Source organism: Lissotriton helveticus, chromosome 9, assembly GCF_964261635.1.
Source record: "Lissotriton helveticus chromosome 9, aLisHel1.1, whole genome shotgun sequence".
Taxonomy (NCBI): domain Eukaryota; kingdom Metazoa; phylum Chordata; class Amphibia; order Caudata; family Salamandridae; genus Lissotriton; species Lissotriton helveticus.
In genome coordinates this window covers 56,767,343-56,911,521 of record NC_136070.1, presented here as the reverse complement: position 1 = coordinate 56,911,521, position 144,179 = coordinate 56,767,343, and the positions used below count along the sequence as shown (strand labels likewise).

General features: G+C 46.0%; 1 protein-coding gene across 1 annotated transcript; it reads left to right on the top strand.

The window, feature by feature from the left end:
- The first annotated feature begins 34,221 nt into the window (after positions 1-34,221).
- Positions 34,222-140,457, top strand: GREM1 (gremlin 1, DAN family BMP antagonist). The gene is made up of 2 exons (XM_078661978.1): positions 34,222-34,442; positions 139,829-140,457. The coding sequence occupies exon 2, from the start codon at positions 139,830-139,832 to the stop codon at positions 140,379-140,381; it is 552 nt and encodes a 183-aa protein (XP_078518104.1). The 5' UTR covers positions 34,222-34,442; position 139,829; the 3' UTR covers positions 140,382-140,457.
- Positions 140,458-144,179: the final 3,722 nt, after the last annotated feature.

Sequence of the window (144,179 nt, the reverse complement as noted above, 5' to 3'; positions counted from 1 at the left end):
GAATCTAGCTGGTAATCTTATTCAGAGACATGTAATCTTATTCACAGACATGCAGTCTTCATTCACAAACCTGTAATCTTCATTCACAGACCTGTAGTCTTCATTCACAGACCTGTAATCTTTATTCACAGGCCTGCACTATTCATTCACAGACCTGGGATCATAATTAAGAGACCTGCAGTCTTCATTCACAAACCTGTAATCTTCATTCACAGACCTGTGATCTTTATTCACAGACCTGCAGTCTTCATTCATAGACCTGCAGTCTTCATTCATAGACCTGTGATCTTTATTCACAGACCTGCAGTCTTCATTCACAGACCTGTGATCTTTATTCACAGACCTGCTGTCTTCATTCACAGACCTGTAATCTTATTCATAGACATGTAATCTTATTCACAGACATGCAGTCTTCATTCACAAACCTGTAATCTTCATTCACAGACCTGTGATCTTTATTCACAGACCTGCAGTCTTCATTCACAGACCTGTGATCTTTATTCACAGACCTGCTGTCTTCATTCACAGACATGTAATCTTATTCAGAGACATGTAATCTTATTCACAGACATGCAGTCTTCATTCACAAACCTGTAATCTTCATTCACAGACCTGTAGTCTTCATTCACAGACCTGTAATCTTTATTCACAGGCCTGCACTATTCATTCACAGACCTGGGATCATAATTAAGAGACCTGCAGTCTTCATTCACAAACCTGTAATCTTCATTCACAGGCCTGCAGTCTTCATTCATAGACCTGCAGTCTTCATTCACAGACCTGTGATCTTTATTCACAGACCTGCAGTCTTCATTCACAGACCTGTAATCTTATTCAGACATGTAATCTTAGTCACAGACATGCAGTCTTCATTCACAAACCTGTAATCTTCATTCACAGACCTGCAATCGTCATTCACATACCTGTGATCTTTATTCACAGACCTGCCGTCTTCGTTCATACGCTTGGAATCAGTATTCATGGAATCATCAGGCACAGGAATGTTATTCACCCTCCCAAGGTAGAAATCATTCCTCACACCTGTTATTTTGCATTCACAAGAAATCATAGTTTATAGACCTAGAACCATCATTCTTAGAGCTAGAATCACTGTTCACAGACGCAAAATCATTATTTACAGACCGGGAGACAACATATACAGATCAGGAACGTCATTTACAGACCTGATTTACCCTTCTCAAAACTGGACTCATCAGTCCTGAACATGGCATCACTTTTCACAGACCTGAAATCACCATTCACAGAACTGGAATCCTCATGCACATGCCATGAATCTCAATTCACAGACCACGAATTCTCCCTCACAGACCTTGAATATGCATGCACTGAAGTAGAATCATCAGTCGAAGACCAGCAATCTTCATTCACAGATCTGGGATCCTCATTCACAGACTTGCAATCTTTGTCCATACACTAGGAATCAGTATTCACTGGTGTGCAATCATCAGGAATGTAATCACCGGCCCTCAGTAGGAATCATTGCACCCACAAGGAATCATAGTTCACAGGACTGGAACCGTTCTTCCTAGGTCCGGAATCACTGTTCACAGACCCAAACTCAAAGGGCCTCATTTATGAGGACTTGCGCTTCCGATGCGTCACTTTTTGTGACGCATCGGTGGCGTAAAACATGCCTCCTATTGCGTACTATTTACAAAATGACACATCTATGCTGATGCGTCACTTTGTAAACCCCTGCGCTACATTATACCTGCATCAGGTATAATGTATGCAGGGGGGGTGTTCCCCCGTAAAAAGCCTCGTAGAAGTGATGCAGTGAAATCTATGAGATTTCACTGCGTCACTTCTAGGACGCCGTTGCGTCAAAATCTTGCGCCTGCCTCACAGCAGGCATAAGACTGACGCAGGCCCTTTCAAATGGGGCTTTCCCCATGTCAAAGGACGCATTGCTGGAGTTGCGTCACTTTTGTGACACACTCCAGCAATGCGTCACTTTTGCGCCATACAGATACGTCAGAAACACTGACGTATCTGTAACTCCTTGCGACATTATGCGTCATACAGTAAATATGACGCATCATTGGTGTTGCATGGAGGGCGCACTGAGAAGTGACACATTGCTGCTTTCACGCAGCGATGCGTCATTTCTCATAAATGAGGCCCAATATGTATAGACCTAGAGACAACACATGTAGACCAGTAACCCTATTACACATAAGGTGCACTTTTCCTGTTTGTGCCACGGTGTACCCTTAAATAGGAGTGCAGTGCGCAAACAGGCAAAGTGTGCCCTATTGCTGTGACTGTGCAACCCCTAGGGCAGCCGCAAACTCGTGCTGCCCTGGTGCAGTGCATTCAAGTGAAATACGGAGCGGCTGCTACAAAGCCGCTCCTTGTTTCACAGACCTGAGTCACAATTCTCCAAACTAGAGTCATCAGTCATAGTTCATAGATTCACCATTCACGGACCCGAAATCAGCATTCACTGAACTGGAATCACCATCCACAGACTGTAGGAGAGTAGGATCTGCTTCTTATAGTTACCCCCACTTTTTGCTGATGTTTCACTGTTTTTCGACTTCAGTCTGGCTGGGGCCCTGCTAACCAGGACCCCAGCCTAGCTGCTTCCTCTCTAAAATGATTGCATGTACTTTAAGTTCACCACAGATTGGATTCTGGGGTACCCTTACAAGTCCCTAGTATATGGTATCCTATATACCCATGGCCTAGGTACCCCAGAGGCCTCTCAAGGGCTGCAGCATGTTTTATGCCACCCCTGAGAGACCATTCAAAATGACTCAACAGGTCTGCTACAGCAGGTGGTGTATGCACCCCTTACTTAGATATAGGTTCCCTATATCTACCCTATATCACCCCTATGGCAGGCCTTATCAATCCTGAAGGCAGGGTGCTGGGTTTTGTGTGAGAGGGTGCCCATGCATGAGCAGGGCCCCTCTGCAGCCTTCAGAATCTATTCTTCGGGTTTGTTCTGTGATGCAGCCAACCATATACTCTTAAGTGTATTATAACCTCGCTGTAAATGCAAACTTTGAGATGGCTGCAAAGAAACATGTCGTGTTTGGTGTCAAACACCTTGGAACAATAATAATAATAATACTGGTACTTATAAAGCGTGAACAGCTACCTCAACCAGAGGTGTCCCGGCGCTCTAGCAGCAGGCAGTACGCACATAGAGGTCCAAGCACTGGTCCCAAGCCTAGTCTGGCCTAAAGAGCCATGTCTTCCGCGCTTTCCTAAAGCAGGTCTCTGAATCAGCATGACGGAGGTTCCCAGGCAGGCCAGTCCTGGCGAGGGAGGTATGATTCCACCCTCCTAGAGGGAGAACTATGAATACACCGGTACACCCGGTACCAGCTTCACAGAACCCTGGCATCACAAAATGGATGGTGCCAGCCACAGACACGCGTCTGCCCTCCTGCTGCTGGACGAAACTCTGGGGTGGCAGAGTGGGCTAAAGAACGGTGATGGATTAAACCCAGATCTTTTGACTGGGTGTGAGTGTTTGATTGATTCAGATGCTCCGTCCATCACCACCCCCTTTTGTATCGCTGGACGAAACTCCGGCAGGGGAGGCTGGACAATAGGTTTCCTGTCATAGGGAGGTGTGACCACCTCCCAGACTGGCTTTAGTGTATTGGGGCTGGGTCGGTGCACTCCAAGAGTGCTCTGATGTCTGCACTGGGAGCACATTTGGTGTCCCTGTGCATAGTCCAGCTCAAACTCAGCCCCTGCTCTGGCGCAAAACTGGACAAAGGACATGGGTGTAACCACCCCTCTGTCCTGACTCTCCCATAGGTGGGTCCCCAGAGTTTGTCCCACCCCTTCCTTGGGTATAAAGTAAGAACCCCTGACTACAGGACTTTAGATTTACCTGGATGAAACTCTGCTATAGAATCCCAGAACTTCAACTATCTACACTTCGTTGGATGACCGAAGAATTTCCCTTGGAGTAAAGGAGTTACTCCCCTGCAAGGCAGGCACCAAAGGCGCATCTGTCCGGTTTGCAACTATGCAGATCCTGAAGGACTCTGAAGACTTTGCAACAAAGGAGGTGAGTTTCCAAGCTTCTCCGAGGCTGATCCATGCTCTCAGCAAACCTGATATCCAAAGCCCTTGTGGGGACTGTGCAACCCGAACCCCTGGACACCGTGCACATTTGAAGCAGCATATGCTTTTAGATGATTCCTGAGGCTGTGCTTTGGGCTACTTGTAGTCCAGACCCCGAGCAGTGATTTCACCAAAGAACACTGGCCTACACTCCCCGAGTGATCAGTGGACTGGTATTTAGTGATTCCTCTTGAGGTCCCTTTGCAATCCCTTGTCTGTCAACTTATGGGTCCCTCAGAGGGTATTGTAACTTTCAATGGGCTTACCTGGTTGCCTCAGATGTGCCCTGACTTCCCATTGCTTTTGGAGTTGCTAGGACCTTGCTGATCTACACTGAAGCCTTTTTACTCTCACCACATGGGTTGCTGTTGCCAAGGCTTGTTGGTCTCCGATCCGGACACCGACCCCCAGCACTCAGCATCCTTTGTGGGACAGCTTGCCTGTGGACTCTGGTTATTGTTGACATCTCCTACTACCCGTGGAAGCAGAGTCAAGCTTCACATCATCGCACCTGAAACACCTGACATTGGTGAGCATAGGTCTACCGTTCCCCGGTCACCCTGAAGTGACCCAGGCTCTGTTCCCTCTGCTTTCAGGTTATTCACAGCTCTGATCCAGGCTTGGATCACACTGGACACTTTTATTTCCACATTTGCAGCCACTCGCCATTGAAAACAGCGACGATTCCCAACACCATTTGACACCTATGTACCCGGCTTACCTGGGTGAGGTAACACGAGTACTCCGGTGCTCACATGGGTGCTCGCCTTAGAACCTTCTAAGTCTAAAAGGGTTTGCTCCAAGTCCTCTCCGAAGTGTCCCTAATCTTTAAAATTCTAACCGCGACTTTCCCATAGGATTGTATGGAGCTCACGGCTGTGTTCTCACACTGCATGTGTCCCCCGTGGGTCCCCTGTGTCACTACCTTGGGTGGTTCCTTGGGGTACCAGCGATTCTACGTGATCTAGCCACTGTGTCTAGTCAAGTTATGGTTCTTATACCACTTTCTTAATATGTGGTTTGGTCTCCCCCTGGGGCCCATTGTATATTGTGCTATTTACTCACATTCTAGTGTGTTGATATTGTGTATCTTACTCTCTAATCTCATAAAGAGATTAGTAGAGAGTGTTTAGTAATAAATACATATATTTTATGTATACCTTGTGTGGTTCTCCTTTAATTTGGTCATTCAAGAGGTTATAATCTGGTAAACCAAGCTGCTTTACACTCCTTCAAGACTTAGCCTAAAGGCTGCTCTCCATAGCTATCACTAGGATACCTTTCAATAAAGGTCTTGTCTTAAACCTATTAATCAATAGGGTTGTTTGGACTGGTGAAAGTTGACCACTATAACTAGTGGGCAGCATATACCAGGCCAACTTCTCACATTGGTGGCAGCGGTGGGATTCAAGCTTGCTATTGCTTTACCAGATAATCTCATTGAGTGACTAACTGAAAACCACTATCGGTACTTTGCTACATGTAAAACAAGTCTAGAATAAAGTAAGTTCTACTGAACTTAGAGTTGGGTAAGTCAAGGGTCTAGCACCCCCTTCTCCAACTCAAGAGAGAGTTTAGTAGTCCCACTAGGTTAGGTAGTTGCCTACAACACATAACACTAGTATGTCTTCAAGAGCTGAAGCCAGTGGATCTATGCTAAATAAGTATGACCATGTCCCATTTCAGGAACTGAGGAACATGTGTGCATCTAGGAAACTGAAGACAGGGAAAACCCTTAGGGCTTAACGCCTCATAGAGGTATTGCTTTGAGATGACCTCAAAAAGACCCCAGGGTGTGATGAGGCAGGCAAGTTGGGTGGGGCATCAGAAGAGGAAAGGCTAGGAAGTGAACACATCCAAGACCTAGACTCTGAAGCTGACCAGGAGGATCATGATGGTTCTATCCTGGATAATCCAATTCTTCCCATAGGTGGGGGAGAAGGCCCCATGTGCCCTCCCTTTACTCCACCTGGAAGGGTTAACAGTTTACCAAGAAGATCAAGATCTCCTTCTCAGGAGTCTCATCATTCTGGTACTTCTGTAGGGACCTCTGTTTCTCATAGGACTTCTACTTCTCACAGGAGAGAAACTTCCCATGATAAAAAATGCAAACTGCTTGAGTTTGAGAAAGCTCAGTTTAGGATCAAGAGAGAGCAGTTGGCATTAGATAGGGAATCCCTGGAGCTCAGGGAGCTTCACAAAGGTTGGAGCTAGAGCCCCACAGTGTCCCTAGAGGTAGAGAACATACTCTTGACCATATGAACCTGAACAAGATTGCCCCTCCCTACCAGAGTGGGGATGATATCCACAAATGGATAACTGCACTTGAAAGGGCCTGTAAGGTACAGAGGGTCCCTCATGAGCAGTGTGCAGCAATCTTGTGGCTCTCCTTTGCAGACGAAGGTAGAGACAAGCGCCTCACTGTTAGAGAAGAGGATGCTGATAATTACAAAGTCTTGAAGAGTGCTCTCATTGATGGGTTTGGCTTAACCACTTAATAATACAGGTTTAAGTTCAGAGACACCCAAACGCACAGACTCCAGACTCGGTTGACTTTGTAGATTGTGCAACTAAGGCTCTGGGAGGCTGGTTACTTGGCAGTAAAGTGTGTGATTTTAAAAGATGGTACAATTTAATTATGAGGGAGCAGATCCTTAATAATTGTCAAAATCAGTTGTTGCATCAGTACCTGTTGGACTCTGATCTGACCTCTCCCCAAGAATTGGGGCAAAAGGCAGACAAATGGGTCAGAACCAGGGTGAGGCAGAGGGTTCAGAACCAAGGTGGTGACTCCAAGAAGCAAGATTCCAAAAACTCTGATAAAGTTGGGGGAAAGGGTAAAGACCAGAAGTCGTCTCTAGGGCCCCATAAATCTGCATCTGATGAGGAGTCACAATTAAACAAGGGAAAGGGCAAGAAGAAGCCATGGTGTAAAATATGTAAACAGATAACCCATTGGACAAGTGACTGTAACAAGTCCAAGGACTCAACTTCCACTACCACTGCCCCTAAGGCAACTGTTCCCCCTAGATCTGCTCCAAGTGGTAGTTCTCAGAATAAGGGTGTAGTAGGGTTAACCTTGGGATCTGAGATGGACTCTGGCCTAGTCAGAGTTCCTACTCAGGCTGTACTGGTCTGTGATGGGGGCATGGATATGGCCTCCTTATTTGTAAGTCCCAGTAACTTGGGCAAATACATACAGACAGCAGCCTTTGATAAATGGAAAAGATGCCTTGGCATTCAGGGACACAGGAGCAAGTGCCACAATGGTAACAAAAGATCTTATGGCTCCTCCTGAGCAAATCATACTTGGGGAGATGTACCAAGTGAGCAATGCTAGCGATGTCAGGACAGACTATTCCTTGGCAGCTATTAATTTCACCTGGAGAGGGGTAACTGACCCTAAGAAGGTTGTGGTAAGTGCAGACCTCCCTGTTGAATGCTTGTTGGGCCATGGTTTAGAAACTTCAGCTTGGGCTGAAGTGGAACTCAGGATTTATGCAGAAATGTTGGGAACGCCTGCAGATGTGTTTGCTATGACTAGGTCACAGGCAAAAATGTCTAACACTGAACAGGTCTTGGATCCTGGAAGAATGGACCAAGCACCTCCCAAGAGGAGTAGAAGTAGGGCTAAGGCAGTGTCTTTCCCCTGACTCAGAGTACAGATCAGTCTCTTGAGGGAGATGATCCCAGGCCTGAAGAAGGAACTGTCCCAGATGAGCTTGAACCTGCTCAGGTTGAGTTCTCGGGGATAGGGGGCACTTCCAGGGCAGATATGTGCCAGGATCAGCTGAGCTTCCCCTCTCTTGAACCCCCCCCAGACAACAAGCTGTTGCTGAGGCTGCTGGGAGTGCTAGTGGGTCCCAAAGGATCTACTGGGATGATGGACTGCTTTACTCAGAGAGTAGAGACCCGACGCCTGGTGCCACCAGGAGGTTGGTTATACCTCTGAAGTTTAAGGGCTTCCTATTGACACTAGCACATGACATCCCTTTGGCAGGTCACCTAGGCCAAAACAAGACTTGGGACAGGCTTGTCCCTCACTTTCATTGGCCTCACATGTCTGAAGGCACAAAGGAGTTTTGTACCTTCTGTGTCACCTGTCAAGCCATTGGCAAGGCAGGTGGTACCGCAAACGTCCCCCCTGATACCGCTGCCTGTGGTGGGGGTTCCCTTTGAGAGGGTTGTAATTGATATCGTTGGTCCCATGGATCCTCAGACAGCAACTGGGCACAGAGTTATCCTGGTGGTGGTGCACCATGCCTCTAGGTACCCAGAGGCAATTCCCCTTAGGACCACCACTGCACTTGTGGTGGCAAGGGCACTCCTGAGAATATTTTCCAGGGTGGGTTTTCTCAAGGAGGTGGTATCAGACAGAGCTGCAAACTTCATGTCTAGTTACTTGACTGCTATGCGCCCGCACCCATAATACGGCACAGAGGAAGAGAGTGCCTCATTTGCATGGGGCAACACCCCCATGCAAATGAGGGAGCGCTCTCTCACGACAGTGCTGGCGAATATGTATGCCACAACTAACAGTATTACAGAAGAAGCCGCACAAGCGTCTGCAGCACCTTCTGTAATACCAAAATACCCTGAGGGTGTGGAAAGCGCTTGTTGCATCCCCCAGGGCACTTTGTATTGTACAGCCCCAGGACTCACTCTCAAACAGGGATTGAGACATTGAAGTCACCTTTTATTCCCCTGAAAGTGCCATTAAGAAACCTGGAATAATCATTCTCAGACCTGGACTCTCTATTTACTGATGCAGAGTCATGAGACACCGACCAGTTAACATTCTTCAGTACTAGAAATCACCATTCATGGACCCTAAATTATCATTCACAAATCTGAAATATCAATCACAGACCTGGAATCACCATTCACAGCCTTGTAATCACCATTCACAGCCCTGGAATCACCATTCACAAACCTGGAATCACCATTCACAGACCTGAAATCACCATTAACAGACCTGAAATTAACAATCACAGACTAGAGTGATCGTTCACAGACCTGGAACCCTGGTATCATCCCATATTAACCTGAAATAGCCTTTGACAGACCAGCAATCATCATTCCGAAACCTGAAATTCTCTATCACAGACCTGGAATCAGTATTTACTGGTGTCAGAGACCAGTTAACATACGTCCAGACTAGAAATCACCACCCACACAACTGGAATTCTTATTCACAGACCTAAATGGTCATTTACAGACCTCAATGGTCATTTACAAACCTGAATGGTCATTCACAGATCTGGAATCATTAGTCACAGTCCCACGCCATTAATAGAGCAACAGTCATTAGTAATATGTCAAGAAGGAGCAATTTCGTTGTGAACACATTAGTTTACCCGCCAAGGGCCTTCAGACTCCATCTTACTGATGCTTTGAGTCCTAGTAAGTGCTCTGTTGCTTCTCTGCTAGGTTTGTGCTGTACACAGCACCATGACATACATACATGTGTTCCATTATATTCTTTATGAAAAATAACTGCAATCCAGGCGATGGTGAAGTTCACTCATAATGGCCACGGTTATGCAAGTCATGTTTTCAACCCCAGTTGGGTGTCATGTTGACAGATTCATGTTGTTCAGTACTGGACCACTTGTTGCCCATCTCTGACTTTCTCCTGCTTTGCCTGTTGCTGAAGCACTCATGTTTCCCATCACTCACTCATTCATGTGGTGCATTGCCTGACCACTTTAGTTGCCAATTTTCGTTTACAGAGTTCATTGCTAACCCCTTTCTATTTCCCATTGCTGCCTCTCTCATGCTGCCGGTTGTCTACCCACTCATGTTGCCCTTCACCGAGCCATGCATGTTTCCTGTTCCTGATCCACTCATGTTGCCCTTCATCAAGCTGCCCTTCATCTGTTACTGACTAACTCGTGTTGCTCATCAGCAGCCTGATTATGTCTCTTGTTGCTAAGTTCTGACTCACCCATGTTGCCCATCGTTGACTTACCCATGTTGCCTATTACTGATTCACTCATGTTGCCTATCATTGACTCACTCATGCTGCCTTTTCACTGACTCACTCATATTGCCTATCACTAAGTCACTCATGCTGTCTATCATTGACTCACTCATGCAGCCTTTTCAATGGCTCGCCCATGTTGCCTATCACTGACTCATTCATGTTGCCTATCACCGACTGACTCATGTTACCTATCATTTACTTATGTTCCTGATCATTGACTCACTCGTGTTGCGTATCACTGACTCACTCGTGTTGCCTATTATTGACTCACTCATGTCGCCTATCTTTGACTCACTCAAGTTGCCAATCACTGACTCACTCATTTTGACCTTCACCAAGCCGTGCATGTTGCCTGTTACTGACTCACTCATGTTGCCTATCATTGACTCACTTGTGTTGCCTATCACGGACTCACTCATTTTGCATATCACGGACTCACTCATGTTGCCTGACACAGACTCACTCATGTTGCCTATCACTAATTCACTCATGCTGCCTACCACTGATATCAACGACTCACTCATGCTGCCTGTGACTGATTAACTCATATTGCCCAGTGCTGACTCACCCATGCCGCCTATCACGGACTCACTCATATTGCCTATCACTGACTCACTCATATTGTCCATTACAGACTCACCCATGTTGCCTATTACTGATTCTCCCATGTTGCCTATCACTGACTCACTCCTGCTGCTTTTCATTGACTCACTCATGCTGCCTTTTCACTGACTCACTCATTTTGCCTATCACTGACGTACTCCTGCTGCCTATCATTTACTCACTCATGCTGCCTTTTCACCGACTTGCCCATGTTGCCTATCACTGACTGTTAGAAGGTGATTCTGACACAATGGGCCACCCGTATTTTTCGCTTTTTGAGCACCTAATTGTTGAGCTTTTACTGTGGAGGAGACTCATGAGTTGGGACTCACCCACAGTGAACTCAGGAGGAAAGAGACTGCATGAGGATTTTACTAGTGTCCCCCTGGCTTGACCAGGCCACTGCGCAGCAGCTGGAGTAAGGGACACCGGGCTGGTTACATACAGACACAGGTGTACATGCGTGTGCACACGTGTAGGGGCTGCACAGGGGAGATTCCTAGCGTGCGCAGTCCAGGAGCAGCTACAGAGGGAATGGTGTGGCAAGACTAATGCAGAATTGGGTGGTGACATGGAATAGGCTTTATACACTGGGAAGGAACATGCCAGGGAAAGTCAGTGTGTTTTACTTTTTTTTCACTTCATTATTCCTCTATTGGGGTGTGGAGCCCATGGGCTAGAGTAACTTTCATAAGGCCTAGAGATACCAGACATGCCCGAAAGTCCACTGTAACGGATATGAGGAAAAGTATTCTGCAGAGTCCAAAGTCATATTTGTACTGCTTTTGGGTCATCCAGAACTGTCATATTTCTCTGAGCCAGCCATAACGAGAACCAGGCTGAGGGCTGACCTCAGCAGGATGGATTGATAACCTTTCTTCCACAAGCTAAGGCCTCCTCTCCAGGAAGAGAAGATGGGTGGGGCTACAGGCTCAGCCATCAGCAGCTATCACTGGGTGCCAGGCTGGACAATCAATGATTGACTGTTATTTCTGTGCACCTGCAAATGGTGATTACTAGCCCACACCATCTCCCTAAGCCTTAGACTGCTCTGCATTAACCCTCTGAGAGTCAGGTGCTACAATTGGGTGTTTTGTTCCCAGTGAAGGACAAATGTAGTCATGTTATTTGTACAGGCCTCACAGATGCTGCCTCGTTTTCCAACACTGACTCACTCATGTTGCCTATCACTGACTCACTCATGTTGCCTATCACCGACTCACTCATGTTGCCTATCACTCACTTATGTTCCTGATCATTGAGTCACTTGTGTTGCCTATCACTAACTCACTCATGTTGCCTATCACTGACTCACTCATGTTGCCAATCACTGACTCACTCATGTTGCCCTTCACCTAGTCACGCATGTTGCCTGTTACTGACTCACTCATGTTGCCTATCACTGGCTCACTCATGTTGCCTATCACTGACTCACTCATGTTGCCTGTCACTGACTCACTCATGTTGCCTATCACTGACTCACTCATGCTGCCTGTGACTGATTCACTCATGCTGCCTGTGACTGATTCACTCATATTGCCCAGGGCTGACTCACCCATGCCACCAATACTGACTCACTCATGTTGCATATCATTGACTCACTCATATTGCTATCACTGACTCACTTCTGCTGTCTATCATTGACTCACTCATGCTGCCTTTTCACTGACTCACTCATGTTGCTTTTCACTGACTCACTCATGTTGCTTATTACTGACTCTCCCATGTTGCCTACCACTGACTCACTCATATTGACTATCACTGACTCACTCATGTTGCCTATCACTCACTTAAGTTCCTGATCATAGACTCACTCATGTTGTCAATCACTGACTCACTCATGTTGCCCTTCACCGAGTCACGGATGTTGCATGTTAATGACTCACTCGTGTTGATTATCACTGACTCACTCATGTTGATTATCACTGACTCACTCATGTTGCCTGTTAATGACTCACTCATGGTGCTTGTCACTGACTCACTCATGTTGCCTATCACTGATTTACTCATGCTGCCTATCACTGATATCACGGGCTCACTCATGTTGCCTATCTTTGCCTCACTCATATTGCCTATCACTGACTCACTCACGTTTTCCATCGCTGACTGTCCCATGTTGCCTATTATGGATTCTCTCATGTTGCCTATCACAGACTCACTCCTGCTGCTTATCATTGACTCACTCATGTTGCCTATCACTGACTCACTCATATTGCCTATCACTGACTCAATCATGTTGTCTATCGCTGACTCTCCCATGTTGCCTATTACGGATTCTCTCATGTTGCCTATCACTGAATCATTCATGTTGCCTATCACTGACTCACTCATGTTGCCTATCGCTGATTCACTCATGTTTCTTATTGTTGGCTCACTCATGTGGCTATCCCTGACTCACTCATGTGGCTATCGCTGACTCATTCATGTTGCCTAGCGCTGACTCACTCAAGTTGCCTATCGCTTACTGACTCATTTTACCTATCGCTGATTCATTCACTATTGCTGACCCGCCCGTGTTGCCTAACGATGATTCACTCGTGTTGCCCATCGCTGTCTCACTCATGTTGCCTATTGCTGCCTCACTCACATTGCCTAGCACTGACTCCTCCATGTTGCCTATCGCTAACTTACTGATGTTGCCTATCACTGATTCACCCATGTGCCATCGGTGACTCACCTATTTTGCCTATCACTGATTCACTCATTTTGCCTTTCACTGACTCACTCAATTTGCCCATCACTGATTCACTCATGTTGCCTATCGCTGACTCACTCATGTTGCCTATCATTGACTCACTCATGTTGTCTATCGCTGACTTACTCATGGAGCCTATTGCTGATTCACTTACGTTGCATATCGCTGACTCACTCATGTCGCCTATCGCTGATTCATTTACGTTGCCTATCGCTGACTCACTCATGTTGCCTATCACTGACTCACCCACGTTGCCTACCACTAACTCACTCATGTTGCCTATCACTGACTCACTCACGTTGCCTATCAATGACTCACCCACGTTGCCTATCACTAACTCACTCATGTTGCCTATCACCGACTCACTCATGTTGCCTATCACTGACTCACTCATGTTGCCTATCACTGACTCACTCATGTTGCCAATCATTAACACACTCATGTTGCATATCACTGGCTCACTCATGTTGCCTATTACTGACTCACTCATGTTGCCAATCATTGACACACTCATGTTGCCTATCACCGGCTCAATCATGTTGCCTATCACTGACTCACTCATGTTGCCTATCACCGACTCATTCATGTTGCCTATCACTGACTCACTCATGTTGCCAATCATTGACACACTCATGTTGCCTATCACTGGCTAACTCATGTTGCCTATCACTGACTCACTCATGTTGCCAATCATTGACACATTCATGTTGCCTATCACTGGCTCACTCATGTTGCCTATCACTGACTCACTCATGTTGCCAATCATTGACACACTCATGTTGCCTATCACTGGCGCATTTGTGTTGCATATCACTGGCTCACTCATGTTGCCTATCACTGACTCACTCATGTTGCCAATCACTGACACACTCATGTTGCATATCACTGGCTCACTCATGTTGCCTATCACTGACTCACTCATGTTGCCTATCACTGACTCACTCATGTTGCAAATCATTAGCACACTCATGTTGCATATCACTGGCTCACTGAGTTTTCCTTTCACTGACTCACTCATGTTGCCAAACACTGACACACTCATGTTGCATATCAATGGCTCACTCCTGTTGCATATCACTGGCTCACTCATGTTGCCTATCACTGACTCACTCATGTTGCCAATCATTGACACACTCATGTTGCCTATCACTGGCTTATTCATGTTGCATATCACTGGCTCACTCATGTTGCCTATCACTGACTCACTCATGTTGCCTATCACTGACTCACTCATGTTGCCAATCACTGACACACTCATGTTGCATATCACTGGCTCACTCATGTTGCCTATCACTGACTCACTCATGTTGCCAATCATTGACACACTCATGTTGCCTATCACCGGCTCAATCATGTTGCCTATCACTGACTCACTCATGTTGCCTATCACAGACTCATTCATGTTGCCTATCACTGACTCACTCATGTTGCCAATCATTGACACACTCATGTTGCCTATCACCGGCTCACTCATGTTGCCTATCACTGACTCACTCATGTTGCCAATCATTGACACATTCATGTTGCCTATCACTGGCTCACTCATGTTGCCTATCACTGACTCACTCATGTTGCCAATCATTGACACACTCATATTGCCTATCACTGGCGCATTCGTGTTGCATATCACTGGCTCACTCATGTTGCCTATCACTGACTCACTCATGTTGCCAATCACTGACACACTCATGTTGCATATCACTGGCTCACTCATGTTGCCTATCACTGACTCACTCATGTTGCCTATCACTGACTCACTCATGTTGCCAATCATTGACACACTCATGTTGCATATCACTGGCTCACTGAGTTTTCCTTTCACTGACTCACTCATGTTGCCAATCACTGACACACTCATGTTGCATATCAATGGCTCACTCCTGTTGCATATCACTGGCTCACTCATGTTGCCTATCACTGACTCACTCATGTTGCCAATCATTGACACACTCATGTTGCCTATCACTGGCTTATTCATGTTGCATATCACTGGCTCACTCATGTTGCCTATCACTGACTCACTCATGTTGCCTATCACTGATTCACTCATGTTGCCAATCACTGACACACTCATGTTGCATATCACTGGCTCACTCATGTTGCCTATCACTGACTCACTCATGTTGCCAATCATTGAAACACTCATGTTGCATATCACTGGCTCACTGAATTTTCCTTTCACTGACTCACTCATGTTGCCAATCACTGACACACTCATGTTGCATATCACTGGCTCACTCATGTTGCCTATCACTGACTCACTCATGTTGCCAATCATTGACACACTCATGTTGCCTTTCACTGGCTTATTCATGTTGCATATCACTGGCTCACTCATGTTGCCTATCACTGACTCACTCATGTTGCCAATCACTGACACACTCATGTTGCATATCACTGGCTCACTCATGTTGCCTATCACTGACTCACTCATGTTGCCTATCACTGGCTCACTCATGTTGCCTATCACTGACTCACTCATGTTGCCAATCATTGACACACTCATGTTGCCTATCACCGGCTCAATCATGTTGCCTATCACTGACTCACTCATGTTGCCTATCACAGACTCATTCATGTTGCCTATCACTGACTCACTCATGTTGCCAATCATTGACACACTCATGTTGCCTATCACCGGCTCACTCATGTTGCCTATCACTGACTCACTCATGTTGCCAATCATTGACACATTCATGTTGCCTATCACTGGCTCACTCATGTTGCCTATCACTGACTCACTCATGTTGCCAATCATTGACACACTCATATTGCCTATCACTGGCGCATTCGTGTTGCATATCACTGGCTCACTCATGTTGCCTATCACTGACTCACTCATGTTGCCAATCACTGACACACTCATGTTGCATATCACTGGCTCACTCATGTTGCCTATCACTGACTCACTCATGTTGCCTATCACTGACTCACTCATGTTGCCAATCATTGACACACTCATGTTGCATATCACTGGCTCACTGAGTTTTCCTTTCACTGACTCACTCATGTTGCCAATCACTGACACACTCATGTTGCATATCAATGGCTCACTCCTGTTGCATATCACTGGCTCACTCATGTTGCCTATCACTGACTCACTCATGTTGCCAATCATTGACACACTCATGTTGCCTATCACTGGCTTATTCATGTTGCATATCACTGGCTCACTCATGTTGCCTATCACTGACTCACTCATGTTGCCTATCACTGATTCACTCATGTTGCCAATCACTGACACACTCATGTTGCATATCACTGGCTCACTGAGGTTGCCTATCACTGACTCACTCATGTTGCCAATCATTGAAACACTCATGTTGCATATCACTGGCTCACTGAGTTTTCCTTTCACTGACTCACTCATGTTGCCAATCACTGACACACTCATGTTGCATATCACTGGCTCACTCATGTTGCCTATCACTGACTCACTCATGTTGCCAATCATTGACACACTCATGTTGCCTTTCACTGGCTTATTCATGTTGCATATCACTGGCTCACTCATGTTGCCTATCACTGACTCACTCATGTTGCCAATCACTGACACACTCATGTTGCATATCACTGGCTCACTCATGTTGCCTATCACTGACTCACTCATGTTGCCTATCACTGACTCACTCATGTTGCCTATCACTGACTCACTCATGTTGCCAATCATTGACACACTCATGTTGCCTATCACTGACTCACTCATGTTGCCAATCATTGACACACTCATGTTGCATATCACTGGCTCACTCATGTTGCCTATCACTGACTCACTCATGTTGCCTATCACTGACTCACTCATGTTGCCTATCACTGACTCACTCATGTTGCCAATCACTGACACACTCATGTTGCATATCACTGGCTCACTCATGTTGCCTATCACTGACTCACTCATGTTGCCTATCACTGACTCACTCATGTTGCCTATCACTGACTCACTCATGTTGCCAATCATTGACACACTCATGTTGCATATCACTGGCTCACGGAGTTTTCCTTTCACTGACTCACTCATGTTGCCAATCACTGACACACTCATGATGCATATCACTGGCTCACTCCTGTTGCATATCACTGGCTCACTCATGTTGCCTATCACTGACTCACTCATGTTGCCAATCACTGACACACTCATGTTGCATATCACTGGCTCACTCCTGTTGCATATCACTGGCTCACTCATGTTGCCTATCACTGACTCACTCATGTTGCCAATCACTGACACACTCATGTTGCTCATGGCTGACTCACTCTTGTTACCCATCACTGGAACCAAACTATACCCGACTGATGAACCCTAATCAGGGAGAAACTGGTCTCAGATTGATTGTGCTCTGGTTCAGGGAGGACCTAGCTTTGCAGTTCATGCGGGACTGTGCCCATTGGGCTCAGGGTCAAGAATGATTTGCATATGGGTGGGTTCAAACTGGAATGGCAGGGTGTACAAAATAACGTGTGACCCGAGTGAGTACCAGTGGTCAAGATTAATTCAAGCCTTCCACCCATAACTGTTTAGTGTACTTCAGCCTGTCACTGAGTGGCCTTTGCTGCCCATCACTGAATCGCTGACTCGTTCATGTTTCCGCCATTGCTGGTGTGGTTTCTATGATAGCCCATCATTCTCTTGTCTGCTTATTGGCCTCCATTTCTAGGGCTCTAATTTCCTTCTTGCTGGAGTTTTCCCATTCTTTGCCTGTTACCTAACCTCTATGTTCCATCTGTCACTCTCTCTCCCCCTCCAGTGCCCCTCTTTTACTCTCTATCCTTGTTTCCATGCTTCACGGATATACTCCACACTCTATCTCACTCTTGTTCTTTCTCCCGACGATCTATTCCTTCCATATCTCATCCCCATCTCTTGTTTCTTCTGTCTTCCTTTTACCAAAACGTTTGTGAGGATTTTCAATTCTCCATCAAAATAGACATTTCCCTGTTGGAGCACTCCCCATACACTCAGAATGTCCTTTAGAGATATTTTGGCACAACCACTGGATGGCTTCCTATGGGTGTTACATTCTCTTGCGGACGCCTTGCCTTTTCTCTCTCTTCTCACTCCCTCTGCTTTACTCCTGAGCCGTTACATTTCCCAGGTCCATGTGTGAGTACCTCATCCAGTCCAGGTTTCTTCCATGACTCTGGTACTTTTAGTCCTGAATTTTCAAAATGATGACTCGGACTTTAAATACCAGAATTCAAAGGATGCTGAATGACCTGCTCAGCTTGGATTCAGAACACCTGAGAAATCAGCTCCTCTGTCTGTCACTTCTCAATCTGTCTGGTTCTTTCCCCCACAGTCCCCGGCTTCTAGCTCCATTTCTGCTACTCTGATGCAAGGCGCTACATTGCATTCTAGTAGGTACACATCACCACCTCAGCTCGAATTGGAAGGGCTCTCCACCCGCCGCTCCACCACCCTCCAGCTGCTTCCTCTCCATGTCTCCATCACCCTTCCTCTTAGGCTTCTGCTTTATTTATTTTAATTCCACTGGCACACTCTCTCCCTCCCTCTTTCAGCTTCATTTATTTCAATATTTTATTCTTGTGACATGAGCTTTACAAGGTTGCCAACGTGCTGTGCATGCACTGGTGTTTTGAGCCTGTGATGGTGCCTTCTGCTTTCCTTTCTACAGGGCATATTTACAAGGGCTTTATCTCTGCTTTTTTGGCTTACAAAACCAAAAAAGTGAAGATAAAACCAGCGCCCTATTTACAAGAGGGTGCTAACATGAATAATCGCATGATAGCACCCTTTTTCCCAACGCCTCCCTTTGCATCTCCAATGAGATGCAAAGTGGGCGTTACTGGGCGTACCCCGGATGGACTACCTTGTAAATATCGCTGATGTTTACATCGCAATATTTACAAGGCAGTCCACATGATTTTAGCACAAGTTAGATTTTGGCGAAAACTGATGTTTTCGCCAAAATCTAACGTCTGCTAAAATCCTGACTTAGGGCCCGATTCACAGAATGAATTTAAGACTAAATCCTAAATCTACTACTATTTGGTATTCACAGAATGCACTTACTACTTTCGGGATTCACAGAGAGAACTTACTACTTTCAGGATTCACAGAATTAACTTACTACTTTCGGTATTTACAGAATTGATTTAAGACTACTAACTTTACGTCCGCACTCGGGCCGGAAATTCTGGCCCGGAGGCGGAGTTTCCGGCTTGGGGGCGAAGTTTGCGGGCCGGAAGTGGAGCTTCCGGCTTGGGGGCGGAGCTTGCGGCCCAGAGGTGGAGATTTCAGCCCATGGCTAAATCCCTACCTCTGAGCCGGAAGCTCCGCCTCTAAGCCGCAAGCTCTGCCCCCAAGCCGGAAGCTCTGCCTCCGGGCCAGAATTTGCGGCCCGAGTGCGGACGTAAAGTTAGTAGTCTTAAATCTATTCTGTGAATACCGAAAGTAGTAAGTTCATTCTGTGAATCCCGAAAGCAGTAAGTTCATTCTGTGAATCCCGAAAGTAGTAAGTGCATTCTGTGAATACCAAATAGTAGTAAGTTTAGGATTTAGTCTTAAGTTCATTCTGTGAATCAGGCCCTTAGCCATCCCTAACATAGGGGGTGGATTATACTGATACAACCTTGTGGGTCGTATCAGCAAGGTTATCGCCGTTTTGCAGGGAACATCACTGAAAAACCAGCGATGTTCCCAGCAAAAGGGCGATAACCTCGCTATCTCTGGAATTTTTATCGCCCTGGAGTAACGCGTTGTTAATAACGCGCTACCAGGGCGATAAAGACCAGCGATAGCCTGGGATAATATAATTATTGCTAAGCTCGGCCAGCGATCATTATCGCTGGCCGTTGTTAATATGCCCCTACATTCTTCAGGATACAGTTTGTGTGGTCATCTTTGAGGCCTGTGAAGTCAGTGACCCTGTGGCCACAGTCTCAGTTTTTGTTTTGCTATTTTTTGTGGGCAGTGCCTCTCACTGTCTCCAGTCTGTCATCACTGTCACTTTTAGGAGTCATTAGTTATTAATGCATGGGATTCTTTAATGTATTGTAGTTGCATTTGTATAGCGCTTATAACCACTGATGAGGCATTGAGGTGCTTTTCGCTGGGTAGGACGCTGCTCCAGAATCCACGTTTAGTGGATAATCCAGGGGTTATTGTTGGTTAATAGGATTAGTCTCAAGGAAACCATTCCATGCATTTACTCCAGTTTCTTTGTGGAAGATTACATGGGAATTGGGTGTGATCGGTAGTGGGGTTGGGGGCCCTTGAATTCATGCAGATGTTTTGTGGAATTAATAGATGAGCTAGAGGAGAGTAGACATTGGTTGGTTGCAGGGTATGACTTTCAAAGCAGAAGTGTCTGTGGGCGTTTAAATGATGTGTGGGTGATTTGCAGTATTATAATAATAAAGGTTAAGGTAAAGGTGTGTGTGACTCAGAGAAGGCTGTGGTTGGAGAGAGGACACATGCAGAGGATGGAAATCAAGAAGAGAGTTATTCACAGCTCTTTTTTATAACTTTCTGCCTTTTTCATTTTCCATGAATTTATTTTAACGCATGAACCTGTTTAGGCGTTTGAGCACTGTGGAAGGCTGGTATATGGTTACCAGTATTTCATTACCCTTCACACAGGATAGTTTTATCTGCTCTCCCAATATCATCCTTGAAACCACTAACCTCATCCCTCCATCAAATTTTTGGTACCCATCCCGTCCATTTTTAAACGATTTGCATTAATCTCTGGCCTGCACATTAATGCTACCAAATCTTATGCTTTTTATATACAATTCAGGGAGTGCCCGGATCCTGTCTTATTTGGTGACTTAGGGCCCGATGTAGGTAATTAGTATTTACCGATTCGTAAATACAGAATTTTACCAATTCGGTATTTACAAATCAGTAAATGCTATGTAGGTATTTTTACCGAATTATTTCCGAATCGAGAATATTCGGTAATAGGTAATTGCCATTGATTCCAATGGGCCTTGAGGCCCATAGGAACCTATGGCAATTACCGAATCGGTAAATACCGATTCGGTAAAATTACCGAATTGACAAGGGGGACAGGGTGTCGTTTTGACACCCTGTTTCACCCCTGATTCAGGCTTGTGTGCCATGTGTGCCATGTGGCACACATACATGCCCTAAGGGCCCCTTAGGGCATGTATGTGTGCCACATGGCACAGGTGTACATGCACAGATGTGCATGTACACAGGAATTCGTTATTATTACATGGTAAATAACGAATTATTAGGGGCCTGTGGCACTGTTTCCAGTGCCACCTACATATAGATTTACCGATTCGGTAAATTTACCGAATCGGTATTTTACAGAATCGGTAAATTTACCGAATCGGTAAATTGACCGATTCTGTAAAATTTAGGCCCCCTACATCTCAATCACCAAATACCGGTCGGTAACGGCCGAAATCGGCCGTTACCGACCGGTATTTGGTGACCTACATCTGGCCCTTAATGTTACAGACAGTAACTGATACGTGTAAATATTTAGGTATTCAAATACAAGACCTAATCGATGGCAATATACTGAAAGCGATAGCTTCCCTCCGGAAACAGGTTAGCTTTTGGATTTCCTTACCACTATCAGTGATGGAACGAATCACACTTTCTAAGATGGTGATGCTTCCTCGGCTATTATATTTTTTTACTAACATACCTGTCGTGATTCCAGCTTCCATTTTTAAAACTTTAAATACGTTACTGATTGAACTTATCTGGGGCAACCAGACGGATAAGACTGACAAAATTACGACTGCAGCCAGAGGAGGGTGATTTAGGAGCGCCTGGTTTCCAGGCCTATTGCTTATCTAGCCAACTACAATGGCTGTCATATTGGTTAGCGGGACGTCATTTACAGGAAATAGAATACACCCCTCGATTTTTACACCGGGGCACTTTGCATAACTTGCTGTTACCAACTGGTAGGATTCCACATACACTCCCTCCCTTGCTTAATACGGCCCTCCTATACTGGAAACAAACACTCAGATGCACCAAGAAAGTTATTCCATATACCGCCAATATCCCATTACGTGGGATACCCACCGCTACTGGTGCAATTGCTAATAAAATGTTATCCTCATGGCTAAATGAGGGGGTCTCGACAGTGAGAGCGCTATTTATAGAAGGCACCCTGGCTGATCACGACAATTTCTTGCGTGCCCAGGGAGTTCCTCTGACTTTATTTCTTCTACATGCTGCACTAGTCCGCTATATAAAACAACACTGGGCTCCTGAAGGGTCCGAACCTCCTACACATGATGTACTCCACGTGTTACACCTTATGGGGGAAGGCCGGCATCTTATCCGTTGGTTGTATAGGGGTATCAGGACTCACTCCAGCACACCCTTACTTTTACTCCGAACCCGGTGGTCCTTAGACCTAAGTAAGGAATTTACAGACCAAGAATGGGCTTCGATACTGGAATTCCCTAAGAAAGTATCTCGAAATGCTCAATTTAAATACATTCAATTTGTGATCTTACATAGAGCCTACCTCACACCACACCGTCTTAACAGTATATATCCAGATCCCCAACTCTCCTGTCCTAGATGCCAGGAGGCAGGTGCAGATCTTGTTCACATGCTATGGGCCTGTCCTGAACTACGTTTCTATTGGCATGCTGTTACTTATGCCATACGACAAGTCACTAACACCTCTGACTGGTTGTCACCAGAAGCTTGCCTCTTGGACCTCCATGGACGCCCCAAAAAGCAGAAGGTACAACTCAAGTTTGCGGACTTGGCAATACTCATTGCTAAGCGAGCGATTACAATGAGGTGGAAGTCTGCCTCTCCCCCTACGCCACTATACTGGCAAACAGAATTGACACGATGGCGTATGGCTGAAAGTGCTTTAACCTCTTTGACGCTGATGACGGAATTGCTCCATCATCAGCCGCGGTGGCGCTGTGCTGATGACGGAGCGGTTCCGTCATGGCCCGCCCGACGCGCCTGCGCGGTGCTGATTTCGCACCTGCGCGGCGCGTTCTATTGAGCGGGCGGGGCCATGACGGAACCGCTCCGTCATCAGCACAGCTCACCCGAGGCTGGTGATGGAGCGGTTCCGTCACCAGCGTGTGAGCGCCGCGCGGCTCCCCCGCCCCCTTAGCGCTGCGGCGGAATAGCCGCTGCAGCGAAGGTGATAATCTGACAGGAGGAATTCCGGGGCCTGCGTAAGACTCCCATCTCTTTGGAATGGGATCACATGTTGGACATTTTCAAAGCTATGGATTCCTTTACACCCCCAGCGTCACCACTAGTTTGGACTGAATGACTTGATTATCTCTATTTGGTAAATGTCAGTTATTTATTAATTGTAATGTAAGTATATGGGACTTTTTGCCCACCACGGTTGTCAATATATGTCTTTATGCACCACTTGTGTACCACAATCTATTAACGTACAAGAGGTGGTCCCACAGGATATTGGATTATTTCTCTGTATTTACGAACCATCGAATGGGGGGAGGGGGGAGCAGGTTCTCTTTTATTTATTATTTTGTTAGTATAAGGACTGCTGCGACAATATACAGGGCACTCTTGTTTATGCTCAGACTGTTTCCTTTCTCAGATGTTCACGATATGTAATTTGTGTTTCTCCTATTTTATTGTCACAATGTGCTGATCGGATGTCTGACTTTTTTTATTTCTTTTGGAAATGTATTGATATATTTACTATGGACAATTATTTAGTGTTCTTTGCCATTGCCCTTTGTAATACACACCTACTATTGATATTGACAGTGGTCCTTCTTATGGTGTACTATTTGTAAAATTAATAAAACTATGTTTTTAAAAAAAATCCCTCCATCAACTTTCTCTCATCCCTTTCACGGCCATTCCAATCCTCTCTGCATCTTTCTCCATTCCTCCCTGTCACGCCCCTGTTAACCTCCCCTCTTGCCTCTCGCCTTTCCAGCCCTTCCTTCCCTCATTCTGCTTCCCTCGCTCCATGTATTCCTCCCATCCCAGCTCCTATCTCCCATTTGACCTTTCCTGCTTTCCTCACTTTATTTTCTTCTCTGTTATCCTTCATTTCTTTCCTCTCTTTGCTGCCTCCTCCTTACCTTCCTTATTATGTTATGCGATGTGATGTTATGTGATGGGATGGTATGTTTTGTTCAGTAGTGGCTGGCCTGCATTTAGAGTGGTGGGGAGAGTGGTAAGAAAATTAACAAGCATTAGAAATGCAATCGGGCTCGGATTTATTTGAGTTTGAGCTAATGGCATTGTAAATGCCAATGTCTTTTTGCCATGTGTTATGGAGTGTGTGCATGTGGTGTGTAGTGGAAGTATGTTGGTTGAATTGTAATTTTACCAATGGTGGCATGCTGTGCTTTATATGAATATGTTTAAAAGTAAAGTGTACCATACTGCAATTGCTTGGTGGAAAAGTGCACTGCCGGCTGGAGGTGTGTGTGCCTGGTGGAAGGGTGCACTGACGGCTGGTGGGTGTGTGCTTGGTAAAAGCGTGCACAGATGGATGATGGTTGTTGGTGTTTGTGCATGGTGAAAGCATTCATTGACGGCGGGGTGTGTTGTTGTGTGTGTTGTTTTCTGTGTACTGGTGAGTGTGTGGTGGTGAGTCTGTGGGGGTGAGCCTGGGGAGTGAGTGTGGTGGTGAGTGTGTTGTGTTGAGTGGTGACAAGTGTGTGGTGTTGAGAGACTGAGGTGTGTGGTTTGTGTGTGCGTTATGTGTGTGTGGTGTATGTGTGTGTCTGCACCGCCAATCTGCACCGCCACTCTGCACCGCCAATCTGCACCGCCAATCTGCACCGCCACTCTGCACCGCCGCACTGCCACTCTGCACCGCCACTCTGCACCGCCGCACTGCCACTCTGCACCGCCACTCTGCGCCGCCGCACTGCCACTCTGCACATCCTCTGGCAAACTAAAAAGGTGAATTGGAGCCTTCGGGTACGGGGGGGGGGGCAAGTAATAGGACCTCGGTGGATTTTTGCAGTCATTCGTGGAGTAAACTGGCATTACCCCTTTTCCGGATATCTTAAATACCATGGAAATTGTAGGGTGGAACTCCCCCCCAAAAACGAAGGAACGATGGTCCACGTAAACAGGGTGGGAAACAAGGAAAAAAAACAGCAAAATGTAGATGATGGTGTGTACTTCAAGTGCTTCTCTGGAAGTAAGGAAAACAAGCTCGCTCTCGCCCCTGCAGACCAAGGCAAAGGCCAGACCCCTTCACCTTAGCAACTGAGCAGCATACACTTGAACTTGTTCATGGGGAGGAGCATAGACACCCCTACGGGGACGTGGGTAAAAAGATGGGTAGCTGTGCTGTCTGGGCCCGTGTCCAATCGCCACAGGCGAAGAGCACAACCCCTCGTGGTTTAGGGGCTTACTGTCAAACCAGCTGGCTCAAATGCAATCCCGAGGTGCCTACCTTGGGCACAAGGCTGTTCAAATCACTAGGCCCATGTGCCGCCATTCCTCGGGCAGACATGTGCAATGCTTTGAAACTGGCAACATGGCAATGCGAGTCACTACAATCAGCAGCAGTATTCTCAGGCTTGGTGCTAGATCGGGCACATTCTGCTGGGCTTCCACTCAGCCGAAGAAAAATCACGCTGACGCTTGCAGGGTCGGAGAATCGTCATAATCACGATAAGACTGTTCAAAACACTTCCATCAAATTTGACAGTTTATCATATTCAAAAATAGTGGTGAGGGGCGGGGTGAACGACACTAGTCACACTACCATACATTTGATGAGTTACTTATGCAGCTGTTTTTAGGCCCTCCTTCCCAATACATTGTCTAAGTAATGAACTGCCATATTGTAACCCACGCACCCCCCATCCACCCCAAGAGTCCTTATGGCACGTTGGTGTGTGCATATACCAATAATAAAGGCAAAGGCAAAGACACTTGAGGGAATATTTGAGAGTCCGATACACAAGCCGATCGGGTTGAACGGACATGAACTTCCATTGTATAGCAGCGTGCTCGGGCAGGTTGTACCTCGCTTCACAGTGCTTTGCTAAATAAAAGGCTTACACATTTAGTTGGACAGGCACTTATTACAATATAAGGGGGCATTTCAAAAATGGTTTCTATGGGGAAGCCGCGTGGGCAAATAGCCTAATGTTAATGGGTTGTGCACCCGCTAATCTAACTTTTGAAACAGGACGGATAAAGGAGCTGCATCAGATCTCCCGAGCGGCAGGATCCCCTCTGTACCCGGGATGGTTAGCGCTTCCCACGCAGACAATGTTTTAAGAAGCCCTGGAGGAGCCTCGAAGAGGAGGAGGGGGGGGGGCAGACCTCGAGGCTCATATCCCTCTATGGAGAGAGGGTCAGTGAAGTGCAAAGGTTCCTCATGAATACTTGCCGTGCATAAAAATAGACAAATCCATCTGCTAGAGGGTGGAGACCGCAACAGCCAATAAGCATAGGGGGAGGTTGCCAGGTGACCGACATTTTTTTTTTATCTCGCCGATTCAAGGTGATTTTACCAAGGGTCCCAATCCCGTGGCCACAGAAGGGGGTTGTACTGGAACAATAGGGACGGGTATATTAATCCCCGAAACTCATTAGGGGGGCCGTGTCGAGAAGCGAAAGGTATCACTGGAGATTATGAAACATCGCCACTCATCATTTTACGAAGGGCAATTCACACCCCCTGCCAAAAATATTGACAAGTAAATATGCAGAGTTCGAATACAAAAATTACACAGGTTTCTCAACACTTGCAATACGGGACCGAGGGTGCAATGCGAACATGGACAAAACGTCGAGAAGCCGAGATTAGAACCCAGAGCAGACACTCGCCGGCGGTCCGAGACCCACACAGACTTATTCCGTGAATAGGTGGTACAGCTTAACTGGCAGCACCCATGCGGCGACGGGCCTTTGAAGTCCAACCCGGATACAAGCGGACATTGCAAACTTGACGGAACTGACAAGATCTGTGTATGGCCTGACAAAAATAACGCAAAAAGTAACCTGGATTGTCGGATGTGAAATAAAAAAATAAAAAAGCATTCGGGCACTTCGATTAAATGAACGCAAGTCTCCAAGCACTCAAATATCACACCTTGGCTGCCGCATCCCTAGCTACCAACTGTGCGAAACCTTCCTTTGCACGTCACGGTGTGTTTACCATATTGTCACCAGGGTCTCCTCGGAAAATAAATAGCGTTCTACTTTGAGACACGTCCTTTCTGTTGCGGTGAGTGTACACGCGTACTTTGAGGATTTCATCGAATACTACATTCAACCGCAAATGCATGCGGGTTTATGCAAGCCGCTCCGAATGAATGGCAACCAAATCTGTAGGCTGGCGTACCTACGAGACACTCTTGTTCTTTAACTAATGAAGCCCTTTCCCGGCCTGGCATGGAGCAGCTGCGCGCTGAGCGCTGCTGAATGGTGAACGCGCCCGGCCATCTGGATTCACTTAAGGAGGCACCCTGACAGCTCCTAATTATAATTAATGTACTTCTTTGCGCGAGCACGAACGAAATATGCCCAAAATGGCGGAACAAAACTACATTTACCCTATCACTTCAAGCCTATTAAAACGAAAACACAAGGAAGACGAATCACTGACCAGATGACAGAAAACGCTAAGGAATGTGTGGAATTCCTCTCACCAAGGCCCTAGGAGATACTTCTTTTTTTTCTCCTTTAACATTAGTTCTCGAAACTCCTCCCAGTTTCACTGGGGAGGAGTCCAAGCCCTAAAAATACAAAAAATGGCACTGACCTTCTAGACTTCCCGCACTACGTCCTCCTCTCCTCGAAGCTCCAACACCAGACCCAGGAAGCTGCACTATCCAATCCTGTCGCTGCTCTGTCAACATGAGAGAAGCACCAGGATTGGTGGGAGCGGCCTCTATCAGTGCTCACTAGACCACTGAAGGCCTGCGCTTTCTCTAACCCAGCTGTCTAAAAATGAGAAGTTTAAAAGGCGCATGTCTGGCAGGCCGTCGTGAGACGGCTGGCCAAAGGGACATGCATACTTTAAACTTAAGTGCACAGCTTCCTGCTGCTACTCGGCACCAATCGCCCCTCCTCATCGTGACACTCGGTTCAGGATAAGTTGCTGAAAAATAAAATAGTAACAAAAAAACGTTATTACCATTTTATTTTTCCGCTCTGGGGGCATTTTTTTAGTGGGGCGACGCTACTCCGCTCTCATGGAGGAGCCGCCCCTGATTATGTTATGTCATGTTATGCTATTTTATGTTATGTCATGTTATGTTATGTTGTTATGTCATGCTATGCTAATTTTCTGTCATGTTATATTATTTTATATTAAATGATATTGTTATATTATGTTGTATGTCACGTTATTTATTTTAGGTGATGTTATGTTATGTTGTTATGTTATTTTATGTTATGTTATGTTATATTATGTTGTATGTCACATTATGTTATTTAATGCTATGTTATGTTGTTATGTCATGTTATGTTATTTTATGTTATGTTATTTTATGTTGTATGTCACGGTATGTTATTTTATGTTATGTTGTTATGTCATGTTATGTTATTTTATGTCATGTTATGTTATGTTATATTATGTTGTATGTCACGTTATGTTATTTTATGTTATGTTATGTTGTTATGTCATGTTATGTTATTTTATGTTATGTTATGTTGTTATGTCATGTTATGTTATTTTATGGTATGTTGCTATGTCGTGTTATGTTATTTTATGGTATGTTGCTATGTCATGTTATGTTATGGTATGTTGCTATGTCATGTTATGTTAAATTATGTTGATGATCATGATATTTATTAAGCGCACGAATGCCCGAAGGTGTCTTGGCGCTGACATATATCAGATATAAAGCACCCCAAAGACTAAGGAGGGAACGAAAAGAGCCAAGACTTGAATGTTTTCTAAAATGAGAAAGATTTTGTTGGATCGTAAGGTCCCACGGGAGTGTATTGCACAATTTACATGTGCAGTAGACAAAGCTCCTGCCACCCCAAGATGCCTTGTTGCATTTAGGAATGGAATATGCTTTCAGTACAGCTGGATGCAGGGTTCTCCTCAGGGGCACCACATGAGCTTTCCCTAAGACATACTGGGCCTATCCCGTGAAGGCATGTATGTGCTGTACAGAGAGCTGCAAAGGTAACTTGTTTTTTGACAGGAAGCCAGAGGAGCACCACTAAGGCCTGAGAAACGGATTGATATTTAGGAATGTTTTTGAGGAGGAGGGCTGTAGTGCTGTGCAAAAGGTGGTGCTTATTTAGAATCCACTGCTGAATGCCCTCATAAAGGGGATTACAATAGTCCAACCTGGACAATACCAAAGCAATCACCACTGATTTCTGAAGATCATAGGGATTAAAAGGAATAATTTTCCCAAGGTCTGTAGGAGAAAGAAATAGGCAGAGAGTTTGTTAATCTGATCTCTAAAGGTAAGACTGTTGTGCTATGTTATGTTAAGTTATGTTATGCTATGTTATGCTATGTTATGTTATGTTATGTTATGCCATGTTATGCTGTTATGTTATGTTATGCTATGTTATGCTATGTTATGCTATGCTATGTTATGTTATGCTATTTTATGCTATATTATGCCATGTTATGCTAAGTTATGTTATGTTATGCTATGTTATGCTATGTTATGTTATGTTATGCTATGTTATGTTATGTTATGCCATGTAATGCTAAGTTATGTTATGTTACGCTATGTTATGCTATGTTATGCTATGTTATGCTATGTTATGCTATGTTATGTTATGCTATGTTATGTTATGCTATGTTATGTTATGCTATGTTATGTTATGCTATGTTATGTTATGTTATGCTATGTTATGTTATGCTATGTTATGTTGTCATGTTATGCTATGTTATGCTATATTATGCTATGTTATGTTATGCTATGTTATGTTATGCTATGTTATGTTATGCTATGTTATGTTATGTTATGCTATGTTATGTTATGCTATTTTATGTTGTCATGTTATGCTATGTTATGCTATGTTATGCTATGTTATGTTATGTTATGCTATGTTATGTTATGGTATGGTATGTTATGTTATGCTAAGTTATGTTATGCCATGTTATGCTAAGTTATGTTATGTTATGTTATGCTATGTTATGTTATGTTATGCTATGTTATGCTATGTTATGTTGTCATGTTATGCTATGTTATGCTATGTTATGCTGTGTTATGCTATGTTATGTTATGCTATGTTATGTTATGTTATGCTATGTTATGTTATGCTATGTTATGTTATGTTATGTTATGTTATGTTATGCTATGTTATTCTGAGTTATGTTATGTTATGCCATGTTATGCTGAATTATGTTATGTTATGTTATGTTATGCTATGTTATGTTATGTTATGTTATGCTATGATATGTTATGGCATGTTATGTTGTCATGTTATGCTATGTTATGCTATGTTATGCTATGTTATGTTGTCATGTTATGCTATGCTATGCTATGTTATGCTATGTTATGTTATGTTATGCTATGTTATGCTGAGTTATGTTATGTTATGCCATGTTATGCTGAGTTATGTTATGTTATGTTATGTTATGTTATGTTATGTTATGCTATGTTATGTTATGGCATGTTATGTTGTCATGTTATGCTATGTTATGCTATGTTATGCTATGTTATGTTATGTTATGCTATGTTATGTTATGCCATGTTATGCTGAGTTATGTTGTTATGCTATGTTATGTTATGTTGTCATGTTATGCTATGTTATGCTATGTTATGTTATGTTATGCTATGTTATGTTATGCTATGTTTTGTTATGTTATGCCATGTTATGCTAAGTTATGTTATGTTATGCCATGTTATGCTATGTTATGTTATGCTATGTTATGCTATGTTATGCTATGTTATGTTATGTTATGCTATGTTATGTTATGTTGTCATGTTATGCAATGTTATGCTATGTTATGCTATGTTATGTTATGTTATGCTATGTTATGTTATGCTATGTTATGTTATGTTATGCCATGTTATGCTAAGTTATGCTATGTTATGCTATGTTATGTTTTGCTATGTTATGTTATGTTATGCTATCTTATGTTATGCTATGTTATGTTGTCATGTTATGCTATGTTATACTTATTATGCTATGTTATGTTATGTTATGCTATGTTATGTTATGTTATGCTATGTTATGTTATGCTATGTTATGTTATGCCATGTTATCCTAAGTTATATTATGTTATGCTATGTTATGCTATGTTATACTATGGTATGTTATGCTATGTTATGTTAAGCTATGTTATGTTATGTTATGCCATGTTATGCTAAGTAATGTTATGTTATGCCATGTTATGCTAAGTTATGTTATGTTCCGCTATGTTATGCTATGTTATGCTATGTTGTGCTATGTTATGCTATGTTATGTTATGTTATGCTATGTTATGTTATGTTATGTTAGGTTATGCTATGTTATGTTATGCTATGTTATGTTATGCCATGTTATGCTAAGTTATGTTATGTTATGCTATGTTATGCTATGTTATCCTATGTTATGTTATGATATGCTATGTTATGTTATGTTATGTTATGTTATGCTGTTATGTTATGCTATGCTATGTTGTCATGTTATGCTATGTGCATTTGCAGAACACAATATCACCCGGGAGGGCATCCTCACTCTGAGCAGATTAGGGTCTAGCAACACTCTTAATTTGAAGAGATAGGCCTTCAGCTTCTGGCGGAACTTGAGAAGTGAGGTATAGGCCAGGGTGTGTAGTGGTAGGTCGTTCCACATTTAGGGGGCGTGACCCTTTCTTAATTCTTTTGTTTACCCCTTCTCTCCCTAGGCTTCTATATGCTTTCACTCTTCCTTCTCTATCTTTCCCTCACCTTTCCTTATCTCTCCCTTCCCTCCCCTTCTTGTCCTCTTACCATCTTTTCTGTTCTTCTTCTTCTTCTTCACTTTGTTTCTATTCCCCATTCTCTAGTCTCTTCCACTTGTCCTATCCTTTGCCCCTTAGTCTCAGTTTACCTTTGTGACTTGGGCCCTTAGACTTCAGGTTTAAACTCAGACTTCAGGACACAGTGTACCTTTGTGAATCTGGCCCTCTCTCTGCCCCTTGTGTCCTCCCCTCCTCCAAGTTTTCACTATCTCACTTGTTGTCTCTCACTTTACTTCCCATCCCTTTAGGCTCCCTGTCCTTCACGCCACTCTCTCACTTTAACACCCATCCCTTCACTCTCTCTGATCATCACTCCCTGTCTTTCTCCCATCTCTCTTGCTTTCCCTCCCATCCATTCACTCTCACTGACCCTCACAGCCATTGCTTCCCCCTTTCTCTCTCACTTTACCTCCCATCCCTTCACTCTCCCTGTCCCTCGCTCCCTGTCCTTCACGCCTCTCTCTCACTTTATCACCCATCCCTTCACTCTCCCTGTCCCTCACTCCCTGTCCTTCTTTTCTCTCTCTCATTTTACTTTCCATCCCTTCATTCTCCCTACCCCCACTCCCCATCCTTCTCCCCTCTTCCTAGCTTTCTATTTTTCACACTTTACCTCTCATCCCTTCACTATCCCTGACCCTCACTCCTTGCCCTTCTCCCCTCTCTCTCACTTTACCTCCCACCCCTTCACTCTTCCTGACCCTCGCTCATGGTCCTTCTCTCCTCTCTCTCACTTTACCTCTTATCCCTTCACTCTCCCTCACCCTAACTTCCTGTCCTTCTCTTCTCTCTTTTCACTTTACTTTCCATCCCTTCACTCTCTCTCTATCCCTCTCTCCCTGTCCTTCACCCCTCTCTCACTTTACCTCATCCCATCCCTTTCCCTGACCCTTGCACCGCGTCCTTCTTCCCTCTCACACTTTACCTTCCATCCCTTTGTCCCTCGCTCCCCGTCCATCTTCCTCCCTCTCACTTCACCTCCAAAATCTTCACTCTTCCTCTCCCCCTGTCCTTCTCCCCTCTCTCTCACTTTACCTGTCCTCCCTTCACACTCCCTGTCCCTCTCTCACTGTCCTTTACCCCCTTCTAAGCCGTCTCCCTCCCCAGCCCGTTCGCCCTGCTCCCCTCTTACCCTTTTCCAGCCCCCTTTGTGCCTCTCCCCTCTTTTTTAGCCCCCCTCTCTCTCACCCTTTTTGTCCGTTCTCTCTCTCCCTCTTATTGCTTCACCCTCTCACATCCTCCCACTTACCCTCTGCCTCTACCTCTCTCCCTCTCCTTTTCCCTTCTTTCTCTCCCCATCTTACTCATTTACCCTCTCACATCCTCCCACTTACCCTCTACCTCTCTCTCTCCCTCTCTGTGTCCCTTCTTTCTCTCCCCCTCTTATTCCTTTACCCTCTCACATCCTCTCACTTGCGCCCTCGCTCTCCCCTCTGTCCTTCTCTTCTCCTCCCTGCCGTCTCTCCCCCTTCTCTCCTCCTTTATCTCTTCTCTCTCTGCTCCTCTCTCAGTTCTTCCCCGTCTCTCCCGTGGGCCGCTTCCCTCCACTTACCCCTGAGCCCCCTCCTGCCCCTCAGCCCCGCCCCTCCCTCCCCGCGGGAGGCTGCAGGAAGTGTTAAAGGGGCGGATAGGGCTCAGACGGTCATTTCGTGCTGGGAGCCTCTGGGCCAATGGTGAGCGGAGCCGCGGGCAGCGCTCTCAGCTGGCAGGCATTTAAATGTCCAGACAGCCCGGCGCTGCCCCACTGGCACCGGACCCCGGGACGCCCCAGGCTGTGCGCGCGTGGAGCTGGCTAGCAACCCAGGCGCTGGGCTGACACCTCGAGCCACCACACTCCAGGGCTCTGCTGGGCTGACACCCTGAACCCAGACTCCTGGCCCTGAGCTCTGCCGACACCCTGAACCCAGACTCCTGGCCCTGAGCTCTGCTGACACCCTGAACCCAGACTCCCGGGAGGGCACCCTGAACCCACACTCCCGGTCCTGGACTCTGCCTGGCTGACAGTGGCACCCCGAACCCACGCTCCTGGGCTCTGCTGATCCGAACCCTCTAACCCGCTACATCCGAGCCATAGTACCTACCTGCGTCCCTTCATATACAACTGTCAGTGGAGCTAGGAACAGCTAAAGGCGGCCCTAAGGATAGCGCATAGAAGACAGGAAACACTGCTGTACACACTCAGCAGGTGAGTCTGGATTGGTGGGTGGAGGGGATGGATGCATAGATAAACTGATGAGTGGAGGGACAGACAGACAGACAGACAGACAGACAGACAGACAGATAGATAGATAGATAGATAGGTAGATAGGTAGATAGATAGATAGATAGATAGATAGATAGATAGATAGATAGATAGATAGATAGATAGATAGATAGATAGATAGATAGATAGATAGGTTGATTTGTGGACGTCTAGGTAGGTGTATGAGTGCATGGTTAGATGGATGGATGGATGGTTAGATGGATCAATGATAAGTAGATGTGTGGATGGCTAGGTCGCTGTATGAATTCATGGTTGGATGGGTGTACAGACGGACGCACAGACGCATGTTGGCCAGATGGATGATGAGTAGACAGGAGCACATATGGATGGGTGGGTGGATGGATGGACAGACGGATAGACGGACGCAAGAAGGATTTTGGATTGATTTATGATGGATGGAAGGATGGGTGGATGAATGCCTGGTTGTGCGGGTGGATGGACAGGGGCACAGATGGATGTTAAATGGATGGATGATGGAAGGACGGGCGCACCCAAGGATTGATGGACGGACGGCCCCAAGAAGGATTCTTGCTTGATTTATGATGGATGTTAAATGGATGGATGAGGGCTGGACGCGCGCACAGATGGATGGGTGAATGGATGGATGATGAATGGACGGGAGCACCAATGGTGCAGGGACGGAAGCAGGATTCTGGATAGATTTATGATGGAAGGGTGGAAGGGTGGGTGGATGAATGGGATCTCATGGATAGATATGTCGGAAGGTGAAAAGAGAGGTATCTGGAAACATGGACAGTGGATTGGATGAATGAATGAATGGAGGTAGATGCACTCCTGCATTGCGCAGCTGCACGCCGTTATTCACTAATACATGGCCAACTGGAAGATGACGTGCGAGAAATCATCCATGGGATAGTGGCAGCGTCTTGTGGTTTGACGTCTGGCGCCTAGAGGCAGCTGGGGCGCTGCCGGGTTTACACCAACGCATAACTCGGTTGGCTAAACACGGGCTGGATTTCTCCATCAGCAGGGCAGGGACGGAAACTGCGGACATGGAAAAGCATTGGATGAGTAACTTCAACTAAGCGCTTAGAGGCGATCTAAGGTGTTCAGTGCTACACGAAGGGCACTGCAGGCAGCTGTTTTACGACCCCGCTACTGTATTCCTCGTGAGCACCCTGGGTTGTAACAGCTTCACAAAAGGTGCCAGAGCTAGCTGAAAGGGAGCACGCACATGGCAACGTGTCATTTTGCTCTAGGCACCAAATAAAGCAGCGCTGTACAAATACCCAACATTATCCTATTCATACGGCAGAGGGCACCCTGGCACTACTTGATCTGATGGCATTATTCGATGCTATACATCCCCGCCTGGCCTCTATACAGGTTGGGTACTAGCTCAGTGGGCTTTCTTCTGGTTGCAGAGATCAGGAGAGGCAAGCCTGCTATTCAGGGTTGTTTGCTTTCAAATGCGCCTGGGGTCGCAGCCGCTCAGACTGCTCTGAGATGCTAACTTACATAATGTATACATTAATCTAGAATATATATGTCATGTTTCACCTTCCCCAGAATATTTCAGGATTTGAGATAGAATAGTAGATTAGCCGACCCGAGGGTAAACATGGTGGCACAGAAATTAACTTTCCCATCTCGCTTTACTGCAAGAAAGAGTCTATGTGGCAGCCGAATGTACCACGGGGAATGTCTTTGGTTCAATGCCTACATGCCTCGCTGGCAGAGGGCATCGGGAGACGCCAGCAGTCGGTGCTTAATTTGAGCCGGTACCAATGCAAAAGTTACAAAGAACCGGAGGAGTGAGGTGTGCCAGGGCGGACCCACACCCTGGAGCACGTCATGGGTTGGAGCGGTACAAACCCGGGTGGAAAGATGCACCTGTGATTGGAGACATCAACGACTGATCCAAGGTGCCACGGACTAGGCCGTTCACTGGATCAAAAGCCAACTCTCCTGAATAGCACGGATCTGATTCCAGTGAGCAGCGCAGCGCTTTCTGGAGACAATTTTCATTGTAGCATGAGGTGCTTCAGTTTGAAGGCCATCGTGCGTGGAGTCGAGTTGAGACCAGATTACAGAGAACAGGTTGTGATGGGCCCTGAGAGCGGGGCCGTGTACTGGGCAGCGCAGCATAGATATATTATATTATGTTATATTACTTCTATTCCTAGTTTCAGGGCAGATGTTCCTAGAATCACACAAGTGAGTGTCGGAGCTGGGATTACCGTACAGGTCTGGAGATTCCATGTCTCCCACAGACTCTCATATCGACATCCAAGTGCACCTGTGTAGGATGCGGGTTAGTGCCTGAGCCTCCTGCGGTTCACAACAGTGCGGGGAGCCTGTGGAGTAAGGTAGTGTTTATGCACAATCATGAGTGTGCAAGGGGAGGCACCACTCCTCACCAGTGCGTGCACTGGATGTTTTGTGCAGCTGCACCCAGACACCAACCACCTGGATCTTTCGCAGCGTATGTGAACAACTTATCTGTCGGCTGAGGCTTGTGGGAAGCACTAGGCGCTCTCTCTCTTTCGCAGACACACTGTACATGCGAGTTCTTACATCTCCCTGAAGCAGATGTCATACCTTAAAACATGAGATGCCCGTAGGAAAATATCAGGTGCAGAACAAAGCAGCCTGTGCTCTGTCAATCAGCCTTTGTATAGCGCCTTTCACACATAGTGTGGCAACTTTCTCATTCTAGGCGCCCTTTTTATGGCGTCGGGGACTTCCCTCGACCAGATGTTGTTGGTTGTGTGTTGTGGCTCGAGGCTTGTTAAGTGCCTGACACAGTAACAGTGTCTGCTGGGTGGTGTGAAAGTAAGACGAGTTTGGTTATTTTAAACATGTGTAGTGTGTCACTTGTTTCTGTTTCTTTACTTCTCGATGTAACTAACATATCGGTTGGTTTTCTTTTTACCCAATTGCAATGTTTTTTAATTAATCGTGAAAATAAATATTCAGTCATTCAGGTGCACGGATGGGTGTGATAAAGTTGCCCTTTTGTGTTCAAGGGGTGGTCAGTTGTCCCTGTACTGACTGTTTTCTATACCGCATTGCCAGCCAGACGTATACCTCCTATGTGATATGTTTCGCACGACGGTGTCATACATTTGGGTGCCTTTATTTGAATGGTTCTGAAATGTATGTCGGTGTGAAGAGAGAAAAGTGCTTTTCAGCAGGTCAGCTGGCAGGACTGCGACCGGTATGGCTTCGGTGATTGGTTGCAGGGCGAGGATGTCAGGGGGGTTTGCTTGTGTAAGGGAAATTAACTAAAACCTTTGCCAATGTTATCACAAAATGATTGCCTTCCCCGTGTGTGTCTTCAGTGACTATTATTACCTCGAGACCCCCAAGAAAGATACAAACTGAAAAATAATCCGCCCGGAGCAAAACATGCGTTTATTGAACGCCCTAGGGGGCCTTATCATGAGATAATTGCCTCCTACCCAAGGTATGCTTCCCATATTGAAGGCAATGGAGCAGAAATAGCGCCTAGATCACTTATCTCGACGCCCCTACCCCTATAATATTCACAAATGCCAGTAGAAAATGCTTTCTGGGTTTAGGAAAGGTTTAGAAAACTCCTTCTGAGTATTACCTTTAAAAAAGCGAAATAGCTCGTTTTCTATATAGTACTTTCTGCTGCTCTTCTGCAATTTCTAGGCACCGTAAATAATCGATATTGCTATGAGATTATCTCTTTAGTATTCTGCTAAATATTGTCGATTATGTGACGAGTTAATCTGTGCAGACCCGTTCTGACGGGTCGGTGGATCTTCGTGAGATTCCGAGTGGCAGATGGGAGGCCTTTACTGTGAGTTAATGCCCGCTTTCTGAGAAAGCTGATTGGCTTGCACGGTATGAATTCTACCTCATGTGCTAGGGAGACGCGAGCAATGGGATATTTAGGGCCTCATTTATGAGGTTTGGCTGTAGGGCAGTGCCACCGCCTCAGGCCTTGCTGCGCTGCCCTACGGCAAAAGAAAAGGGCCGGAATGCGCTGTATCTAACAGATTCTTGTCCTTTTCCCTTGCGCTGGCGCACAATGGGCTGCAGCGCGCCAGGTGTTGCGCGGATGGTAATTTTTATGCTGTAAGGGAACCCTTCCTGCACAAAAACAATCACAATAGGCTTTTGACTGATTCTGCAGCACACAAAGAATGAGGAAAAACAGAAATAAAGATATTTCTCCTTGTTGTAATGTGATGTAACCAATGCTTATAAAGCGCCCTGTAACCCAGCGGGTATCCTCGCGCTGCGAGACGGAGGGCCTGTGACAAGGGGGAAATTAACATTACGCTCTAGGGTAGAGCGGTCTTGATTTTCCTTCTAAACAGCAGTAGATCTTTCATCTGTCGCGACTCCGTGGGTAAGCTGTTCCAAAACCTTGCAGCAGGACACTGAAGGCTCGCCCCCCAGTCTAACTCTTCTGACCCAGGGTACCTTCACCCAGTTAGCTGAGGATGACCGAAGACGTCGAGTGGGAGCATACCAGCTGAATTTGTTCTGCAGCGGTAGGGGCCTCAGACCATGCAGTGCCTTAAACACAACACGAAGGGATTTAAAATGAATCCTCTGCAAGACTGGGAGCCAATGTAGCTCCGCAAGGGCCTGGGAAGCAGAGGACTGGCCCTCTCTTATGCCGAGGCATACGTTTTTGGCGCGGTCTCAGAGTTACGATTTCTCGTAAATCTGGGTGGGGCACTGTCAAAAAGCCATGGATGATGCTGGGAACGCCCCAGAAACACCCATTGCACGCCCCTTTAACACATAAAACTGCACTAAAGGGAACAATATTTACCTGGCAGCGTTAAGCCCAAAAAAGTGGATTAGTGCTACCTGGCAAATATGGGGCCTTATTTATGAGCCCTTGCGTCACTTTTGAACCGGCGGTGCGTCACTTTTTGTGACGCAACAGTGGTGTAAAAAATGCGCCTTCTTGCACCATATTTACAAAGTGACGCATCTAGGTAGATGCGTCACTTTGTAAACCCCTGCGCTACATTATACCTGCGCCAGGTATAATGTATGTAAGGGGGCGTATTGACGCAAGAAAGGGTCGTAGAAGTGACGCTGTGAAATCTATGTGATTTCACTGCGCCACTTTTAGGACACAAATGCGTCAATATCTTACACCTGCCTCACAGTAGGCGTAAGACTGACGCAGACACTTTCACTGGGGCTTGCCCCATGTGAAAGGATGCATTGCTAGAGTTGCGTCACTTTCGTGACACACTCCAGCAATGCGTCACTTTTGCGCCTACAGATACTTCAGAAATACTGACGTATCTGTAACTCCTTGTGCAATAATACGTCATACCGTAAATATGTCGCCTACAGCATGTCGCAAGGAGGGCGCAATGAGAAGTGACGCATCGCTGTTTTCATGCAGCGATGCGTTTCTTTTCATAAATAAGGCCCATGGAGAATGTTCCTGCGCCACCAGAGCGTCCCAAAAAGTGATGTCTTGGTGGTGCAAGGGGACTCATAAATGAGACCTTCTGGGCCTTATTTATGACCCTGTTACGCTGCAGTTGCATCACTTTTTGTAACGCTGTGGCAGCGTAAAATATGCACCAAGCTGCACCATATTTACAAAGTGATTCATCTAAGCAGATGTGTCACTTTGTAAGCCCCTGAGCTACATTATACCTGCAACAGGTACTTTTCTGTGAATGTGAGACGCATTCCTGCAAGAGGTATAATGTATGCAGGGTGAGCTTTCTGGCGCAGAAAAGGCTCATAGAAGTGTTGCAGTGAAAACTATGGGATTCCAGTGTACCACTTCTAGGACGCCATGTGCGTAAAATCCTTAAGCCTGCCTCACAGCAGGCATAAGGAGTGACGAGGGGCCTTTCACATGGGGCTTGTCCCATGTGAAAGTACACATTGCTGGAGTTGTGTCTGTTTTCAGACACACCCCAGCAATGCACCACTTTTGCGCCCACAGATACGTCACGAATACTGACGTATCTGTAAATCCTTGCAAAATAGAGTGCCGTACAGTAAATACGGTGCATCCAGAGTGTCGCAAGGAGGGCACACTGAAAAGTGTTGCATCGCTGTTTTCACGCAGCGATGCAACACTTTTCATAAATGAGGCCCACAATGCTTGGAGTCACTCTGCTCTGCTTTGGATGCGTGTGCCCGCACAGCATGGTGGTTAAGGGTTCCACCGGAGTTTATGTCTTTCCACTGCACGGCCACTTTAAGGCCTCACCCTCTGTGCAAAAGGCACCCCGGGGGAAAGTCACCTTTCTAGCTGCTGCCTCTCACTCTCCTGTGCACTACTCCGTGCATAAACACAGCTGCAAATCTGCAACAGAACTGTACGAGCAGTGCACAATTGCACAGCGCCGCGAGAACACCCGGGCCCTCCTAGGCACAAGCATCTCTCACTAATTATCCTTCACTACATGCTGTGCAGCGCGACAAACGCACAGGGGCAGATTTACAAGCCCCTTGTGTCGTTTTTGCACAGCAGTTGTGTCCCTTTTTGGGACGCAGCAGCAGCGTGAAAATGCGGCCCATTTACAACGTGCCGCATCTAAGGAGATGCGTCACGTTGTAAAGCCCTGCGTCACATTATACCTGCGTCAGGTATAATGTATGCAGAGTGGGCGTGCCAAAGCAAAAAAATCTCGTAGAAGTGACGCAGTGAAATCTACAAGATTTCCCTGCCCCACTTCTCGGACGCCACTGCGTCAAATTCTTACACCTGCTTGAAGCAGGTATAAGGAGTGAGGCAGCACAATGAGGATATGAAGATAGGCCGCCCCCTGCATTGCAGGAGTTGCGTCATGCTTGCAACATGACTCCAACAATGCGTGACTTTTGCATCAACAAATGCGTCAGAATTTCTGACACATCTGTCAATCCTTGCCTCATGGTGCGCCGAATTGTAAATACTGCGCATCCATAGTGGCGCAAGGGTTTCTCAAAGTGGCGCAGGGAAAGTGATGCATCTTCACAGATGCGTCTCTTTCTTATAAATCTGCCCCACAGTATGAGCACAATTTCGTCCTCACATATGACCATAAAATACTATTAAACAGATTAGATGTCACACACAGGCACTTACACTAAATCACTTCCAGGTCATAGCGTGCTAACTGTGCGCAAAGGTGCCTTGTTTCCTCGCCAGGGACACGAAGCACTATATAACTGCACCTGCAAGGAATTGTTTACTGCATGCCAGGCCGAGCTTTAGGGCCAGCGAGTGACTCCCAAGATGGAGGAGACTGCACCGAGGCCTGGGGAGACCCTCAGTACAGACCCTGCTCTTGGGACCACTGCTAATGTCACGGGGACAGAAGTGGGTCTGGCCTGAACGGTGCTAATCTTGGCCTCGGCTCTTTATCCTGTGATTGTGGGCAAATCACTTACTCTGTCCCTAACTTAAAAAAAAAAAAAATAACGTGTCCTTGTGTAGTGTAACTGATGCTCATGTAGAGCGCTGCAATACCTCCACGTTCAGTTCGCGCTATATAAAACTGCAAAAAAAGCCACAAAAAATGATGTATGAATGCAGCGACAAGAAGAAACCCACCCGTAAAGAACCATAAACATTAGTTTCTGTTTGAAAGTGTAAATGCACGTCTGACCTCTGTCTTCGTTTATAGATGAGAGGCCCGTGCGAAGGTGACGGACATGACCTTTGACGACATGTTTAAGTGTCTTTTTTTAAACTTCGCCATCTACAAAAAGAAAAAAAAACATGAAAACCCTCGCCCGAGAATGCCCATTGCCGGATAGTAAACAAAATAAAAGTTCTATGTTAAAGACAAATACAGGAAAAATCTCCCACCGAACTCTTCTTTGTGAGATGTCACATCTCGCGGACAAAGCTGCGCCTAGCTGGGACCTCTGGGCGCTGCGGACTTATGACCTGCCTTGGGGTGGAGCTTTTGCAGATTCCGGTGCACGATCGAGCAGTGCTAGCGCCGTTAACAGAGCTTGATGAGAAGAAAAACAGATACAAGCTTAGCTTATTTCACGGGTTACACATATATACGGCGATTTTTATATACATTTCTGCCCATATCTACAAGCAAATGATGGCAGTGGATTTACAGCAACGGCCAGCACCTCTGCTGATGTGTTGGCACACAAGTTAACTTGGCTGCAGTTTTTTCACGGCGTGCTCTATGTCTATGCACAGTGCCACCCACAGTGCTAATACCTATATACAGAAGCCTCCATATATATGAACAATACAAAACAAAGACAGATCACAGCACAAACAAGTATAAAACTGACTAACCCCAGTCAGAAATAGTTATTTAATACATAGAACATAAGAACCCTGGGCCTCATTTATGATGCCGTGCGTCACTTTTACGCCGCTGGTGCGTTACTTTTTGTGACGCACCAGTGGCGTAAAAAATGCGCCTTGTTGCGCCATATTTACTAAGTGACGCATCTAGGTAGACGCGTCACTTTGTAAACCCCTGCACCACATTATACCTGCGCCAGGTATAATGTATGCAAGGGGGGCGTATTGACGCAAGAAAGGGTCGTAGAAGTGACGCAGTGAAATCTATGAGAATTCACTGCGCCACTTCTAGGACACAAATGCGTCAATTTCTTACGCCTGCCTCACAGCAGGCTTAAGGCTGACCCAGGCCCTTTCACATGGGGCTTGCCCCATGTGAAAGGACACATTGCTGGAGTTGCGTCACTTTTTTGACACACTCCAGCAATGCGTCACTTTTGCGCCATACAGATACGTCAGAAATACTGATGTATCTGTAACTCCTTGCGCAATGATGCGTCATACTGTTAATATGACGCATCATTGGTGTAGCAAGGAGGGCGCAGTGAAAAGTGATGCATCGCTGTTTTCACGCAGCGATGCGTCACTTTTTATAAATGAGGCCCACTGTATCCAGCAAATAATCTTCACCGCTGTGATCAGATTTTTTACAGTACTATTTCTGACTGGGGTTAGTCAGTTATATACTTGTTTGTGCGGTGCTCTGTCTTTGTTTTATACATTTCTGCCCAGTTTGGGGCCGATGAGTCGGCCTAAGCCCGCCTTTTATTACAGAACGTGCAGCTTTCAATGGAGAGAGAGGTGAATCGGGTGGGGCAGGGGTTTAAGTGGGATGAAACAACTGGGGAGTCTCTTAAAGGGCGTGGCCAAAGTAATTAAGGGTGTGGCTTGAAAACATGTAAGCTAAAAATCTGTACTTATCATAGTGTGCCGCCCGACTTGTATTTTGCTGTTTCTGTCATTGTATCCAGATATGTGATACAACACGCCAGGACCATTGGCTTTGTCAATGGTTGTTAGTTGCATAAGATAAATAAGCAGCAACTATGGCTTGTATATAATATTGAAAACACTTCCACTTAAAGCCCTGGTGACACCACGACAATGTTGCTGCTCCAGAGTTTCTAAAATAAAAGGGAAATCCAGAGAGAAAATGACTCTTTAAAGGATTTCCCTTCCCCTACAATCCTCACCTGGCATGACGTCATGGCATAAGTTCTCCACTTGTGAGAAGTGAGCAGTGTGAGCAGCGTACATGGATGTGCCGCTGTCACTGGAGTCCGGAAAAAAACGGACGGCCTGTGCCAGGGCACAAAACAAAGCCCGATAGAGACCCGTTTCGAGGCCTCCTTTGAAAAACTGCCGGTGCTCAGCACCGGCGAGACCCGGCCCACTTACAGCCCTGGGGTGGGGGATCTCGACTGGCTGGCTTTGCCTCAATCTATTCTTGACTGAGCACGTGCCTGGATCTTGGAGTGGAAGTGAAAGGGGTGAGAGAACAGAGCACGTGCAGACCAGTTTATTGACGTGAAGTCTGACACTCAGGGATGAGTCCAGAGTGAAACCCAGAGATTAAACAGAAGAGGAAAGAGAGGGAGGGATGCCACGAGTGTCCAGAGTGGGAAATTATCAGGACAGAGAAGGGAATTTGTAGGTGAATGTAGGGACAAGTTGAATCTGTAGAGAAATTAAGGATAGGAACGTACGAGGAAGTTATCTGACCCATGAGTGGGGCGGTGTGTTGTGGTTACTACGAGTTGAGGCAACCCCGCCTCCACTAGTAATGGTTGCAACAAGGGGTACTATGGAAACGGGGTAATGGAGATTACTGGTAAGTAATTGTCAGATACTGAAAGTCAAAGTAAGTGGCCGCTGAGGACATCTCCAGCCACCAGGGTTGGGGGCCGGGTTTGGGCCCCTGGGGGCCGATTTTGTTACAGGGCAGTTTTTGCAGCATAGCAATGTTGGCGCTGTAACGAAAATGGCCATTGCAAACAGTTCAGCCGCACCCCCAAACTCGGGGGGGGGGGGGGTGCGTCTGAGCACTTTGCCAGGGCCAGTTTTGGGTCCCAGTCCAGCCCTGATCTCCAGCACACCTGACCAGCCTGCTGAGGAGTCCACTCCTGTAGCACCAGGAAAGCTTCTGTAGTGCTTCGCTTTACCCTGACGGTCCCCGGCTCTTCCTGCCTCTTCGTTCCCTATCCTTACTTCCCACTGTGTGTACGTCTATCGCACTTCCAGGTATTGCCACCTGAGAATCCTTTTGATGAAAGTGTTTGATCTATGGGGCGGATGGCCATTTCAGTGTTTAATTTCTGCTGGTGTTTGCCAGGGCTCATGAAAACCCTTATGTTTGTGAACCAGGACGACTGGTTGTGCTAAGGACTAATAATTTATTTTTTCACAAATGGCACGCATCAGGTTGGCACCACTGTGCCACCGTCACTGCCTGGACTTTGGACAGAGAAACTGGAATTATGCAATTTTGTAGCTGCGCTCATTTCATAATTATGAATTTACCACATTTGCCGCATAATTCATCATCTGCTCCATAAAATGTTTCTAACTCAAACAGATCAAAAGTTACTACAAACCAGGAAACATACGTTGCTGTGCAGGGGAAGGCCTTCAGTAAAGGTTGATATTTGTCACCGTTCTGTTGCCTATTTCTGAATTTGGTGTCATTGTGGTACTAATGAAGTGAAATCTTTGCCTAGATATTTTTAACCTGTTAAAATGCTAAAATAATGTGATAACACTAGGACAAAACGTGCTGCATTAGGCTGGATAATTCGCCTTTTTTTCCTGCATTTTTTAGTCAAACCTGCCGCATAATTTGGTCCTTCTCTGCTGTATTATTCCAGTGGCCCTGGATTCGGGCAGGCTGCACTCAGGTGTTCACCTCTATGCCCGTGGGGCATGTCTCACGCATGGCAGTCTGCGCCACCGATCTGACCCCAAGCAGGGCCTGGACCTCCAGGAGCGTCCGGCACCAATCGGGGGTGGTGGTGTGGGGGGAGTAGGGGAGGAAGTGGGAGTAAAAAAAGAACAAAATAAATTACCCCCCTCGCCTCTCTGCCGTCATCCCGCCGTCTTCTATCCTGGCCGGTCTTCCAAACAGGGTGCACCCAGGTTGAGGCTCCCCTGAGCCAATCACAAAGCTGGAATGCAGCATTATGATTGGTTCCCTGAAACCAATCACCAGACTGCAATGCAGCCTTGTGATTGGTCTGAGCGTCGTGGTTCCGTGCTCAGACAGAGGCTAGGGGCCTGAGCATGTTGCCCTCGTAGGCTGTAATGCAGCCGGCATGGAGAACATGCAAAGTGCGCATGAAGGTTTGGCCTGCCCGAGTGTGCCGGCCAAGCAGTCTTGCTCACTTGGAGTGGGCAAATCACTCCTTCCCTGCTCCTCTGTCATCAGAGCAGCCCTGCCCCATCTGCAAAGCTGCCGGACGCAGGAAAAAATAAAAATAATAATAATGATAGTAACCCAGAGTTATTATCATTTTATTTTTCCTTTCTTTCACTGCTGCAAAGCAGTGGGCCGATGCAAGGAGCCGCCGCTGCGGACCTCTGCCGCACACCAGCAGGGACCCCGACCGGCAGTCTAGGCTGGTCTGAACCCGATACGTAAATAAATAAATCTAAATGACACAGAGCGGCCGGTTTCGGACTGCTGAGCTGTGACCTAAGCTCACGTGTACCGCAATGCACCTGGCTCGGACCCGTTGGTCCAGCCCTGCCCTTTTCCTCCAAGAGCTGTCTCTGTGATTGGCACCACTGGCACGGGTTCATTTAACCCCTGGTGTTCTCAGAACGTCCCCCGGCTGTCCTACGTCATGGTAGGAATGTGCGTAGGACGGCCTGGAGCTGTTCAAACACGGCCGATTCACCAGCGCAGCGCCAATTCCCCGCTGTGCGGAAGAATGAATTAGTGGGCGGAGTTCGGACGGCCCCAGCCGTCCTCCGCACACGCCTACCGTGGGGTAGGACGGCCGGGTGCCGTCCTGAGCACGCAAGGGGTTACGCCCCCTAATTAAATCCCCGTACGCGGCAGAATTAGCGCCGCAGGGTAGGGGTTAAGGTCATTCTAAGTACAGTGTCCGGCCCCCCTGGGTGAAGCGAGATGCGGCCAGCATGAGGGGGCGATACAAAAGGGGATACAAAAGGGGATGATGGACGGAGCGTTTGAACAAATCAAACACTCACCCCCAGTCAACTGATCTGGGTTTAATCCATCACTATTCTTTAGTTCACTCAGCCACCCCAGTTCAGACATGGCTATATGCAAATCAGTCTGACCCTGTGCCTTGTGGGAACAGTCCAGCCCGAACTGCCAAGCCATGTCTTCCCTGGACCGGAAACAAGCATCCTGGGACCGGTTTCGGATTCATAATCCTCATCAGCCAGGCTATCTTGAATCCAGTGGCCAAGTGAACAAGGGACTCACGTCTGAGCATACCCTGCCACACTTAGGGCGAACAAAGCGATACAAAAGGGGATGATGGACGGAGCGTTTGAACAAATCAAACACTCACCCCCAGTCAACTGATCTGGGTTTAATCCATCCAGCATGAGGGGGCAACAGGAGCCAGTCCATGGGTGGGTGAGCCACGAAAAGCTCGAGCCAGGCTCGAGCCTGAAGTCCGGTTCTGGCTCAGTTCGAGGTCCTGTTGGACCCTAGAGATCATAATGAGCTCAGCTGTTCTGCCTGCCTCCCCACTGTACCCTGCATGTGGCCTTACAACCAGAACCGCAGATTTTCAAAGTGGGTGAACTTGGTTCGAGTCTTGTGCCGTCGGCACAACGTCCTGTGATTCTGGGCAAATCATTTAATCAATGGATAAACCGTGTTTAATGTAGCTGGTACACGTGTAAAGCACTCCAATAGCTTTGGGTCGAGTTTGTGTTATATAAAAACTACAGTACAGAGCACAAAGAGGTAAAAAAATAAATAAAGTGAAACCAGAAAACCTGAATAAATCGCAGCTTCCCCACTTAAATTGTGTGATCTTATGCAAATATTTTATTTCACCAAAAGGCTTTTTTTCTTCATTATCATGTACAAAAGAACTTTCCAATATGTGAATTCAGAATACATGTTATTCAGAAATTGATTGTGTTTGATTTAATAGACTATAATGTTGCTCTATGTACATCTAGGCTCCATACAAGTTTTACATGGCAATTGTCTTGGCTCATAGTCATGTTTAAAAACTTTTAATAAAGTACTTTTCAGTACAATGCCGCAATGAAGCGTGTTACTATCAAAGCTTTTACATGTTAAAGAAATAAACATTTTTTGAATTTGGAAGAGACTTTATCACATATTATGTGATACTTAGTATATGATTTTCATATCAAATATTTTCAGGCCTTGGCTCATGCGTCGGCTCTAAGATGCAAGCCAGACCCATGCCTCGGCTCTGGCTTGGGTCTCCCTGTTAATTTGTGGGCCCGCTCACCTCTCCTCACCAGGGCTTGAATTGGAAAAACTTTACACCGACAATTGGGCTCAAATCGTTGCCACAAAAAGAAAAGGGGGTGGAGTCACGAGGGGAGCTGCATGAAAAGCTGTTGGCAACCAACTTACACATTTATTTTCTAAAACCTCTGCCACAAAGAAATTGGCAACACTTGGAAAATTCACAGTAAATCTGTTCTGGCTTAATTGGTAGCAAATGCTCCATTTTAAAATATCTCATGGGGTTGCAGCACCTGCAGCAGAGAGCTTTGTCTGCCCAGTAAATCTCAGGGAATAATACTAATGGTAAGATAACTCTGGAGGTTAATGCACTTGTTGGAGAGATCTGTGTTTTGCCTAGTCACAGGTTTGAGTCACAAAGTAGCACAGAGAGCTAATACGTCTCCTGCAAAGCACATTGTGTAACATACAGATGACAGATTTCTGATTTATGTAAGTGGGCTACTGCTTTTGTCAGAGATCATTCTATTACTTGCAGTTCATACATTGCTATCCTTCTAATATATCACAGAGAGCTATGAACCGGCAGCAAGTAAACTGCAAGCCATGCACTTAGAACCTTACTGCTTTTTTCAATCTGTTGTTATTGTAAGGGTGCTTAAAAGGGTTGCTTTGGCTAGTATTAATGTCTTATTAGTACTGACGATTTCAAGCACTGTTCTACTGGATGTATGTTGTTACAACGCATGCTTTTACCACGTATGCTTTTACAACGCAGGTTTTTCAACCCAAGTCGTTACAACGACTTGCGTTGGGGGGTGCTGGATGGTGAATAGTTTAATTTACTATTCCAACTCCAGTCCCCGTGGATGGTAGGGAAGGTGTTGGATAGTAAATTAAACTATTACCTATCCTAGAGCGCCCCCCAGTGCAATTCGTTGTAATGACTTGCCTTGAAAAACCTGCGTTGTAAAGGCACTGCGTGGTAAAAGTTGCGTCGTAAAGGATGTTTCCCGTTCTACTCCTTTTCAGTTTAAGAAGTTTTTATTTTGTTTAAATAAAGTTCAATACAAAGGTAATACAATAGTACATTAGAACCAAGATACACATTTGAGGCAAAGAAAAAACTATGAAATAAACGGTTCATTAGAAGAGAGGAAATGAAAAAGAAAGGCAGAGCAAAAAAAAAGAAAGAAGGATAGTAGGAGAAAAGAGGGGAGAGAGAAAAAAGGAAAGAAGAAAGAAGAAGAAAGGTGAAGGGAGGGTAAGTACATTGTATATATAGGCTCAGCTATCAAAGAGAGGGGGGTGATGAAAGATAATTGGAGAAGGGGAGCCACAGAAGATCAGATTTAACTTTAGAAGAGACAGATGAGGAGGAAGCAATAGCAATCCTATGTTCATCACAAACGAAGTTCCACCATGTAAGAACAGATATTTTAGAATTATCCTTCCAACAAGATAGAATTACTTTAAACGCAACTGCAATAAAAAGATCCAGTAATCTAACACTAGAAGGATCAATATCTATATCAACGGAAGCAGAACCTAAAAACACAGTCAAGAACGATAAGGGAACAGAACATTGAAATATACGCATGCAAATATCCCAAACCGAGGTCCAAAAAGCTAAAACAGGGGGACATTCATAAAGTTGATGTTTGAGGGTACCAATGAGCGAAGAACATGACCAGCATAAAGAAGAAGAAGAAGGTGAGAACTTGGCAATAATAAGAGGGGTGAGAATGGATCTATGGTAAATAAAATATAATGATTGGGTAATACGGGCTGCAACAGAAGTCTTAAACAATTTGCTCCATATACCATCCCATTCATCAACAGATAAAGATAAAGACAAATCAGATTCCCAAGCAAGCTCAGTAGCTGATTTAGGCCGTTCCACAACATTCGAAGACAATATTCTATAAACAAGGGCAGCCTTGGGTTGTTGAAGGGAAAATATAGGATAAAGAGGGGAAGAAGGAGAGAAGGTAGGTAGAGTGACAGAGGAAGGAAAGGTTGATAAGTATGAAGAGATAGCATTAGTAATAATTATATATTCCTTGAGAAAAGACAAGGGTAACTTATACAAATCTTGTAGCTCAGGAAAAGAAATAATGGCATTATTGGCAATGAACTGATGCACAAAAACAATGTCCTTTTCTTTCCAGTATTTGTAATAGAAAGACCTGCCCTTATATTTAAGAAATTTGTTGTACCAGACACACGAGGACAAAAAACATTGGAGTGGAGATAAATCCTTAGCAAATATATCATGCAATAAAGTTTGTGAATATTTTAAAACTGTGTGTTTCGATAAAAACGAGCAGTTAGACATAAAGACAGTATGTTGAAATGAAAAACCTTGTAACAATGAACGTTCAAAGGTAACCCATTTAGGAATCAGGGAGTCATGAAAATCAAGAACTAAAGAAAAGGATTGCTTAATGAGGAAGGCTGAGTGGTAGAGTTTAAAATTAGGGAAGCGAACCCCACCTTCCGATTTAGGACGTATGAGCTTATGTAGGGCAATGCGAGGGTGCTTGTTGTTCCACAAAAATTTGGAACAAATGGAATTTAAGCGAGTAAAATAAACGTTTGGAATTTTCATGGGAAGCATTGATACAGTATATAATATATGGGGCGTAATCATCATTTTGATGGTGTCGAGTCTACCCCACCATGATAAGAATAAAGGGGACCAACTTTGAAGAAGAGATTGAACTTTCTGAGTAAGGGACATGAATGTGGCTTTAAGAGTATCGGTAAGGGAAGGGGAGAACCAAATGCCCAGATATTTAATTTTGGAGGGACACCATGCAAAGTCAGTAGAGGCAAACATGTATTGGTAACAAATAGAGTTTAATGGTAGTACTTCAGTTTTAGATAAATTGAGTTTGTACCCAGAGATTGAGGAGTAAAGGAGGACTTCGTCTAGAAAAGGGGGAAGGGACGTGACAGGGTTAGACATGTACACTAAAATATCATCAGCATAGGCAGACAATTTAGTTTCAACAGAGGAAATTTTAAAACCAGTTTTCTGGGGATTAGAACGAATTCGCTGAAGAAAGGGTTCAAGGCAAAGTATGAAAAGTAACGGGGATAAGGGACACCCTTGTCTCGTTCCTCTACCTAATGGAAAGAATCTAGAAAACTGGTTATTGACAAAAATGCTGGCACGTGGAGCTGAGTAGAGGAGTTTGACCAAGGAAATGAAAGAGGGACCAAAACCAAACCAATGCAAAGTACGAAACATAAAATTCCAGTTAATGCGGTCAAAAGCCTTTTCCGCATCTAGGGATAAGGCAGCTAGAGGGACTTTAAGGTTTTTGCTGTTGGAAATGACATTAGCGAACATACGGGCATTATCAGCAGCAAGTCGGCCTTTAACAAAACCGACTTGGTCCGTTTTAACTAAAAGTGGGATGATAGAGTCAAGGCGGGATGCGAGGATTTTGGCAAAAATTTTACAATCATAATTAATCAAGGAAATAGGGCGATAGTTTTTACATTGGGAATGATCCTTATCCGGTTTAGGAATTATGACAATGAGGGCATCCAAGAAAGAGCCAGAGGCCTTAGCATCAGCAATGAAAGAGGTAAACAATTGTAGCAATTTAGGCACAAAAATAGTATGGAGGGCAGAATAAAACTCAATTGGCAATCCATCAGGGCCAGGGGCCTTGGATTTTTTAAGGGAGTTGATGGCCAGAAGAATTTCTTGAGATGTGATATCCTTTTCTAATTGAGCAAATTCATCAGGGAGCGTGGGGGGTGGGGGGAGACTGCCAAAAAAAGACGATATATTTTGATCTGTGGGGTGAGTATCATCAGTATAAAGATTATGATAATAGGTGTGGAAGACCTCAGCAATATCTTCGTCAGAGGTAACTAATGAATTCGTAGAGTCATTCAGGATAGGGCCCACAGCTTTACGCTCAGACTTGATTTTTAGATAATTTGCCAACATTTTACCAGCCTTATTCTGGAATTTAGACTTAATTTTCAATAAAGTATTACATGCTTCAGTTGTGGCTATTTTATTCAGTTCGAATTTCGCTTTTATAAGATTATGAAGGGCAGCAGAGTCTTTAGATGAGAAATACAAATGTTCCAGTTTCTTAATGGAGGTAAGTTGTTCCGAATATTTAGATGTATTAAGTTTCTTCTTTTTGGAAACATACGAGATTGTAAAAGCTCTCAAGGCAGCCTTGAAGGCATCCCAATTGTTAGGAACTGATGTGTCCGAAGGCACATTAAAAGTAAAAAATTCAGCTATAAACTTCTGAACCTCCTTTATATAGACAGCATCTGACAAAAGGAAGGTGTTGAATTTCCAACGGCTGAATTTGGAAGAGGTAAGAGTAAGATCAAGGGTTGCAAAGACGGGGGCATGGTCAGAGATAAAAATAGAACCAATTTCAGATTTATGCAATGTGGGGAGGAGAGATTTGCTTACTAAAATATAATCAATCCTAGATCTAGTATGATGCACATTGGAATAAAACGTGTATTCCAAAGTATCAGGATTACACGTTTTCCACACATCATATAAGGGACGGGAGGATATGGCAGATTGGAAACATTTATGGATTTTGTCAGGATGAAATTTAGTAGAGGAGAGCCTATCAGAGAAGGGATCCAACCATTGGTTAAAATCACCAGAAATAACAATATTGGGACAGTCAATAGAGGAAATGAGAACTTTAACTTCATTCCAAAATTCAGGAGAAGGGCGAGTAGGGCCATAGATGTTAAGAAAAGCCAGCGTTTTGTTTTGGATAACAACCTTAGCCATAACCCAGCGACCTTCAGTATCAGCTTTGGAAGAGAGAATTTGGGCACATAAACCTTTGTGAAATAAAATTGCAACACCTCCCTTGTTGTTAACAGCCGGAGAATATACTACTTGGCCCACCCACTGTCTCTTGAGTTTGGAGGATTCAGAATCCGTACAGTGGGTCTCTTGAAGGAAGGCAACCTGTGAATTAAGCTTAGATAAATGAGACAATACCTTTTGACGCTTGACAGGGTGACCGAGACCACGAACGTTCCATGAGACAAAATTACACATGATGGGAGGTGAGGAGGGGGGTGAACATCCGGGGCGAACACACTGCAGGGGGTTGACTAAAATAAAAGAAATAAGAAATATAAATATTAGAGAGAAACATAACATTCAAGAAAAGTACATTAATTCGAAAAAACATGCCAAAAAGTGCCAAATACGAACTAACAAGGAACAGAAAGCAAAAATCAAGGAATAGAACAAGCAAAAAAGAAAGGGAAGAGATAGAGATGATGAACAAAAATACATACTGGTAGAACAAGAAAAGAGATACTAGAAGGAGGAAAGAAAAGAGATAGAAGAAGAACGAGGAAAAAGGGGACAGATCAAGGCAAGAATGCCAGATCTGAGAAGAAAGAAAACACCAAGACATCTGGAGCGAGGAGACGCCGAAGGAGAAGCAAAACCCCTAAGAGCGTCAGGAGAGAAATAGAGAAAAGCCAGGGACGGCACAACAGAATGAAGGAGAACATGTTGAGGCTAGGAACTGTACAACAATAGAACAGAGAGCTGTCAGAAAAGGAGAAAACAAAAGATGCCTATAGGAGGCATCAGGTGGTAACATCCATTGTAGGAGTAGAGGCAAATTGCAGATATTCGTGCAGCTTCTGAGGATCATCAAAGGTACGAGTACGACCATTATGAGTGATTTTACATAGGCAAGGGTGTAGAATTCCGTATTGAATGTTTAACTGTCTCATCTGAGGACGAAGATTCAAGAATTCCTTGCGTCGAGCATTGATGGCATTTGACAAGTCTTGAGAGATGTAGATGTTATGTCCCGACCACACAAGGCGACGTTTGAGCCTGGCAGCTTTTAGAACAGTCATTAATTCAGTGAACTCGAGGAAAAGAAGGATGATACCCCGAGGTTTTGAGGAGTTAGATGTAGGACGACCAAGACGATGAGCACGCTGGATGTTTAGTGGATGGGCATTTGGTTGAAGGTCTAGCAGATCATGCAGGAGTCTACGAATGAAAGACACCATGTCTGACCCCTCAAGATTCTCCGGAACTCCGTAAATGCGTAGGTTGTTTCTACGATTGCGATTTTCAAGGTCCTCTTTGTGTAGTTTGAGCTGCTGTATTTCCTTTTCCAGAAGGGGTATCTTAGTAGAGACATCCTGAATATCACTAACACGCTGTTCCAGATTCAAGACCTTGCCTTCCATAACAACCCACCTCTCTTCAATCTGCTTGAGTTTCTCATTGGTAGCAGACATAAAGGGTTGTAGACCCCGAACCTCCTCTAAGATGGAGTCCAGAATAGGATTCTGGGAGGTGCGAATCGGAGAGGGGGGATCATTCTTAAGGCGCTTGGGTGTGGTTCCCGTGTTCGACGACTTCAAGCTGGCCGTTACGTGCGTCATTATTCCAAGATAGGGGCACACCAAGAACACAGAAGAAAATGAATAAAAAGGATATTGATTTTGAAGAGGTAGTCCAAAAAAGTCACCAAGCGTGAAGAAAAACTTCAAAAATGAAGGGTAAAATGACTCAGATACCCTACTTCAGAACTTCAGGGTAAACCTCATACAAGTTTAATGAGAAAATATAATGCAGTCAGACTCCGCAAACTGACAAGGTGAAGAAATCCACAAGAAATTGTAAAAACATAGTACCCGTAAAGCGTTCATGAAAAAACTGTGGGGCAGGAACTAATTTTGAAGAACCACATTGCGGCGGTTGAAAGAAGTACGAACCCAATACGCCCTTGCAACACAATGTGGAAAATGGCGGTCGTCACTCATGCAGGTGGAAAATCCATATTTAGAAAAAAAGTCAGTCATATAGGGAGGAGCCATCAGCTAGAGTACGCCATACCTTATGCGTGGTTGCCGATAAGTTGAAGCATGAAGCAGAACCAATTCTGGGCGCAGCCTGAGGCGACGGTAATTTCTTGAGGAGAGACGCGGTCTCGGCAGCTCAAAATGGCGGCCGCCCGCGTCCCGACATAGGCGTAGGAGACAGGGCTCGCAGGACCGCAGAAACACCGTTTGAAGCTTCAACCGTGGTAGCAAACGTCGCCGTAGAGGTTCCGCCGCATAAGCACACGCAATTCCGGCCTCAAACACAAGAAAAGCCGTCCAAAATCCCCTCTGGAGTTCTCAGCTCTCCGGAGCTCACGGGAAAGCTGCCATCCCGCTTCGGCGCGTAAGCCACGCCCCCCCGTTCTACTCCTTAAATCCTGACTTTGTGAGTCACCTGGTCATGCGCTCAGAACATCAAATCCCTACCAGTAAAGATGATGTGTGACTTCACCAGGAAATCTTTTGTCTTATGTAACATCCTGTACATTGATTTTCACATTTGTACGACTTATTGTCAGTGTATTATGTGTGCATGTGAAAAGAGCGCTCCTACGCCCTACGTTGTGATGAGTAGCATATATAAGAATTACATTAAAAATTAGTAAGTACTATTTAAATTGTTACAGACCAAACCATTTGACATTTTAACAGTACATGCATATCTCTTATAGAGAGGGACTGCACAAAGTCAAAACCCTGTCTCAAAATCATTGTTTCTCTTAAGTACTTGTGAAGTGATTACAAGCTGTGCTTCTTTGTTTCCCTCTGTTGCATTGGCGTCTAGATGTTAGGCTCAAAATAGCCCCCAGCCCAGTTTATACACAAACAAAAGGAGGCCTGATGGCCCTTTGAATTCTCTCTTTGTTTTGGCCCTGTTGGAATCTTAAAGTGGAAAGACCCCTCGCCACGTGTAGATTGCTCCTTTGAACAGAAAGCAGACAATATGTGGGCGCTGCTGTCTTGTGTCTCAATGTTGCCTAATTACACCAGGGCAAATTCAGCATATTTCACTGAGCCAGACAGACCCCCAATCTGGGTCAATAAAAGGTGTTGGATCTGGGATCTGGCTGGGTCCACCTTCATTCCGTCACCAGCACTTGCTCCCCCTGTGTGGGGCATTGAAGCACTTGCCTACATTGGCAGCAAGCTACACCATGTAAGATGTGTGGTTGGAAGGGTGTTGCCTTTGTTTTTGATCCTGTGTGGGAAGTGTTTCCATGTCATGTGTGATGACCACCGAGGTGCGGTTTCCGTGTCATGCGCATCGCTTAGCAGTGTGGTGGATGAAGAGGTGTGAGAGTCAGGTGCTCAGTTTCCGATTTTCAGTATGCTGTCAGCTCCGAGCGTCTCTGCAGGTCCCATTATAATACTTCTTATGATTACAGTCCACACAGCTGGTCACTGCACTAGGTTGTCCAACCTGAGACATTTTGTTTAAAGTTTTAGGTCCTGAGCTGGTATGGTTGGCAAAAGAAGTGGTGGAGGAGGTCTGCTGGGACATTGTTACGTGCATCCTGTGTCTGAATGTCATTGTGAGATGGAAAGAAGCTGTCACAGTGTGCTGCTAGTTGAGACCTCCAGTAGTTGACTACAGTGGAATACTTCAGTTGTCCAGCAGTGACTGACAGATCTCTTCAGTTGTTCCAGGCCTGTTCAGCTGGTGTCAGCTGTTTTTTTGGCTGCATCAGTGCTGAGTGCTGGACAAGACGCGCAGCCAGGCTCAAGCTAAAGTCCAAGGGGCATATTTACAAGGGGATTGTGCCACCGGAACATCATTTTCACCAGCGTTCCGGTGGCGCAATGCCCTGCTCCACATTTATAAAACGGCGTTAAGCCACTAAGGGCCAGGTGTAGGTAGGCAAATACCGGTCGGTAACGGCCGAAATTCGGTAATTTCGGCCATTACCGACCGGTATTTGGAAAATGAGATGTAGGGGGACATTTTACTGATTCAGTAATTTACCGAATCGGTGTTTTAAGGAATCGGTAAATTACCGATTCCTTAAAATACCGAATCGGTAAATTACCGATTTTGCTATGTAGGGAGCACTCAAATGAGTGCTTTGCCCCTTTTAGGATTCGTTATTTACCACCAACTACAAGTTGGTGGTAAATAATGAAAACCTTTGAAAAAGCATTTTTTTTGCTTTTCCAACAGTGCAACGTTGCAGACATACATGCCCTTAGGGCATGTATGTCTGCAACATGTGCACCCATACTCAATTGAGGGGTGCAACAGGGTGTCAAAGTGACACCCTGCCACCCTTCAATGTTTCACCCTTTTACCGAATCGGTAAATACAGATTCGGTAATTGGCATTCATTCCTATGCGCGTCCAGGCCCATAGGAATGAATGGCAATTACCGAATCAGTATTTACAGATTTGGTAATTACCGATACTTACCGATTCGGTAATTGTTTTCGGTAAAATTACCTAAATCCCATTTGACTGTTCTTAAATACCGAATCGGTATGATTCGGTAATTAAGAATCGGTAATTTGGGATTACCTACATCGGGCCCTAAGTGTGGCTGAACGCTGCTTTGTAAATATGGTACCCTTTCACGCAGGTTGCGTGAAAGGGGCATGTGATGGGAGTTGCTGTGCGCTTTCCACTGCAACACCCATTGATTTTTGATGCTGCCCCAGATTTACAAGCATGTGTAAATCTGAGGCAACGACAAAATCTAACCATGCAAAAGCAGGCCTTCGATTGGCGCAACAAGGAGACATACATTTATTTCTCCTAGTTTTTGCTTTTTCTATGTGTGCTGCACATTGCAGGACACTTAGAAGTAGCAAATTGCCTATATTGATTGTTTATGTGCAGGAAGGGACACCTTCCTGCATATAATCAATCATCCCTGCAGCTCAGGCACCCTTGCATGATGGCGCAAAGCTGTCTGTGTTGGTGCTAGGCAGCTATTTTTAGCGCCAGCGCTAGGGAAAACACAGGGGTGCACTGTATCCTTGTAAATACGGCACATCCTTGTATTTTGGAAATAGTATGGCGCTGCAAAATTTGATGGTACAAAAGGGGGTGGTGCACCATTTCCTTGTACATATGCCCCAAATGTCTTATGTGAGTATAAAATGGTTGAGTTGGCTGCTGACCGCTGAGTGTTGAGGAACAAGAATGGCAACTGGAAAAGGACTCAATACTCCCAGGTCTGCATTTTATTCTCCATTCTGGGTTAAATAACTTGTAATGTCCATTAGTCGGAGTGGGGATATCTGTCGGAACCAGCAGCCGCGGCCGGTAGTGGAAGTACCGGCCGGACGGTGACGTGGGGATGGGGAGGGGCAGGGTGGGGGGTAGTAATGTATGGATTACGGACTTTCAAAGGTAAGTAAACATAAAAATAAATAAAACGAATTTCGTTGCACACACTGCATCGCATTTAGTGATGCAGTGTGTGCAACCAAATTAGTTTTATTTATTTCTATGTTTACTGAAGGAGAGGTGTGGCGCCGCGGCCAGGGCGACTGACGCTGGAATCTGGGGATCAGGGTTCGATCCCCGGCTCCGGCGGCAGGTTAGCCCAGCACCATGTGACTCTGGGCAATAGCTCGCTTAATCTCCCCGACGGCCCCCAGCGCCTAGAGACCCTTACGGGTGATTGTGCGCTTTACAAATGTGGATTATTATTATTAACCCCTCCGTTGCACCGAACGTTCCGCGCTGGTGCAGAACGTTCTATTGCGCGGGCGGGGCCGGAACGTTCAGCGGACGAGCGCAGCACTACCGAGGTAGTGCACGCGACATCCCCTGAACGTGCACCGCACGGAAGGGGTTAAAGTCCGTAATTCATCAATCAATCAGTCAATCAATCAATCAATCACATTTTTAGAGCGCACTACCTACCCGGAGGGTCTCAAGGCGCTTGGGGGGGGGGTGCTGCTACTGCTCGAACAGCCAGGTCTTGAGCTTCTTCCTGAAGGAGAGGTGGTCTTGGGTCAGGCGCAGGTCGGTCGGGAGGGAGTTCCAGGTCTTGGCGGCCAGGTGGGAGAAGGACCTTCCTCCTGTTGTCGTTCTTCGGATGCGGGGGACGACGGCGAGGGCGTGGCTGGCTGATCGGAGGTGGCGTTTGGGAGCGTAGAAGTTGATGCGGTTGTTGAGGTAGCTCGGGCCTTGATCGTGTAGGGCTTTGTGTGCGTGGGTGAGGAGACGGAAGGTGATCCTTTTGTTGACGGGGAGCCAGTGCAGGTCTCTCAGATGTCCGGAGATGTGGCTGCGTCGGGGGATGTCGAGGATGAGTCTGGCTGAGGCGTTCTGGATCCGCTGGAGTCTCTTCTGGAGCTTGGCGGTGGTTCCGGCGTAGAGGGCGTTGCCGTAGTCCAGTCGGCTGGTGACGAGGGCCTGGGTGACCGTCTTCCTGGTCTTGATGGGGATCCACCGGAAGATCTTCCGTAGCATGCGCAGGATGTTGAAGCATGACGAGGAGACGGCGTTGACTTGTCTGGTCATGGAGAGGGAGGAGTCCAGGATGAAGCCCAGGTTGCGTGCGTGGTCTGTCGGTGTGGGTGCGGTGCCCAGGGCGGGGGGCCACCAGGAGTCGTCCCAGGCGGAGGGCGAGGAGCCCAGGATGAGGACTTCCGTCTTGTCTGAGTTCAGTTTCAGGCGGCTGGTCGTCATCCACTCGGCTACATCTTTCATCCCTTCGTGAAGGTTGGCTCTGGCAGCGGCGGGGTCGTTGGTCAGGGAGAGGATCAGCTGGGTGTCATCGGCGTAGGAGATGATGTTCAGGTTGTGTTGGCGTGCGATGGGCGCGAGGGGGCTCATGTAGACGTTGAAGAGGGTGGGGCTCAGCGAGGATCCTTGAGGGACGCCGCAGATGACTTCGGTGGCCTCTGACTTGTACGGTGGTAGACGGACTCTCTGTGTTCTTCCGTCAAGGAAGGAGACGATCCATTCCAGTGCCTTCTCCTGAATTCCGACGTTGCTGAGGCGCTGCACTAGGGTGCGGTGGCAGACAGTGTCGAATGCCGCGGAGAGGTCTAGGAGGATGAGGGCCGCTGTTTCTCCGTTGTCCATCAGGGCTCGGATGTCATCGGTGGCAGCGATGAGGGCGGTCTCAGTGCTGTGGTTGGCTCGGAAGCCAGACTGTGAGGGATCGAGGGATCCATTCGTCTCGAGGAAGGCGGCCAGCTGTTTGTTGACGGTCTTCTCGATGACTTTGGCTGGAAACGGGAGGAGCGAGATGGGGCGGTAATTTTTGAGTTCGGTGGGGTCCGCTGTTGGTTTCTTTAGTAGAGCGCTGAGTTGGGCGTGCTTCCAGCTCTCCGGGAAGGTGGCGGTGTCGAAGGAGGTGTTGATGATGTCCCGCAGGTGGGGTGCGATGACGGTGTCGGCCTTGTTGAAGACGTGGTGAGGGCAGGGGTCGGTTGGAGATCCGGAGTGGATGGAGTTCATCATGCGGATGGTGTCATCGGTGCTGATCGGAGTCCAGGCGCGGAGGGTGGTGGTGGGCGGCGTTGCTGCGGTCGTTGTGTGCGATGGTTGAATGCTGAAGCTGTTGTGTATGTCCGCGATCTTGTTGTGGAAGTAGGAGGCGAGGGAGTTGCAGAGGTCTTGCGATGGGGTGATGTCGTTGTTTCCGGCGTTGGGGTTGGAGAGCTCTTTCACGATGTTGAAGAGTTCCTTGCAGTTGTGTGCGTTGTTGTCCAGCCGGTCCTTGAATGCAGTTTTCTTGGTGGCGCGGATCAGTTGGTGGTGCTTCCGGGTGGCAAGATTGAGGGTGGTCCTGTTGTCCGGTGTTGGTTCCCTTCTCCAGACTTTCTCGAGGGCTCGGCAGTTCTTCTTGGAGCTCTTGAGTTCGTCGGTGAACCATGGGGCCTTCTTGCTGCCGGGTCTGCTAGGCGGGGTCCTCAGTGGGGCGAGTTCGTCCGCGCAGTTGCTGATCCACTTCGTGAGGTTGTCGGCGGCCTGGCTGGGGTTCGCTGAGCTGGCGGGAGGGTGCTGACTCAGGGAAGCGGCGAGCTGGTCGGCTGTGATCTTGTTCCAGCTTCTTCGGGCAACCTGTTGCTGGTGGTGGTGGATCGTCGTTCTTCTGAAGGTGAAGTGGACGCAGCTGTGGTCCGTCCAGTGGAGTCCTGTGGCGTGGCTGAAGGCGATGTCTTTGCTGGATGAGAAGACGGGGTCGAGTGTGTGTCCGGCGAGGTGGGTGGGGGTGGTCACCAGCTGCTTGAGTCCCAGGTTTGCGAGGTTTTCCAGCAGGGTGGTGGTGTTGCGGTCGTCGTTGTTCTCCAGGTGGAAGTTGAGGTCCCCGAGGAGGATGTAGTCGGCGGAGAGGAGGGCGTGTGGGCTGATGAAGTCGGCGATGTCTTCGCTGAATTGTGTGCGTGGTCCCGGGGGTCTGTAGATGAGGGTGCCTCTGAGGGTGGTCTTGGGGTTGACGTGGATCTGGAAGTGCAGGTGTTCGGCGGGTGCGATGGTGTCGTCGGTGTTGGTCGCGATGCGGATGGTGTTCCTGTGAATGATGGCGATGCCTCCTCCTGTCTGGTTGACGCGGTCTCTCCGGACATACATTACTACCCGCCACCCTGCCCCTCCCCCTTCCCACATCATCGCCCGGCCGGTACTCCCACTACCGGCCGTGGCTGGGAGCCAGGTATACCTAGACCAGAGTGCAAGCTACTCGTAACAAGACCCATAGTGGACAGTACTCACTGCACTTGCCACGTGCGTGCCCTGGTCTGGGCACGGAGGACGTGCGGATGAGACAGGTGGCAGGCAGAGCCTGCAAAGTCAGAATCACCGTATTGCGTGATTTGTTTTGGGGGCGAGGGGGTGGAACTAGGCTGCATTTAAATATTCGTCTGTGAACAGAACGACTCCTTTGATGTAAGGCATGTCCCCTTATAAAAGCTGGGATTCCTCCTGACAAATGACCTGAAATTTGAGGCAGCTGGTCTCTGAGCTCTTGGGTTATAACCAAATATTTCAAGTTTTATGGACATGCGATACTCCCCTGACAAGATCAATGGTAATTCGAAGGCGTTAATACGTTTTCTGTTTCTTGATAACAGTCATTTAAACCGTTGCAATTTGTCGGAAATAGCAATGGTGAGTTATCATTTGGGGATTGTCCTTCCGGTCGGATCTCGCTCTTATTTGGAATGGATACCTAATGCAGAGCATAGTTTTTACTTAAATCTTTTTAGGTTAAACCTTGTCCCTTTTTTGGTTGCTTATCCTTTACAGGGTAGTTGGTTTGCATCCTTGCCGTGTTGTCCTTGTACCGGATTCAGCAAGCAATCTTGTTTCCATTTCATGTTCTTGTGAAGCTTTTATTCTCATCCTAGAAAAACTTGTATGATCTATTTTATCCTCTTGTGGCCGTCGATCTGCGAAACAGTCTTAAATTTCTACAATGTTTATTATCTGAGTTTGTTTGCCACACCCTCGTTAGTTTTATTTGTTCTTCCATTAAGATCAGGAAAGGTATGTGCTAATTGATCCATGATTGATATGAATTCTTTTTCTGTATCATTTATTTAAATATACCTTGAAAGAATTATGCGCCATGCATTTTTTTGCTTTTATGTCTTGTTATGTATTTTGTTTTTTGTTCCCCTGGAAACTGCTTTAGTATGGAGATGCTTTGAGTGTATTTTCGTTTTAATGTACTCCGATGAAATCTGGTTTTAATCACTCACATTCATTTGTATTGTAACATACTAAAATGTGTTTTTTTATGGACTTCTACGCATTGATTGCATTTTACCTTCGAAGTCGTGTTATTGTGTACTATTTATGGGTTTTTTTTGTAACTGAAATAGAGTTGCTCTTGACCTGGACATAACAATAATAATAACAAATTATTATTATTATTATTTTTTGTTGTTACGACGACTACTATTAGTTGTAGTATTACCTACATAGATATTGCAGCAACATTTGAAATAATGCAGACATTACATACGCACCGACCATTGCAAGAACAAGGCGACAGAGAGCAGTCTCCAGGCTGCCCCTTTTGAAAGTTTAGGGCCCAGCACGGATTTATTGATTTATTTTTTACAAATTAAGCCCTGGCATTTCATTAGAACAAGCTTTGACCACCGGTGAGCCCTCTGTAGGACGCCTCAGCATGTCATAGTTCAGCCTGGCTCCAACTGACTCCCACTAGCCATGTCTGACTAGATGTGTGCACTCACTCAGAGCCTGGCCAGGCTCTGTGGGCCATACGCATGAACACATTTTCCCATATTCACAGACTGGGGGAAACCCTTTGATGTATCTGGCCCTGTGGGATGAGGTTCACCCCTGTCTGGATTCTGCCATCACACTTTCTGCTGTCAGTTGTGTCTGAAGATGTGCATTGGTGTCTGCCTCAGGACCACCCGGTTTACACTCCTGTGTGATAACTGTGTACATGACTCTGCGCATCATTCATTGGAGACGTGCGTTTAATAACTTTGTAATACTGACAATTTCCGACTGCCCATAGAACTTCAAATCAGGCACTAACACGGGTTTGCCCCCCATTCAGGATTTGATGTTTCATCCAGTTTTCTCCCCCCAGATCTCACCAGGAATTGCATGCATGAATATATCCGAAGAAAACTACAATAAGCCAGTTTGTCACTTTGGAAAGGATGAAAACTTTCTGTGTTTCAGCGTTATACGTTATTGTAACATATAAAGTTCTTGAATTCAGTAAGTAAAAGTAGGTTTGATTTATTGTAGACAAATCCAAGTTAAGTTAACAATAAAATGATCCATAGATGTAATAATAAAAACCCCACCAGGAGCAGTTCTTCTCTCGCTCAGCCTGTCTCTATCAACTGCCTCTACTCAGAGCAGTCAGGTACCAAACATTCTAAGGTGTCATCAAACATTCTACAAGATGCAGTGGCTAAGCAATGGGGAAATCCAAGCAAGGGATATGCAAAGCATAAGCAAGATGTAACACATCCCCCTTCTTTAGAAAACAATAAATAAAGATGAAAGAATACATTTCATTGCATTCTTACATATAACAGTTGAAATATAATAAGGATTGCATTTTCAAATATAATGACCAAAGGAACACATTACATTGCATTCTTAAATAACAGTTGAAATATAATTAGGACCTTTCAAATATGATGACCCCATCCCCTTCCCTAAAAAAAATTAGACAGATGTTTTTATAATCTACAACTTGGACACAAGGTCCCTAAACTTAAAAAAAAATGGAATTGTAGTACACAGCTCACACAACTTCCATATCAAATATAAATACAATATGTTATATTACATAATATAACAAAATCCACTAGAATGGAAAATATGGATTATATGCATAACTTAATAAAATCCACTAGAATGGAAAATTTGGATTTGATGCATAACTTAATAAAATCCACTAGAATGGAAAATTTGGATTTGATACATAATAACATCCACAAGTATGAAAATGGATGGGTTAGATAAATAAATACATTTGTAAATAGAGCAAACAACGGCTCCTTAAACGTAATAAACTGAACGCCTCTAAAACCTTAGAGCACTTGCGTGGTTCATATAAGCCAGATAGAGTAACCTGCGGCTTTTCATAACATAAAACAATTTGAACTCCTCAGAGTACATATCAAGAAAATTGATCAACCTAAACAATTGAATTCCTCAGAGTACATATCAAGAGAATTGAGCAACTTACTGCTCTCCATAACATAGAACAATTGAACTCCTCAGAGTTCATATCAAAAAATGGAACACCTCAAAATGAGCACTGATGTGGCTCCTCAAACTACACATCCAATAAATCCCAACTCCTCAGAGTTCATATCAAGAAATGGAGCGCCTCAAAATGAGCACAGATGTGGCTCAGCAAAATACATATTTAATAAATCCAACACTAGGACAACTAATCCTCTGAAAAGAACACCTCAAAATAATTTGAGCACATAGTGGTTCACAACAATAAAAGAAAATGCATGACTCTACTCAGTAACACATGTGAACTCCTCTAATATTTTAGAGCACTAAATAACGTGGTACATCAAAAGTAAGAAAGAATAACATTGAACACCTCAATGGAAATTGAGCACCTAAATGGTGGTTCAAAACAGCATATTGATATCAAACTTATCTGCAAATAATTACGAAAAATAAACAAATTGAGCACCCCTTAGGCACACCACGACATCACGGGTGTAAACCTGAAGAATGTAAGCAAACCATTCAACAACACCAAAAAGCTCCATGAAATGCCTTTTAACAACCAAAATAAAGAGTGACAAACACCGCTCAGGCGTAAGCTACGTCACAAAATTAAAACATGCACCCATTGAATACCGTACCCAAGGTACCCAAACTAAAGGACATTAAAAACGAACCAATTCCAAAACACAGCAAACAAACTACGCCACAAAAAAACACGCTGCCTTATAAAACCATGAAGACAAATATCCCTGCAAAGAAAACAAGTTAATGTTACGCCGGTGAGCGAACTCTCTCACCCGAGAAGTGCAGAACTCATCCAACGCTGATCGACAAGAGCTCTTTTCCAGTATCCACGTAGATTATCACAACAGTCACTTGCTGAAGTCCAGTCACTCGTGTGAAGAAGAACGATGTAAACGCTGCACATAGCACTAATAATGTAGACAAATGACATCATCCAAGTGCCAAGATGCGAAGTTGTTCATGAAAAACCGGTGAGAATAAAGTTCCTGGACTCTGTAATATTTCTCAGATAACGCTGCACACACCGCATCAGATGAAAAGATCCGCAAGAGTGTCACAGAAACGTGACATGACATACAGTTTCCTGCACAACAAGACAAGTAGATTGTTCGGATTGCCGTGGGAAGAGTAGAGATTCCAGAGCGGCCAGAGCGTCTGACGTACGCTCACACACTTGCGACGCTCTTCACCAACTCCCCATGCGCATTCGACGACGTCACCAGAAGATCACAGATAGCAGTCAGGAAGGATCGCTCTGCTCCAATTAACCAACTGCCACAATGCCAGCGAAGACAGCAGGGCACACACGAGGTGATGACGACGTTTTTTTTTGTTTTAAAAATCGCCTCAAGAGTTGAAGAGTAGAAAGCATCAAAACTGTGCCAGAAAACTTCGGCTTCAAAACACCATAACAGTCGCATTTCCGATGTTCCCGCAGACACCGCACTCAGTGCTCTGTTCAATAATAACAGAATTTCTCCTCCAGGGGCCATGGCAAAACTAAAAGTCATTTTCCAATTTCTCACACACTTGAAGCGTCGAATAATAATGAATGTTGCACAGTTGATGACAGAAGCATGTCTCTCTCCAAACATGACAGACATCATCATAAGCAAATAGTTAGCAGTTAAAACAGGTCTTCTTAAATCCAAAAGTAAACAGTGGGAGACTCTCTCCTTAAAACACAGAAGCCATAACGTAGTAGTTCACTCCAAGTTCTCTTCAGATTCAGATCAAATCATGCAGTTATAATTCCTTCAGCTTCAAGCCAAATCACGCAGTCAGAAATCAAACACCCTGGGATGGTAGGCTGTCCAGATGACTGGGGACACTGGTGGGGCTAACCAGGGTGTTTCTGTAAATTTACCTTTTCTGTTCCGGCTTAAGTAGTTCCTTAGTTGCAGTAGTAATTCATTAAAACAGTCCTCTTTCCACGCATAGGTTCTGTTCTGTACCTCGTCGCCAATTTGTAACATATAAAGTTCTTGAATTCAGTAAGTAAAAGTAGGTTTGATTTATTGTAGACAAATCCAAGTTAAGTTAACAATAAAATGATCCATAGATGTAATAATAAAAACCCCACCAGGAGCAGTTCTTCTCTCGCTCAGCCTGTCTCTATCAACTGCCTCTACTCAGAGCAGTCAGGTACCAAACATTCTAAGGTGTCATCAAACATTCTACAAGATGCAGTGGCTAAGCAATGGGGAAATCCAAGCAAGGGATATGCAAAGCATAAGCAAGATGTAACAGTTATGCCCTATTCTGATGTGCAAAACTGTATGTTTTCTACCATATTAATCTGTAAATCTGTGAATATTGCGTTCTTGCCCTGCACACATTTCTCCAGGTTTTACTTGGAGATTTTTCTACAGGCAGAACAGATGAAGTGTGACTTCAACACATGAAGTTTGTGCTTTCTTAATCCCAACTTTAGCGCACACTCCCCTTTGCAGCTATAAAATCCAGTGACGGGTATACAGGCACTAGGGCCACAAGACAAGGACAGGGGATGTAAAAAAACATAAAAAAATTATAACAGCGTTGCTCCTCTGTTGCTCCATGGTGGACCCATCAAAGCATATACTATGTCTGGTTGTATAACACCTATTGCTCTTGTTTGCTCCCTGCTGCTCCTAGTGGACACCTCAGAGGACATACCACGGCTGGATGCACGATGGCTGCTCCTTTACCACTCTCTGGTGGACTCCTATGGTTTGTTGTATAAAGGCTGCTGTTCCACTGCTCTTCAGTGGACCCTTCAAAGCATAAACGGTGGCCGTTTGTAACATTTATTGCTTTTGGTTGATCCCTGCTGCTCCTCAGTGGATACTTCTCAGCATATACCGCGGCTGGATGTAACGTTCATTGCGATTGGTTGTTCCCTGCTCCTTCTCAGTGAATATTTCACAGCATATGCCGCGGCTGGTTGTAACGTTCATTGCTATTGATTGGTCCCTGCTGCTCCTCAGTGAACACTTCACTGCCTATACCACGGCTGGATGTAAAGTTCATTGCTATTGATTGGTCCTTGCTGCTCCTCAGTGGATATTTTATAGCTTATACCACAGTTGGATTTCATATTCTTTGCTACTGGTTGTTTCCTGCTGCTCCTCAGTGGATGCTTCATAGCGTATACTGCGGCTGGATGTGACGTTCATTGCTATTGGTTGTTCCCTACTGCTCCTCATTGGACACTTCACTGCGCATACCACGGCTGGATGTAACGTTCATTGCTATTGGTTGTTCCCTGCTGCTCATCAGTGGACACTTCACAGCGTATACCGCGGCTGGATGTAACGTTCATTGTTATTGGTTGTTCCCTGCTGCTCCTCAGTGAACACTTCACTGCGTATACCACGGCTGGATGTAAAGTTCATTGCTATTGATTGGTCCATGCTGCTCCTTAGTGGACATTTCATAGCTTATACCACAGTTGGATGCAACATTCTTTGCTACTGGTTGTTTCCTGCTGCTCCTCAGTGGATACTTCATAGCGTATACTGCGGCTGGATGTGACGTTCATTGCTATTGGTTGTTCCCTACTGCTCCTCATTGGACACTTCACTGCGTATACCGCGGCTGGATGTAACGTTCATTGCTATTGGTTGTTCCCTGCTGCTCCTCAGTGGACACTTCACAGTGTATACCACGGCTGGATGTAAGGTTCATTGCTACTGATTGTTCCCTGCTGCTCCTCAATGGACACTTCACAGCGTATACCGCGGCTGGATGTAACGTTCTTTGCTATTGGTTGTTCCCTGCTGCACCTCAGTGGATACTTCATAGCGTATACTGCGGCTGGATGTGACGTTCATTGCTATTGGTTGTTTTCTACTGCTCCTCATTGGACACTTCACTGCGCATACCGCGGCTGGATGTAACGTTCATTGCTATTGGTCGTTCCCTGCTGCTCATCAGTGGACACTTCACAGCGTATACCGCGGCTGGATGTAACGTTCATTGTTATTGGTTGTTCCCTGCTGCTCATCAGTGAACACTTCACTGCGTATACCACGGCTGGATGTAAAGTTCATTGCTATTGATTGGTCCTTGCTGCTCCTTAGTGGACATTTCATAGCTTATACCACAGTTGGATGCAACATTCTTTGCTACTGGTTGTTTCCTGCTGCTCCTCAGTGGATACTTCATAGCGTATACTGCGGCTGGATGTGACGTTCATTGCTATTGGTTGTTCCCTACTGCTCCTCATTGGACACTTCACTGCGTATACCGCGGCTGGATGTAACGTTCATTGCTATTGGTTGTTCCCTGCTGCTCCTCAGTGGACACTTCACAGTGTATACCACGGCTGGATGTAAGGTTCATTGCTACTGATTGTTCCCTGCTGCTCCTCAATGGACACTTCCCAGCGTATACCGCGGCTGGATGTAACGTTCTTTGCTATTGGTTGTTCCCTGCTGCACCTCAGTGGATACTTCTTAGCGTATATCGCGGCTGGATGTAACGTTCTTTGCTATTGGTTGTTCCCTGCTGCTCCTCAGTGGATACTTCTCAGCATATACCGCGGCTGGATGTAACGTTCATTGCGATTGGTTGTTCCCTGCTCCTCCTCAGTGAATACTTCACAGCATATGCCGCGGCTGGTTGTAACGTTCATTGCTACTGGTTGTTCCCTGCTGCTCCTCAGTGAACACTTCACTGCGTATACCATGGCTGGATGTAAAGTTTATTGCTATTGATTGGTCCTTGCTGCTCCTCAGTGGACATTTCATAGCTTATACCACAGTTGGATGTAATATTCTTTGCTACTGGTTGTTTCCTGCTGCTCCTCAGTGGATGCCTCATAGCGTATACTGCGGCTGGATGTGACGTTCATTGCTATTGGTTGTTCCCTACTGCTCCTCATTGGACGCTTCACTGCGCATACCACGGCTGGATGTAACGTTCATTGCTATTGGTTGTTTCCTGCTGCTCATCAGTGGACACTTCACAGCGTATACCGCGGCTGGATGTAACGTTCATTGTTATTGGTTGTTCCCTGCTGCTCATCAGTGAACACTTCACTGCGTATACCACGGCTGGATGTAAAGTTCATTGCTATTGATTGGTCCTTGCTGCTCCTCAGTGGACATTTCATAGCTTATACCACAGTTGGATGCAACATTCTTTGCTACTGGTTGTTTCCTGCTGCTCCTCAGTGGATACTTCATAGCGTATACTGCGGCTGGATGTGACGTTCATTGCTATTGGTTGTTCCCTACTGCTCCTCATTAGACACTTCACTGCGTATACCGCGGCTGGATGTAACGTTCATTGCTATTGGTTGTTCCCTGTTGCTCATCAGTGGACACTTCACAGCGTATACCACGGCTGGATGTAACGTTCATTGCTATTGGTTGTTCCCTGCTGCTCCTCATTGGACACTTCACTGCGTATACCACGGCTGGAATCTAAAGTTCATTGCTATTGATTGGTCCTTGCTGCTCCTCAATGGACACTTCATAGCTTATACCAGGGTTGGATGTAACATTATTTTCTATTGGTTGTTTCCTGCTGCTCCTCAGTGGATACTTCATAGTGTATAATGCCGCTGGATATTACGTTCATTGCTATTGGTTGTTCCCGCTGCTCCTCAGTGGACACTTCATAGCTTGTACTATGCTGGATGTAATGTTCATTGCTATTGGTTGTTCCCTGCTGCTCCTCATTGGACACTTTACTACGTATATCACGACTCGATGTAAAGTTCATTGCTATTGATTGTTCCTTGCTGCTCCTCAGTGGACACTTCATAGCTTTTACCATGCTTGGATGTAACAATCTTTGCTATTGGTTGTTTCCTGCTGCTCTACGGTGGATACCTCATAGTGTATACCGCGGTTTGGTGTAAAGTTCATTACTATTTGTTGTTCCCTGCTGCTCCTCAGTGGACACTTCATAGCATATACCATGGCTGAATGTAAAGTTCATTACTATTGGTTGCTCCCTGCTGCTCCTCAGTGGACACTGCACAGCGTATACCACGGCTGGATGTAAAGTTCACTACTTTCGGTTGTTCCCTGCTTCTCCTCAGTGGACAATTCATAGCATATACCACAGCTGGATGTACAATGTTGCTACTCTAACGCACTTGGGTGTGCTCCAAAGGCCTGCACTATGGTTTGTTGTATAACGGTTGCTGTTCCACTGCTCTAGGGTGAACTCTTCAAAGCATAAACTGTGGCTTATTGTAGCATTCTTTGCTATTGGTTGTTCCCCGCTGCTCCTCAGTGAACACTTCATGGCATATACCTTGGCTGGATGCAAAATGGTGGCTCCTCTACCACACTTTCCTTCACTGCGGTTTGTGTTATAAAGATTGCTGTTTTTCTGCTAGGCAGTGGCGTAACAAAACTTGAGGGGGCCCCTTAAAGTACATGTAGGGGGCCTCCCAATCTCCCTAGCAATTCCAGAGCTCCTACGCCATGGACCTGCCAGTGCTGCAGGGTGCCCCTTGAGCTCGGCCCCCCCTGTACTGCGGGTGTTGTGGGGGCTTTTGTTACGCCACTGCTTCTAGGTTGACCCTTCAAAGCATATACCATGGCTGAGTGTATAAAAGTTTCTCAACTGCTGTTTCTGGGTGGACCCAATCAACCATATACCACAGCAGGTTGCACAAGGCCCATTTCTAAGGGTTGTTTTCCTGCCGCTCCTGCGTTGACACCTCAGACGTATACTTTTTGTGGCTGTATAAAAATTGGTTCTATATGTGACTGCTGTCGCTCACGGGTAATCCCCAGACCATAAATCATGGATGTTGTATAATTGTCTGATTCTATGGGTCGCTCTCTGTCACACCAGGGTGTACTACTCAGAGCTAGTACCGTGGCTGGTTGTGTATTGGCCATCCCTATGAGTGTATCCCTGCCACAACGGCACATCCGTGCCTAAAAAAATAAACTTAAAAAAAAATTAAAAGAAAATGAAAGTGTGTCCTCATGTAACGTAACTGGTGCTATGTAAAGCGCTCTGATAACTGATTCGGTTCGGTTCAAGTTCACGCTATATAAAACTCTAAAAAAAAAAAAAAAAAAAAAACATCCGCCAGAGCATATACCACGACTGGCTGGATAATGCCCATCCCTATGGGTTGATCCCTGCCACACCTGGTTGGACTCCTCAGACATCATCAGTGTAAAGAGTTGCTCCTCTGATACTCCAGGGTGCATCCATCAGAGCATACACTATGGCTGGTTGGGTAATGCCCACCCCTATGGGTTGATCACTGCCATGCCTGGTTGGACTCCTCAGACATCATGGCTGGCTGGGTAATGCCCATCCCCATGGGCATCTCCTTACTGACCTTGGGTTGACTCCTTGGTATGCCATGGCTAATTGCATAAATCCCATCCTGAGGGTTTCTCTTCTGCAGCTCCTGTGTGGACTATAAAACATGTAGTTGATGGCAGATGGCATCTCCCAATGGTACCACTACTAGGGCATCTCTGTGCCCTCCCTATGCCTGTATGAAGGTGGTTTTAGCTGTACCATCCCGAACACTCCAAAGACGGTTAAATCTTCACATTCGCGAGTGCGCCGTTCAACACTTTTCTTCAACATCCACGCGTATGCAAAGCTACACATTGCTACAACATAATTTAGACAGTCTCTGCCACACATGTGAACTTCAGTTAACTTCCAACACAGGCCACACCGCGCCTGTGCACTGCCATGTATCCATACACTGGCATCTAAGGTCGAAGCATGTTATCTATCACCCCTTGCTTCAATGCATGCCAACGTGCAGCGACAAAACACAACAAGAGCACATCACATCTATGCAGGACACATGACTGACACGGTCAAAGGTGGAGCGTCCTGACCATCCACCACTGCGCTTCAGTGCCTCGTCAGGGATATGAGGCGCTATGTGAATGCAACAACAGTATATTATAGACGTTGCCAGTAGTCATGTTGTTATGATAGTTTGTAGTGTAGCATTGTGTATAAACTATACTTTCTATGTCTAGTAGCACTCATGAAGCATGGGTTCTGGAGTGTTGACCATGCAGTGTGCAAGTTAAGTAATAATACATATATATATATATATATATATATATATATATATATATTTTTTTTTTTTTTTATTGCGGGGAGATTTCGAATGCCTTGGAATACTTAAAAGCGAGTATTATTCTTAAACTTTTTCCAAAGTTACACTGAGCTCTATTGCTGTGTTGTACATTGTAACTCCGTTGTTTTACAAGGTGGCGGCGGATCTAGGAAATCATAACGCTCTTGTCCTCATTTAATTACTTCCCAAATAAAGAGTGCACAAAATACCCAGCGCAAATTTAATTTGACTCAGATACTACACGTTTTTTGTGGGACTAGCTCTCTGAAATGGTATTTCTGCTCAGTCTGGGTGCGGTGTGTCTACATTTTCCAATTGTGCCCTTGTGCATTCCATAAGGTAAAAGCAGGTATAAGTGCGAGTACAAAACCCCAGTGAGTGCACGTACACTCAGCTCTGAAACTGCAATGTACAAATTTTGAGGAAATCTCTTGCACCCATTTTTTCCCCACCACCATAGTCTAAATGAGGCTTTTAGGTTTCCTTATTTGGTCTAGCTTGACACAATTTTTAACCCGTTCCATGCTAGTGACGGAACCACTCCGTCACAAGCCACGGGCGCGCTGTGCTCATGACGGAGTGGTTCCGTCACGCCACGGCCGCCCCGCCTACGCGGCATCAATTCCGCACCAGCTTGGGTGAATTGATGAGCGGGCGGGGCAGTGACGGAACCACTCCGTCATGAGCACAGCGCGCCCGTGGCTCGTGACGGAGTGGTTCCGTCACAAGCATGGGGATGCCGCGCGACCCCCCCTACCACTCAGCGCCGCAGCGGAATTACCGCCGCGGCCAAGGGGTTAATGAAAAAAGAGACGGGCCCACAAACCAATGCGACGGAGCACCATTTTAAACCATAAAGTAAAGTGCCCCCCTAGGGAGGTCAATGATCCTCACTGGTATATTTCTCAACCACTATCTCAGTCAGATATCAAGTTTGCAGCCCAACTCAGCAACTGCATTCAAAACTAGTACCACGTAAGTATCAAAATGCGCAAGGGGATTTTCTCAAGAACGTGCGATAATCATTGCCAAAATAGGTTAACGCAAATTTTCATATGGTCGTCTATCGCGGGAAAAGAACTCCGTGTTAACGTCGTATTCACAACACGTCGGTAACATGCGATAGTTTCCCGATAATGCTTCAAATGTCAGCGATGAAATCACCGGGACGCTGAAAAAATTCAGCGATAAGCAGTGCCCGGCCTGCAAGTCCCACAAGTCAGGCGGGAAAAATCACTATAAAAGCGGCAACAAAAAACACAAACAAAACTCAAACAACTGCGAAGCGACATGGAGCAAGTACAGAGGACAACCAGAACTCCACAAGCCCCATGGAGGACTAGCCTGGGAGCATCATTGGGGAGACGGTGGCAGGAGTTAGGGGACTGGACAATGCATAACATTACCTGAGCCAACAGCAACAGGGTGAGTAAAAACCAGGGTGGTAGTCTGGGGAGGGAGGGGGTACCTGGGGGTGGTGGCGGTGGGTGTTGTGGCCCTCTTGGGTCTCTGAGCTGCATGATCAGTAGCTCCATGATATGTGTTGGTCTTCAGATGTGGCTCCGGGCTGGGCTCCCTTTCATACTGCAGGTTGTCGTCCTGCTTAACACCAGTAAAAGGCAGGTGTTAAATCCCTGCTGCTAATGCGCCTTATCGCCTGTTTTTGGATCAGATTGCAGATCTGGCTGGTCGTTGTGAATGTCGCGAAGTGGTGTTTTCATGTGTTTTTGAACGGAAACGCCTACTCTGCATATCATTAGCGTTAGTTGTCGCTCTCATCCATGGCGATGTTTTTTGTGGCAGCAATCGCTGGAAAACTGGCGATGTCGGCAGTTTGCACCGGCTTGAGAATGGAGCGATAAATCTATCGCCACTTTTGCAGCTCTAAAGTGCTGATAAATGGGGATAGGTCCTTGAGACTATGCCCCACAGAGCTTTAATGGCCTGTTTACCAATATTGTACCCAAAATGTATCATCCATGTAAAATATATGTCAACATTAGATTGATCATTCTCTTGACATAAGAAACATTAAAATACTTGATATTGCATCAATTCAAAACATAAAATTATGAACCCTTATTGCAGTGCAAAAAGTATAAAAAGATAGATGACTTGAAAAAAGGAACGGGAGAGATACGGAAGACAACACACATATGTCAATTCAAATGATACTAATCTAATTTGGTCATTGAACAAGATACATGATGTTTCCAAGTAATAGTCATCTTCTCTATGTTAGACAGATGTCAACATGGTTTGGTTTAATATGTAGAAGGCGCCACCTTCTTTAGGACTAAACATAAAATACTATCTCCCTGAAACGTTCAGAATTGAAATCGTTAAAAACTAACAGATGTGGTAACAAGTTCCTAGGCGAGACCGATATGGAAATGTTGGAGTCCAGTGAGGACAGAGTCATTTTTTGTCTCAAGGTCAGGAGGCACAAATATAAAGCCCCGTAAAATATTTTCGTATCCAACCTGGAAGACTGAATTCTTATTGGCATCCGTGAGGTATTGAACAGGATGGCAATACGCAATTATCTATGCTATCTCATTATATGAAGGGGTTACCACAAAAATATTTGAAGAGGTTATCACAAAAATTTGTGGTGTGCTTTGTTCCATGTGACGTTGGACGCAAATATTTTTTATACCCAAGGAGGATTCATTCCCCTTAGACAATAACTCTACCTGGATATTATTCCATGGGCATTTGAATTGATCTTACCTAAGGGGAAGGTAACACAGGATAGTGGTCCTTCGACATTTGGCTTTGTATTTGTGTCTCCTGACCTTGAGACAACAAATAACACAGTCCACACAGGATTCCAATATTTCCATATGGGTCTTGCCTAGGAACTTGTTATCACATCAGTTGATTTTTAATGATTTCAATTCTGAGGTAGTACCCCTTTCTCACATCTTGCTGCAGGCTGTTTGGAGTATCATTCCACCTTCTGAAGTGTGTTTCATCTGGAATGCATGAGGTGTATTGTTTTAATCACTTTGCACCTTGCTTCTTAATGGAATAGAACACAAGCTGTCAGCCTGGCACCTTATTTCTCGGAAGCCCACAAACTCACCTGCGGAGTGACTCAACGTTAATTGATCAGCCCTGGAAATAGGTGGGAGCACACTGCCTCACACTCCAACATGCAGTTTGCACCATTGCATTATGGTAAATGCAGTACAAATTTGCCATACTTCATTTATGGTCTATACTTCAGCCCCACCCTCTTCAACGCATACACGATCCCTTTGGCCAACGTCATCTGCGCACACATCAACATCCTCTCCTACGTGGATAAGACCCCAACACCAAAAAACAAGTTCACCTCCAGCATGACCAAAGTCGCTAACTGGATGAAAGCCAACTGTCTCAAGCTCCACAACGACATGACTGAAGAAGTGATCTTTGGGAATACCATCTCACCATAGGACTCCAACTGGTGGCCGGTCAAACTCAGACCCACTCATGGCACCCACGCCAGGAACCTCAGAATATTCATCAACAGCAAACTGAACATGACCTCACAAGTCAACGCCCAACACTATGCCCTGCTTCCACACCCTGAAGATGCTGAGGAAGATCTTCAGATGGCTCCCAAGCAACACTAGAAAAATGGTCACTTATGCCGTAAGTTGGACTATGGTAATACCCTCTACACCAGCATCACCAAGCAACTCACTGGAGGACTACAAACCATCCAAACTTGCAATCCAGGTACACATACCTGCTTAGCACCAAGGTACCCTCCCGGTGATAGTGCGTTTTACAAATACACATAACATAACTTAACAACATAACATAGACAATTGGGTGAATGCAGAAGTGATCGTCGAATGAAGGCTTTTCTCACTAAAAGTAACAAACGCATTGTGCATGTTCATCAAAAGCCTACTTGAAGCAAGATCCAGGCAAACATGTATATGCATTAAAACACTTGGATGGTCCTATTTTCAAATAAATATTTTGTGGAGTTAAAAAATATCAAGATCAAAAATAAAATCATTTAAAAATAAAAAAGACCTGACAAACAGCACATTGTGTTTACAGACCTCGCACCAACCGCTTCTGAGGTAACAGATTATGGGTAGAGGGCTTTTGCCATCGGTGTGCCAGCCACTCAGGGATGGCCTTCAGCCCACCCTGTGCAGGACCCACCGATCCCTCTTTTTTGCCTTTCACCAAGAGGGTCGGAAATGCTTAGCCGTGACCACAACTGCCGAGGCCTGGCTAGGGCAGTGATTGGACATTAAAATTGGCCTCTGTGAGGATGCAACTGGCAGCTGGCTGTTTCCGCTCGAATTGCGATCGACCTGTGCAAGGCCACAGCTGCCAAGTAATGTGATCTGCCGGTAAAGAGCATTTACAATGCTGTCATCACATCACAGTGCTATTACAACGGGGTCCTTACAACGCGATACCTTTACATCGCAAGTCATTAGAACGACTCGCTGTAGGGGGGGGCTAAGGTATTGGAAATTAATTCTAAAACCTTCCCTACTGTTGAGCAAACTGGAGTAGGAATAGTAAATAATACTATTCCTAAGTCCAGCACGCCCCCTACAGCAAGTCGTTCTAATGACTTGCGATGTAAAGGTATTGCGCACTAAGAACGCGATCGTTATAACGACCACGTTGTAAAAGCACGCGATGTAATAGCATGCGTTATGACATGCTATATTCTGATCAGCCTTTGCGTGGCTTCAAATGACAAGTGTGGTAACTGGCCTGTGGGTGGCCGCAGTGACCCAGAGGGAACTGGCCTGAACACCAAGACCCTGAAGTCGAAGACACTCACAGCGGGTCACAGACTGGCATCTCTGCTGCTGCCACCTAAAAATCTGGTTACTTTCACTGTTGTGGGCTGATCAAAGGCAGAAGCTGACTGGCACCCCCTTTTATGCTGAGTGTGCATGGCACCTATTGAGGCCAGGTGGTCAAGTCACCACCCCAGGACTATTTCCCCATGTGCTGTAAGAATTCTGGTGCTGCTGCACATCTACCTCAGCCATATGTCCACCCTGAAGGCTGAATCATGAAGTTTGCCTCAAACTAAAAGTGCTACAAAGTCGCTGTGGGGGCGACTGGAGAACGGGCGGCTGCATGGGTGCGCATCGATGCACAGCTTCGTGGCTTCGTGTGGGGGGCGGGACTCTCGGACAGAATCGCGCTATACGCGGACGATGTCCTCTGCTTTATGACCGACCTTAACCGCTCTGGCCCTCGAATATTGGAAATAATGCGTATCTTTGGAGACGTGTCGGGACTCTTCCTCAACCCGCGCAAATCGACCCTGTGGGTACTGGGCGGAGAGTCGGAAACATACCCCTGGGCTTCGGCCCTACAGGTGGCGGTCGGTGGTCTAAAATATCTGGGAGTCTTCCTGTCTGAGTCTGCCGCAATTGCATGGGAGGGCAACGTGCTGCCGGTGTGGGACAAAGTCCAATCGGACGTCAAAACCTGGTCTCGTATGCCTCTCAATATCTATGGCAGGTCTGCAATTTTTAAAATGGTCGCCCTCCCAAGACTCCTGTACCAACTGCAGAATCATCCACACAGGATCGACCCACAGTGGTTCCGTCGAGTAAATTCAGTACTGGGTCGCTTTCTGTGGGCGGGGGGTGCTTCCAGAGTGGCGCTGCGGACTTGCTTCTTATCCACGTACTGTGGAGGTCTTGCTACATCGGACATTCTGTCCTACTATCAGGCCTCCCACTTGTTGGTTCTGAACGAGTGGTGGTACGGCGATCACAGCGACCCGGCATACGCACTGGAACACTTCCTGATGGGGGATGCCACGCTACATACGCTGTTGTACTCGGCCGGGCGGCGGAAGAAATTGCCGCAGGTCACTCAGGTGGTCTTCACGATCTGGAGACAGGTGCTGCGCCGCATGGGCTGGTGGGGTCGGCTGACAGCGGAAACCCCACTATGGAACAATGGACAGCTCCCCACACTGGACTCGCTGCCGGGGTTTGGTGGCTGGGACTCCATTGGGATCTCGTCACTTGGCCATGTTCTTACTGGGACTACCCTCAAATCCTTTCAAGACCTCAACTCCGAATTTGACATGCCCAAGACCCAATTCTTTAAATATCTACAACTTCGTCATGCTCTTGCACCGAGTCTGGTGGGGCTGGACCGGCTCCCTGAATTTAGCCCTGTGGAAGCTAAGCTTTTAATGGGAGATCTGGGGGATAAGAAAGTCTCCAAAATATACCAAACGCTTGTCACTCATTGCTCCTCTTCCCGCCTGTCGTTGAAAGCCTCCTGGGAGACGGATATTGGCCCTTTGGATGAGGATGACTGGAGGGAGGCCCTGGAGTCCCCCCTTGGGGCTGCAATAGCTGTGCGACTCCGGTTTATACAGTTCAAATACCTGCATAGGGCCTATTACACCAGAGAGAGACTGTGGAAGGCTGCCCTCATTGCTACCCCAGAATGCCTGCGCTGTGGGACTGAGAGAGGCACGCTGCTGCATACTGTGTGGTCATGTGTGGGTCTGACCCGATTCTGGAATGGGGTATGGAATTGCTTGTCAGAGGTACTGGGGTGGGACCTTCCTCGTACGCCCAGATTGGGTCTTCTGCATGTCCTGGAGCAAGTAGGTGGTAACATCTACAAGCGTCACCTCCTGCTGTTGGGCCTAGTTGTAGCTAAGCGGGATGTGGCGAGGGCATGGAAGAGCGACCGCACCCCCCCACTTAGCGCCTGGAGGGCGGGCTTAGACTTTCTTATGGGGCTAGAATTGCCAGTGTTTGAGGCCAGGGGTTGCCCCCGGAAACACTACAAGATCTGGAAGCGGTGGGCGGATTACAGGGGGTTGACCTTGGAGCCCCCCATTGACTTAGATGATGGACTGCCTGCCGATGGTGACCTCGGGGCCTAGGAGGGTACAGGATGCCTATTGTGCTCTAACTGTATACTGCAGCTGATAGTGAACACGTGCACTGGGTTAGGGTGGGATAAGGGGTGGGTAGCGGGGGGTTTTGGGGTTGTTGGCGGGGTGAGGGGGTGTGGGAGGGGGGCGATTTAAGCGTTTAGGCTGTGCATGCATTCTGCTATATGTTGACCACTGACAGTGTCCTCCTGATTATGGAGAACTGTACATATGCTATGCCTAAACATTTAATAAACGCAGTTGTGAAAAAAAAAGTGCTACAAAGTGGTTCCTGGTCGCAAGACAGTACTACGAAACAGCTAATGATAAATTAAGTAATTTTGAATTTCTTCTGCAAATACCTAGAAGATGTGTGTTGTGGTGAAATTGTGATCACAAATTGTGCTTGATCAGATGGTTGTTGAGAAATAACTATACACATCTCTAAGCATAATTCCAGAGACATTTCATTGAGAAAAGCTTTCACCATTTTCATTGGGTACGCTTGTGTCATAAATAGGGGTGTATGGAGCTCGTGTAACTTCACTCCGTGGATTTCCGCAGAGTTGCATAACAACACCGTGATATTCTACCAATGGACGGATATTTGCACATCTTGCTGCTCACGCTGAAATGTAGTGCTGGAACTGTGGTCCACGTTGGAAAATCAGCCCAAACGGCACTAGGCGATGAGCAAGAGCGCACAGCCATTCGAGTTGATTTTGCTGCCATGTAGGCAAATCTATTTGAGAAGCAGCCCTCTAACCACGACAATCCAAGTTAGAAAATCTTGTCGGAATTCCTCCTAGTGACCGGACGTCACACTGGGGGACACTAAAGCTCACTCGCACTCGCATTTCTGGAGCCTCATGGGAGAAAACATTTCCAACACGCGTCGATTGTAGGAATTTAGCTAGAACTGCCCATTACAAGAGTAATAGGGAGTCGCCAAATTCCGGCAATTCTGCGAGCAGGGTGACATTTCCCACCCATACCTAGTCAATATGAGCTTTAAACTTTTGGAACAGGTAGTGTTTTAGACACACACCATTCTTTTTTTTTTGTTAACTTTTTATTATTTTAAACAAGAAACAAGCATTTACAATGCAATGGTTTTGCCTTTGTTAAAGTTAGAGCTATTGGCATTGCTCTTGACATTATTTTTATTTATGGTTTTTTTTTAAAACATAAATAAATGGCATTGTCATTTACAATGCAACTAGCTTTATCTCTCGCAAATGACACACACAAACACCCACAGAGAGCCCCCCCCACACACACACAGAGCCCCCCCACACACACACACACAGAGCCCCCCACACACACACACACACACAGAGCCCCCCACACACACACCCACACAGAGCCCCCCACACACACACAGCCACACAAAGCCCCCCCACACACAGCCACACAGAGCCCTCCACACACACCCACACAGAGCCCCCCCACACACTGCGACCCCCCCACACACTGCAAGCCCTACACACTGCGAGCCCCCCCACACACACTGCGACCCCCATTTCAATAGATGTGTGATGCTTACCTGGTACTAAATTGGTCCCTGCATGGCTGAAAGGTTGAAATGGTGTAGGAGGCAAGGGGACAAATGTGAGCATGGAGAGAAAGGAGTATAAGTTTGAGATTAGTGACTGGGTGAAAATAAAATCAGGAAGGACACAGGGTGGTCTTTCCAAATTAGATGGTCTATTTCAGGTAGAAAATGTCAGTAGGTTCTTTGTGTTCTTGAGGGGGGATAGGTCCAACCGGCACCATAATCGGACGTTTATTGTTTATACCCATCGTATCAGAGCCCAATCAGCAGTGAAGCAACAAGGTCCCTAAACCTCCGTAAAAGCATGTATAACACTGAGGGGCCCTCCTCACCACACACAGGGCTTGATAGAACTTAATTAGTTCCATACTGACAATTATTGCCAGACCAAAAATGTGTTTAAACAGTAACATACACACTTGATATCTAGGAGAGCTCACTGTGTAGCACTGCAGACCCCAATTTTACCCCCATTTTTGCCTGCACGCCCTGAAAACGACCACATACAACATGTATAAACTTTACGCGTTTAATAGCAGTTGACTAGGAAGTTCAGAAAGCTTTTTACAAGCGAGTAGTCCGCCTGCTCACGTTTTTTCTGGGTTTTCCGCTGCTCGAGTTCGGATTTTTAACATGAAAAGCAAAAGGAAAAACACAAACAGACTCGATGGGCTACTCAACATATCTAATAATATACAACCGGATATTTGCGTGTCTAAAGTTAAAAAATGGGTTTTGGCAACTTCCAACTGAGCGTTGAAGGGACTGACTGAGAAATGTGTGTCTCCGAGGCAGGGTGACAGTGTAAACAAGCATTTACAATGCAATGGTCTCGGCAATATTAAAGGTAGAGCTATTGGGATTGCTCATGACATTTTCTTTGGGGTGTTTTTTTTTTTAATCATAAATAAATGGCATTGTCATTTACATTGCCAATAGCGTAATTGTTAAATAAATGGCCTTGTCATTTACAATGCCAATAGCTTAATCGCTCGCAAATGCATGACCTATTGCATTTTACACCCACACAAAGCCACCCACACACACATAGAGTCACCCACATAATCTGCACTCTGCACTCTGAATATGCACTCTGAATCTGCACTCTGCACTCTTAATCTGCACTCTGAATCTGCACTCTGCACTCTGAATCTGCACTCTGCACTCTGAATCTGCACTCTGCACTCTGCACTCTGAATCTGCACTCTGCACTCTGAATCTGCACTCTGCACTCTGAATCTGCACTCTGAATCTGCACTCTGAATCTGCACTCTGAATCTGCACTCTGCACTCTGAATCTGCACTCTGCACTCTGAATCTGCACTCTGAATCTGCACTCTGAATCTGCACTCTGAATCTGCACTCTGCACTCTGAATCTGCACTCTGCACTCTGAATCTGCACTCTGCACTCTGCACTCTGAATCTGCACTCTGAATCTGCACTCTGCACTCTGAATCTGCACTCTGCACTCTGAATCTGCACTCTGAATCTGCACTCTGCACTCTGAATCTGCACTCTGAATCTGCACTCTGAATCTGCACTCTGAATCTGCACTCTGCACTCTGAATCTGCACTCTGAATCTGCACTCTGCACTCTGAATCTGCACTCTGAATCTGCACTCTGCACTCTGAATCTGCACTCTGAATCTGCACTCTGAATCTGCACTCTGAATCTGCACTCTGCACTCTGAATCATCTGCACTCTGCACTCTGAATCTGCACTCTGCACTCTGAATCTGCACTCTGAATCTGCACTCTGCACTCTGAATCTGCACTCTGCACTCTGCACTCTGAATCTGCACTCTGCACTCTGAATCTGCACTCTGCACTCTGAATCTGCACTCTGCACTCTGAATCTGCACTCTGCACTCTGAATCTGCACTCTGAATCTGCACTCTGAATCTGCACTCTGCACTCTGAATCTGCACTCTGCACTCTGAATCTGCACTCTGAATCTGCACTCTGAATCTGCACTCTGAATCTGCACTCTGCACTCTGAATCTGCACTCTGCACTCTGAATCTGCACTCTGAATCTGCACTCTGCACTCTGAATCTGCACTCTGAATCTGCACTCTGAATCTGCACTCTGAATCTGCACTCTGAATCTGCACTCTTTTTATCTGCACTCTGAATCTGCGCTCTGCACTCTGAATCTGCACTCTGAATCTGCACTCTGCACTCTGCACTCTGAATCTGCACTCTGAATCTGCACTCTGCACTCTGAATCTGCACTCTGAATCTGCACTCTGCACTCTGAATCTGCACTCTGAATCTGCACTCTGCACTCTGAATCTGCACTCTGCACTCTGCACTCTGAATCTGCACTCTGCACTCTGAATCTGCACTCTGAATCTGCACTCTGAATCTGCACTCTGCACTCTGAATCTGCACTCTGAATCTGCACTCTGAATCTGCACTCTGCACTCTGAATCTGCACTCTGCACTCTGAACCTGCACTCTGAATCTGCACTCTGAATCTGCACTCTGAATCTGCACTCTGAATCTGCACTCTGAATCTGCACTCTGAATCTGCACTCTGCACTCTGAATCTGCACTCTGAATCTGCACTCTGCACTCTGAATCTGCACTCTGAATCTGCACTCTGAATCTGCACTCTGAATCTGCACTCTGAATCTGCACTCTGAATCTGCACTCTGCACTCTGCACTCTGCACTCTGAATCTGCACTCTGCTCTCTGAATCTGCACTCTGCACTCTGAATCTGCACTCTGCACTCTGAATCTGCACTCTGCACTCTGAATCTGCACTCTGCACTCTGAATCTGCACTCTGAATCTGCACTCTGCACTCTGAATCTGCACTCTGAATCTGCACTCTGCACTCTGAATCTGCACTCTGCACTCTGAATCTGCACTCTGCACTCTGAATCTGCACTCTGCACTCTGCACTCTGAATCTGCACTCTGCACTCTGAATCTGCACTCTGAATCTGCACTCTGAATCTGCACTCTACACTCTGAATCTGCACTCTGAATCTGCACTCTGCACTCTGAATCTGCACTCTGAATCTGCACTCTGAATCTGCACTCTGAATCTGCACTCTGAATCTGCACTCTGAACTCTGCACTCTGAATCTGCACTCTGAATCTGCACTCTGCACTATGCACTCTGAATCTGCACTCTAAATCTGCACTCTGAATCTGCACTCTGAATCTGCACTCTGAATCTGCACTCTGAATCTGCACTCTGCACTCTGAATCTCCCTCTGAATCTGCACTCTGCACTCTGAATCTGCACTCTGAATCTGCACTCTGCACTCTGAATCTGCACTCTGCACTCTGAATCTGCACTCTGCACTCTGAATCTGCACTCTGAATCTGCACTCTGAATCTGCACTCTGAATCTGCACTCTGCACTCTGAATCTGCACTCTGAATCTGCACTCTGAATCTGCACTCTAAATCTGCACTCTGAATCTGCACTCTGAATCTGCACTCTGAACTCTGCACTCTGAACTCTGAATCTGCACTCTGAATCTGCACTCTGCACTCTGAATCTGCACTCTGCACTCTGAATCTGCACTCTGCACTCTGAATCTGCACTCTGCACTCTGAATCTGCACTCTGAATCTGCACTCTGCACTCTGAATCTGCACTCTGCACTCTGAATCTGCACTCTGAATCTGCACTCTGAATCTGCACTCTGAATCTGCACTCTGCACTCTGAATCTGCACTCTGCACTCTGAATCTGCACTCTGAATCTGCACTCTGCACTCTGAATCTGCACTCTGAATCTGCACTCTGCACTCTGAATCTGCACTCTGAATCTGCACTCTGCACTCTGAATCTGCACTCTGAATCTGCACTCTGAATCTGCACTCTGAATCTGCACTCTGAATCTGCACTCTGCACTCTGAATCTGCACTCTGCACTCTGAATCTGCACTCTGAATCTGCACTCTGAATCTGCACTCTGAATCTGCACTCTGAATATGCACTCTGAATATGCACTCTGCATCTGCACTCTGCATCTGCACTCAGTCAAAACCTAAAAAGCGCCCGGCTATATGGTGCTAGCGCCCACCTTTATGTTTAAAAACAAGTTTTTTTTTGATTAGTTTAAAATAATATATTAAATTATAACTGCATGAAGCTGGTCTTATATTGTATTTTTTAAACTTTGTACAACACATAAGTTATGTTTAGGGGCTGGCTTGTGCTCTGCACACACCAGTACCTTATCTCCAACTTTCTTTACTGTTTAATGCACCATACCTTTTGTTTAATGATTTCATCCCTAATGTCTGCTTAGCTTCGTGGCCCTGCACCATATACCCATGTTGTTGTGTTGTGGCTAAGCCAAATCTCTTTACTTTTTCAAGTAAGGTAAATACCGTAATAGCCCATCTGTGTTAGGCTACACTTCATTTGTGTAGGTCTAACACGTATAAGGTCCCAAAGGCCACTGCACTCCAAACCAAAACATAGGTTAAAAAAAAGTCATTTACAATGCCAGTAATGCGAGCGAGACCTATTGCATTGAAGATGCTTGCTTTTTAATGCACTTCGACCACTGTTCCAGACATGCCTCACCTTCCACCCTCCGCCCTCCGGCCCTCACCCCCACGCTGCATGTTGTTGCACTGCAGTAAACAGACTCATCCAGCACGATTCTTACATGGGGGGGGGGGGGGTCACTGCAGCAACCAGATCGTTGCTATCGTTTAATTTTACACATTTCTACAATGAAGTCAAACCATTTAAGCAGATAATAATGGACGGGGTGGGGTGGGAGGTGGGCAACTGGGAGGAAGTAGAAGACAAAAATTGAATCGATGAAAAAAACGGCTACTTGTGTTGATTTTCCGAGGCATGGCAATTATGTAAAAATATATATATTTGGGTTCCATTGTGTGCTGCGACAAAGGGAACAAGACATAATTTACAGAGGGACAAAAATATGGACATGTAATCTGAGGATTGAAAAAGAGATGCTCCTTAATTGTGGCTTAAAGCATACCTATGAAAATGTATCAGAGAGCTGCAATGATCCCGAAACACTTTTCAGACTACGAAAAGATTCGGGGGCGTTCCCGAGAACAGGCTTTCGGCTGACGTAGCCAAAAGCCAAAAATTCTCGGGAACGCCCCCGAATCTGGTCCGAGATTGACGGACAGAGCCCTCTCCCAATGGCTAGCCTCCATTTATGGAGCTAGCCAATGGGAGGAGGGGGCGTATACCCGACCCCACACACAAATCATAAGGTTTTTGGCGCATGCGCAAAACCTAAAAAGGAATAGACCTATCCGGTGCCATACATACATATGTTGATAATGGGTGTACAGGAACGATAGCAGGATAGACGTGGAGCAACAGAAGAATCCCTGAGAGGCCAGCGCTAATGAATACGGAATAAGACTTGCAACATTACAATCGATAAACAGTTTAAATGCGGACCCTCAAGACCCTCCCACCCATCATATCAAAACAGCAGAAGAATCATGGCAACCAGACACTAGAATTTAAAAACGAATCTGGATATTTTGCCAATATTACTAATAAAGGAAAAACTAAAAAGAGAATGAAAAAAAGCGAAACCATATGAGCGATAACAAAAAGAAAACAAAAAACCCATCCCCCCACCCTGCACCCCTGCAACGGCTATCGCCTAACCCCCACTAGCAGTGTGCCTGTCGCCCCAACTAACTAAGTTCTAAAAGTAGAAAGAGAAACCGTGGGGGAGGGCATTTCCATATAAGCTCCCGGTCCCCTTCCCCCCTGCGAGAGACCAGCACCCCCTATGATGAAAAGTCAATAATATCTATAATCAACAAAAGATAAATTAGGGGGAGCCGTGATGCACCGCCTAACCTCCCGTAAGACCAACAGCCACGAAATCTACATCCATTAAGGCCATAATACCAACTACAGTCGATTACTCCCAGCCCTGGCCCTTCCTAACCATTATGTGAACCCCTCCCATTACTTCAGCAGGAGAATCAAAGGGAAAAAAGAGTCTGAATAAATGCAGTACAATACAATTCAAAGTCAGCAAGTTGCCAAGAACTTCAGCAGCACAGGAACACTCCTTCATGGACGGACAGTCCCAATGTAGCTTTCTCCGAGATTGGAAAGTCCCCAAAGAGAGAAAGGATGGTACAGAAGTCCAAGGACAATCACCCACAGGATTCTCCGGGAAGGGGACACAAATCTATTCTCCCAAAGTCAGCAACGATGGTGGGTATGCCGATATGTCCAAAACACTGGGTTCAGGATTTGCCAGGAGACCAACCAAGGGCTGCTGCTCCTCTTGTCGCACAAGGTCCTCTTTCGGAATCAAGATGGTCGTGGTAGAAATCGCAACTTGTGGTAATACTTGAGATGCAACCAGGTCCGGTTCCACGCACTCCATCACCAATAAGCCCGTCATCATTTTGTCAATCAGGGCATCCACATGGGAATGAAACGCCCCGATGGCTGCCAATATCGTCTTTAGCGACGGCTCACTCTCCGTCCGGTCCAATTCTCCGCGCTCAGCAACGATCATGTTTACCTCCCCCGGGGAGCCGGCTTCCTCGGGGGGAACAGACAGGAGCGCAACGGACGGCGTCGGAGGGGACTGATCAGTTTCTGCGGCAACAATAAGTATCTCGCTTCGAGAGCGAAGACCACGACCCACAGAACCCCGGCCGGGCCACACCGGGTCCGCGAGTCAGGGACCTCCCCCCCCGGCCACTGTAGTGCCACGTCACTCCTCCCTCAATGTTGGTCAGGCAAAATGAGCGCCGTCGAGATCGGGCAAAGAAAAAACCTCCACTACGGTGGACCGGACCCTGACTGCCACTCATGGCTGATGTTGTTCAACTACGACACGGCCAGCTCAAAACTCGAGGCCCCGGCTATCCTGCTGTATTAGGCCGCAAACTTCAACTCGACGCAGCTCCGCCACCCAAGCAAATTAAATTTTCGAAATTGCACCATCGGAGTGAGTATCGGTTCAGCTATACGGAGGTCGGGCGTGAAATCAGAATTTTCGACAGGATCTTCTGGCAGGATACGGAGGTCGGCGGAGCCGGGAGCCTAAGCGGCCATCTTGGTTGCTAGCGTAGCTCCTCCCGACACACACCATTCTTAATTACATTTGTAAGAGCTCCTTGCCCCTACTCGAAACAGAAAAAGAACTTGTTTTGTGGTCAGTTGCTGCCCGCTTATTAGAAACTGGAAACAATCGCTGACCCATTGTCACACATTAGCTGCTACTAAAAGGTTTTTGAAACATACAACAATGTATCTAAGGGTGGTAATTAAAGGTCAATTTCAAGCAGCACAATTAATTGCTGGGAGTGGAAGGAGAAACCAGGGAGACAAAAGAACAATTTGACAACATAAGATTGAGTTTAGTAAATACATATATTTCTCATATTTAACTTCATATATTCAAATGTATGTAAGGATAGCACTGTGTTACATTAAATGACATGTAACCTGTGGGATGTTGTGCACAAGTGCTCGTGAAAATGGTGACGGCGCAAGTGACATGCGAGGACGTATGTACAGTGACAGGAGAGGGTGCAACAAAAAAACACAAATGATGGCGAGATTTACATAGTCGGGATACCCAAACAATAAATGCTAATATGTACAAAGGAAATCAAGCTGGGTATCCTTATGGAAATAGCGCAGAGATTTTCGCCGTACAATTTAACTGTGTTTCAGCCTGTTGAAGTATTCAGGCCATCATCAGGACCAGGTTACTCCTGTTTCTATAGCAGTGCTGTATGTAAAAATATACACACTCAATGGTGGACCAGGTGGGGTTAGAAAGAAGAAGAGACAAGGAATACAGAAATGAGAGTTATGGATGAGCCCAAGAGGGAAGGTGAGGACAGATTTAGAACGCAGCATACAGATCAAAACGAAGGAAGATTACCGTGTGACTAGGCTCAGAGAAGGCAATGTGTACTACGAAGCGTGATGCCCTGAGGTGCTTCCACATGAATAACGCCTACTTACGTGATGAAGAGAACTTACTGGTCAGGGGGCTCAGCAGGGGGGACGATGGGTGGTCCCTTAGGGGTAGCCCAGAGATGGTCCAAGGTTAACCCCAATGATCTATGGTAAGACAGATACTGCTAGGCGTCAGTACCTGGGAAGGAAGTAAGACAGGTAAGCAAGGCTGGTGAAGCTAGTAGTTAACGCTGAGCACGCATGCTACTGGATGGCAAGAAATGGTAAATTACAGTGGATAAGTAATTTACCAATTTCCTGCCTCCAGTAGCCTGTGCCCTCCCATCGTCTCCCCCGCTGAGCCCCCTGACCAGTAAGTCCTCTTCCCTCCCAACCTTCCAGTTCTGCCGTTGCCTTGACCAGCGCACTTACTTACCATCTCTTGCTTTAGGCAGAGATGGCCCAGTTTTAACCTGGATTGTTCCGGGACCCTCCTCCATCACAATTGGGATTCAGTTGCGATACTTTATGTAAGTCACCGTGATTTATCTGGAAGCCCCTCAGGGCATCACGTTTCGTAGTACACATCACCTTCTCTGATCCTAGTCACGCGGTAATCGTGCTTCGTTTTGATCTGTATGCCGCGTTCTAAATCTGTCCTCACCTTCCCTCTTGGGCTCATCCATAACTCTCATTTCTGAATTCCTTGTCCCTTCTTCTTTCTGACCCCACCTGGTCCACCATTGAGTGTGTATAATTGTACATACAGCACTGCTATAGAAACAGGAGTAACCTGGTTCTGATGATGGCCTGACTACATCAACAGGCTGAAACACAGTTACATTTTACGGCGAAAATCAATGCGCTATTAGCTTAAGAATACCCAGCTTGATTTCCTTTGGGTGATTTTAATTTTCATTTAGAAGGAACCACGGATGTGGACACTATGGGTTTACTGGAAGCAATGTCCGCAGTGGGTCTGACCCAGGTGGTCTCCGGGGAAACGCATCAGGCGGGCCACACATTAGATGGGATTTTTTCTAATAATCCTGATCTGGTATTTTCTAAGGTTGAACCCGTGTCCTGGACAGACCATGGGGTGGTAATATTTACCATCCTTAGCCCTCTGGTTAAGAAGACATTGAGAGAGGGGCAATCAAAAAGGATGTGCAGAGCATGGAAAAACATTGATGGCACAGTTCTTGAGGACCTGCTGATAGCCTCTAGGCCAGTCATGCTCACTGACGTGAACAAAGCCACCTCCGAGTACACGGAGTGGCTCGGTGGGGCCTGCCATAGGTTAGCTCCACCCAAGCTGTGCCGGCTCACCAGGCAGGTCCCATTGGCCCCATGGTACTCGGATGAGCTCAGAGAAGCAAAAATAATCTGTAAAAAGTTAGAGCGGATTTCGCGTGTGAACTATTATGAGTCTGACAAAGAAAGACTAAAAATCAGCCTAAAGGCATATAAAGACAGCATCAGGAAGGCCAAGAGTGCCTACTATACGGACCGCATTGAGAAGGCCAAGAATTCGGCCAAGAACCTGTTCGATACTGTGGTTAGTCTAACCTCCCCCAAATCGGTGACGGTGCCCCCTAATATCGAACTTTGTGAATCACTGGCCGACTTTTTCCGGAATAAAGTCCAAGCAATTTTTACCACGCTGGAACAACAGGTGGCCCTCAGTCTTGCGGAGGGTTCCCATAGGGCCCTCACTGCTGTGTCTTCTGAGGAAAAATTGTTGGCCTTTAAGCCAGTAAATTCGAGTGAGGTTCTAAAACTAATGATGGCAACTAAATCAGGCTCACCCCAAGATCCCTGTCCCACGTCAATTGCAAAACTGGCAGCTGTCCCCATAGCGGACTTTCTAGCCAGTATTTTCAATTTGATGTTCGAGAAGGGCGACTTTCCCACAGTGTGGAAGCGGGCATCCGTCCGCCCACTACTTAAAAAATCCTCGCTGGACATCATGGACCCTAATAGCTATAGGCCTATTGCCAGACTACCACTGCCGGCAAAATTGATAGAAAAAATCATGAACTCCCAGCTCTGCTCATTTCTGCGTAACTCAAAGGGTCTAGACCCGGCCCAACATGGGTTCAGGGAAGGGCACAGCACGGAGACCACCCTGATTAAATCCACAGAGGAGGTCCAGAAAGTGCTGGATGACGGGGGCCAAGCGGTGCTGATTCTTCTGGATCTGTCAGCAGCCTTTGATACGGTTCACCGCGCTATGCTGGTGGACCGATTGGAGGGCTGCGGGATCCAGGAGCAAGCCCTTAACATTCTGAAGGCCTTCCTGACAGATCGGGTACAAGTGGTGGCCATGGGTGACTTCGAATCAAGATCCTTCGAACTCCCGGGGGGGTCCCTCAGGGATCCTCCCTTAGCCCCACTTTATTTAATATCTACGTATCCTCTCTTGCCCCAGTGATCCGATCCTTCGGGTTCGAGTTAACATCTTACGCAGATGACACCCAAATTGTGGTCTCGGTGCTTCCCGGGAAGGAGCTGGGGGTGGCAGCCAGGTTTCAGGACTGTATGTCTACAGTCAGTTCCTGGATGGCCAAAAGCTGCTAAAAATTAAACTCCTCCAAGACTGAGGTGCTTGTTTTTGGGTCAAATACAAATCTCTGGAGTTCCAAGTGGTGGCCCTCAGATATGGGATCCCCGCCATCTCCGGCACAAAAGGTGAAGAATCTTGGAGTCATCATAGACCACCAACTCTCCTTTAAACCCCAGGTCAAGGCGCTGACTTCCTCCATACATTGTACTCTGAAAACTATTAGGAAGGTTCTCCCCTTTTTACCAGAAGGAAGGAGAAAGACGGTGGTGACGGCACTCGTACTTTCGCGCCTTGACTACTGTAACAGCCTCTTTTTAGAGGCCCAACAGGGGGTGCTTAACAAACTCCAGATCCTACAAAATGCAGCAGCCCGCCTGATCCGGGGCTTGCCCAAGTTCTCATCGGTCACCAAGGAACTGGAAAAGCTGCATTGGTTACCGATGAGGAAGAGGATTCTGTTTAAAGCCCTCTGCATTGTCTTTAAGGCATTGCATGGTTTAGGCCCGGTGTTTCTTCAGGATCATTTCCAGTGGTACAGACCAGGGAGACAACTTAGGTCTGCCACTATGGGACTGCTTAAAACATCTCGGATCAGGAAAGTACGCTGGGGGGGTAGGAACATTGTTGGGGGAGCAACAAAGGCATGGAACTCCCTCCCTTTGATCCTCAAACTAAACACCAACCTGTTAGCATTTAGGAAAAACCTCAAAACCTGGCTCTTTACCCTCCAGTCCGGGAGTCTTATTCGCAGGGAGTTTCCACTTTAGCGCCAGGACACCGATCGGTATTTGTGCGCTCTACAAGTGTTATAAATAAATAAATAAATATATATTAGCATTTATTGTTTGGGTATCCCGACTATGTAAATCTCGCCATCCTTTGTGTTTTTTTGTTGCGCCCCTCCTGTCGCTGTACATACTTCCACACGTGTCTCTTGCACCATCACCATTTTCACTAGCACTTGTGCACAGTATCCCAGAGGTTACATTTCATTTAATGTAATGCAGCGCTACCCTTACATATGTTTGAATATATGAAGTTAAATATGACAAATGTATGTATTTACTAAACTCAACCTTATGTTGTCAAATTGCTCTTTTGTCTCCCTGGTTTCTCCTTCGGCTCCCGGCAATTAATTATGCAGCTTGAAATTGACCTTTAACTAACACCCTTAGAGACATTATTGTATGGTACAGATGTTCGCCCTAGTCTCTACAGGGTTTATGGGCTACCTCCTGTAGTCTGATATTAATAAAATGTTTTTTTTTGCATGGGGATAATTGCTCAATCAGATTGAAAAGGGCCAGATTGGGAAGTGAGCCTAAGAATTCATTTTACGCCCTCTCGACAACACCCCTGTACTATGAACGTCATTTGCGAATAGTCAGGGGTCCCAGCTGTGAGCTTCAGCTTGCTCCTTGCTACTCCTGTCACTTCCTTTACGAACCGTGGCCTCAGAGTTGCAACCCCTGACTACTCCCAAATGACGTCCATTCCCTGCACCCCTGGCTGTCTTTATGGGACCACTTAAAATACGGACAAATGCTGTCTGTAAAAGGATTGATAACAGACATAAACTGCCCCTCGCCACACACTACATCCCTCAACAACTTTTACCGAACTTTAACAATATGGTAGGTTTCACTTGCCGTGGTCTTCTCCTTGCTTAGTAAAGTCTCTCTGAGTTTAGTAAAGAAGGAGTCTCCACTTCACCTTCAGTTGGGGGTTTCATTGGAGATCATACTGACTTTTTCCTCGCTCTTCTGCAGGCGCTGCTGGTTGGTGATGCCAATGGGGGCTGTTCTCTCTCTGGATCTGGTTTCTGCCATGAGTCGAGGTGGTTATTCTGGTAATTCTGGGATTCTGAGTTTACCCTCCCAGGGCTGCAGCTAGGAGTTGCTTCCTCGACCTCATTCCACCCTATGTTGACGTCTGCACTTGCGGTTTCCCCTTTCAAGCCCGACTTGTCCCCGGGGCATGATGTTCTTTAATCATCCTGGTCACCGTGTTGTTGCTTCACTCAACAGTTACCGCAGTCCCTCGTACAATCACCACTCACCATGGGGCACATTTGAAGGGCCTTTGGAATTTGTTCTCTGGATAGTGGTCTTGGATGTGGACCAAGTCACACAGTTCCAGTTGGTTAGGTCAGAATCATCTGGCACATGTGTTGTTGAGCATCCTTATGGATTACCGGATGTGGTGGGTCAGGATTGCCTGTAGCTTGGCGTAGGAGGCAATGGGCAATCATCTCTTTCCACATTTATGTCCATACTTGGATACCATAGTTTCTCGTGTAGGCGGGACATGTTCTAAACATGCCCTAGTGCCCCACATGCCTGTGCAGCAACTCAATAGAACAAGCATTTGCAATGCAATAGGTCTCGCATTTGCGAGAGTTTAAGCTATATGGTATTGTAAATGACAGTGCCTTTTAAATCTTTTGATAATTAACACATAAATAAAAGGCATTGAAATTTACAATGCCAATAGCTCAAAGTCTTGTAAATGCAAGACCTATTTCACTTCAAAGAAGCAGCCGCCATTGTCCCGGGCTGCTTTGAAAGTGAAAGCGTGCATGACTCGCTGAATGCTGCAGGAAAGCATGTGTGCCTGCAGTAGGAGAAACTCACTAAAGAAAATAGTGCTTACAGACTACATATGACATGCGGTATAACAACAGAAGTAGCAAGCAGGTACTCTGCTACAGAGTACTGGCACTTCTATTTTTCCATTTCAAGCACTGCGCACAGGTGGTATTGGCAGTGGTTGAGCGGCTCTGCTCCCAGGAGATGGAGCACAGCTGTGAAGTGCCCTCCAACCCCCTGAACATGTGGTCTTGGCAGTGACTGAACCTGCTCTCCTCTCAGCAAGTGGTATTAAGAGGTGTGGTACTCTCCCATCCCCCGAGCAGGAATATTGACAGTGGTTGTAGCTACTCAGCAGGTGGAACACAGCTGGGGCGTGCTCTACCACCACCGGAGCATGTGGTGTTGGCAGTGGGTGAAAGCTGCTCTCCCCTGTTCATGTGGTTCAGCTGTTAGGTGGTCACCCATGTAGCACTGATAGTGGCTGAAGCATGTGGTATCCTCTGAGGGGAGCTCTTCTACATCCTCTGCATGTAACACTAACAGTGACTGAAAGATGCTCTCAGCAGGTGTTATTCAGCTGTGATGTTCTCCCCTCATGAGGAATTGTTTGGCTGTGAGGTGCTCTCCCATCCCAAAATAATGTGGTATTAGCAGTAGTTGATGCTGATCTCCCCCAGGCAGGTGGCATACGGCCATGAGGGGCTCTTGTCTGAGTGAGTGATGCAGCCTGAGAGGTGTTTTTCCAAGCATGTAATAGTGACAGTTAATGATCGCTGCTCTACCCCCGCAGGTGCTATATGCAGCAATAAGGTGCTTTTGCATTCTCACTCCCGATCCCCAACCCACCCCTATATTATATTGCCGTTTAGCGGGTGGTTTTCGGCTGTGAGGCGCTCCTGTCAAGAGCAATGTAGAAAGTGAGGTACCCTCCGCCCCCTGAGTATGTATGGTAACAGTGAGGTGTAATATTGAGTGGCTGGACACCGCCGCGTCCTCGGCCCGGTATTGGGCCATGAGGTGACATGTCCTGATGTTGACAGTGACGTGTTTTCCGGTCCCCCAGAGCATGCAATGTTGACAGCTGTTGATCGCTGCTCGACCTCAGCAGGTGGCATTCGGGTGCTCGCTGCTGAGACACTATTTTCACTATTTCGGTCGCTGGAGTGGGTTTCGGGTTCGAGTGCTCGAGGGGTCTGCACCAGCTGTGGTCCCCGGGAGAGGGTGGCACGCGCACCGCCCTCCTGCAGGTGAGGCTGGCAGTGGTGCCCGGGGTCAGCCGCGGGTCCCCGGGCAGCGCGGGCGTGCTCATTGGTGGCGGCGGCGGGGGTCCTGGGGAGGAGGCGCGCGCATCTGCAGCAACAGCAGGGTGGACAGGGGGGATGCCGCATGCATGCTTTGCAGCAGTCCACCCTCGGCGGGTGCACCACACTCACCTCTCCGCTATCTTCCCTCTCCGGCTGCCGGTGTCAGCAGCGGGCGCGCGCTCCTCCTGCTAATGGTGCTCCTGCGCGGCAGGCACCGCCAGCGGCGGCGGGGACACTCCCGCTAATCCCGGTCAGCGCTGCCATGATCCAGAGGCTGCGGAGGACGCCATGGCGGCGGGAGCATGGGGGACGCGACAGTGCGAGCCCGCCTCCCGGCGAGCAGGCCCTGCCTGTCCGAAGGGTGTGCAGTGGCAGCGGCGCACGTGCGCGCCCCGGCTCCAGCCTGACACAGAACGTACCTGGTGTGAAAACATGGGAGCTGTACACAAAACCTCTCCCAATAATTGTAATGGAAATACATTTTAAAACAATGGTTGAGTGCAGCCTTCAGCAAACTTCTGCTGCGGAAGCGCACATACAAATACCGATCTACGCTTTGCACACACAACAAGTGGCACGCACGTCACGCCTGTGTGGGCACAATCATAGCTCCTCCCATGGCCTATTGGTGTCGATTACACGCTTGGTGCGCGTAATAGACACCAATAGGCCATGGGAGGAGCTATGCGCATGCTTCGGGCCAATTGCGTGCAGTCTTTTACAATAAGACGCACGCAAATGCCAATGGGGGAGCTGAAAAGGAAACACACATGCACGAGCGTGTGCGATTCCTAGGTGACTGCTGAAACCCCGTTTTTCGATTACTAAATGCCTTGTGCTGCGCGAAGCACTGCTGTGCAGTGCAACGCTAGGCGCAAGACCTAAAAACGGGCATAATCCCTAGTAGAAATCCAAAAACATCCGGCTCACCATCAAATTGAGGGTCTCATATGGTAATTTTGAACATAGAAATCAATAGAAATCACGCAGTCAAAACAATGTGAGCTAATGTATCAATATAACAGGAAATCACAGTTAAACCTTTTAAAACATCATATAATATCACCACCACAGCACTATCCCACTAAATGAATAATTATGAATCCTTCTGACTTAAAGTCATTGGAGGCGTCAGAACAAATCTGGTTCCACAAACAATTGAATTGAATTGAATAAAACCCTTATAAAGCGCATGGCTACCAAATGCCTCCCAGCACTAAAAAAACACACCTAAAACCGCAAAGCAGAGATAAAGAAAACAAGAGGGTTTTTAAATGCTTGGGAAATAGAAGGTGATTGGCCTCAAGACGAATAACATCAGGCAGCTAATTCCAGCCTTTAGCAGCAATGACAGAAAAGAAACGACCCCCGCTCTGGGCTCGATTGAATTTAGGGACAATGGCAAGATGTTTCAACTCAGAACAAAGAGGTCTTCTTGGGACATACGGGGAAATGATAGATTGGAGAATCGGAAGAGTACTGGCCGCCAATGATTTATGGGCAATACACAAGGCCTTAAATTGAATTCTTTTATCAACTGGCAGCCAGTGCAGTGCCTTATTGTGTGGTTTAGCAGATTCTCTATTATGAGCCTGCATAAGAAGTCGCGCCGCACAGTTTTGGACCGTTTGAAGTTTTTTTACTGTCAAACAGGGGGCGTCCAAATAGAGCACATTGGCATAATCAAGCCTAGATAAAATCAGTGCTTGCACCAACAATTTCCTAGCATTAAAAGGCAGGAGGGGCAAGATCCTTCTAATCATTTTAAGAATGCCATAACAGGAGCCTGCTACCCTGGACGCCTGCATCTTAAAGCTCAAGGTTATGGTCCAGCCAGACTCTGAGGCTTTTTACTTGATCTTTAAGGGAAGGCATATCTCTCATACATTTAGGCCAGAGAGTGCCGATCTCCAAATTGGTAGTCTTTCCCAGAAACATCAATTCTGTTTTAGCCGCATTCAGCTTCAGGAAAGAGGAGTCCATCCATGCCAAGACTTTTTCTAAGCAGTTAGCCAGGATGAACTTATTATTGTCCAGAAGGTTGAGGGAGCTTACGTGATGATCTCAACCTCAAACAGCTCGACAACCTTTGCCAGCGGACGCATGCAGACATTAAAAAGTGTGGGGCTCAGGGAGAAGCCCCGCGGTACTCCACACTGCAATGGCATCCAGTTAGAGACGGCATTGTTCTCAAAGACTAACAAGCATTTACAATGCAACGGTCTCGCCTTTGAAAAAGTTAGAGCTATTGGCATTGTAAATGACAAAATTGTTATTTATGTGTTGGTTTTGAAAATAGATAAATAAATGGCACTGTCATTTACAATGCCAATAGCTTAATTTCTCGCAAATGCCACACACAAACACAGACCCGCACAGAGTCACACACACATACATACCTACAGAGCCACACGCAGAGCCACACACACACATACATCGAGCCACACACACACATACACAGATCCACATACACAGACACACACACAGCTACAGACACACACACAGCCACACACACACACTTCATCCACCCACTAAGTCCATCCACCTAGCCACCACTCAACTCCATTCATCCACTGACTCCATCCACCCAACCACACCTTGTCAGGGGTAGTAAGCACTATATAAATACAGTTACAAAACAATACATAAAGCGAACTTGTGCAAGTACATGACAGCCTGCGCGACACTGCTTGCGCAGTGAACGCCAGGCTTCGACCTAAAAAGTAAAGTTCATTAAGCGCCCTCAGATCAAAGGGCTCGCCCACTCCTCCCACCGTCGCCAGGAATCTAATTAAAAAGTGGACGGCTGGCCGAAAAGGCACAGTCAGCACCTTTTGGGGTGGGTGATCGGGGGCTGCAGGGTTTCCAGCCACAGCGGTGTTCAGTTCTCATTTAAACATACCTTAGTGAGGGGGGGGGGATGCTTCAAGGAGGGTTGGGTAGTCAGAGTTAACCAGTGTTCCCATGTTAATGGTGGAACATTCAGCAATTCCTGTGTTTGTTTGTTTTTTAACCGAAACAGCACTTTGTGAGCTGGGATCTATCGCCAATCCTGCTTAAATAAAAAAGAAAACGTGGAAACATATGCTTCATAATGCCAAGTGCTATGGGTTTATAAAAATGACAAAAAGTAATATCCCAACGAGGTCACTTGGTAGCTTTGAATAAGTTCACCCCGTAGCTGGGTTTGGGGTGGTACTGCTTTGAATGATGGTTCTGGTGGACTAGGGTTGCCTACTGCTTTGAGTGTGGTTTAGGGTTGAGGTGCTTGCAGTGTCCACCACCTGTGGCAGTCCCTAGGCCAACTGGCCTTGTTGGGGCTAGGACGCCCTGTGTCCCAGTGCAGGGGGGGCCTAAACGTGGCAGCTGCCCACTAAGTGCTGGGCAGCTGTAACAACAATGATGGGGCCAACGTGGGAGCCTCACAGGCTCTGAACAAAGGAAATGCCCCCTGAGCCTCATGGGCTCTCAAAACAACTGTGGCGCCTGGAGCCTCTTGGGGCTCGAAGACAAATGGGGTGCTGTGAGCCTCTCTGGGCTCGAAGAACAACTGTGGTGCCTGGAGTCTCTCGGGGCTCCTCAACAAAACGTGGGGCCAGGTGGGAGCCTCGCAGGCTCAAGAAATGAGTGGGCCCTTTGGAGCCTCGCTGGGCTCTAGAACTAAGAACTGCCTCTGAGCCTCTCGTGGGCTTGAATTAACAATGCCCGCTGGAGCGGCCCGCTGCCTCTTGGGGGCGCTCCGTCTCCACCGGAATGCCGCCTGAGCCTCTTGGGGCTCTTCAATAATTTGGGCCTGGTTGGGGAAGTCCCTCTCGGGGGACTCGGCATCAGGTCAGGCCCCACGGGCCTCTTAGCACACACACTTGCACTGGAGGGGAGGGGCGGGCACCGGCAATGTGCCCCGACGACCCCCTCTCCTTTTTGGCCACTCACCGGAACGGCGGACTCTGGTTGCGGATGGAGGCCGCCTCGCTGCTATCTTCACCGGCGGGACTCGGGGGAGCCTCGCTCCACTGTGGCACTCCTCCGGCAGCCGCTCTTCGGCCGGTATACTCCGGGGCTCTCCCTCGCTCCTGGGAGCCCCGGGGGAAGCTCCTTAGTCTTCCCGTCGTCTCGTCGTCCCGCCCCCGGCCTGCCTGACTTCCTGTGCTCAGGGCCGCCAATGGCAGCGCAGCCCTTGGCAGGGAGGCGGGCACAGCGCCTCCTTAGCGATCTCCGGGCCAGCGGCGGTGAAACACAGGCTCCCTCTTCAAGCTAATTATAAAGCGAGGTGGGCATTCGCTGGGGGCAGCAATCCAGGGGGCCAATGCCGGGTGGGCAGCGGCTAAAACAAATAAAGCGCTCCCAAGCGCTAGTGAACAAGATGCAGCGCTCCCAGGCGCTAAAGCAAAAATAAAGCGCTCCCAGCGCTCGTGGCACAATTACAGCGCCCCTAGGCGCTATGAGGAAAAAGCAAAGCGCTCCCAGGTGCTTGGAGGCCAAAAGAAACCGACATCGGCCAGCGGCCTCAGTGCGCAGCCCACTCCTGCAAAAGCCACGAACAAATGATCAAAACATGCCGTCCCCCCCCCAAAAAAAACACCCGCCCACCGCCACATGACGTTCGCAAAGGGAAAAATCACCGGAACGCCCACGAATCTGCTCCGAGAATTACTGACAGATCTCTCTTCCAATGGCTAGCCTCCATTTATGGAGCTAGGTAATGGAAGAGAGAGGCGGGTAAAAGCCCCTTACTGAAAAACATAAGATTTTGCCTCCGCGACACTGCTGCGCAGTGAACGCCAGGCGAAACCTAAAAAGGAGTGATATGAAAGGAAGGACTCAAGCCATTTGAGTAACATACCAATCACCCCACTCTCTCTAAGTCTTGCTAGCAAGAGTTGGTGATTAACCGTGTCGAAGGCCGCGCTAAGATCAAGTAACATCCGTACAAAAGTCTCTCAAGTGAATGGACTACAGTGAACGAGCAGAAACAGCCTTGAAAAGTATCTAAAGGCTTCCTCTGGAGTTCTTCGAGAACAACATGTCACTGAAAACCAAATAATGCACGTGTGATGTCAATGAAAAATATAAACACAGGACAAATATTATGAAGCAGCCGTCATTTTTTATTATGAAATGGAGTTGAGGCTTGGCTTGATATCTCAGAAAAACACAGTTCTACACATCCCAGACCTTTCATTTTAATTGCAATGGGTCCATGTTAATATGCATGTCAAATCTAAATCAGAAAATAGCTCTCTTACATCTTTCTGAAATGGATACAATTAACTTAAGTTAGCTTACTAATAATAAGACCTATTAGTTGAGTGCTAAGAGAAAATTGTGTATATTGCGTGCTGCAGAAATGGTCAATGAAATTAAATTATAACAACTGTAAGTATAGGTGTTAGCATTTATTAAAGGCCATAGCAGATGATTTTTTAAAATCTTAGAAAGTATGAGAAAATCGAAACGTATTCAGAAGAGTATAGAGGCATACTGGTGGAGAATGTCAATATTTCTAGATGGTCAATTACACCGAAGCGCAAGTGATGCAAAGTGATTTGCCCAAAATCACACCATCACATCAAATTGGAAAGTCGGGATTTCTTCGTGTTTTTTTTGTTGCTCCCGAAAGAATGAACCGTCCAAACTAATTCTGTGATATTGCAATATTAAAGATACATAATACCAAAACATTGACGGAGAGTATGTAGCTTTACAGCTAAATCGGTCTACCTCGAAGCTGAGGAACTGGGGGGCATATTATCAAGGTTGTTTATCTCCGCTTTTTTGGCTTTAAAAGCCAAGAAAGCGGAGATAAAATTATCTCCCTATTACCTAGCTGTCGCTAACACCAGTTAGCGACAGCTAGTAGGAGATAGCGACCATCTTGGGCCCCACTTTGCATGTCAGTGATATTTATCACTAATGACATGCAAAGTGGGCGTGCCAAGATGTTAGCGACTGGAAACAGTCGCTAACATCGCTATCTCCTATTACCAACTTTTGGAGATATTCGCGCTAAGCGCGAATATCTCCAAAAGCTAACCCTGCCCTGAGCAGTTCTTAGCCATGTTATCCAATGGGAGGTGGATTACATGGCTAAGAGCATTAGCTCGGTAATGCATGAATATCGCTGACTTTTCAGCGATATTCATGCATTGCGGCCGTTTTTTATCGCATTTGCGATAAACCTTGGTAATACCAAGGTTTATCTGCGATAAAAATCGCCGCAGCTCAGCGGTAAATTTTTGTCTCTAACCAAGCAATAGTGATAATTATCGCTATTGCTTGGTTAGATGCCCCCGGGTTCGAGTCTCGGCAACGATATTCAACATCCTGCGATTCTGGGCAAATCACTTAGGGGCATATTATCAAGCAGGGCGATAGGCAATTATCGCCGCTTTATCAGCCTTTTTGAATTTGAATTTGAATTTAAAATTATTTATTCAGCGCTCGCATACCACGCGGTTTCATGGCGCTAGTGTTGATCAGTGGCCAAACGGCAGATGAGAATTAGGACGGATACGCTTGTGTGAACAAGAAAGTTTTTAGCTCTTTTCGAAACAGAGGATAAGACAGTGAGGTGCGAAGTGTGACAGGGAGGGAATTCCAGAAGGTTGGGGCCAGGACTGCGAACCTCGCTCCGCCAGCCCTTTGCTTTTTAAAGCGAGGGATGGTAAGAAGGGCCAAGTGGGCTGAGCGAAGTTCTCTGCCTGGACAATATGGCTTGATAAGGGAACAGATGAACTGAGGGGCAGTGCCCGATCTAGCCTGGTATACAAGACAACCAAGTTTGAATAGGGCACGTTCTCTGACCGGGAGCCAGTGCAGCGATTTAAGTAAAGGTGTGACTCGGTGGTATCGGGGTAAGCCATGGATCAGGCGAGCCGCCTGATTCTGCACCAGTTGTAGACGGCGAGTCAGGTATGCAGGAGCTCCGTTATAGACTATGTTTCCATAGTCTATACGGGATAGAACCATGGCTAACATGATGATTTTTAGAGCTGGGGGGGTGAAAAAACGAGAAACCTTCCTAATTACCCTAAGAGAAAAAAAACAAGAAGAGACCACCGAATTGACTTGTGGGTGAACAGTGAGTTGCGGATTAAGATAAATTCCCAGGGTTTTTACTTTGGTCACCGGGAGTGGGGGAGTACCAAGGGAAGAGGGCCAGAAGGAAGGGGTCCATGGACTGCAGCCACCTCCGGTCAAGATCAATTCGGTCTTGTCCGGATTGAGTTTGAGGTGGCTGCAGTTCATCCAGTCTTGGATAAGGATCATGATGGTTTGGACATTTAGGGCAGATGAAGGTGAATGGGAAAGATTGAAGATTAACTGGAGGTCGTCCGCGTAGTTAAATACGGTGACCTCCAGTTGCTGTAACATAAAAATGAGGGGAGAAATATAAAGATTAAACAGAAGGGGGGAAAGTGATGAGCCCTGGGGGACCCCGCAATCTACTTTCCGAGAGGCCGCCTTGAAGTCAGCCAGCCGGACTGCCTGGGACCTCCCAGCCAGGAAGGACTCCAGCCAGGAGAAGGCTAAGCCTTCTATGCCCGCCGCCCAGACACGGTTAAGGAGGATGGTATGGTCCACCGTGTCAAAGGCGGCGGATAGATCTAGTAAAATGAAGGCTTGCGGGAGGTTGATGTCAATACCTTCCCGCAGCTTGTCCATGACTGAGACGACCACTTTTTCTGTAGAATGCAGGGGACGAAAACCAGCTTGACAGGGGGAGAGGCAATGATTTGCTTCAACGTGTGCACTGAGTGTGGTGCTAATGTGAGTTTCCAGCACTTTCGCAAGGTAGGGAAGGAGTGAAATGGGGCGAAAGTTAGCGGGCAGAGAGGGATCGGCATCTGGTTTTTTGAGAATGGGGATAACAACTGCTGATTTGTGTAGGGTAGGGACGTGACCCAGAGTGAGTGAAGCATTGAGGAGGGTTAGGGGAGGGGAAGGACAAGCCAAGTAGACTTCCTTAAGAATACTGGCGGGGGCAAAGTCAAGAGGGGAACCGGATTTAATTCGGTGGAGTAGAGGAAAGAGAGTTGCAGTAGTAAGCAATGGGATGTTGGTCAATTTAAGAGTGGTGGGGGGGATGTGGGGGTCAACAAAATTGGCGGAAGGCGGGGGGATGTTTTGTTTAATTTTAACTACTTTATCAATAAAAAACTCATTGAGCGAGTCACAGAGGGGTTGGGACGGGAGAATAGCAGCAGTGGCTCTAGAGGATGAGGCAAGCTCATGAACGGTGGAGAAGATTTCCTTCGACTGCGATTCCGCGACCATTATCCTGTTAGTGTAAAACTCGGTTTTAGCTTCCAGGATGCTTTTTTTATAGGTCTGCAGAATTGCCAAGTAAGTTGTTTTTTTGGCAGGGTCGTAGGTTCTTCTCCAAGCACGTTCGGCCCTTCTGGCGGCTAGTTTTTTTTCCTTCAGATCGGTGGTAAACCAGCGGTTAGCTGCATGGATCCGCTTAACTGAGAGGCGCTTAAGTGGGGCAAATTCGTCGCCTGCCATCGTGAGCCAGTTGTTAATGACGGCCAGCTGAGGGGTGACAGGTAAATCAGATAGATCAGGGCAGGTTTTGACCAGAGTGGAACAAAAGGAGGGCATATCCGTCTTACCCCATTTGCGGACCCAGGTGTTTTTGGGCAGAGGGGGTTTTAGCAGGGGTGCAAGGGAGAGGGAGAAGGTGATGATAAAGTGATCCGACCATGAACAGGAGGATATGATAGGAGGAGTGAGTGGAATGTTCAACGCCCAGATTTGATCGAGCGTATGGCCGTGGGAGTGTGTGGAGCTGTGAATCCACGGGACGAAATTCAAACTTTCCATAAGGCCTGTAAAGTCCTTAGATTGTGGGGATTCGGCAGGATCATCAGGCCAATAGTTAAGGTCCCCCAGAACTAATACTGAGGAATTATTAACAGCCAGAGTGGCCAAGAGGGTTTGAATATTAGGGAGAAAGGAAGGGGTAGATTGGGGGGGACGGTAAACAAGGACGAAGGTAAGGGGAACTAGGTGGGAAGTGGAACGGGCTACAAGAAGGTCGACATCAGTGATGGGGGGAGAAGGGAGGGTCTGAAAGTTGAAATCCGAGCGGGCTATTAAAGCCACCCCCCTGCCCCGTTTACCTTCGGGACGGTCTGCACGGATGGCAACATAGTTTGATGGTAATGCGGCAAGAACGTCAGGCATAGAGTCAGTCTTGAACCAGGTCTCGGTCAAGAAAAGGAGATCTGGCTCGTAAGAGTCAAGATACTCAGCTATTTCGTATTGATGGCTCACTGCCGATCTGGTGTTCAGGAGGGCAGCCGAGGTAGTGGGCCGCTGGACAGGGGATGCTAGCAGTGGCGGGTGATCAGAGGGAGGTGAAGGTGCAGGGAAAATTATTGATGGGGCTGTCTCAGGGGGGGGTTAAAGGAGGAACAGTGTAAGCCAAGATGGTATAAGTACGCTGTGGTGGACGGGTTTATACAACCGGGGACCCAGAGGCGGCGTAGCTGAGAAGATGAATAGACGATAAGGCCGGCAGCGTCTCGTGCCCCGGGCCCCAGCCTGCCGCGGACGGGCGCAGACGGGCAGGACTCTGGCACGACTCCGGCGCGCCTACGTCGCGCCCGCTGCGCTCGTCCGCTGCGCTGCCTCATGTGGCCCGTATAAGTAGGGGCGGAGCGGCAGGGGAGTGGCAGGGCTAAGCTGTGAGGTAATGCCCAAGCCAAAATGGCGCCCGTTACCGCCGGGAGCCCCCGAGAAGCGACCTGCCCCAGTCGGCAACACCCCTGGAAGTGAAAAATTCAGTTAGAGCCTGGATAACTTTAAAAACAATTAGTGGCACAATATTTAAAAGCAACATTCAATTTTCGCTAAAAAGATCGCCTCCGCTCGTAGTCAGCGCGGCGAGATTTATGGGAAGCAGGAGACACTCCAAGAGTCAGACCAACGAGCCCACTGCCACCGGGCCACTGGTTCAATTCTATCGCCCTATTAGCAAGATGTCGCTAACTGATGCTAGCGACAGCTTTTAGGCGATAGCGAGCGGTTTGGGGCCCGCTTTGCATGTCAGCGATGTTTATCGCTAATGACATGCAAAGTGGGCGTACCCAACCAGTTAGCGACTGAAAGCAGTCGCTAACATCGCTATAACCTATTAGCAAGGCAGGCGTAGCGATGGAAATATTTGCGCTAAGCGCGAATATCTCCAAATACTAACACCTGCCCAGACCAGTTCTTAGCCATGTTATCCAATGGGAGGTGGATAACATGGCTAAGAGCATTTTGTCGCTAATGCGTGAATATCGCTGTATTCTCAGCTATATTCACGTATTTTGCCGCTATCGCTGGATATTTTAGCACAATGGAGAAAAACGTTGGTAATAGCATGTTTTCTCCGCTAACATATCCAGCGATAGGCAGCAATAAAAAAATCGTCGCTAAGCCTATTTAGCGATAATTATCGCTACTTGTTGGTAATATGCCCCTTAATCTCCCCGCGCCTAACAAAAATGTATGTGTCCATCTGTAACGAAACTGGTGCTCATGTCAAGCGCTCTGATATCTTCGGGTCTAGTTCGCGCTATGTAAAACTCTTTACATTTTTTTTTAAAACATCAACATTGCAAACAAATAGGGACTGTGTTGTGAGAATTGACCAAATAATATTATTACATCTGATGCTGTGCTAGGATACATTATTCTATGCTATGCTGTAAATGCTATGTTTTAAATGTTATGATTTCATTATTTTTTATGCTGTTATGCTTTACTTTTTGGGTTTTTTGTTATGCTTTATGATACTGTGCCTTGTTATTTCATTCTATGCTATGTTATATTCGTTTATTCTGCTCTGCTTTGGTATCCTCCAGTCTGTTATGTTATGTATCATGTCATGATATAATTTGATACGTGATCTGATGTATGACCCTATTTTGTGACATTTACAGCACGTTATCACTACATCCATTAGGTATCCACAATCTTCCTTCCCGTTGTAAACTTTCTCAAAATCATACCCTGTGCTCTAAACTCTCTTCACAGGGATCCATTGCTTCCCAGCTAGGTTTGCACTATACAAGAAACCTGCATGCATAGTTACATGTGTGAACCATTCTTCTATGGTAGATGCTTTTTATGTAGTGCACGTTCTGCCATTAGTGTAGGCTTGCAGCTCCTCTGGGGTCTGGTACCTTCTCATCCTAATTTTGTTACGCTATGCTATGTGATGTGTTGCTGTTTTTCTGTGCTATGCTAAGAATTATGTGTGCTACATTATGTGATGTTATGCACACAATACTATAACATACTATTCTACGATACTGTATTTTATGCTCTGCTATGTTGACCCATTCTATACGCTAAATAGGTTTGTGCTACATCACACTGTCCTGTATTATGCACTGCTATGCTATGCAACATTAAACCATGCTTTGCTACGATGTACTATGTGGTTATTTAATTGTATGTTATATAATGCTATTCTATGTCATGTAATTTTGTGCTATGCTATGCTGTGACATAATACTCTATGCTATGCCATGTCATGTTCTGCTGTGCCTTGTTTGTTTATATGTTCCTATTGCCTACATTATGCCAGCCTATGTTATATGCAGATATGCAATGCTGTGTTCTGATATTCTTTGCTCTGCTTTGCTATGGTTTTATATGTTAAGCTGCCGTATGGTTATCCACTGTGGGTCCGATCATGAGTTGGATGGCAATTCCATGCCAATCGGAAACTGTTTTCAGCCGGAACGCATTTACAATTTGTCTGGGTTTACCGCATCCGCCATTACCAGGAGTGGTCAAACTTGGGCACAATTCCAGCTGCCAAATACAGATGGAATACGCGCACAGTAACAGGTTCGATAGCTGGACTGGCCATAGCGGGCACTGGGCATTTCCCCGGTGGGCCGCCAGGGTTGGGGGCTGGTTTTGGGCACTTGGGGGCCGATTTTGTTACAGGGCCGTTTTTGCAGCATAGCTGCAATATCGGCCGCTGTAACGAAATCGGCAGAAACCGGCCCTGGCAAACAGCTCGGCCGCACCCCCAAACCCCTGGGGGGCTGGCCAAGCACTTTGCCAGGGCCGGTTTTGGGTCCCAGTCCGGTCCTTGAGTATGGATTTACCACCCCACCTTTACCAACTAACTCGTTATCAGGCCCAGTGTGCTGTGTAATGATGAGCAATACTATGTTGGATTGCCTGATGCTGTTCTATGTTATGTCAGGCTATACGGTGTTATGGTCTGTTAGGCTCTTCTATGTTATACATTTTGGTCCTGTTGCACAAAGCCACATGCGCCAACCAGGATGTGCAATTTGCATACTGACTCCTTTGGGAATGAGTTTGCAATTAGCAATGCACCAAACACTACTAGGTCGCACCGCAAATAGAATATTTGCAAAAGATGTAAAATGACCTTTCTAATGAATATTAATTAGACAGGTCGCAATTGGAACCCCAGTGAACAGCTGCAGATGTAAGTATGGAGACCTGTGAGGGACAGTCAGCAGACCACTATCCTTGCATCCGCTATCTCAAATACGAAACTTTTGTTTTTTCCAAAGCACTCCAAATATATCGGGGAGGCAGTCCATTACACCATTAAAGGGACAGGTTCTGCTTTTAAAAGAATATTTCCCAAACATCCTGATGTGAGCAGGCAGTGTCCCATGGATTTCTGCCTCCAATGATCAATGACCTTCCCCTTTATGAATCAGTTACCATCCCAACTTAGGGGTCTATAAGTGATTAATGGTTTGCAATCTCAGGTGCAGTCAGCAACCATTGATACATTCCTTTCCATAGAGCGACTAGGAGAGTAATGCCCCTTCCACGGCCCCTCCTACTCGCGATTGATAAAGGATCGCAAAAGATTTTTTATGGGTTGGAAAGAAGGTTCCAACTCGTGAAAGGGCTTTTGTACAATAAGAAAACCCTTTCGTGGTTGCAAACCTTGAGATTTTGCAACTGCAAAAGGATTTTGTACCTTGGTCATAAACGCCCTTTACCTGTCCGGAATAATTTCCAAATTTTACATGTGAGTAAACCCATTTACCAGTGCAAATTGACATACAGTGAGCCGGTTTGCAGATAATAAGGCAAAGTTGGGGTGCCACAGGAAATAACAAGCATTAGAAATGCAATAGGTCTCACATTTTTTTTAGTTAGAGCTATTGGCATAGCTCAACAGCTACAGGACAGAAATTGCCACTTTGCAGGTGCCGAACAGAGCATTGCTCTGTGAAATGGACTGAAAGCCTAAAACAATGTTGAAAATCTACAAGATAAAAAGGCAGATCCGGATGACCAGGAGGAACTGCGGATCTATTGGGATGGTCAACGAAAGCAATCAATTAGTGAAATTGCCTTGGCGTGACCCAAGCACACAAAGGCGGGAGAATCAGACCCAATACACCAATAAAAACCCTGCATTTCTAAATGGCACAACAACAAACAAATGGCATTTCATTGGCGTGCCAAAAGCCGATAGAGGAGATAACAACAGGTCTTGTAGACCGCGCATGCGCGCTGCCTAGGCTCGACATAAAAAGGGGGCTTCCTTAGAAGGCGTTTATGACAAGGCTGTTAATGGGGATTTTGCACTGTCTAACGAAGCTCAGCACTTGAACCTGGCTGGAAATTGTGTGTTTGAAAAAAGTGATATTAGCAGCAGAGTGCACCTAAAGACAACGATTATCCCTGATTAATGCACTGCATTGTTTATTTTATATTTTTATTTTAATGAGCAGGATCTCTTTATTCTATAAGTAACAAGATTTGTGCAGAATCCTTTTTGCTAAGTTTTGTCTGTTCCAAACATTTTGCTGTAAAGACTTACGGGTCCAATGGTATTTTTCTAATTTTTTCAAAGGTTCACTTAGGTTTTCTCAATATTGCAGCAGTGTGATGAACGTTCTACAATTGGTAGTAGCCTGTGAAGCGGTGTGTGGTATTGACAATGCTGATTTCTATAAACATAGAGCAATTCCCTGAAAATGTGTATTTTCACCAGCATGTTGCATGTCACGGATTTCGGTCACGCCTGGGAGATTCCTCTTGGCCCTCAGCCAGTGCAGGTCTTCCTACCACTATGAAAGAAACTGAGGTTCAAAGACCTTTCCTCAAGGCTAACCTGAAGAAGGGCCCATTTTGGGATGGACCATCAGCTCTGCCAGAGAGTAGACAGGCTATTGGCGAGTTCCTCTGCGCCCACTCTCTAAGGCAGCTCACATGCAAGACATCTGGACTAGCCTGTCAAATAGCAAACCAGTACAGAATAAATATAGGAAAATAATTTACAAAAAAGTCATAAACAAATTAGGAGTAGCTCACATAAGTAAGGTGAACAGATGTTATGCTACAGCATATTTATTTGTATAGCACACTAATCACCCGAGTGGGTATCCAGGCGCTTGGGCAGGTGTATCGGCGTGAGGTCCTCAAGGTGCTTATACGAACACGGTCCCGTGCTCACTAAGCCACTGGAGTCAAGCTATCCTTGCTGAAGACGGCTGATAGCCAGAAACCGGTCTTAGGATGCTTGATTCCGGTCCAGGGAAGACACGGCTTGGCAGTTTGGGCTGGACTGTTCCCATGAGGCGGTCAAGACTGATTTGCATATGGCCATGTCTGAACTGGGGTGGCATGGTGAGCAAAATAACGATGGATCAAACCCAGATCTGTGACTGGGGGTGAATGTTTTGCAATTGTGCAACATTCCGTCCATCATCTTGTGTGTTTTGTTTATACGAACAGCCAGGTCTACAGGTTCTTGCAGAACTCAAGAGGTGAGGAGGAGGCTCTGATGTGTTGAGGGAGGTCGTTCCATGTCTTCGGTGCGATGTAGGAGAATGAGCGACCTCCAGTTTTGCTTTTGCAGATGTGGGGAATGTGTGCGAGTGAGAGCGAGGCAGAGCGTAGAGTGAAGAAAGTAAGCATTATTGAGGGTTATGTGTGTTCCGTACATGCCCTAACACTGACTGGCGGTAGCTAGAAAATCCGCTACCAGGAATGATGAGATACAGCAATCGCATACCTTAAACCAAGGTTGCGCTCAGCTTCCAGCTCATTACCGAGCCATGTCTGGGGAAGTGCCAAATGTCTGGAGATCATCCTCTCTGGAAGATCAAACCTCATTGCCGCAGACAGAGCACAGTGCCTTTCATGTATCGGTTCTCATACGGCTCTGTGAGAGGATGTTCTTGTGATCATGATGTGTGGTCAGAACAATAATGTAAGAAAATCTGATGAATATAAGGTCACGTAAAGACCATCTAAGGTTTGAATTTATATGTTGGTGGTACCTAACTTGAGTATACGTACTGTCAACATAATGGTTTAGATGTGGGCGGACCATAGGTTTGGCTGTGGCTGTGACTACTTCGTCCGGACCATAGCCAAACTTCTCCGACGGCCCAACGGAGTAAGGGCCGTCAGTGAAATGTCTCTATGTCCACCCACCCAATCAGGATGGGTAGATATATAGCCATCCTATTTTACTGTCTGTCACTGCCAGGCAAACCCTAGCTATGCGGGACAATAAAATGTAAACAAGCATTTGCAATGCAATAGGTCTCGCATTATGAAAGTTTGAGCTATTGGTCTTGTAAATGACAATTTTTTTATTTATGTGTTGATTTTGAAAATAGCTAAATTAATAGCTTTGTCATTTTCAATGCCAATAGTTATAACTTTCGCACATGTGACGACTATAGCATTTGTAATGCAACATGTTTTGTATTTACGTGACTTAGATCATGATGTATTGATATTACAAATAGCAACGGCTTTTAATTTTTTTAAATAATTAATACTTAAATAAAAGTGATTGTAATTTATATTGGCAATAGCTTAAACTTTTGTAAATAACGTTTGTGAAGATTATGTTCAGTGTATTTTATTGTGATGAAAATCCAAGAACAGAAGTGAAATAACATCTTTTTGTGACATTTGTAATAAAGCTTGAAACATTGAGAGAACATAATTGAACCAGTTGTTGTTGAATGGTTGCACAGATTGATGCTGTGATGTCACGGAGTGATGTTGTGATGGCACGGAGTGATGTTGTGGTGGCGCTGAGTGATGTTGTGGTGGCGCTGAGTGATGCTGTGGTGGTGCTGAGTGATGCTGGGATTGCGCTGAGTGATGTTGTGGTGGCGCTGAGTGATGTTGTGGTGGCGCTGAGTGATGTTGTGGTGGCGCTGAGTGATGCTGTGGTGGTGCTGAGGGATGCAGGGATTGCGCTGAGTGATGTTGTGGTGGCGCTGAGTGATGTTGTGGTGGCGCTGAGTGATGCTGTGGTGGTGCTGAGTGATGCTGGGATTGCGCTGAGTGGTGCTGTGGTGGTGCTGAGTGATGCTGTGGTGGTGCTGAGTGATGCTGTGGTGGTGCTGAGTGATGCTGTGGTGGTGCTGAGTGATGCTGTGGTGGTGCTGAGTGATGCTGTGGTGGTGCTGAGTGATGCTGTAGTGGTGCTGAGTGATGCTGTGGTGGTGCTGAGTGATGCTGTGGTGGTGCTGAGTGATGCTGTGGTGGTGCTGCTGAGTTCTCTCTGCAACTGCACTCTGCAACTGCACTCTGAATCTGCACTCTGAATCTGAAATCTGCACTCTGAATCTGCACTCTGCACTCTGAATCTGCACTCTGCACTCTGAATCTGCACTCTGAATCTGCACTCTGAATCTGCACTCTGCACTCTGAATCTGCACTCTGAATCTGCACTCTGCACTCTGAATCTGCACTCTGCACTCTGAATCTGCACTCTGCACTCTGAATCTGCACTCTGCACTCTGAATCTGCACTCTGAATCTGCACTCTGAATCTGCCCTCTGCACTCTGAATCTGCACTCTGAATCTGCACTTTGCACTCTGAATCTGCACTCTGAATCTGCACTCTGAATCTGCACTCTGAATCTGCACTCTGAATCTGCACTCTGAATCTGCACTCTGCACTCTGAATCTGCAGTCTGAATCTGCACTCTGAATCTGCACTCTGCACTCTGCACTCTGCACTCTGAATCTGCACTCTGCACTCTGAATCTGCACTCTGCACTCTGAATCTGCACTCTGCACTCTGAATCTGCACTCTGAATCTGCACTCTGCACTCTGAATCTGCACTCTGCACTCTGAATCTGCACTCTGAATCTGCACTCTGCACTGTGAATCTGCACTCTGAATCTGCACTCTGCACTCTGAATCTGCACTCTGAATCTGCACTCTGAATCTGCACTCTGCACTCTGAATCTGCACTCTGCACTCTGAATCTGCACTCTGCACTCTGAATCTGCACTCTGAATCTGCACTCTGCACTCTGAATCTGCACTCTGAATCTGCACTCTGCACTCTGAATCTGCACTCTGCACTCTGAATCTGCACTCTGCACTCTGAATCTGCACTCTGCACTCTGAATCTGCACTCTGCACTCTGAATCTGCACTCTGCCCTCTGAATCTGCACTCTGCCCTCTGAATCTGCACTCTGCCCTCTGAACCTGCACTCTGCCCTCTGAATCTGCACTCTGCACTCTGAATCTGCACTCTGCACTCTGAATCTGCACTCTGAATATGCACTCTGCACTCACAATCTGCACTCTGCACTCTGTATCTGCACTTTGAATCTGCACTCTGCACTCTGAATCTGCACTTTGAATCTGCACTCTGCACTCTGAATCTGCACTCTGAATCTGCACTCTGAATCTGCACTCTGAATCTGCACTTTGCCCTCTGAATCTGCGCTCTGCCCTCTGAATCTGCACTCTGAATCTGCACTCTGAATCTGCACTCTGAATCTGCACTCTGAATATGCACTCTGCACTCACAATCTGCACTCTGCACTCTGAATCTGCACTTTGAATCTGCACTCTGAATCTGCACTCTGAATCTGCACTTTGAATCTGCACTCTGCACTCTGAATCTGCACTCTGAATATGCACTCTGCACTCACAATCTGCACTCTGAATCTGCACTCTGAATCTGCCCTTTGAATCTGCACTCTGAATCTGCACTTTGAATCTGCACTCTGAATCTGCACTCTGAATCTGCTCTCTGAATCTGCATTCTGAATCTGCACTCTGCACTCTGCACTCTGCACTCTGAATCTGCACTCTGAATCTGCACTCTGAATCTGCTCTCTGAATCTGCATTCTGAATCTGCACTCTGCACTCTGAATCTGCACTCTGCACTCTGAATCTGCACTCTGAATCTGCACTCTGAATCTGCACTCTGAATCTGCACTCTGCACTCTGAATCTGCACTCTGCACTCTGAATCTGCACTCTGCACTCTGAATCTGCACTCTGAATCTGCACTCTGCACTCTGAATCTGCACTCTTAATCTGCACTCTGAATCTGCACTCTGAATCTGAATCTGCACTCTGATTCTGAATCTGCACTCTGATTCTGAATCTGCACTCTGAATCTGAATCTGCACTCTGAATCTGCACTCTGAATCTGCACTCTGAATCTGCACTCTGAATCTTCACTCTGAATCTGCACAATCTGCACTCTGAATCTGCACTCTGAATATGCACTCTGCACTCACAATCTGCACTCTCCACTCTGAATCTGCACTCTGAATCTGCACTTTGAATCTGCAATCTGAATCTGCACTTTGAATCTGCACTCTGCACTCTGAATCTGCACTCTGAATCTGCTCTCTGAATTTGCATTCTGAATCTGCACTCTGCACTCTGAACCTGCACTCTGAATCTGCACTCTGAATCTGCACTCTGAATCTGCACTCTGAATATGCACTCTGCACTCACAATCTGCACTCTGCACTCTGAATCTGCACTTTGAATCTGCACTCTGCACTCTGAATCTGCACTCTGAATCTGCTCTCTGAATCTGCATTCTGAATCTGCACTCTGCACTCTGAATCTGCACTCTGCACTCTGAATCTGCACTCTGCACTCTGAATCTGCACTCTGAATCTGCACTCTGCACTCTGAATCTGCACTCTGCACTCTGAATCTGCACTCTGCACTCTGAATCTGCACTCTGAATCTGCACTCTGAATCTGCACTCTGAATCTGAATCTGCACTCTGAATCTGAATCTGCACTCTGAATCTGCACTCTGAATCTGCACTCTGAATCTGCACTCTGCACTCTAAATGTGCACTCTGCACTCTGAATCTGCACTCTGAATCTGCACTCTGCACTCACAATCTACACTCTGCACTCACAATCTGCACTCTGAATCTGCACTCTGCACTCACAGTCTGCACTCTGCACTCACAATCTGCACTCTGCACTCACAATCTGCACTCTGCACTCACAATCTGCACTATAAATCTGCCCTCTGAATCTGCAATCTGAATCTGCACCCTGAATCTGCACTCTGCACTCTGCACTCTGAATCTGCACTCTGAATCTGCACTCTGAATCTGCACTCTGAATCTGCACTCTGAATCTGCACTCTGAATCTGCACTCACAATCTGCACTCTGCACTCACAATCTGCACTCTGCACTCTGAATCTGCACTCTGAATCTGCACTCTGAATCTGCACTCTGAATCTGCACTCACAATCTGCACTCACAATCTGCACTCTGCATTCACAATCTGCACTCTGAATCTGCACTCTGAATCTGCACTTACAATCTGCACTCTGAACTCACAATCTGCACTCTGCACTCACAATCTGCACTCTGCACCCACAATCTGCACTCTGAATCTGCACTCTGAATCTGCACTCTGAATCTGCACTCACAATCTGCACTCTGCACTCTGAATCTGCACTCACAATCTGCACTCTGCACTCACAATCTGCACTCTGCACTCACAATCTGCACTCTGCACCCACAATATGCACTCTGCACCCACAATCTGCACCCACAATCTGCACTCTGAATCTGCACCCACAATCTGCACTCTGAATCTGCACTCTGAATCTGCACCCACAATCTGCACTCTGAATCTGCACTCACAATCTGCACCCACAATCTGCACTCTGAATCTGCACTCTGCACCCACAATCTGCACTCTGAATCTGCACTCTGAATCTGCACTCTGCACTCTGCACTCTGCAATCTGCACTCTGAATCTGCACTCTGAATCTGCACTCTGCACTCTGAATCTGCACTCTGAATCTGCACTCTGAATCTGCACTCTGCACTCTGAATCTGCACTCTGCACTCTGAATCTGCACTCTGAATCTGCACTCTGAATCTGCACTCTGAATCTGCACTCTGCACTCTGAATCTGCACTCTGAATCTGCACTCTGCACTCTGAATCTGCACTCTGAATCTGCACTCTGAATCTGCACTCTGCACTCTGAATCTGCACTCTGCACTCACAATCTGCACTCTGCACTCACAATCTGCACTCTGCACTCACAATCTGCACTCTGCACTCACAATCTGCACTCTGCACTCACAATCTGCACTCTGCACCCACAATCTGCACTCTGAATCTGCACTCTGAATCTGCACTCACAATATGCACTCTGCACTCTGAATCTGCACTCACAATCTGCACTCTGCACTCACAATCTGCACTCTGCACTCACAATCTGCACTCTGCACCCACAATATGCACTCTGCACCCACAATCTGCACCCACAATCTGCACTCTGAATCTGCACCCACAATCTGCACTCTGAATCTGCACTCTGCACTCTGAATCTGCACTCTGAATCTGCACTCTGAATCTGCACTCTGAATCTGCACTCTGCACTCTAAATGTGCACTCTGCACTCTGAATCTGCACTCTGCACTCACAATCTGCACTCTGCACTCACAATCTGCACTCTGCACTCACAATCTGCACTCACAATCTGCACTCTGCACTCACAATCTGCACTCTGCACTCACAATCTGCAATCTGCACTCACAATCTGCACTCTAAATCTGCACTCTGAACTCTGAATCTGCACTCTGCACTCTGAATCTGCACTCTGCACTCTGAATCTGCACTCACAATCTGCACTCTGAATCTGCACTCACAATCTGTACTCACAATCTGCACTCACAATCTGTACTCACAATCTGCACTCACAATCTGCACTCTGCACACTGCACTCTGAATCTGCACTCTGCACTCTAAATGTGCACTCTGCACTCTGAATCTGCACTCTGCACTCTGAATCTGCACTCTGCACTCACAATCTGCACTCTGCACTCCCAATCTGCACTCTGCACTCACAATCTGCACTCTGCACTCACAATCTGCACTCACAATCTGCACTCTGCACTCACAATCTGCACTCTGCACTCACAATCTGCACTCTAAATCTGCACTCTGAACTCTGAATCTGCACTCTGCACTCTGAATCTGCACTCTGCACTCTGAATCTGCACTCTGAATCTGCACTCTGAATCTGCACTCTGAATCTGCACTCACAATCTGCACTCTGAATCTGCACTCTGAATCTGCACTCACAATCTGCACTCTGAATCTGCACTCACAATCTGCACTCACAATCTGCACTCTGAATCTGCACTCTGCACTCTACATATGGTATGTTATGCTTACATACGTTCCATATATTATCCATGTATATGCCACATTTAGTTAAGAATATATGTTCTGTTTAGTTACATTACTTTGTTTGTATACCCTTTTATGCTGCTCTAAAGTTATTTCAATGGGTGAAATGCGGAGCCTGGGTAGCAGGAAGGAGAAGATAAGAGAGTGCATCGAGTGCGGACTTGTGAGCAAGCGCCTTAAGCCATCAGGATGCTACTTCAAGGCACGTAGACAGGGTCGTAATACCCAATGATACTCGTAAAGGTAGCTACAAAAAATGGCGTTAGGTTGTGCACACACCCTGCAAAGATGCGTGTAGCGCCTGAAGTCACAAGTTGAACCTGGTGTTGTTCGCTACAATAGACGATAGTTATCAGTGAGGTTTGTTCCACCATGAAACGAAAGTTGGCTGCCGAGAGTAAGAAGGCAGTGCTGGGAGGGGGGCTGCGCACCAACTGAAGTGCTCTGGTTGCACGGCCTGCGGCCGTGTGAAGTGATAAGCCTTTGAAGTATGTCACGGCGCCTGAGGGGAGAGCAGAGAAAAGAGAAGGCTCGTGTGGGCAGAAAGGACGGCCGTGGGAGGTGGGAGGAGAATTCGGCATGGCTGGTGAGGGGGAGGAGAAATGAAAGTAAAGGCTGTGTTTGCGGGGAGAGAGAGGGGAGGTGCTGGTGTGGGAGGAGTGCTGCTACGGACTGGGGGAAGCTGGCTGGGGAGGGGGAGGAGAAATGAATGTAAGGCTGTGGGGAACAGAGTTTATGGCCCAAAAACGCGCGTGCCTGTGGCCACGTGAACTTCAAGAAAACCGCAAGGAACGAAGCCCTTGGTTTGACGAGGATTTCGAGCACTTGAATTCTCGCTCCCTCAATGCGCTTGCGCGCATTGTAGGTCACGAGACCTAAAAATTGCCCCATTGCCATGAGAGATGACGCCATTGGATGGCTCACATGGCAAGGGGAAAGTTACTTTTTTGTTTTTAAAAAGTAAATCCTGTTATGTGATTTTCTTTTTATAAAAAACGAAAACTGACACATCCTGCACCAAACAGCAAAATGCATTGACAAGAACCGCCGTGACAGCAATTCCTGTTAATGCATTATAAATGACCGCCTATTTGGTGGTCATTTATAAATTTGGTGGGCGGCCCCTCTGCATTGGGGACAGAGTTATTTACTCCACCCCCGCCCCCCAGCGGAACGACAGGCTGTGCCCAAATTATAAATTACACCCTGGGTTTCCTATATAAAAGTGCAACATTATGCATTAGTGATAAAGGATAACAGTAGGGATTTGCATGTATAAAACATAGGCACACAATCATAAACACATGCTAATAACAAAACAAAAAAAATTATATTGTTATGACATATATGGCATTATGCAAAGCAGAGGATCCCGGGTGATCAGTCCATGATCTGTAAAGATAGCAGCCCAGTTATTGACATGTTGTTCTACTCTGCTGTTCAGCCACTTTCAGAGGCGTCGAACCTGTCCAGATAAGAGAATTTTGGCACGAGGAGGTTGGTGATTTGTCCAAGATCACAGTGTGCTCAAGAGCGTTAACCTTGTTCCGTCCAGCCATTTGACAAAGCCTAACAAGTGTCCATTACTCTAAAATGCAAATATTTTAGGAGCATTGTTATATTATGTTGATTTTATAACATGTTAATGCTGTCAACTAAAGCTATACAAATGGTGTTATGGTTCTTTTGGGACATAATTACCTCTCTAGAGCAGCCTTCAGTTTTAAAGCATGTCACTCCACAAATTGGACGTCATTTCATCAATATCTATAGGATAAAATGCTGAACTCACTTGAACTCCTCAGACTTGAGGGAGCCCAACCCACTGAGCTAGCCCCACAGACCGAGCGGAGATGCAGACCTGCGAGCGATAATAAATCACCGTTTTTCATGCGGCTCTGGGGGCTCCCTGAAGCCTTCAAGAATGTCCTGGGCGCTTCCACTTGTAACCCAGGCCAGTGACGTGCGGTGCACGAGCCGTGATGGATGGGTGCCTCGGGACACGTGCTCCCAGGCGTGAAATTCACCAGATTCGGTTTACAAGGAAAACATGTGTTTGCCTTTGACTCTGTTGACAACATACAAACGCGTCCACTTCGTGTGACCCCCTCCGGCGCCAAGGAGTCCGCGCTCTCAGGGTCCAGGCTTTCTTCCCGTTTCCAAAATGACAGGTTTATTTACTTGTAGTACACGGATAATAGCAATTTATTAAATGTATGTGTACAACTGTAGCCTTTTATTGGCGGCTCTCATTGGCGCAGCTCTCGTGACGCCATGGGCCGCCCCCGGATTATATGCGCGGCTCTAAATTGTGTATTCAGCTGTAGCGGAGTTGTTGCTGGACAGTAGTGTCGAGATTTACTAAACTTTAGTACGGATACTCGTGTGATGCACCGATAAATAAATAAATAAATAGTGGTGCTGTTGGTTAGGGTGTGTGCGCCGAAAGTACTACCCAACGCCAACTAGCACAGCCGATAGCGGCGTTCAACATTTGCATGCAAAATCACTGCGTCAAGAATTATGGGGCAGATTTACAAGCCCCTTGCGCTACTTTTGCATCTTTTTGAACATGGGAAAATGATGGAAAAGTGACGCAAGGGGTTTGTAAATCTGCCCCACATGGGGCATATTTACAAACCACTTGCGCCACTTTTGCGTCATTTTTAACATGGGAAAATGACAGAAAAGTGGCGGAAGGGGCATGTAAATCTGCCCCATATGGGGCATTTTTACACGCCCCTTGCGCCACTTTTGCGTCGATTTATTTATATGTTTACTTACCTGCAAACCTCCATTATCCATACATTACTAAGCCCCACCCTGCCCCTCCCCCTCCCCACGTCACCGCCCCGGCAGGTACTCCCCTTCCGACCGCGGCTGGCTTTGGGTATGTGTGCTGTCGCGAACTCCGAACCGGAGCGTTTACGCGCACAGCAATGCTTTGGGCATCTGGTCCATGGTGTAGTATACGTTGACGCATCTTTGCACCCTTGGTCATTGCTGCAAGTACTGCTTTGATTAAGCGATTGCACACATACAGTGCTGCGTCGGATCCTGGAGTCGCCAGCACACTAAAGACAAAGGGGCAGATTTACAAGCCCCTTGCGCCACTTTTGCATCACTTTTCCCTTGTTAAAAATTACGCACAAGTGGCGCAAGGGACTTGTAAATCTGCCCCAAAGTTACCGTTTTACAACTGTTTTGCAAACCGCACGCGAGATTTGAGTTTACCTCATGGACCCGCCCACATTATACTCTTCTTTTACTCCTTCCTTCCTCACTACTCACTCCCTCCGCCCTTGTCTCCTCACACAAATGATCGCATTAAAGTATTTCTGGATAAACTATGCAGTGCAGCCCACCCTGAACCTGTAGGTGGCGGCAGTACCGGGTCATGGGGTATTTGGGTCTCTGGAGTCTCAGCTGGTTCAATAGTAAACTATCCCCCTTCACCAAGAAATCCCTGCCACCAACCCTTCAACGACAATTTTGTGCAATAATTTTAATATATAATATAACTGCTTCTTGTTTGTTGGAGGGAAACTTAACAAGTCCCATTTCCACCACCTTTCTTCCTCCAAATGTTCTTCCTCCCAAAGGAAAGACACTGGTTATGGTTTTCTTGGTGAAAAATAAGTGATTTTCGCTTGTGTCACCTGATAGGTTGTCCTTATGTCAAGAAGCCAGGTCCTTGTTTGAGCTTAGCCTGGGCAGGGCCCACCTCTTGCTAAGGAGAGAAGCAGGGGCAGTAGCAGGAAGTCAGCTTGTGGGGTTCCTGGGATGTGCAAGCATGGGGGATTGATGTGGTGGCACAAATGAACCACAAACTCTGTGGGTGGTGGAGTGTGTTGGGCTATGGCAAAAGGACTGGGGTATGTTAAGACTCAGTTTATTTTTCTGAAACACATTTTAATTTTCTATACATTTATCACAGTCTAGGTCGGTGCACACCCACCCCTGACACCTGCGGCTGTGGGATGTCCTAGTGCTTAATTTGTTTAAAAAAAAAAAGTGCCAGGGCCCTCATCTGGGGGGCACTGCTGCTTGGACCACCCATTACCCCTGTCAACACTGCCAATGACAGTACCAACAGAACCACTATCAACCCATACAAGTGTCAAAAATTCAGACTATTCCAGGCCTCCAAAGCTATAAGAATGGCTTAAGTAGCTGGTTTTAGTTATTTTAATGTACATTGAATTGATAAACAACTGTTGTTGTGCTCATCTCTAACATAGCCAGACAACGCCATCATGTGGCAGACTGTCTTAAGTGCTAGTGCTGAAATTAAGTTCAAGAGTCGAGTACCGGAAACCACCAGCTCAAATTAAGCACTGGTGCTGTGTCCCATATGCTACTTCTTCAGTTGCAGCACTGAATAATCTGTGCACTTCTGCTGTGTGAACAATGAATAGAGGTAGAGTCCCTCATGTCCTTTCTCAGGCTCACTCTGGTCCGGCTATAAAAGGTTTGGCAAGGCGAATCTGGGGATTTGTGAGGACTTTGCTAGTAATTGAAGTTGGTCCCTGAACTAACCTGAACTCTGCAGGTTGGTTAAAACTGCATGTAAATGACCAGTTATCACGATCAACCTAAACAGAGATACAGGCCGTCATCCTTCAATGGCACAACAGGCCTGTGATCATTTGTAGACAGAATATATCCTCCATTCAACAGGAAGTTGAACTAGTGTGGTCATTTCAAGTTCTCATCAACCAGATAGTGTGAGCTGTCTGTTTGCGGAAATTTCCATTATCAGTTACAATGGGCTTATAGCCTGCCCCTTTCTTACGATTGGTTGGCTTTATGGCCACTCTCATTTGCTTGCTTCTTATTCGTTACCTTGTGTGGGCTTTCCTTCTCTTATTTTGTTTGCACCCACCCCCTCCCCTCCCCCCCGAGCATGGCCTCATTCATGTCCTGCCGTTGCTTACTTTCCAAGTACTACTTTATTTTAGGTCGAAGCCTACCAGACAGCACAACTGTCTCGTTTGCTAACAACGCCTTGGGGACACTTGGAAAGCTTCTCTGGAAATGTAATCCGCCCGTTGCTTGCTGTTGGCTTTGTGGTTTGCAACTCGCATTTGCTTGCTTTCTATTTGCTGGCTTTATTTGGTTTTAGGTTGTCCTTTCCTTGCCCAACACACCTATTTACGGTATTCTTTCAACAGTTCTGAATTTCTGTAAATAGTTAAATGTGGTTCTTATCTTGTCACATTGTCTGTGCATTTAAAGACAGAGGTCAAATGTCAATTTCTGTCTTCTGAGGGAGCTTGGTGTTTACTTTTCTTTCTCTGGCTTCAAAGTGAGGGGAGATTTATATGACAATCACACAGGCTACTCAGGGTGTGTTGTACAATGTTCTTTACATTTCTAGTACAAAACAACATTTAAATGTCTGTAAATGAACTGTGCAGATATTACAGAATATGGAAAGCACAAATGAAGCACATTTTTGTTAATTCTGATTTGTGGTAGAAACAAATATTTTAAAACAATAAAAAAAATCAATACCCAGGTGATGACTTTTCCACACATTGTTGTTTGTGCGCTGTGCACTTTTATCAGTAAAACTGCATGTATGGTAATGTCAATTGAAGATGTGTTGTTTGTAGTGGAGGTGCGCTACCACACCATACATACTCCACTTTATCCCACTCCACTCTACTCTGAGCAACTTCACACCACGCAACGGCACCCTGCATCACTACACTCTACTCTGCACCACTCCACTCTAAGCCACTTCACTCAATGCCTCTCTACTCTACTCCACTCTTCCATATGCAAATGCACTCTACCCCACACTAATCTGCTATTTACCACTGCATTCCATGACACTGCACTGTACAGCACTCTACACCACGGCACTCTTTGCCACTTCTCTCTACTCTAAAACAATCTACTCTATGCCACTGCAATCTACCCTGTGCTACTCCACTCCACTCTACCCCACCGTACTCTATGCCACTCTATTCCACAGTGCTGCAGTCTATGCTGCTGCACTCAATGCCACTGCACTCTACACCACTCTATACCAAACCAATACACTCTACGTCACTGCACTCTAAGCCAATCTACTGTGCACCACGGGACTGTATACCATTATACTCGACTTTGCAACACTCTACTCTATGCCACTGCACTTTGCGCCACTCTACTCTATACCAGTGCACTCTACGTCACTTTACTCTAGACCACTCTATGTGACTGTACTCTACACCTATGCACTCTACACCACTCTACTCTACACCACTGCACTCTATGATTCTCTGCTATTGAACTCTACTCCACTCTACTCTACACTGTACTGTTCATCATTGCACTCTATGTCACTGCAATCTACTCTGCGCCACTCTACTCTATACATATGCTCTGTGATTCTCTGCTATTGAACTCTACTCCACTCTACTCTGCGTCACTGTACCGTTCATCATTGCACTCTATGCCACTGCACTCTACTCTGCACCACTCTAATCTATACTCATGCTCTGTACACCACTACACTCTACACCACTCCATTCCATGCCAATCCACTCTACGCCACTCTAATCTACTGTGCACCGCTGAACTCTATGACACTGCACTTCACCCCACTTCACTCTATGCCGCTCTATTCTGCACCACTCTATACGCCACTGCACTCTACCCCTCTCACCCCTGCACCACTGTACTCTGCCACTGCATTCTTCAACAGTACACTCTATGACACTCTACTCTGTAAGAATGCTCTCTCCACCACTGAACTCAATGCCACTCTAATGTGCACCACTACACTCTCCGCCACTCTACTCTGCATCACTCCACTCTACACCACTCTATTCAGCCCCCTTGCACTGCATGCTACAGCACTCTACAGCACTGTACTCTAGGCCACTGCACTCTATGCCTCTCTAATAAACCCTTCTGTACTCTACCCTGCACCACTCCACTCTACGCCCCTTCTATCTACTCTCTAACAATCTACTCTACACTTTTCCACTCTATGCCACTGCATTCTAAGCCACTCCATTCCACTCTACGCCATTGCACTCCACGCTACTGCAATCTACTCTGCACTACTCGACTCTACATCACTGTATTCTATGGCAATGGACTCTACACTACTTTACTCAATACCAATGCACTGTACATCAATCAACTTTGCACCACTGTACTTTACACCACTTCAATCTATTCCTCTCTAGTCCACTCTTCGTAACTCCACTATTTGACACTCCACTCCGCGATACTCCACTCTATGATGCTATACTCCATTAAACTCTACTCTACTCCACTCCATTCAATGCCACTCTATGCCACTACTCTACTCTGCAACGCTGTACTCTACTCCATCTATGCAACTCCATGCCACTTTACTCCACTATATTCTATGACACACTACTCCACTCTACACCACTCCACTCCACTCAACTCTGACACTCTACGCTACTCTACTCTACGTCACTCGACTCTACAACACTATACTCCGCTCTGCCAATTCACTCTCCTACACTACTCCACTCTATACCACTGCACTCTACGACAATCTAGTTTGCTTTACATCACTCTACTCCACTCTATGCAACACCCTATACACCACTCCACTCTACACCACTCCACAGCACTCTATGCCACTCCACTGTACAACACTCTATTCCACTCTGACACTCTACTCCACTCTATGCCGTTCAACTCTACTCCACTCTATGCCCTTCCATTTTGCAACACTCTACTCCCTCCATGACACTCCACAATGCTCTACACCACTTCACTCTATGCCACTTCATGACACTCCATGTCGCTCAGCTCTACACAACTCCATACCACTCTACGACTCTCTACATCACTGACCTAGTGCGGAATCTCATGCCTTGTATTGAGATTTGATCTTTGGCAGAGGTTTTTCCTGTGTCATACATAAAATCTACAGTGTACAGATATTGAGTGAATGTAGTTAGTTTGAGCATGGTTGTAATGGAATGATTGGTGTTAGATTGTTTTGCATCCAGGGGTGTTCTTGTTGTATATACTTGATTTCAATGTTTCTTTGTTTGATTTTGTATGAATTCAATTTAGAAAATAATGTATTCTTGATTGTGATTTTTCCATCATGTACGTATATATAAATTTTAGAAAATAATGTGATAAAAAGATGATAAATATTTTTTGACATATATGAAGAATGAAATAAGATAAAAAACGAAAAGAAAACAGAAATGTTTTGAGCAAATAAAAGGAATGAAGAGACGTTTTTTGTTGTCACTAGTGTACTTTAGAAATTGAGATTTAAAGAATTGGAATAATATCAACGACGAAGTATTATGGTCAATGAGGGAAAAAACCTGTATTATTGTGTTTACTTACACCCCTCTTTTCCCTGACCTACATTAATTTCGAGGGGGTCCCTTGATTTCTGCTTCTCTACTCCATCTATGCCACTCCATGGCACTTTACTCCACTATATTCTATGACACACTACTCCACTCTACACCACTCCACTCCACTCAACTCTGACACTCTACGCTACTCTACTCTACGTCACTCGACTCTACAACACTATACTCCGCTCTGCCAATTCGCTCTCCTACACTACTCCACTCTATACCACTGTACTCTACGACAATCTAGTCTGCTCTACGTCACTCTACTCCACTCTATGCAACACCCTATACACCACTCCACTATACACCACTCCACAACACTCTATGCCACTCCACTCTACAACACTCTATTACACTCTGACACTCTACTCCACTCTATGCCGTTCAACTCTACTCCACTCTATGCCCTTCCATTTTGCAACACTCTACTCCCTCCATGACACTCCACAACGCTCTACACCACTTCACTCTATGCCACTTCATGACACTCCATGTCGCTCAGCTGTCCTCTACACCACTCCATGCCACTCTACGACTCTCTACATCACTCTATATCATTCCACTCTATTCCACTTTACAACACTCCACTCCAGTCTCCTTTACCCCACTAACATTTAGCCATGCTGAACAGCAGCCGCACTGGTGGACAACATGGCTAAAACATTGACAAAGCCAATAGCTTTTGCGTAGGCGAGACTTGTGGCTTTGCCAATGCGTGTCTTTTTGGGTGAGCATTCCATTAAAGTGCATGTGTTTCTGGCTATCTTCCTTGTGTACTTCTCTCCCCCCTCTGCTGCACTCTGTGTTGATCTCTATCACCCGTGTGCTTCTCCCCTGCACACCTTTGCTTTTTTCAATGACTATATATATATATATATAGTCATTGAAAAAAAACAACAACATATATATCTTCATTGAAAAAAAAAACAAAGGTTGTAGGGGTGTTAAAGTTAAGAAATAGAATTTAAAAAACCTTTGAAATTCAGTGAAAAAAATCGAAGTTTTTTTAAATACTAAATCCTCACTATAACGTCTCTGTAACCTTTTTTCCAGTGAATTTTTAAGATTTTTCAAATTCTATTTCCCATCTATAAGTGTTGTTTTTTTTCTTCTTTACAATTTTTATATTTGCGACGATGTCGCAATCCCCGTGGATACTTCGTGAAAATGGAAAACAAAAGCAGACATTCAATGACCACCAACACATCCAAAAATAATATGTAAAATCCATTCTGAACATTGCCCTACAATCAATCAGTCATTTGTTAAGCGCACTACATACCTGCGAGGGTCTCAAGGCGCTGGGGGGGGGAGGTGGGGGCCGCTACTGATCGAACAGCCAGGTCTTTAGTATCCTCCTGAAGGTCAGCAGGTCGTGGGTTTGTCGTAGGCTCAGTGGGAGGGTGTTCCATGTCTTGGTGGCGAGGTGGGAGAAGGATCTCCCACCGGTGGTTGTTCTTCTGATGCGCTGGATGGTGGCGAGTGAGAGGTTGGGGGAGTGTAGCTGGCGGTTGGGGGTGTAGAAGGAGAGCCGTCTGTTGAGGTAGACTGGGCCAGTCTTGTGGAGTGCCTTGTGTGCATGGATGAGGAGCTTGAAGGATATCCTCTTGTTGATGGGGAGCCAGTGCAGGTTTCTCAGGTGGGGGGTGATGTGGTGGTGTCGTGGTACATCGAGGATCAGTCGTGCCGAGGCGTTTTGGATATGTTGTAGTCGATTGATGAGCTTGGTTGGGGCTCACGCGTAGAGGGTGTTTCCGTAGTCGAGTCTGCTGCTGATGAGGGCCTGGGTGACTGTCTTTCTTGTATCTGTCGGGATCCATCTGTAGATCTTGCGGATCATGCGGAGGGTGTTGAAGCAGGAGGAGGAGACGGCATTGACTTGCTTGGTCATTGAGAGCGTTGAGTCGAGGATGATTCCCAGGTTGCATGTGTGGTGGGTGGGGGTCGGGGCCGCCCCCAGTGCCGTTGGCCACCAGGATTCGTCCCTGGCTGACGGGTTGGAGCCGAGGATGCGGACCTACGTCTTGTCCGAGTTCAGCTTCAGACGGCTGATCTTCATCCAGTCGGCGACAGCCTTCATTCCTTCATGAAGGTTGGCTTTTGGCGGTGATGGGGTCGTTGGTGAGGGAGAGGATCAGTTGAGTGTCGTCGGTGTAGGAGATTATGTTGAGGTCGTGCTGTTGGGCGACGTGTACGAGCGTGGCCATGTAAATGTTGAACAGTGTTGGGCTAAGGGAGGATCCTTGGGGTAAGCCGCAGATGATCTCAGAGGCTTCGGAACGGAACAGGGGGAGGCGGACGCTCCGGGTTCTGCCGGAGAGGAAGGAGGTGGTCCATTCCAGAGCCTTGTCTCGGATCCTTGCGGCATGGAGGCGTGCGCGTAGTGTGCAGTGGCAGAAGGTGTCGAAGGCGGCGGAGAGGTCTAGGAGGATGAGTGCTGCAGTCTCCCCGTTGTCTAGCAGGGTTCTGATGTCGTCGGTGGCGGCAATGAGGGCGGTCTCGGTGCTGTGGTTGCTGAGGAACCCTGACTGGGAAGGGTCCAGGATTCTCATATTACTATATACATAATTCTTTCAAAGCATGTTTAAACTCATATTTTTCTATTAAGTTTCTTTAAAAAACATCTTTCAGACCTATTTTCTGTTTTTGCAGTTATTCGTTTCATTGCAATGACATTGTTAACCGCGACTATCACGCCTTTTCCATAAAGCCTAAAATACATATATACACACATACTACAGTATTTTACATACTCTGGGGCTTCTTACATTTTTCTCTAAACTCGTGTTTTTCTAGAGAGTTTCTATAAAAACAATCTATAAAACCTATTTTATATTTTGGCGGTTACTCCGGAGACATGTTTCAGGGATCGACACGTCAAAAAAACGCAAAACAAAAGCAAGAATTCAATAGCCACCACCACTTTCAAAAATTACGACTACGTAATAATTTCTAATCACCACAGTAGATAACTCACTATCTAAATGACTATATAAAAACATTTATCAGAATCTCAATATCTCTATTACAGTGCGTATTAATGATTAACTGATATCGTTTTTTATATTTCCACCAATATTCATGAAGACGTTGATAGTCAGAACGTCCCCACGACGGTACACTGGGGGCTGCGCTGATGGTCGTGTCGTGAATATCGTGCGCAATTAACAAGATCAATTTTGGACACATAACTTGTGTCACTAACATGCCCATTTCTCAACCATGGGGTCAGAGTATGTCCACCGTGACCCCTTATGCGGGCTTCCACACACATTTTCAGCCCCGGCAAAATGGTGGGCGCAACTTTGTGTTCAGGTTGCGTCAGTCAATCAGAGCATTCCCGTTGGTGCGCGCATTCGCGATGAATCGCAAAACCACCACAAAATATTCACGGTCAGGATTTTAGCACTATAATTTAAAACTTACATTTCAACTACTGAACGGATTTACACCAAATAAGCAAAAAGCATTTCCTTGAACCAACAACTACCTTCCTGCCAAATTTGGTGTAAGTCCGTTCATCTGTTCGGGCTGTAGGTGTGGCTAAAGGTTCCTATTTTAATTAACATTGCAAACGCAACCTTATTTCACGGCCCAAATTTTTGGTCCGCACTGCACGGACCACCCCCAAACTTTCCATGACAATAGAACCCACCTTGAAACTTTTTGGGGAAAATTTCATGATGATTAGTCAAACAACGCAAAGTTATAGCCAAGTCAAAAATAGCTTTTCCTATGGAAACATGGTCCTAACTATAAATACCTAGTGGCGACCACCAGTAGACAATATATTATTAATTTGGTTTTTTCTTAAAACTGTTTAACAAAATATTAAGTGTACTTACAATTAATGGAACACATACAGCACCAATGCTTCATTCACTTTCAACACACCTAAAGCTACAGTTATAGAGAACAAGCTTTCATAGGCGTCTGAGGTAGGCACTGTGGGATGCACAAGCTCAGAACTCAGCCATTAATCAACAGACACAATAGCTTCAATGTCCAGCCCAGTGCTTGTCTTTTCAGAAATCAAACTACTTTTTAATCTCATTGCAGTAAGAAATAACTAAACAATTCAATCCAATATACATTGCAGTCAGCCTGGTTATGATTCTCCCTTGTAGCGCTACACGCACTATACCTTTCATGGTAATTACTCCAAAAGACCCTTTATAAACTTGTCCGCACAGCAGTTAGGGTTAAACATTAATTTTCAGGGCGGGGAACGAACAATGAGGGTCAGGTACACCAGTAAATCTTTATTGAAGGTATGATGTAGGTAGAAGGCCTGCACAGTATTTCCTTTCTTGGACCTCTGTGAGCCGCAGCAAGGTGACTGCGTCTCATGTGGCTTCCATATGAATTATTATCAAAGGACTTTAGGGGTACATAACAAAGGGGAGGGCAAGATACAAAAGATACTAACACCTGATACAACCAAAAGGCATACTGGCCCGGTTTTAGAGGAAACACTTAATGGTGTCCTCACAAATGCATACTCACTCATCAAGCACAAATTGGAATTTGCTATTTTTTTGGCATCATGGGACCCTGATAGGGTTTTCATCACTGAAACCTGAGCTAATGATGGATCTGGTCCTGATTTAGCGGACAGACCCACTCGGCTAGGTGGGGGATTGGCCATTGTGCCCAAATCCCATTTTAATTGTTTACTGGAATCCAGGTTTGATTTAGAAACATGTGAAGCCCTCTATTTTAAATGTATCCTACCACCTACCAGGCCATTTGGAGGTCTGCTGATATCCGGACCCCAAGAATCCAGACCCTCTTTCTTAAAAGAGATAAAATATCTAATCAAACCTTTTTTTTAGCTAATAAATGTTTGACTATTATGGGTGATTTTAATATCCATCTAGAGGAAACCATCCAACAAGACTTACTGTCACTTATAGAAACCTTTCGGGTACGGGAATGATGCAAATAGTATCGGCATCACAAGGCAGGCCACTCTTTACATGGCATTTTCACTAACAATATTAGGCTCTCTTATAAATCAGTCACTCCTCCTCGCTGGACCGATCATAGAACTGTAGCTTACTCTCTTACTCCTTGTCCTCAGCTATCAGTAGACAATCCCTCCAAATCACAATCGGGTCAAGAAATTGAAGGGAGTATTTGCTGAAGTCCTGTCCAAAACTTTAAATAGCTTACCCATTGAAATTTCAGTAGACATACAGGCATATGCATCAACCATTTTTGCAAGCGCAAACGGTGCGATTCGGAAAAAAAAGGGCATTTGCGTTGAATCAAGGTTCAAGGCACTCGCAATTTGAAAATTCGCAATTAATTGCGATTTCTCAAATGGCGATTGAATTTAAGGAATCGTAATTTGCAATTCCTTAAATACAATGCAAGAACTGCTTTAAAATAGCGATTTCGCTACTAGGGGGCGCAAACTACCATGAAGTTGAACTTGATGGTAATTTGCAAAAAATTTGAAAAATGCTCTAAAGTGCATTTTTTAAAGTTTTAGGTTACACACTAAGGGTGGGCGTAGTCGGCAGAGCGGAATTTGGACTCCCAATTAATAAAACAGAAATCTCATATAGTTCTGGTAAAATAACAAGTATCTCTGTCTTTTCAAGCTAAAATGCATATAGTCATTTCTCAAAAGTGAAAGTGAAAATTTAGCAAGCAGTGAGAGAGGTGATGATTTTGGCATCCTCCCTAACCTAGGGCAAGAACCAAGCAGATGCCATGAAAACAAAGAGAACAGCTTGCTGAACGATTCTGTGGTGGTCCCATCCTCTTAGGACCAGCCCAAGCACAGTTATGGGCAAACATACAATCCCAACCAAAGGACCTGCAAAGCATTATGGGACGAGATTAGCAGTGGGCAGTGAATATTATAGTATCCAATATCAAAATAATTCTACAAAGAGCTCCAGTTCAACTAGTCGTTACCAGGTGTCCCTCACAAGTCAAATGCAAAAGCATTGAAATTATTACATCAAGCTACAGTTCTACTAGTCGTTACGAGGTGTCCCTCTCGAGTCAAATGCAAAAGCATTGAAACCCTTTCATGAAGCTGCAGTTCCACTAGTCGTTACCTGGTGTCCCTCATGAGTCAAATGCAAAAGCATTTGACTTGAGGGACACCTAGCAACGACTAGTTGAACTGCAGCTTGATGTAATAATTTCAATGCTTTTGCATTTGACTCGTTGCCACAAGATTGTCAACCAATTTGGTGGGGCTCAATATAAAATCGGTAACCAGTTAACATCTTTTTTTCCATTAAAATCTCTCAAAAGTCAGCTTTTCTAGTTCTAATTGAGGAATACTCCCCCAGACCCTTGAGACCCTCACAGATGAGTAGTTGCGCTTTACCAACCCTGATTGATTAATTGAATACTCATGATGTCACTACGTCACTTTGAGCATAATGCACTTTTCATAATGTTTCTTCACTTGTTAAAAGGCTCTTGTTTTTCTCTGAGCTTTTTGTTCTGTGATTGAGAGTGAAATAGTTATCCCCATAGGTATGCTTTAAATGCTTCCCAAGACAGCATTACAGGTGCTTTTCCATTTATTTCAAAGTATTCTTTTATTTGTTCAGCTACTGTAGCTTCAAAGTGCTAGTACCAAAGAACTTGAGCACCAAACTGAATGGAGTCAGGAGAATTTATAACCAGGATGAATTCAATAAATATACAGACACTCTCTGAGTAGGGTGTTGCTCTTTTCTTTTTTTAAACCATCTTTATTGGCTTTTTAACAGATGAAAGTAGCATATACAACAACAGCACTTTAGCATAATTATAAGTTTATGAATTAGGGCCTTGCTGAGAGAGTTGCATGGATCTTTAATCTCGAGGGAGGGTCCATCCCGGAGGAGGGCTCCTATTGTTACGCAAGTTGCCCTATGAAGCATTTAGGAATTTGGATAAAATTGTGATATAGTGGTTGTGACTGGCAACATAAAAAAATGTACAATAACCAGAACATGGTCAGCCACAGGTTGATGAGCTAACCGGAAGGGAAATGAGAGCTATAAATTCAATGCGATGGATGCGATGGGATAAAATACGGCAAATAAAGAGTATGCTACTAAGGGGAGGTTTTTTAATGTGGAGGACGGGGAAGGAAGAATCAGCTCTATACAGAGCACATGTTGAGGGATTAACACTAAGGGGTCCATTAGGATGGAGGACGGACTTTGTCCGCCCATCATCCCATCGTGGACAGGGACCGCCCGCCATAAGGGTGGGGGTCCCGTGAGCAGCATTAGGATGTGCCCGCCACAGTGGCGGGCGCATCCTGCATTCCTACCATTGTGGCGGGCGGTGCACTCAGCACCGCCCGCCACAATGGCAGGAAGGTATGCTGTGCACTTCCATGCACAGCATGGCAGGCACCGCGCGGTGCCTGCCATGCTGTGCATAGAACTGCTGGGGGGTACCATAGGTACCCCCCATGTGCACCCCCCACCCTCCCGGAGTCCCTGGGGGCCCGCAAAGGGCCCCCGCAGGGATTCTCTACATGCCTTTCCGTGGCAGCATTGCCACCACGGAAAGGCATTCCAATTTGCCCATCATAGTATTGCTGGCGGTGTCTGATAGACACGCCACCATATTATACTTTTTCTGCCCCCGGTCGCAAAAGCGGCGGACGGTCTTACCGTCCGCCGCGGTCCCCCGCCATTCTAATATGGCGGGGGGTCATTAGAGCAAGGATGGCGGGCGTATCGCCCCCGCCAGGCTGGCGATGGCTACTGCCAGCGTGGCGGGGGCGATCCGCCCGCCATCCTAATGGGCCCCTTAGTCAGCAGGCCTGGAGGTTCATGGTGGTGATTGTCCTCTTTGGGGGTACCATTGCGGGCCATAGTAGGTCATCCCAATCTCTTACAATTGAGATATTTTGAAGGCTTCTAGCTTTTTCTCTGCGTAAGGCCCTATTTCTGCCTCTGCCCATTTTATGGTGGCTTGGTGCCAACTCTCAAAGGTGAAGGGAGGGTGCAAAGCCTTCCATTGCATTGTAATCACCCTTTTAGCTGCCAGTAAGGCAAGGTCTTAGAAGGGGCTACTGCCTTTTTGCCTCATTGGGTCTCTTGTATAAACCAAGGGTGCAGGCTTCCCGGGAAGCTATGTTTACCAGTCTGGTGATGCTCATCACTCTACTCAGGACTTCTGGCAGGAAGGGCAGCAGAGACAGTACTGCAGGGTGCACAGGAGGCATTGGCATAAACGTAGATCTTGTTAATTTTCACAGGGGATAGGTAAGCCCTGTGTGCCTCTTAGGGTGTTACATCAAACACACAAAAGGTGATGGAAGGAATGCTTGCAATAAGTCGGATCACTGGCAATCGCTCCTACGACGAAGCATGTCATCAATATGTGCGGGGATTGCGCCTTTTTAAGGGAAGGCTTTAATGAGAGGTGATACCTAGTTTACAATGGTGGGTGTAAGCAACAGAAGCGATATAATGGCATAATAGTAATGAATAAGTGGGGGTACTTTAGCGCAATGGATTTGTTTAGGGATACTGTCCCTTCGGCTTCATTTCCCCCATTCACCCTACAAGTTCTTGGATATTTGCTTTGGTGCCCAGCATTAATCTGTGCATTGCTTTTGCTGAATTTTTAAACTCCATTATGACTATAACTACATGACATGTATTTCTTGTGTTCATAAAGATATGATGCTTTTTGTTCAAATATTCATATATTAAATAATGTCTTGCTTTTGCCTGATTTTCCGTGTATGTTCACATATAAGACTAAGGATTCAGATAAAATTCTTTGTCAGAGATCAAACCTCGGGGTAACATTCCAAACCATTGTTCTTTTGGCCACCACGCCACCGCAGTTTGCACCCAGATATATGCAAATCACTCTTCTCACAACTATGATTATTGCTAAAAATAACCACCAAAGGTTTTCCAGAGATTTTTATTGCAGAATCTTATTTGCAGTAGAATTGTTTGGGGAAAAAGTAGGTTTGTGGTTTGCTGGACAAGATTAGAAACTTCTCAGACACTTTATACTTTTTGGCTGCCCCTTCTACTCACTCATCCATCTTAGGGGCATATTCTCAAGCCCCTATCACCACGGGAATGTCACTTTTTCTGACATTCCTGTGGCGATAAGGTCAGCGCATTATTCTCAAGGCAGCATTAATCCACTTAACGTGGCTTTAATCCACGTTAAGTGGCTTAACGCTGCCTTGAGAATAAGGCCCCTTTCACGTTAAATTTAGCGTGAAAGGGGTGTGCAGTGGGTGGTGCGGTGGGTGTTCCACCGCAACACCCATTTTGATCGACGCTGCCACCTATTATCAAGGGTGGTGACAATAGGTGGCAGCGCTGAACTTAAGACTAGAAAAATTCTGGTCTTAATTTGACGAAACAAGGAGAAATGCTTTATTTTTCCTTGTTTTTGCTTTTTCCGTGTGTGCTGCCTTGTGCAGCACACATTAAAAAAGCAAAATGCCATGGTTTGTTCATGTACTTACAAAAATACCATTTTGTAACTTTGATGTGTGCTGCATGAAGCAGCACACATGAAAGTTAAAAATTGTATTTTAGGATTGGCCATGTGCAGGAAGGGACACCTTCCTGTACATGAACAACCCTCCCCTGCACTCAGGCACACAGACACCCTTGCACTCTGGTGCAAGGATGTCTGCATTGAAGCTAAGTCGTGAAACTTAGTGCCATCACAGGGGAGAATGCCAGGCTGCACCACATTCTTGAGAATAGGGTGCAGCCTTATTCACAAGGCAGCGTTCAGCCACTTAACGTGGCTTAAGGCTGCCTTGTGAATAGGCTCCCTTTCACGGTGTGCAGTGGGTATTGTGGTGGGCGTTACACGGCAACACCCATTGATATTTATGCTGCCCCCTATTCACAAGGGCAGCGTAAATAGGAGCTGACACCAAAGTTAAGACGTGGCAGAGTTTTTTCATGCACGCAGCTCGCCAACATTAAGCTGGAGAGCAAGAATTTGCGTTGCTTCGCGTGTGAGAGTTCTCAATGCAGGTGTTTGCGGCAGGCCGTTATCGGTCGCATTGAGAAAGCTGACGCTCGAGTAGAAAATGTACCCAAGCACAAGAAAGAAGCAGCACCCTCTGGTGCGCCACGTGGTGCCATTCACACTGATTTTACAGCGCGGAACAAGCTCCTGGTGCAAAGAATCAGCGTGAGGAGCAGGACGTGCCAAATTCTACCCACTCGCAGGACTCCGTGGAATCTCACAGAATTTTTATGGAACTCTGCAAAATTCTGCGGAGTGAAACTCAGCGAGTTCCACCCACCCCTAATAAAAACGACAGGTCACACTTTCCAAATAGTTACTAAATGCCGACCAGTCAATGTTTTGGTGACGCATGAATGACCGTAAAGCACAGTATCATCAATTTATGAGTTGCACGGAGGGGAATGCAACATTGATGGCCTCTTGTGAAGTGAGTGGTTTGCAATGTATGCACTGCAATTCACCATCGAAATTTTGAATCTAAGTGCCCATTTGTGCATAGTGAATTGGTAGTGTGCTATCATGTGATTTTTGCATCAGTCCAGTGTGCTCTAAATAGTCTTCATACATGGCTCCATTGGGGAGGATCCCAGGATGTACATAGAATGACATGTGACTCCAAATGAGCTGACTAAGTTATTGTTTTAGGATCTTCAGTACAGCCTCATGTCCAGGGCTATAATGGTTGGCAAAGGTCCTCAACCCATGTTATAACCATGCCACAGGTGAGGGTCTATAATGGGGGAGAGGGCCTTTAACAACCAGTATAGAACAATACATGAGTGCTATCCCATCCATTGATGGTAGAGTCTTCTAAATTAAAAAGGGAGAAACAGAAAGACAAACATTGGAATGTTGCAGCAGGAGGCGTATTCCAGCCATTATAATCCCTGCGCCCCTTCATTGCCTTCAATCGAGCTCCCAACATTCCAATGTTATAATACGCCATGTATCCAGTGATCGGCTCTGAAGCTTCATGCCATGATCTGTATTTTGTAAAGTCAGGAGTACGACTTTTTTTGGGTGAGAGTTCTCAATGCAGGTGTTTGCGGCAGGCCGGTATCGGTCGCATTGAGAAAGCTGACGCTCGAGTAGAAAATGTACCCAAGCACAAGAAAGAATCAGCACCCTCTGGTACGCCACGTGGTGCCATTCACACTGATTTTACAGCACGGAACAAGCTTCTGGTGCTGAGAATCAATGTGAGGAGCAGGGCGTGCCAAATTCCACCCACTCGCAGGACTCCGTGGAATCTCACAGAATTTTTATGGAACTCTGCAAAATTCTGCGGAGTGAAACTCAGCGAGTTCCACCCACCCCTAATAAAAACGACAGGTCACACTTTCCAAATAGTTACTAAATGCCGACTAGTCAATGTTTTGGTGACGCATGAATGACCGTAAAGCACAGTATCATCAATTTATGAGTTGCACGGAGGGGAATGCAACATTGATGGCCTCTTGTGAAGTGAGTGGTTTGCAATGTATGCACTGTAATTCACCATCGAAATTTTGAATCTAAGTGCCCATTTGTGCATAGTGAATTGATAGTGTGCTATCATGTGATTTTTGCATCAGTCCAGTGTGCTCTAAATAGTCTTCATACATGGCTCCATTGGGGAGGATCCCAGGATGTACATTGAATGACATGTGACTCCAAATGAGCTGGCTAAGTTATTGTTTTAGGATCTTCAGTACAGCCTCATGTCCAGGGCTATAATGGTTGGCAGAGGTCCTCAACCCATGTTATAACCATGCCACCGGTGAGGGCCTATAATGAGGGAGAGGGCCTTTAACAACCAGTATAGTCCAAGACATAAGTGCTATCCCATCCATTGAGGGTAGAGTGTTCTAAATTAAAAAGGGAGAAACAGAAAGACAAACTTTGGAATGTTGCAGCAGGAGGCGTATGCAGGCCATTATAATCCCTGCGCCCCTTCATTGTCTTCAATCGAGCTCCCAACATTCCAATGTTATAAAACGTCATGTATCCAGTGATCGGCTCTGAAGCTTCATGCCATGATCTGTATTTTGTAAAGTCAGGAGTACAATTTGTTTTAGTGGCTAAGTTGGTTACCCTGAAGCTTGAATTCCTGAGGCCGGATCACAAAGCATTTTCACTGGCACTATTGCATGAATTCACTGGGAAGTGCTTGGTGAAAAACACCTCTTACCACCATATTATGAAAGAAAAGTTTTGGAAGTGGTCATGGGTGACAAGTTTGTTCATGTATATTTGTTGTGTGGCATTTTGTTGTGGTGAGGTGTTGTATTTTGTGCTGTTGTGCTGCATTATTGGAATGCAATGTTGTTCTATGGTACTGTGGATGTTGTGTTCACGTTTTGTTTTGCTGTATTGTGCCGTTATATATTTATTGTGTTATATTGCCTTGTGTATGTTATTGTGTTCTGTTGTCTACCTTAGAGATGTCAATATTGCTACATTTCTAGCCAAATGCAGCATTCGCCTTTACAGCTCCTGTGACACACAGTCATTTATGACTAAGATGGTAAAATAACGCCGCTCAAGCTCTTCAACTATTGACAACACAAGTCAGACAAAACTATCTAATGTTAGTACTTCCAGTGCACACTTTATATGATACACCCCCCAGGTTCTAAACCCAGCTTTGTCTCTTGACCAACAATCATTTTCTTCTGTGAAAATCACTTCATCTTCCTGCTCCCCAGATTATATGTTTAAAGTAAATATATTGTGTAGTGTGAAACCCCCCAGTACAGACACTGTCCCAGGTGCATGATCCCAGCTGTCCCATCTTGAGTTCTGTGGTCAGTACCCAACTGAGCTCCAGGCCCACCCTGTTCCATGCATAGTCCTTCCAGTTCGAGATGCTCCTGGTCGCGATCTCTGTAAAGTGCGTTGGTGCTTCTTGGCACTAGGCTGCAGCATTTTCAAACACTTCAGAAAGGAGAATAGAACACAAGCGCTGCCATTGGGCTGTTCTCTTTAGATACATTGATGATAGTTGTTTGGTGTATACTAAAGGGAAGTATCAAATGGAATGTCATTTAAGGTTTGGCGGGCTGTGCTCCGTTCCGCCAGGTCAGCGGAGGTATATAAGATCTCCTGTCCCTAGGGGAGCACTGCCCTCCATGTTTAGAGATCTCTGGGCCCTCAGAAGAGGTCTTGCTGCGGCAGCACATTGGAGGCACTGACGCTTTGCTGTGTGGTTGCCATGCTCAGGGCCCGATTCCCAGAACTAACTTAAGACAAAATCCTAAACTTACTACCATTTTGGTATTCACAGAAGGCACTTAATCATTATGGTATTCACAGAAGGCACTTACTCATTTTGGTATTCACAGAAGTTAGGAGTCCTAACTTTAGGACTTCTAATTGCCTTCTGTGAATACCGCAAGTCTTAAAGTTAGGATTTTTCTCAGTTTAGGAGTAGTAAAGTTAGGAGTCCTAACGTATACTATGGTTCCATACTATGGTTCCATACTGCCATCTCAGGGTTCTGGTGACCCCTGAGGCTTATGTTGTCCCATTACCCTTTCATGCAATATTGGACCATATTACGTAGTAATCCATTACATTCCACTAGCTAGACAAATGGAGCCATAGTTGGGTAGAGAGATAAATAGATAGGAAGAGTATAGATAGCTAGATAGATAGATCCAAAGACTGATTGACAGACAGACAGATAGCAGACAGACAGACAGACAGATATATAGATAGACAGATAGATAGATAGATAGATTGATAGATAGATAGATAGATAGATAGATAGATAGATAGATAGATAGATAGATAGATACTGTCCGGCATGCTTACTTTGTCCCTGTAGAATCCCTTCTCCATCTCTCTTGCCGTTTCTTGTTTCATTAAGTGAAAAAGCCTCTACAAGTTAGGATTTTACTACAATGAGAGTAGATATTTGTCTTTATCCATCATACCTCACTAGTGGTGCACTATATGTGTGTAAATACGAACAAAAAATAGGAAAATATTGGGTGTAACAACATTTACAGATCAAAAATAAACACGAAAAACAATGATAGTATGTGATAAAACCAAAATATATGAAAGTAAATAGAAATTATTAAAATATGAGTACCAAAAAACCAGTTCCCATACAGGTGCTACGTTGAAGAATCCTTTCATTGCAATTTTGCTAAGCTATGGCACCCCCTGATGGTCAAAAAATACCTTGAAGTGGTGATATCCTCTTGCCATGTTATTGCCTTTTGATGCCATAATTTAGTTGATTGCTTCGAATTCATGTATTACCCGTACATATGTTCATCTACATAAACTATATTTGAGTCAAATTTTTGGCATGTTGCTCAAAGTTTTTCTCTTTCTTGCCCCCATTTCTTCCTAGGATGATCCGCTTGGGCTATGCTGTGGGTGTCTTGATCCTGCTGTACGGGCTGCTGCTCCCTACAACGGAGGGGAACAAGAAGGCACGCGGGTCGCAGGGAGCCATCCCGCCTCCAGACAAGGCCCAACCCAACGACTCTGAGCAGACGCAGCAGCAGACGCCGGGCGGTCGGGGTCGGGCCCGAGGCAAAGGCACGGCCATGCCTGCAGAGGAGGTGCTGGAGTCCAGCCAGGAGGCCCTGCATGTCACCGAGCGCAAGTACCTGAAGCGGGACTGGTGCAAGACCCAACCGCTGAAGCAAACTATCCACGAGGAAGGCTGCAACAGTCGCACTATCCTCAACCGCTTCTGCTACGGCCAATGCAACTCCTTCTACATCCCGCGCCATTTTCGCCGGGAAGAAGGTTCGTTCCAGTCATGCTCCTTCTGCAAGCCCAAGAAGTTCACTACTATGACCATCACACTCAACTGCCCGGAGTTGCAGCCGCCGACGAAGAAGAAAAGGATCACCCGGGTCAAACAGTGTCGATGCATCTCCATTGACTTGGAATAGACCCTTCCGCAGGACAGTTCGAAGGGTCAATGGAATGTAGTGGACTGTTGAGCATTCCTTGACACGGAACTGAGTTGGGGGGCCACCCCTATAGACATAGTCCGAAAACAGCCAACACTCTCACTGGAAATTCCTGCCTGGTGTCTGGTTTTTTAATGTCCTCTCTGAAGGGCATTCTGGGAATGGTAGTACTGCCTTGCAGTAGGGAAATCAAGGCTACTCTTAAAGAATGTATTCACAATATTAGCCCAAATCCCTGTCCTTTCGCACGTCGCTACCACTCCTCTCATCCTTGGAAGATAAGCTTCTTGCTGGATGAGCCTTGGCAATGGACAAGCTCCCTATTAACTTTTGGAAAGCCTGAAAAGTCTTAAGGAGTGAGCTCAAGAGAAGGACTTTCAATGCTTGAAAGACAAGGTCTCCATCATTCCATCAAGCTTCTCTCCATTTCAGCATCACAGATGCATGGCCTGCAGAAGCCATGTAACAAGTATTGTGTCTGTTTGACAGATTCATGTCCCAGAATGCATTATGATAGGGAGTAGGATGTGGAGAATGGACCCAACAATCATTGGCACAAGGTTGGCATCAGCTGAAGGCCATGGGTCTGTGGCCTGATGCTAGGTGCCCCAGTATATTTCATGAGACTTGGTACCAGAAAACAATGAAGATTTCCCCTCACCTTTTCAAGAAACATTCTTCAGAATAAGACAGTCCCAAAAGTCCTGGGTCTCAAGAACTTACAAGGGAACACTTATTATTTTGGAACATTGGAAAGAAAGACACTTCTGCAAGGCCTGTGAATCACAGGCTCTCCAACAGCAATTGAGCTGCTTAGCAAAGACTTTTTTTATTAAATGTATCTATTGTGTATATACCCTTTATTTATTCACACTTAAAGATCACTCTATAAGGATGACAAGAGGCTGTGAGGGTGGTGGGAATGGTTTTAGGATGCAGAATACTCGTTCTTTAGGCAAAACGTGTTCATCAAAATGATCTCAATGTAAGGATCAATATTATTTGAAATTATCGGTAAGAAGGATACCTTTTTCCAAGTATATTTCTACTCTCTGCCTTCTGTTACTACAGCTGATCATGTGGTACCCACATATCTCTGTACCTCATCGCTCCATGTACCTCTCCATTGTTAACTGTGACTCTATTTTCCCATCTGTGCCTCAATCCATCCATTTATCTCTAAATAACTAGTTGCACATCATGTCTCTTCATCTATCAGCCCATCTATGGATCGATTTGTCTCACTAGTGGAATCATAATATCAATTCATTTTTCTAGTCCATCCATCCGCACAGACAAACTCTTCCATTCATTCACCCATCAATAGAATCTCTCAGTCCATCCATCCATATACCTGCACAGCTTTTCATCGTGCCATTCATCCCTTCACATATCTGCCCTTCATCTGTTCGTACATCTCTCTGTTTGACCGTCCATTATCAATCCATTGTTTTCCACCATCCATTCATCAACCGGTCCGTATGTCTGTCTCCCCATGTATCTCTTCATTGATTGATACATCAGTCCATACATCTAAAGCTCCATATACCTACTGGTCCATCCATCCATCCGCCCACCCATCCATCCATGTCTCTGTTCATCCTGCCATACATCTGTCCATCCATTCAAAGCTCCATATACTTGTCGATTGATTGATATCCATCCATCCATCTGCCAATGTTTCTGACCATCCATCGATACAGCTGTCCATTCATCTATCCAAAACTCGATACACCCTTTGATCCATTGATGCATCGATCGATCGATACATCGATGCATCGATCGATCGATCCATCGATCGATCGATCCATCCATCCATCCATCCATCCATCCATCTCCTTGCTTCCCCTGTCTCTTTCAGTTCCTGATATTGTTCCATGCTGTAGACCATCCACTCCTGAGGCTAGTCCTGAGTATACGCAGCCTGAAGACACCCACACCTTAAAATGATCTACTCATAACCACAGATGCTTGTCTTAACACTTTAAGGAACATGTTGAATGTGTACCATGATTGACCACGTACGACTGGTTCCTACTGGATCCAATTGCTGCACTTAGTGCCTAATTACAAGCGCAGTGAATCAGAATTACAAGATTTGTGGTAGTTACCGCATGCCTCACAGTTTTCCCTAGGTACATTTTGACAGTGAAACCTGTCGAATTTTAATGGGGGAAATGTCTGGTAAATACTAGTACATGTGGAGTTTGGAGAGCTAAGCACCAAAATCCGCATTTTATACCCCATTTTAAATAGCACAACTTATAACAGCAAATTACGCTACCAGTAGTATCATATTTTGAAAGGTGTGATAACAATTATCTTACAGCCGGGCCACTCGTAACGAGGACCGTAATCTTTTGAAATAAATATATCCAGCGGTAAAAAAACAGTACAAGTTCTACTTACTGCAACTCTAAGCAAAGAGAATGTTCGCCATTACAGCTGAGTAATGTCTAAATATCTACATAACTGCAAGTGCATCCAGTAGAAAGTATTTGTAAATGGTCAACTGAAAATTCCTCCTGGGCAAATAAAGATAAATATTTTTAATTGCAAAGGTCCCAATTGCATATTTTTATTTATTTATTTATTTTATTTTGAAAGTTTTATATAGCGCGAACAAGATCTTTGCAGATAACAGAGCGCTTTACAAAGGCAGGTGGAAGAGTAGGGAAAAGAGGGAGCATAGTAGGAAGGTAGGTCATCACGTTAATGTAAATAGTATAAAAATGTTACAGATAGCACAAATATGAGGTAGCATAGTGGGAAGGTAGGTCATCAAAACAACGTAAATAGTACAAATATAGCAAATAATACAGATATGAGGGAGCATGAACCTGAACAAGTAATACACATGTGCCTAGGACCGGTAATACTGATCGACGCAAAGTAAATCAAACGTAGTTGTTCAAGTGTATTTAGCCATGAGGATATTTTTGACTTCTTTCTTAAAAAGAAGGTTGGAGGAGATGAGTCTGGTTTCAGGAGGGATTGAGTTCCAGATTCTGGGCGCCATTCCTGAGAAGGAGCGTTTGCAGGTTTTTTCCTTCCGGAATCTTCGAGGCTTCAGCAGAAGATTGTTTGTACTTCTGGTGGTTCTGGACCCGCCGGAAATTGTCAACTTATGCGTGAGGTAGCCGGGTGATTTCAGGTGTATAGCCTTGTGTGTCATGCAGGCAATTTTCAGCTGTATTCTGGCTTCAAGAGGCAGCCAGTTCAAGGATTTAAAGTCAGGGGAGATATGCGAATGTTTTTTAGATCCAGTGATGAGTCTTGCTGCCGCGTTTAGTGAAGCTCTGAGCGGTGCAGTTGTAGTTAGGGGGAGGCCGCAGAGGGCCACGCTGCCGTAGTCTATGCGAGGGATGACTAGTGCTTGTACTGCAGTTTGGAAGTCTTTGGCTGGGAGGAAGGGTTTAAGTTTCCTCAAGGTATTTATTTGGAAGTTCGTCCCCTTAGTTGACTTGCTGATATGCTGCTGCATGTTGAGGTTGGTGTCAAGTGTTATGCCTAGAGATTTTGCTGAATCCACGATGGTCGGTTGGACATTGAGTGCTGTTAGGTGCTTAAGCCATGTTTGTGTGAAAGATATTTTCGTGGGAAGTGAGATCAGGAGGAACTCCGTTTTTATAGCATTGAGTTTGAGGTGGTTATCGGCCAACCAAGATTGGGTGCTTCTGATCGTTGAGTTCAGACGCAAGATGTCTTTGGGGGATTGTAGCTTGAGATATAGTTGAGTGTCATCGGCGTACATGTGAAAGTGTACATTGGATGCTT

Bases quoted from the DNA above. Each gene is read 5' to 3' on its own strand.
- GREM1 (XM_078661978.1), top strand. From the start codon at position 139,830: ATGATCCGCTTGGGCTATGCTGTGGGTGTCTTGATCCTGCTGTACGGG.